Genomic DNA, 140907 nt, shown 5'->3' on the forward strand with positions numbered 1-140907 from the left:
CAACCTCGCCTTGAACACTTCCAGGGATGGGGGTTTCCACAGCTTCTTCTTGACGCGTGGGTACCACCAAAGCCCCCCTCCACGAGCAGGGGTGCGGCTGTCTCAGCAGGTCACGCTGAGCTGGGGGCCTGGAATGTCACCCACGGCGTGAGGTGCCCGGGCTCAGGAGCAGATGAAAGCCAGCCCCGCCTCAGAGCGGGCCCCGCCACCGCCCAGGGCAGACCTTGGCCCGTCTGTCGGGCTCCCCCGGCCCGAGGGGCGTGGGCAGGGGCGGTGCGGGCTCCTCCCGCCGCCTGCGGGGAGGGTGGGACGGGCCGCGCCGGCCCCGCCGCCCCCGCCCCCGGCCCGCCCAGCGGGGAAGGAACCGGCTCCTACCCCCGCCCGGTGCCCGGGGTGCGCCGGCCGCAGCTCTGCGCCCCTGCCGCCGCCATGGAGGCTTTCTGCGGGTCCCGCTTCTGGGTAAGCTTCTCCCTCCCCATCCCGCCCCGCGGAGGGGCCGGGGCAGCGCCGTGCCCGCTCCGCCCGGGGCTTCCCGTGTGTCGGCCGGAGCGGGCACGGGCAGCCCGGTCCTGCGGCTGCCGAGGGGCTGGGCGGCACCGTCCGTCGGTCGCGGGGCCGTCCCAGAGCCGGCGGTGCGGTGCCTCCGCTCGGGCAGAGCAGCAGAAGGGCCGCTCTCTTCGCCCTTCAGCATCTCCACACCAGAGCCAAGACCGCCCCTACAGAGCATCCCGCGGGGGATGCAGCTCTCCCAGCACAGTCCGCCTCTGGACCTCACACTGATGAACCCGAGGCCGTTCCTTTCTGTTCTAGCGCGTGTTCTGCTCTTCGGAGTCACTCCCATGGCTGGCACAGTGTTCCCCGCTCAGTGCTTTGTTACTGCTGAAAGAGGGATGGGTTCGTGGCAGCCGGGGGTAGTCACCAGCCGCAAGGATTGCGGTGACTTCTGTTAGGACTTGGAGCCCTCAGCCCTTTGGGAAGGCTGATCGCACCGGGCACTGGGTTTGTAAGCACAAAAGTTTGGAAATTGCTGCCACGGTCTGCTCCGATGGTGAGAGTGTGTAAGTGCTGTTGCCGGGTTCCCCCAAGGTACAGCGTGCTGTTTGCCTCTCTGCTGGGTAGGCAGGCGCTCAGACCGTGCGAAGCCATGGGGATGTGAGCACGTATGGTGAATCTGGAACTGCCCCCCCAGTGACTCAGTTTTTGTATGTTCCTTTCTTTTACGCTGCTTTAGCTCAAAGGGGATTTTTTTTCAAATGAGGAGCCGGGATGAAAAGGAATGTCTGAAGTTGCATCACTGCTGGAAAGCTGCTACAGGACAGCACAAGCAGTTGGCACCGAGCACTTTATGCTGAGTTCCATCCTCAGATAACCAATTATCTTTCAATATCTCTCCCAATATTACTATTTAAAAGAGGAGTTTGGCTCCCAAGCCCCTTGGTTACATTTCTTTGTTTGTATTTCATTTCCAAGCACTCTGCACTCTGCCACAGCAGCTGGAAGATAAGCTTGCTCAAACAAGTATTTTTGTGTATTATTTCTACCATAAACACTTCTAGGACAGGAGCAAGCACGAACAGATCGACACTGGGCCCTGGTCTATTGGCTGCCTCCGGAAGCAGGTCTTAGCTTCTCAAGGAAGGCTGGTAGTGCAACAACTCTTGTAGCAGTTTATTGATACGTTAATGTAAATATCCAGACGGTTTTCCTGGTTTGAAGTATGAAGTAAGTGCATCATTATGTACTTTATGCTGTAGTGTTACACTCCAGCACCAGCATGGTGCTCTCTGTGCTGCTCTCTGTGGTGTCTGCTCTCTGTGGACCTGTTTTCTTTCTTCCACGGTTGCTTAGGGTCAGAAAAAACTTTCCATCTGTTTAATTGTTTTAAATAATGGTACTCAACAACTCTGTGAAATGTAACACTGTGACTCCATGACCAGCAGGTTGAACTCAGTGATCACCCTATTTTTGGCAGTATTTTTTGTCAGCAGGAGTGTACTCGGTGCACTGATTTTATGGGATATTTTAAGTGATGACCAGGTAGATGACAGTCACCTTGAAATTATTTGCTCTGCAAATATGTTGTTCCATAAGAAAATGTAGGTAGATGCTTCTGTTTGAAATCTTCCCACAAAAGTTGGGGTTTCTCTTGCTGCATTTGAAGAAGGGAGAACCAGGTGAAAGGCAGTTCCCAGCCTGTGCACCAAACTAATGAATGACATCCAGCTTTGCAGTTCAGAACAAGAACTCGATCAAATGTGAACCAATATTAATGTTCACTTTTTCATTAGCTGATGAACTTAGACTCCCCATTTTTTGTCAAAGAAAATCTAGATATTTTTGGAAGCTGAACGTCATATTGGTGTCAGTTTTAAAACTGTTTAGAGTGAAAGGAAACATACTGTCCAATTTAAACAGCTCTTTGTTTTGGAGTTTAAATCAACTACAATACTCTTCTGTTAAAAGGGAATCAGAAAAAAACCAAAATAGCTCAGAATTAGCTCATGAAAATGTTTATCTTGAAATATATAAACTTTAACAGATAATTTATTTATCTTGGATTTTTTTGACTTATCAAAAGTTTTAAGGTTTCAACTCCTCACTCTGATTCAGGGTGGGGAAATTCGCTGGAAATTTTGCTGGTTGCGTTTTATGTGGTTTTTTTGAAGAGGCAAAATAATTTCCCGTTCAACCCATTTCAGAAATAAGAAATGAAAGGGAACACTGTAGATCCCATTAGAAATCTGTAAAAGCTTTTGGCTTCCAGCTACTGCTTTACCTGTTGAACGTGGAATCAGCAAATTGCCAATGCAAATGTAGGTTATTTATGCATAAAAGAGGAACAACCAGAATATTATGTTTTCATAACGCAGTATGAACAATCTCTTCATCTGAACACTTGGAATCGTACTGTCTACTTCAGCTGTTAATATCTCCTAGCAGTGCTGAATGCCTTTGGGGAGGAGATGAATGTGACAGCACAGACCCACACAAGGCAGGCCTTAGGTGTGTTCTTCACCAGTGCCCATAATGACCTCCTATTTATTGTGCCACATATTTGCTGTGTGATAGTAGGAGTGCTAAATAGGTGTGCCAATTAACGTGGCCCACAGTCTCTGTTTAGAGAAGCAGATACTGGTGAATTATCACTTTTTTGTTGCTTGTGTTCTCCACTGTAGTAAAACGTGAGTGGCCTCTGAGTCCAGAGCAAAGTGATCTCCTGGGGAATGTTTGCTGCACAAGTGTTTCAGCCTAGTGATTAAAGAGCACAAACTTGGGAAAAACTAAGTTCTGTTCCAGTGGAGAGAGACCTCATCTTTCTGCAGCTCAGCCTCTCTGAGTAAGAAATGGCTCAGGGGCTGCTGTGAGATTAAAACCCTGGGTGCTCAGCACTGCTGTTGGGTAATGTTGGGATGAGGGGCAAATAAATGCCTTGGTCTGCACACAGGCACAGTGCCTGGGCTTAACCAGCAGCTTGTGTTTTGGGTAGTGTGGGGTTTTTTTACAGCATAAATGGGGAATGAGAGAACAAGCGATAGAACATTTCAAAGGGGAGGCCACAATTTCTCAGTTCCTTTCGATCCTGCTCAGCTGACAGCTCGGTTTCCTTGCCCGCCCTGTGTCTTGGTATCCTGATAGAGGTCTTGTTTTTTCCCCATCCCACGTGGAGTGCTGGCTCCTTCTTCATCCAGAGGCTCTTGAGTAATCCAGCAGGAAGTTGCAGCAACTCTCAAGAGTAAACAATACCTCGGTCTTGGCTTGGTGATAGTCCCGTACAAAGCACCCCTTTAACCTTTAGGTTTATGGGTATTCCTTCACCTTGAGTCATTCTGTCAAATTTTGGTAGATTTGGACTAAAAGTCACGCTGCTCTCTGGAAATGCGTTCTCCTGCTCTGCTGGTTCAAAGTGCCACAAGTTTCCCCTCTGCATAACTTCGTCTTTTGCTGTATCATGCTTAGATTTCTTGTAGTTGAAGTGACTCAGGATAGCTGTAGTAAGGCAGAAATATTTTTTCCAAAGAAGATGACGAATAGTGTACCGCTTGTAGCATGTGTACAAAGTGTATTTAAACCCCTCCACAACTTATGTGGTTTAATAATAAAACATTCAATTTTAACAATTCCATTATTTTCAGCTAAATCAGTGCCAGCAGAGGATGAGTGAAGCAGAAGGTGGTAGGAGATCACTGCCAAGGAAGGATCCTGCAGTGGGGTGGTATGGTCCAGACTGGCTGTTGTTTATATTTTAGCTTCCCCTTCTGCCACCCTGTGCTAAACACAGAATGTTCAGTGTTTCTAGATATTTAAACATGATGCAGATCTCCACATAATCTTTGTTAACTGTGTCCAACTTCAGCTGAGTCCCACTCCTATAAATCTCTTCACAAATAACTGCATCAGGTACCTCTGTTCTTTCTCATATTACGTGGGAGATCAAACTAGGTGACTTTAACAGTCCCTTCAGACATCAAATCTGTGAAGTTATGTGCTCTCAAAGGGTAGCTGGGTTGGCAACATCCTGAACTTAAAAGCAATTAAGTACTCAAGCTCAAATTCTCCAAGATTTTCAGATTCCTGACATGAATCGAATGGAAGCTGTTGCTAATGGATTTGGGTCCCAGATCCTCAATGTCAGGAGCAGTACAAATATAAATATTTAGCATTGGATTTGGAGTATTAGCCGGGGTCTGATACCGTTCATCTGTGTGTAAATGGCAAGACTGTATAGTCAAATAGCCTGGATTTGACAGTCTTTGGGAAAGACAAAGTCTGGATTTGAGAGCTGTGAGCAAAACTTGATACCAGTGAAAGCTGCTAGTAGGAAGTGAGTCCTTTAGTGATGGTGTCAATTAATGAAACTCTTCAGCTTTCAACACAACTGTTCCTCCCTGGGCCATTTTAGCTTATGTGACACAGCTGGTAGCTGTGGTGTCTGGGACTTTGGAATGCTATAAAGTTTGCCTCCTGAAAAGAAATTATACTGGAACTAAATCCAAGTCACATGAGAAGTTCCTTAAAATGAAGCTAAAATTTAATCGCTGTGCTTAGGAATATAAAGCGTTTTGAGATGGGCTTCACCTACCTGGTAGGCAAATTGCTGTGTCACGGGAGAGATAATCCTTTCAACATGTGCAAATTTGTAATGTATTAAAATAAGGAGACTATTAGTGTTTAAAATTTAATTTAAAAAAAATTCTTTTGAGAAACCTATTAAATGAGATCTTTGATTTTTCCCAGTAAGCTCATGCTCGATTTGTCTCCTGATCCCACCGTGGCTGTGATGGGCCATTATCCAGTTGCAAGTTCCTTGGCTGAGCTGGAGGAGAGCAGAATGGCCAGCAGCCAGAGATATTCCCAGGAATGTGCCCATGCTTTTGTACAACCACCAGCCCTGATTCCATGCTGGGCATGTGTGAGCTGGCACCTTGTCCCTGTGCTAATCTTGTGGCAGTGTGAGCGGTGAAGTCAATGCAATAAAATTTAGGTCATTTACAGGAATGTCATGTGCCAGTGTCATAAAGCCCTGAATTAGAACAGAATAAAGGAGATGGAGAAGAGAAACTGTTTCATGGGAGCTGTTTCAGAAATAATGTCTTTTTTCTTTCTGAAGCTTTCTGAGAATGCATTTGACATTTGTGCGATTAAAAGAAAAATTCTCTCCTCTTCCTCCCATTAGAATGATTTTTATTCTAGAATATCCTCCAACTGCTCTCAGAGCAGGACTGATGGCAATTTTTTGTGACAGTCCTTTGTATTTTTAGTATACAGCAGCCCAACTGGATGGGCTGGCTTAAAATGGAGCTACAGTGGGACTGTCTCATTCGCAGCCGTTTGAGCTGTTCCTGTCTCTTTAATTGAGTTACATTTGTGATGATCCTTGAATTAACCCAATTCCTTTAACTGAAAGGAGATGGGATGGCTTAAATCAAGGATATTCCCCCCCACAGCCATTATCACACTGGTCTGCAACAGGGCACCCCACTCTTTTATTGGTGCTTGCACAAGACCATAGGAAAAGCCTTCATGATGCCATTAACAGGAAGTTTTCTCCCCAACAGTACATAGCTTTGGTCAATTTTACAAGACAGTTGGGAACTTCCTTGTATAGGAACAATCCTGTTTTATTTTCTTCTCAATCCTGCTTTTGATTCTTGAGCATTTTTACTTGTATGTTTGCACCATGCCCTCTCCTCCACAAGTCAAAAATGTCCCTCTGTCCAAGCAAGAGGACTGAGCATAACTGAAACAACTGTAGTTGATGGATTTTACTTTTACTTTAGGTGTATGTTGTCTTAGATCCATATATAGTGTGTGGTCTCCTTCACTATCTCCCTGAGGCTACAGGTGCTTTTCTGAAAGCCCCAGGTAATCCTGGGCTTCTGTGTCTGTGGGGATATGAATCTGCCTTTTTTTCATCCTGTCTTATTTTTGTATCTGACAGCAAAGAAGCTCTGAACTTCTCATCTTAAAACTCAAAACCTAAGAGGAGAATAAAAAAGGAAATTACTGTCTAGTACTGATATCTAGTTGCAGTTCTCAAGTGCAAGGCATGGTTGGTAGCATTTGTATCATGAAACTTCAGCTCGAGCAAAAACCTCTGACAAGTTACTCCACGACCATAAAATAATTCAATAGGCTCTGGGCTTGTGCCACGCCTATTTCATCCCATAAAATAAGCCACTGAAGATCCTTTTACTGCTGGGAAAGGAAGTTCAGCATCCTGCCCAGTGTCCTTCACTTATGTAGAGAACTGGTGCAGTGTGCTTTGTAAAAGAGAAAAACACCATTTCTGGTTATTAACTGTGTGGTTCATGCAGAACTGTAGATGCTTATGTCCCTCAACCCCGCCTTCTTTCTGAGCAGTGTTGCTGCAGTGAAGAATGTTGTTTCTGCTTGCCCTTTCCAGGTGGGGGAAAGGTTGCTCTGTAAACATGAGGAAGAATTGGGTGGTGCAGCAGCCACTGGGGATTAATGAAGCATCCAGCTCTTTCTGTAAGGGTGACACTGTTCCTTTGGAAATGTAAATGGGTGATGGTGCTCTGAAAAGCCCGTTTGGAACTGGTGCTCTTCTGGAGGCCTGGAGCTGTGCTTGCTGGTATTTATGCTCTAAAAGGACAATTAGAGTTGCTCCCAAAGAGTTTATTGACAGGGACCAAGCAGAGGAGATGGACAACAAGTAGAAATGGGAGGTGAGACATGGAGAGGCTGAGGTAAAGCCTGTGCTGTAGCTAAGACTGAGCCTCGGTAGTTTTTAGTGTTGCAGTTCAGAGCCACTCTCATTCCTGGGAGGAGGCAGTGTGGTAGAGCCAAGAGAAAGATCCTTTTTATTTCTTTCCTTTCCTTTAGACTTTTTTCCTTTTATTTATTTTTTTTTCCCAGGCTGTGCAAGTGAAACTCCCTGGCAGGGTATTGACCAGACCTAGGGGCTAAAGAAGGGCAGGAAAAGTCTGCTTTGCATTTCCATTCCCACTAGCAATTTGTTCTACACGAGAAAACCATTGCCATGTTTATGTACCATGTTGATTCACTTCCCTATCTTCCATACTGGATGTGTGCCTTCCTGGCCAGCTTTCCAGTGTAACTGTTAATCTTACGTAACATGCAAACCAGTGATAACTGACACAGAATCACTGATAGGGTGTGTGTTAGCCTTGGGTAGGGTGTGAATGACGTCAGCCCAATGGCCTTCACCTTCCAGCAGATAAAGGTTGGGTTTGTGTTTCCTGTGCTCTTCACCATTCTTCTGGAGCTGTAGAAATTCAGAGAGAAGCGTGTATTAATGTTATCCTTTTAAGGGAGAGAACTGCTTGACACTGCAGAGATGCTGTCTTTTCTAGGGTTGGGATGCTCTCTGTTGCTGTTTGAAGAACATTACTGCAGCATCAGCAATTATTTTTACTGCTGGGTAAAGCCATTGTGAGGCACCCTTATTTTAAGCTTCTGTAGTGGAGTAGGAGTTGATTTAGGCTTAAACTCAAGACCAAAACTCCAGCTGGTCTTTTTCAGCAGGCTTCATAATGTCATCTGGGGATTTTGGGAAACAGACAGACAGGAATTTCCCTGTCCCTGTTTTGCAGCCTAGGTTTAGGCTTTCTGTTTGTTCTTTAAATGCTGTAATGGATGATGTGCAGGAAGCCCAAGATACGTGGCACTGAACTTCTATTTCTTTTAAAGGCATTATCAGTTTTAAGGATGGCTTTTTCAATAGCAACATTCTTTTCCAGAGGGGAGAACATAATAGAAAGTACTAAGTGTTAGAGCAGGTTTAATGCTGCTCAGAGCTTCCCCTGTTGAATACCTTCCCTTAATTGACAATCATGTATTTAAACCTGGTCATTTAAATGCAAGTCCTGCTGTCCAGATGGCCCTTAATGCAAGAATTGTGTTTATCCAAAGACAGACTGGCGTGATGGGTGTGAGTGAAAGCTGTGGCTAGGGCCCCTGTCAATGATACCCTTAACTGATCAGTAGAAAGCCCCACTAATTTGTAAGTTTTAGACTCCAAGAGACCCCTTTTCTGCTGTGAAGCTGTAACAAGCATTTCTAATCTCTTCCCATGGGTGTTTGCATTGTATTTTAGTACTAGAGGATTAAGTAAATCCTGTGCCCAGGGAGTTCAGTATAGTGGGCTGGTGATTTCTGCAGTGCTCCATCTCACCAGCAAAGCCTCCAGCATCCAAGGATCCTGCATCCAAGGGAATGCTGCTGCATTTGGCAGTCAGGAGAAGCCACAGAGCACGGAGGAGTCTGGATTAGTAATAGGTCACAGCTTATTGTCCTCAGCACTTGCTTGTGGGTAAGTGGGGTGGCAGCAATGCTGGCTGGGATGGACATGCTGGCTCTTGTGGTTTCTCTGGGATGAGTTTTGTGGAGAAAGTTGTGTTTCCCAACATTTGCTGCTGAGTACTTCCCCTTGTGAGATGCCTGTTGATGGGTCACCACAGCCCTGGGTCACAGAGCTGCCTGCAGAGCGTTTTCAGGGGGCTGTCACTGAAGGGCAGAGCTGTGATGTCCAGGGGAAGGTGAGTAGCTCTCAGGAGAGCACAGAGCCACAAGCCAAGTAACAGGGGTGCTCCCCAACATCAGTGTGTTAGGTCTCTTTCAGCAGCAAGTCCAAAGAAAATCTTTATACCCAGACAGTCCAAGGTGGGTATTTTCATCCTCAACCAGAACAGGACTCAAGAAACATTTCAATTTGCTCTGTTTCTCAGGACAGAGTTCAGAAAGGCAAAGCCAGATTGAAGCAGGAGCCTTAAAGACAGGAGGCCAAGAGCTGATGTGTCCCTCCAGCTGTTGCTTCTTGTATTTGTTCTCCAGGGTGGAGTTCTGTAACTTTACTGCTGCACTGAAGGGTATGTAGCAACAGGTAACAAAGTTGGCTTGGTCAGGAGAGATTGTATTGAGCCTTTGTGTCATATTCTGACTCCAAATGAGTTGTTTAGGGTTGGAGTGGATGTTGGAATACACACTGTCAGCGTGGTGATTTATAAAGCCATAAAGTGGAACTTCCAGCTCCGTGAAGACTGATTCTGCTTGGTGAGAAACCCAACTTGCAGACTCCCTGATTGAAAAGTAATAATAATAATGCATTGTAGAGTCCCTGCTGCATGGCACATACCATCATACATGGTTTAACCCAAGCCAGCAGCTGCTCACTAATCCTTTCCACTTCCCTGCTGGGATGGGAAAAGACGTGGAAAAAAGGTAAATTCCATGGGTTGAGACAAAAGCAGTTTAATAATTGAAATAAAATATAATTATAATAATCATAATATAATTGTAATGCAAAGAGAGACAACAAAAAAGAGAGACAGAGCACTGTATCAGCTACTAGGGAGAAAATAAATAGAAGTGTATTTAGAAAAATAAATACGTAAGAACTCTATCCCAGGACACATAGCAACATTAATGCACTTCAGCCTGGCCTCAGGGAGAGCAAGTTATTTGTATGGAATTCAACTTTTTGAATTAAGTGTTTTAGGCACTCTGTCTTCTAACAGGGACCCCTCTTCTATTCAGGATGGGAACAGTCTGCTCTCAGAGCAGAAGCAGATCCTTATAGAAACATCTCTTGCAGGAAAGCTTATTTATCTCTTCCAGATTGGAATTGGACCTGGAAAAACATCACCAAGAAGCCAGTAGTCAGTCCTGTTACCTTGGCCATAGGTTTCTCCTTCAGCCCACATCCCTGTTCCCATGTGCCATGGAAGTAGTAGGCTCTTGTTGGCCCTCACGTGGGTGCTGCTTCCTGTAGTTTCACATAATTTTGGAAAGGTTCCACTTTTATTCTCGTGGATAATTCTACTGAATCTCAAAATCTTACTTTTTTTTTTTTTTTTTAGGACAGAATTTTTGTTTTCTGGCCAGCTGCATTTTTACGTTCAGAAATGCAAACCCTTTGCCTTGTTTAAATAAGAGTAAATGAAAACCTTCCAATGGCTTGGCAGCCCTGCAGTCTGTGTCTTGGATACAATAGGCAGCTTGTGTTCAGTTCAGAAGTTAATGGACATCTGGGGCAGTTTCTAGGTTGCTGTCAGACAGAAAGCTATTCCTGGACATTTTGGTCTTATAGGAAAGCTTTAAATTAAAAACTGGGGGGGGGGGGTTCCCCTCAATAACTTTTCCCTTAAACAGAGTCTTTGTTTTATTCTGTGCTTCAGTTATTGCTATTCTTCTTCTGCTTTCCTTTTCCAGGATTTTTTCCAGCAAGCAAAAGGAACACAATTGCAAACATGCTCAAGACATTGCTAAACCACATGTAATTTAAAGAGGAAATTAGTATTTTGTTGAATAAATGAGAGTAGATAAGCTCCTACTTGGGAACTAAGGAGCTTCAAACTTCTACAGGACATCTCCTGCCCCAGGCAGGGTAGCTGCTAGAGGAGCTTATTATGTTAGAGATGCTGAAATGTTTTGATGATGAGCCAAAAAATGGGTACTCTTTAAATGTTATCATCCATTCTGGTGCCAGAGACCTGCTCGCTGGAAGAAATGTGGGGCTGGAGTTTGGTTTGGTTTTGATCTTGTGTTTGAATTGCTGTGTAATTGCCCCTGTGTTGTTGATTTGTGGCTGACGCTTGCCCGAGGTCTGGACAAACCTGTTGAGGTAATTGGGGCTGTTTTTATTCTACTGGCCCATGCTGGGTGCCTGAGTGCCTCCAAAAAAAGCCATTTCTTGGCTAGAGAGGCACCAGCTGCGCGTAGGGCGCAGTTCCAATGTGGAGCTGGTGGATTTGTGCCAACCTGCACCGCTGCCAAAGCTGAAGCACCGAGTGACAAATGGGTCACAGTTCAGCCAAACCGTCCTGCACCCAGCTAAGGCTTTGTAGCCTCGTTACACTTAACGAGCTCGTTCCTGTGTTTGTGGACAGGTTCAGTGATGCACGTGTCTTCTGATGGATCATCACTGAAATGGAAAGATTCTCTGCAGATTGTGGCTCTTCAGTTCTCCTAAAATCAACATTCAGTCTCTTTTGTGTTGGTAAACACAAGAAGGACTGGAAATACTTTGAGGAATTGATTTTCAGAGTAGTCTGTCACTTAGAAGGGATGAGAAGTGGCTCAATGTAACTGAAACCCTTCTTCTGAGAGCTCAGACCCAAAAATAATTAAGTAAATTGTTCTTTATCTAGAAATAAAGTATATTTGAACCAGGGGTATCTTAGTTTTATCATCATCTTGTTAATGACAGTACAACAAAGTCATTTTACATTCCTTGCAAGTTAAGTATTTATCTACCACACTTAAGATGATGCATCAGATGGTAAAATCCAAGTTGTGAATTTCCAGGAGGTTTGATTAAAACCAAGTTCCCCTTTACCCTACTGAAAATTCTGTTTTAGTCTGAGCTTGTGGAACTGTGTTTGCATGTGGTGCATTGAAATCTTTAGGTACAAGTGCATATGTGGTTTGTGGTGTCCAGGGTTACAGCTGGAGAGCATTGCTTGAAATGTTTCCAAGAAAATCTGATTCCTGCCTGCGTGTTCAGTACATTTCTTTTGCCTTGGTTTACAATAGGGAAGTAATTAAAGTTGGAAGCATATAAGTAAGAAGGACAAAGTGTTAGTCGTAAGTGGAGGGGATTTTCCCAGGTCAGCATAAGGTTGGTCTAAATCTGATCATTTTCTCCAGTGCTGGACATTCTTGCTGGATGAGTTCTCAAGTGGAGGATTTTTCCTCAGGAGCTTTGTTTAGCAGAGGCACTCCAGGCTGGGAATGCCTGAGGAACATGGTGTTATCAGTACCTGTAACTAAGCCTCAGCAAAGGCACAAACACAAGGGGTTTGTCTGCTACAGAATGCATGTCCAGCTCTGAAATACAGGAGGGCACAAATCTTTTTCTTTTAGGTTTTGCCCAGTATTTACAGCTGTACTTAGCCCTTTCACTACAGCAGATTAACCACAAGTGCTTGGGGTAAGTATTTTGGGAAAGCTCTTACTCAGGCCGTGTGCTAACTCCATCAGGATCTGAATACAACTTCATTCAAGCAGATGTTCCAGTTGGCAGCGCTTCTGCCTCTCTGTTAATGAATGTGTCTCGTCCCCCTTCCAGGATTCAAACCTTACAATACACACGGATAACCCAGACCTAACACCATGTTTCCAGAACACCATCCTGGCATGGATCCCCAGCATTTACCTGTGGAGTGCTTTACCCTTTTACCTTCTCTACCTGAAGCGCAACAAACGAGGGTACATCGTGCTGTCCGTGCTGAGCAGGTTCAAGACGGTGAGAGCTCTTTGCAGTGCCCCATGGGCCATGTAGAGTTCATTTTTATTAGTTCAGCATCCAAGGAAGTAGGGTTTAAACAAATTTCCCTCCGATTTATCGTATTGAAGAGCTTGCTCATAGGAACAAACAGTGTGCATACAGATATCTGAGGGAGGAAATCCATCCTGGGAGCCCACCTTTCTGGGTAGAGAGAAGAATTGATTGCTCTGCCTTGAGCAATCCCCCTTTGTGAGCCAAAACTGCACTGCTTCACCCTTACTTAAGGTTTAAACCACTGAAAGCTGCAAACCAAAGACCTTAAGGTAGATCTAGTGGGAATTTTATCTCTTTGTGAAAGTAAGCTTGAGAAGGGTTTTTCCAAGCTTCTCTCCCCATGCAATAGCAATGTGATTTCATCTGCACCTTGTGCTTAAAAGGTTCCTGGTGTCAGCAGCCCCTCAGGTCTGTAAGTGGCTGGGTCTAAGAAAAGCAAAGAAGTCACTTTCCATAGGCCATTAAATAACTCAGGTTATTCCTGGAGAAAAATACCAGGCTTCTGCTTCAGGGCATGTCTGCCTTTACTCTGGGTGCTGCCTGTGTTTCCAATCAAAACTAAGTAGGGGGAAAAATCCAGGCAAAATACGTTAGTCTTTTTACTGGTTGTGATTGCAGAATCCCTCAGAAAGCAGTTGAGATGAGATGCTTGGTTTGAGTGCAGTGGGACAGTTCATCAGACTGCAGCTGATCAGTGCTGTGATTGTGTTTACACAGCTTTGTTTTGCTGGGAATCTGTGAATCAGAATGGGCTTTTTTTAGCTCTCTGACCGCCCCTGGAGAGGAGTTTACCAAATGCTGTTTCTGTTTGCCTCCTCTCAGCTGTTTGGTGTCCTGCTGTGGTGTGTGAGCTGGGCAGATCTCTTCTACTCCTTCCATGAGCTCCTGCAAAACAGAACCCCTCCACCAGTCTATTTTGTAACTCCACTGGTCGTTGGCATCACTGTGGTTTGTAGCTGTTTCTGTTCACTATGACCAGTATGAATAACTTTCTTTTAGACAGATGAAGGATGAAGAGCCCCTTTGCATTCATTGCCTTATCTGGACTTCTTTCAACTGTATTATTAGTATTTGTATTACTGAAGCAAATTTTGCTACCAAAAAGGCCAGAGTCACAAATCTCTCTCTCAAGTAGATTTTCAGCTGTGTAAATTAAAGTATTTATAATGCTGCCTTCCAGCCTGCTTTCACCTATCTCTCCAGGCTTGTGATCCAGTTCTGGAGAGAATTTGAATAGGACTTTGCCAAAAGAGTGATACGATGGAGCATGGCTTTTGCATTGTTCAGTACTGTATCGGACTTTGGAAAGCTGTGTCTATTACCTGGTGGTTGTTCCTCCATTAAACAAAACAAGTTGGCTTTGCCTAGGATGACAAACAGGCTTGTGGCTGTTGTATGAAAAATAAAGCAGTAAAATTTGCCCATTAAGTTTTTTAATTCCCTTGGTTAATTTTTTTTTTTTAAATCTTTTTTTCTAGACAAGTCATGATGGTCCATCTGGATTGGAGAAATGACAGTCCCTACATTTGTTTAAAATGTTTGTAGCTAATATTTAATTGTTCCTAGCCCTACTTGCAAAGGCTTAAAAATTGAATTCTGGAGATGAGGCTCTGAAAACAGCAAAACAAATTATTTCACAGTTATTTGCTGCTCTCAGATGATGGAGGTTTTGCCATTGACCTCTGTGAAGTCATGACGGGGCTCATTTCAGAGAGGTCCTGCTGCTCTGGTATCCTTCCAGTCGATGGTGGCTCTAGGAGCTGCCATCTGAGGGTGCAAAGAGGGGGAGTACTGGGATGGGGTTGTGTTCATGTGTTCCTGTATTTACTTTTACAGCTCTTAGCTACACTGCTTATCCAGTACGAAAGGCTGAGAGGAATTCAGTCCTCTGGAGTGCTCATTATCTTCTGGTTTTTGTCTGTGCTCTGTGCAGTGGGGCCTTTCCGGTCAAAGATCATGACTACAACAGCGCAGGTAACAAGCCATCTTTGTTAGCACTTGGAGAACAGGAAATGTAGCCATCCACATCTCTGTGAAAAGAATGAATCACCCGAGTTTGGAGTCAGATCTGAAGCCAGGTTTTGCCAGAGAGAAAAAGGAGTTTGGTTCTGTTGCCTTGACTCAGACTTTCGTAACTAGAAGGGAACTGGATTTCTCAGGCAGTGTCAAAAAGCAGATTTTGCTTAGCCCAGAGCTATACTGGAAATCTGATAGACATGAGAGAGCAATATCAACACTGTGTATATGGGAACAGACTCCTGTCTTTTTTTAAATCTCATCCCCCCTGCTTAAATGGGGATGGGTAGTAATCAGAGAGGACACATTTTAATATGTAAGGTTCCTTTTTGCTTAGGCAGCTTGGCCACATTAGGCAGCTCCATGGGCTTCCTGGTGTCAGTGCCTGATGTGCTGAGGACAGCGTTCTGACTCCACTGGGGCTGGGAATAGAGAACAGAAAGTTGGAGGGAGAGGAAAGAAACCTGGGCTGTTATGATTGCTGTTTGAAAACATAGCAGGTTCTCCCACAGTAAGAAACTTGTTAAGTTTTTCCCAGCAACAAATTCACTAAGTAGGGCAAGGCAGATTGCTCCAGTGATTAGATCATCAAAGGCTGGGAGAGAAAAAGAGTGCTTGGAAAACATTAAGGTGATTGCTTCTCCTCAGTGAAATCAGTGTTGATTCTGTTTGGTGATTCCTTGTTTTTATTCTTGCTTCTTTGTAATATTAGCAGCATTATCCTGTTAGCAAGGATTTTCCTGTAGCAGGCTGTTATAAATATTCCAGTGGCGATTGAATTAAACCTTAAATGAGAGCCTGGGCAGAACTTTGTCAGATAATAGCTGCAATCTGGTGAGACCATTTCAAACACCACATAGAGGCAGTTTTAATAAGTAAAAATATTGGGCTATCAATGTTTCAATACATAATCATCTTGAAATTATGGGTGCAGAGCCTTAGAACAAGTCTGGGTAACACTTTTCCTCCTGTGACTGCCCAGAACCAAATATTCCTTCTCTTGCACTTAAGGTTTTTACATTTTAAGTGAACAATGAGAATGTTCAGAATGACATTAGGGCATGAAAGAGCTATATAAAGGACATACCCTCACAGCAAGAAGTTTTAGGTAAACTGCAGACTCATGATTAGGAAAGGAAATATCTCCAGAGCAGATGGAACTCTTATTATGCAATGCAGTGGTTTTCCTGCAGCTTCTTCTGAAGGTATTTAACACTCACTGCTTGTCAGTGATAAGATGTTAAAGTAAAAGGATGTTCTCTGATCTGGGTTGACAATTCCTATGCTTAAGACATGATCTTGCAAGAACCCCCAGAGGTAATTTAAAAGGATGTTATGTAGTCCTGATTCCAGAGGGTGTCTGCATGCAGTGAAGATGTGTAAGCACTTTGAACTTGACATAATTTAGTGAAAAGCTTGGAGATAAGCATGTTCTTAGGCACTTGTCAGAGTCCGAGCATACTTTTGTGAGATAATTCCTGCTAGGATCTTCTTTGTAGTATTCAACTGTAGAGGAAGAAAGGAATTGCCAAAAGAAACTGTGAAAAGGGAGAGAGTGAGTACTGGGGATCTTGGAAGTGCAATAAAACCAATCATTTACAGTGTTTCTTTTCCCTCTAGGGCCATGTAAATGAAAGGTTCAGGTTTACCACATTTTACATCTACTTTGCTTTGATAATCATCGAGTTGATACTTTCATTTTTTAAAGAGAAGCCTCCATTTTTTTCCCCTGTTAATAAAGATGCTGTAAGTATTTTTCTCTTTGCTTTATTTGGATTTTACAAACTATATGGTGTTTTGAGAGTTCACTGAGAGTACTTGTTATTGAAAGTAGCTTTGGATTGTCATGGACATGGCAGTACTTAGTAACCCTCTTACAAAACACTGGGTATGGAGCGTAATACTGGGGTTTGGAGTCTTTTTCCGTTGTCTGTGCCATCAGAAATGGCTTGAAGCTGTGTGGTGAAAGCAGCTCTCCTGCTTGCTGCTTCACAGCAGTGTAAATTACATTTGTGAGCATTGAAGTGTAATATTAATTATTTCAAGAGGGTTTTTTTAGGATATAGTGGTCTGCTTGCTTAACATTCATCTTGAGTTAGTGAAAGTCCATGAGGTTTGTCCTAATAAATGAGTTCTATACATGTTGAGAATAGATATAGAAAAACATTAATAACAGAAGATATTAGTGGTGTCACAGGTTAAATTTCTTCTCCAATCATAAAATAGTCTCTATAATTGGATTTATGTTTGAACCAAGCTGAGAGAGAAGTTGAGTTCATGTCTTAAAATGAACATCTCAGAAACTGTAGAATGACATTTCACTTTATAGCTGTGATTTAAAGGCAGTGTATGAAGCAGTTTTTAGATATGAAAGGAGTTCAGTGCGACATGGGAAATGAAAGAAATCAATTTATGTCTCATTAGGACATAGGTATGTACATGTAATATATAATATGCCAAAACTGATCAAAATAGACTGTTGTATTAAAGTAATGGTAAATGTCTTGCTTTATTTATTTTGGGGTTTTTTTTCTCTGATAAATTCATTATAGAATCCATGTCCAGAGTTAAATTCAGGCTTCCTGTCAAGATTGACGTTTTGGTGGTTTACAAGGTGAGTTCTCTCTTCAAGCTGTTGGACAGCTGACAAACCCAAAACCCACTTGTGATCTGTGTTGCACAGAGTGAGCAGTACAGAGATTCTCCCTCCGTGAGTCGTTGATGTTGGATGCTCTTTCATCCACAGTGGTGTCAGCACTTGGAGCATTTGCCTTTTTAGAAACACAGAGCCCAAACTTTTTCTCTGTGAAGTATGGCAGCGACTGTGTCAGGACAAATAGTGCAGCCCTGGCTGTGCTCAACACATGCTGGAATATAACCCGAACCAAGATGTAGCTCTCTGTGCTCCACAAGATTAATTGTGGCAGCCTTTCACCCAGCTGAGGGTACATTTTGTTTCCTTTGAGGTTTGTGGGTGAATGCTTTTTTATAAGGATGTTTTCTGTGCAAAAGGGAAAGTAAACTGGATTATGTATACAAATGATTGCCACCGAGGCTGCTGACAAAAGGTATGTGTGTTAAAGATGCAAATTTGAGGTTGGGCCTGCTACTCCATGATAAAGAAGCTGTCAAAGGTTGTGTTAAGACCCAGTTTTTCCACAGTGGTTGAGATCTTCATTCTTCCACCCGTGTAACTTTTATTGTCCTGGTAACAGCCCTGTAAACTTCTTTTTAGTGAGAGGATGAGATCTTTCTAAACTTACAGAGTGTTGAGCTTCCCCAGCGAGATTCTTGGCAGCTATGATGTTTGTATCCCTTTGACAAAATTCCCCTTACAGTTGAGGAACTGTAGTTTTCAGAAAAATCTGATTTTCCTTTAACTCCAGTAAGCTTCATTTTTGCATTTTGTTCACCTCTGACAGTTATTCCAGATAGACTTTATTATTTTCACTTCTAAAGCTTCACTGTTTCCATTTAACGCCACAATTTCATCCAAATGCTTCTCGTAGCTGGTTTTTATTGTCCTTTTTTTTCCTGAAGTGGTATTTTCAATAAAATACATGTAATCAGAAATACGTCATGTCCTTTCCTTAATTGCAAACATCAATGAAAGGAACAAAGGGTGATAATTATTCTCTCATCTCCCTTTCTGTGGAGTATCTTCTTGCTTTTGTTAGCTTAATAGTCCTAGAGTTACTGGCAATGCTTTAAGTACTGTTTTCCAAACTGAATTGGGCTGTTTTTCTCCGTATGTGCAGCATGGCAATTCAAGGGTACAAAAGGCCTCTCGAAGACAAAGATCTGTGGTCGCTGAACGAAGATGACACTTCAAAAACTATCGTGCAACAACTGAGTAAAGAGTGGGACAGAGAAAAAGCAGAGTGCAAACAGTGAGTACACGAACAAGTCTGCAAACTCGAGAGCTTGATCTGAGTCCTTTCAACACTCGTAAGTTGCTCATCCATGAAAATGAGCCAACTAAAAATGCACCCACCACTTCGACCTTTCTGCTCTTCACTCATCAATTGTCAAACTTTCTTATTTTAATATGTCTAGGCAGAGGCAAGCAGGAGCCCTGTGGGGCTTGTGTGCCACCAACACGCTTTTTAGGTGCTTAAAATCCCCGTGGGCAGGTGGTGCCGCTTCCCATGTGGAGAAGGGCTGGAGATGTGTGAGGAGAAGCTGTTGAGTTGGTTGGGTTGTAGAAAATGAACAACTTTGCACCACTGAGCTGGTAGTTGTCTAACTGCATAATTGCATCCCTCCCAGGCATGTTGGAGCACAGCTTCTGGGCACATAAACCAAAAGGGATTCCTCATCATCTCCATCATGAGTTTTTTGGCCTGGCAGTATTTTTAGCCTTAAGGCTCTCAGCAATGGGCAAGTCTTCACTTCCCAGTAGTAAGGATAGGAAACTCAAAACATGTGAAAGGCAGGAGGGGAAGAGAGATCTTGCTTTATTGTTGAGACCCTACTGCTGTTGCCTGGAAAATTAGCAGCAAAATTATCCTAGTGTCTGATGGAAATGGGATGAGGGTCAGAACTTGCATACAGTTATACCCCTGCTCGAGAGGATTTCCTTCTTATTGCATGTTCTGTCCTGATCTAATCTTAAGAAATTATCTATTGTGCAACTCTACTTCCTTCTCCCACTGGTTTGTGTCCAAAATGTTTCCAAGCAAATAGATGCGATAATAGTGTGTTTCAAATGAAAAATGTCAATAAGGAGGAGGCCTGTGCTTCCATTTCCTTTCATTGTGGAGATTTCTTCTCCATGTGGAGACTTTCCTCTGTTCTCTTCTGTGCATGTCCTTGCCAAATTGGAAAGACCCTATTATTTGATAATATTAGGAGAGAGTTGTAATTTTCTTGGCAAGGCTAAATATGATGTGGAGAGTTCCACTTTGCAGCTAAAATTTGAAACATTTCCAGCACTAACACCAGCACCTGTCCACTAGTGCTCTGTGTGGATGTGTTTTAGTTCTACTTCAAGGTTTATTTTTGGGGTTTTTTTTCATTTTCTTAATGTCTCTATTTTTATGGTGTTTAATAATGTGCATTGTCTGGGCTCTGGTCTTTTTGCACAGACATAAGTATTACCCCTCCAGGCTATTTCACTGTAAGAGCACAGCCCTCGTGCAGGAGTGCCTGGGGTCCAGGAAAACTTTTGCTGGGAAACCAGAAACCGTGCCTGGAGTTTTGTCAGGGGATTCATTGCATTTTGGAAACTATTCGTGCAAACTGGGGCCAGTTGGCAATGAATTTAGCCATAAATTATGAGTCATATTTAGCTCAGGTAAAATTTTGTGGCAGCTGTATTAATGATTCTGAGATGGGGGAAAGAGCAAAAACAAAGCAAATCACTGTACTCCAGATTTCTGGGTTTCATAGAACTCTAAAAGCTCTGCTTATTCTTCAGTTTTAAGTAGGTATTCTCTATTACTTCATGTCAAATATCATTAGTGGTAGTTGCTTGTGAGCCATTATAAATACTTTTTTTTTCCTTTTAACGCTTATTAAATCTGCTCTGAGCAAGCTTTTATGACATTCAAAATGCTGTGTGAATTTGTACACATGTTGAAAGTGTGATGAAAAGTATTTGCAGTGTACATAGTAGTAATTTATTTTTAAAAACTTAATGAGTTGCAGCTCTGACATAGCTAAAGCTTTAAACTTGTTTTGTGGTAATGATTATCACATTTCTGTTGTTCCCGAACCTTTTTTGCTTCACAGCTGTCTTGTGAGTTACTGTTAAATAATTGCTAAAATTTAATTTGTTTCTAATGAGTTACAGGAGAGACCAGCATGGATTTAAAATGTGACTATAGATAATAAAGCACACAAGAAGTATTTTCCCTTTTTTTTGCTTGTATTGCTGAAGTTTCTACTCAGTTTACTGATAAGTGCAGTTTCTTCTGAGAAAGTTAGGGCTGTGCTGGATGGAGAAGAGAGAGCTGGAATGCATTTCCCCTCATTTTTAGTTAGCTTGTGATTTTAGAGACTGTCCTTATGAAGACATACTGAAGATGCAGGGCCTTGTCAGCACCATTGAGAAGCTCTGTGTTTTCCCATGAGATAAATCAGTACCTATTACCTGCCCTGCTGTTAATAATGGCAACCAGACACACGGTCTTTGCTTTGGTAAAAAGCTGGGTGTGAGCAGTCCCACACACTGCTGAAAACCTGACCTCACCTAACTACGTGTAGTAAACACTAAAAGTGCATTTTCTCCCTCTGGGACTCTTAGCTGCAAGAGAACCATTGCTTTGCTGTTAGCTCAGTGTAATAAACATTTTTAACAGCACAAAGTCAGGGGCAAGTAGTCTTGTTTCTTCAAATCCTTCAATGAGTTTAACAGTCTGGTTGCCAGAAAAACAAGGCTTTGCTCATAAACTCTCCAGGTTTGATGTGAAAGACAAAGACAGCACTGTTTTTTGTTCTCTGGGGGGGAAAAATAAATTGTCTGGTTTAGCTTCTCCCCGTGCCCTCAAGCTTTATTGCAAAGACATTGGGATTTGCAAATGGCTTTTTCTGTAAGGATGTGGACAAGTTTATACATGTGGACTGTTAGCCACAGTGATCACAATGAATGCTCGCAGGCTGTTGGAATTATTTGACTCTGCAGCTAGCCAGCTCCAAAAAATCTGCACAGTCTTTATGAAAAATCATAAATTCAACTTCACTTGGTAGTACTTACAAGTTATTTTTCAAATACCTTCTGGTAAGTCTTCACTGTTTCTAGGGTGTCTTTTCCATCTGTTTTTTTCTTGTAAAGCTTATGTGCCCCAGACTAATTTCCTTCTCCCTGCTCCACCTGGACTTAGCTTTCCTGTCTGACATTCAGGAAATTGTTCTCAAGTCCCATAGCCCCCAGGAAACAACAGCAGTTTGATATTTGCGGGTAGAAAAGTTGCCAGGCTGATGTTTGAGAGTAATTCACAGAGGAAATAATTTCCCAGAGCACACCCTTTGTTGATGGGCAACACAAGTCAGGCACCTAAACCCCAAAGGGGTTTCTACGAAACCCACGTGGAGCTCTGGAGAGCAGTTTGGGCATGTTGGGCCCATTTTTCATCAGTCAGTCTAGAAGAGTCACTTTTGTTAGCTATTTGGCAGAGGGAGCGAGGCAAAAAGTACAGAAGGAATCCTAGAATCCTGGAATCATTAAGGTTGGAAAAAACCCCTATGATTATTGAATGGTTAGCAAAATGGATGCAGACAAACAGGGTTTAAATGCTTAAATTGTCAACTGAGTAAAATTTAGGCACCTCAACCCAAGGTTTCTGTCCTGGAAGAATCTGGACAGCTGTGGTCCAGATCTTGGGGATGGCCCAGCTTTGGAGGTGCTGTGGTTTGTACTCAATTTCAAGTTTCCACGAATGCAAAACTTTGTATTTTGAGAGCTCTGTGCCTGCTGCAGTGCCTGTCTCCCCAAGGGGATTCATTCTGCTTCAGTGGAAGCAGCTGTGTGATCGATCAGGATAAAGGTTTAGCACAGCTACTGACTGAACAACAAACACAGGCTCAGAAGGAATAGGTGAAAGGTGCATTGTGTGGGATGTCCACAGCACCTCTTTGAGGATTCCTGTACAAAGAATTGGAGGTCCAAGGTGAAATCTGTCCTCTAAGGAAGTCCAGCCTTCCTCTACTCCTCCTTTTGGCCACATTCTCATCCCATGGTGATTGATTTTCTGGCCTGTGGATTGCACCCCGTATGTACTGCAGGAAAAGAGAAAAGAAAACAAGACTCAATTGCACAAGAGTGGCTGATCCTGAGCACACCTTGATGGTGTTGGAAGTCTTGCTGTTGGTCAGGAGCAGAGCAGTGTGCAGACTTTGGGGTGTTCCCGCAGTGCTGTTCATACAGGGCGGTGCCATTCTCATTGTTCATTGTCTCCTGTTTTGTTTCCCTAGAAAAGAGGATGTGTCATATGTGAAGAAATCGAACCATGTGCTCAATCATGTTGGTGATGGCCCAGAGGAAGCAGAAGTCCTGATCAGAGACAAAAAGCACAATAGGAAACCTTCCTTTCTTAAGGCTTTGTTGAGGACCTTTGGGCCATACTTCTTAATTGGCTCCTTCTTCAAACTGATACAAGACCTGCTCTCTTTCGTCAACCCTCAGCTGTTAAGGTTGGTTTACTCTGTGGGTAGTTTCTATGTGCAATCCCTGTGGAGGCTTGCCTTTGGCACAGCGTGTTTGTTTTTGAAATGCAGAGTTAGTTTCCCTCATAGTGCCACGTGTGTGTGCCCCCTCACCTTCCCCCTGCAATGCCATGAGACAGGAGTTCTTTGTTGTGGACTCAGCTGTAAATTGGACGAGCTTCACTGACATGCACCATTTGCAAATCGCCCATCACTGGTGGGCAGCTTTGAATTACAAATTACCTGTTGCTCTGTGCTGCAGTCCAAAGCAATTTCTCCCCATTTCTAAAGGATTAGCTGTGAAATCAAAGTGAAGCACTGCTGGCTGGATCCAGTGGTCTCTGGACATCTGATACCCTCATGTGTGGATGGTGGTCGCAGCTCTGGCATAACTTGATGTGCAGATGATGTGTGATGCTCCAGTATGTGGTGCTCTGGCCATGCTGCTGTCATCTGGGAAAGGTTTTGGACCATTCAGATGAGTTCATGTGCTCTTAGTTGCGCTCAGCAATGAGAATGTGAGAGGCACAGTTGCAGTGAATTTCCATGTGAAAGAAAATTATGGTTCTATTAAAAAAAAACCCAAACCCCAGCAGAGAAAGAGGTCATGAGAGAAGTGGTCTGTCTTCAAATTCTCTTTGTATGAGGAACACCTCTACCTCCCATCTCCAGGGGGGACAGTTGCTCAGCCTGATCCATAAAGGAATTTGCACAACCCCCACATTTTTTTCTCTATGAGTATTATTCTTAAGGTGAGGAATTCACCAGATAATCATTAACTAGGAGGAAAGCAATGGTGGAATTACCGGCATTTCTATCAAACAATTATTAATGGAAAAGCACATAGTCCTGTTAATGCATGAGAGAGGAATGGAGCTTGGATGGAGGTCACAGGTGGATGTAGGGAAAGGGAGAAGAGAAGGCTCTGCTCCTATTTGAGTATCTTAAAATAACCAGTGTTCTGAGATCATGTTGTTCTGTGGGTGGTTTGTGACATGCCCAGAAACTTGCTAAAATGAGAGTTTGACCAAGCATGGTGACATTTAATAGCTGACAGTCTGTCTTCTCCTAGAGCCCCTGGTGAAGAGGAGGCTGCTGGCTGCCTCCTGAGAACACATTAAGTATAACCTATTCTGGGAATTTCTCAAATTTGCATAAATTCCTGAATATGTTTCAGTGATATCTCAAGGCGTATTATGGGGAATTTCTTCTCAAGTCTAAATTCCTGCAGTCTGGGAAAATGCCCTTCTAATGGTAAGGGAAGATGAAAAAGCCATGGCTGTCTGGCAGGCTGCATGTAAGATAGCTGTGTGTTTCTAAAAAGATTGGTGAATCCCTGAGACTACCAGGAAGAGGTTTTCCTGAAGCTGTTCGCTTTTGCAGCATGAATGATTAGAGCAGTGCAGAAATAAGATCTCTCTGGACTGGAAGAAGAAAGATGTAGCAACCTCATGCTTCTACCACAAAGCTTTGGTTGCCTGATTTGTAGTTTCCAGGTGCATTTTTCTCCTGCTGGTTGTTTGAACCATGGAGCCAAATATCTGTTTCTCCTATATTTTGACAGTTCAGTATTCTGGTCAGTAGGCTGAAATCACAAATGTGATCTTTGAGAGCACTGGACACTGCCATGTGTCACTCTGCTTGTTTGCTGTGTGTCAGTGTGCAGCTCTGGCAGCAAGAGCAGCTGTGAGGAGTAAGAAAGGGCTTATCAACAAAAGATGCTGTAGCCTGCTAAATGGTACCATTTTACAAAAAAAAAAAAAAATAGGAGTGAAGAACTCTTTATGCATCCATCCAGGAGGATGTCTTAATTTAGCTTTTTTTTTTTGTGGGAAAACACCCCAGGCAGAAGCACTCAGGCTGCTTGAAGAGGATTTGGGTAAGAAGCTGGTTTTGCCTGCTCTGCTGCACTGCCCTACTCTGTCATTCACCTCCTGCCCTGGGGGGCTGCCTAACAGAGCTCAGACAGTCAGCTGTGTGTTTAAACCCTGAATCCCAAGGGAAACCAAGAGTTTCTCTTCATATTTCATTTTCAGGCTCATTTACAAATGGACTTTCTCACTTACAGAGCTGAAGGTTTTGCTGTTGGATCTTTGCAGTGTTCTTCGACTGAAATCATAGCTCAGCCTATGTCCTGGAGGGCTGTTTGCTTTTTGTGGTTAGGCAGAGGATGTGGCAGGATGCTGTAGTTGGGAGAAGTTGTGTTACATCCCATTAAATTTGCTGTGTGATTTTAAATTTTTGTTTCTTTTTCCTTTTCCTTCCCTAATCTACTGACAAACAGTGTATTAATCGGCTTCATTAAGAACAAAGACGCCCCAGCCTGGTGGGGATTTTTGATTGCAGCTCTGATGTTTATCTGTGCTGTGCTGCAGACACTCATCCTTCACCAGCACTTCCAGTACTGCTTTGTTACTGGGATGAGGCTGAGGACTGGGATCACTGGGGTCATATACCGAAAGGTAAGGCTGGAAGCATTTTGTGGGCTGGAACACCAGTGTACAGCCAGGCAAGTGGTCTCAGTGCTCACATACTTAGGGAAGATTAGCCATGTTGGAGAGCCTCCTGGAATATAAAAGATTGGGGGTTTGGTGAGTTTTTAGGAGTACCTCTTTCATACTTTACAGCATTTTCCAGTGATCAATACTGTATTATGGGTGTTCTGGTAGGTTATTAGACATACCAATACTGGTTCACTTTAAATGCTGAAAGAGGAGAGACTTAGATTAGGTGTAAGGAAGAAATTCTTCCCTGTGAGGGAGGTGAGGCCCTGGCACAGGGTGCCCAGAGAAGCTGTGGTTCCCCCATCCCTGGAAATGTCCAAGGCCAAGGCTGGATGGGGCTTGGAGCAACCTGGGATGGTGGAAGGTGTCCCTGCCCATGGCAGGGGGGTGGAACTGGATGTTCTTTAAGGTCCCTTCCCACCCAAACCATTCCATGGTTCGGAATAGGAATCCAGGAGAAGAGCATGTTTATGCTATGAGCACATTAGACCAAATGAGGTTTTCTTCAGAGTGCTACATACTGCTTGAGCTGGAGATGCTCATAAGCAAAACCATTTCATGAGCTCTTGTTCCTAGGAGGCGTAAGGTGAATTATTTTATTCTTTTTGGAGAAGCACATTCTCAGACAGTGTCATTTTGCTAATAGTTGAGGATTTGTTCTCCATGTGTGTGGAGATTGTGAATGCACTGAAGCTCTCTCCCTTGTCAGTCCTTAGCCATCACAAACTCAGCAAAGCGCTCATCTACTGTTGGAGAAATTGTCAACCTGATGTCAGTGGATGCCCAACGTTTCATGGACCTGATGACTTTCCTGAACATGGTGTGGTCTGCACCACTCCAGATATTTCTAGCTTTGTATTTCCTCTGGCAGGTACAGACGTTGTCACAATTTTATTCACAATTCATCTAAATGATGTGCAAGCTTTTTCTTTTTCCTTTTTTTTTTTATTTGTCAATTTGACCCTTCACTACATTTTTTACAAACTTTAAGTGTTCTGTCCTGTAGTAAAATAGCTTTTACTGCTGTACACCCTCACTTAGTGTCTTAATTATTTTGTTCAGCTGATAGGGCAGATGGGCATTTGAAGCAGAATGTTGCCTTTGTCTTTCCCCTGGCCTCACTATACGTTGATGGGCTCAGTCTTGGACTCTTGGACTCTTGTTCCCAGCAGTTGATACAAATGAGAGCTTGAGGGAAATGGTTTAGAAACCAAACCAAACAAAAACCTGGACATAAGAAATGTCACATGGAGAGATTATATCCTGCTACATAAAGAAGTTTTGTGTGAGTCAGTGTGAAACAAGTCTCACCTGGAATAACCATAATTTTTTCTTTGCTATAGTGACTTTGTTTCATTCCAGGTTTATTCCAGGTTCAGTTTGAGCACTGGCTTTCAGACTTAAAATGTTTCTGTGCAGTTAATGTCTTTTACTGCATAAAACAGTAGCACCAAGTTAACCATATTGATTTCAACTCAAAAGCCATTAAATTGCAGCAGCTTTGAGTTACTGCTCAGCTGGAAGCTGAGCTCTGGTAGTCAGCAGTTTGTATGTTTGTAGTCACACTGAGGGTACTGGCAGTTCCCCTGATCAGAGAAAAATCAAGAGAAAAATTCCTATCACCGATACCAGCATAGTAATAATAGTAATAATAATAATTCAAAGTGGTTATTTTTCTGTCCTATTTTTCTGTCTCCTCTTCACAGTTGTTCTGTGGAATCACAGCACTTCGCTGGGATAAGTTCAATTTGTCAACATTGATTTCTGTTCCTATCACTTGTTCTTGTTTTAGTGCTGACCATAGGGAACACTCAGGTACAACAACTTACCCTTTCTTTTTAAATCCAGACTTTAGGGCCTTCTGTGCTGGCTGGAGTTGCTGTGATGGTCTTACTTATCCCGTTTAACTCTGCAATAGCAATAAAAACCAGAGCATTCCAGGTAAGGTAGCAGCAGAGGAGGTAATGTTATATGAACTGGCAGCTGTGCTATGAGAAATGAAGACATCAGGGGTTATTAATAAGATGCCATTTGCAACAATTTACTTCTGAGTAAGAATGTACTGATATATTTAATTACTGTATCCTCTTAGATGCTTTTTCCATAGTGAATTGAATGCAATTTAAGGGAAAGGTGTGTCACTGAGCCAGTGGCTTCTTCATACCCCTGGAGCAGTTTTTGGGATTAGCAAGAGGTTTCTTTGTCTCCATATGCCTTCACCTGGTATCTTCCTCTAGGAGTATTTAGAGAAAGAGTAAATAAATGCTGTTCTTTAAGCTGCAAAGGAATGTTTTCAGAGGTGGCAGCTAAATCCTGACAGTTTGAGTTTTATGCTAAAAGCTGGTGTGATGTTCACTGCTACTGAGTTGGGCCAAATTTCATTTATTATCTTAAGGTAAAATGATCCTTTATTCCTTTCTTAGTTGTCTCTAGTCAGGGAAAGCTGAAAAAACACCAATATAACAGTGCCCTCTGGCTTTGTGCTAGAAAAAATCTAGTAACTGGCTTGTGCTATGCAGCCTATCAGACTGTCTGGAAGATTAAAAAAAGAATTAAAAGTCAATCTGTTGGTGTAAAAAAAGGTAAGAGTTGGAAAATGAGTATCAATTATGACATTTAAGCACAGCCTTAGTAACAGAGTGATATTATTATATGCCTTAAAGAGACATACAGGCTTTTAAAATCTCTTGGGTGCTGACATGTCAGTAGTAACATTCCTTTTCTCCCTTTCCCATTAGGAGATGCTCAGAGCTGCATAACTTGCTGTGCATGTGTGTGTGTGAATTTTGTCTATAAATTTGAACAGGGATGTTTTTATTTCAATAACTGAATGAAGCACTGTATTTTCATACATAGGGAAGAAACCCCCTCGGAGTAGCCACAATTTTCAAGGGATAAGAAATACAACTGAGCAAACAAGGAAGAAAAAAAATCTGAAGAAATCAAAGGAAGTGATAGGGTAGTATTTTTGTGAAGTGCCTGAATCTTTCTTTAAGATGGTTTAAAAATGTAGCCCTTAGGAGTGAAGATGGGTGGAAAGCTTTTGTACTCTGCTTTCCAGGCATTTCCTTTGATTTGTGGTGTATTTGGAGATACTGACTTGCACAATAAGCTGACAACAGTCTGGATTTTTGTAATTACCTTTTGCATCCTCTTCAGAAATAGCCCGAGGGCCACCACAGCTGTGAGACATGTGTTGAAAGCTCTTCTGTAGTCCTGGCTGTGACTCTGTCTGCTGTTTATAACCCAGGTGGAACAAATGCGATACAAAGACTCCCGCATTAAATTAATGAACGAGATCCTGGGTGGCATCAAGGTGCTGAAGCTCTATGCTTGGGAACCATCCTTTTCAGAAAAGGTCCTGGAGATCCGGAAGAATGAGCTGAGAGTTTTGAAAAAGTCTGCCTACCTCAACTCTCTGTCCACCTTTGCCTGGATCAGTGCACCCTTCCTGGTAAATTGAATTTGCATGGCCCTCTAAGCTGTACAAGTGCACCCTTGAAGGATAAGTCTGAGGCTTTCTGCTTGCTAATGTACATAGGAATAAAATGTAAATACTTTTTGAAGAAGTTACTCACATGCTTTGAATCAGAGTTCTCTGTTCTCAAGAGCCCCTTTGTTAATCGGTATTAAAGTATTTTGTGATAAAGCCTGCCAGTGGAAGCTGGGAATAGCTGTCACAGGAGAATTTCCAACCACTTCAAAGTACTTTCCATAACAAATTGAAACTATAATTTGAAACCTCAGAGAGATCTGTGAATAGCAAAAGAAATTTTAATTGAGTCAGTCAGGACAACGTCTGTCTTTAGCTCTCATTTCTACCTTCGTGTTACAGTGCTCTGCTTGTTTTAGTGAGAGAGGGAGTTGTTAAATTATTCTACAACCCAAAAAAGAGATTGATTTAATGTGGAAACTGAAGCCCAAATGATAACATTGCCAACTCTGAAATGCTTTTTCCTCAATTTTGTCTTTTCCTCTATTTTCCACTTCACTGGACTGTGATCCCTTTTGCAGAAAGGGTTTTGGTGAATTAAACCATTCAAATAAGTCCTTGGTCAAAACTATTCCCAGCCAACTTTTCTCGAGATCAAAGGCCCAGCCCTGCAGGAATGATCTGAACAGCCTGGAGGTCCTGCCCTTTTCATGGTTCCTTAAAGTCACTGCACTCCCTTCAGTGCACATTCCTGTTCCTGCTCGCTGTGAGTCTGCTGCACAGGATGGTCCTTCCACCGTGGATGGCCCCTGTCATACAGCAAGCCAGCAAATAACTTGGATTCCACTCCTTTTCTACTGAGCAGTGAATCTTGTTTGCTTAGCCTGCAGTTTACAATGGGAAAATTTGCTTGGGTGGAGCTGGAAGAAACCACGACCTGATAACAGCTTTTCCTTTTTATTTGCCCAAGACATGTGGTTCACCTCTTGAAACTCTTAGTTCAACTGAATGTAGCCATTAGAAACCTGAAAGTTCTTTTATTCTGCGTGCCCTTTTTTTGTACCACCTTGTCCATAGGACTTGTCATTCTTAAAGCATATTGAAAAGGTCAGAAATGAGGAATTTTCCTGGTTTTGTGGTTGATACTTTTATTTCCAAGATGCCTGTCAGGCTTGAGTGCTTTTAAAATGTCAGAATATACCACACATCTCGCAGTAAACTCCCTTTCTGGCTTTCAGGTAGCACTGACAACATTTGCTGTGTATGTCTCTGTGGATGAGAAGAATATCCTGGATGCAGAAAAGGCTTTTGTCTCCCTGTCCTTGTTCAATATCTTGAAGTTTCCCCTCAATATGCTTCCACAAGTCATTAGCAACATTGCACAGGTAAGGAGGGCCTGGAGCATGGGTTGTTCTGAAAAATTTGAACAGAGAGAATATATCCTTAATTTCTGGAATGCAGAGATCCCTTGGATCTGCCTGTTAGCTGGTTTTCCTTTTAATACCCTTTCTTTCCTGTTGCCCTGCATTGGAAAGCCTGACATCTTCTCAGTGAGTCTGGCTGTGTGAATTTTGCTTTGCTCAGATAAACTCAGCTTGGTGTGAGAAATTTCACAGTTAAAAGCTTGAATTTCAGCATAAGACTCATTGCAGGGAAAGAATGACTCACTGTTCAGGAAGCCCATGGGGGGAAGCTCAAGGCATTGTGCATGCTTTCTTTTTCAGTAGTAAGAGCACTACGTTCTCATTAAAAGAATGATGAAATAACGCCACATTCTTTTCTTAGACAAGCGTTTCCCTAAAGAGAATTCAGCAGTTCCTGAGTCATGATGAACTTGATCCAAATTGTGTAGAAACAGAAGTGATTGCACCAGGTAAAGATGCTGATATTTTTCTAAGCTATGCTCGTGCAGCAGGCATATCTCTTTTGGACTGGTTGAGCTATAAAGGCAAAAAGAAAATAACAATGGTAATCTTGGGTTAAAAAAAAGGGGAAGAAACTGCTGCTCTGAAAAGTATGTGTTTAGTGTTCAGGCTATGTGGAAATCAGAAAAGTTTCTGGCCATATTTTTGAGCAGATTTTGGGCCTGAGTTTGCATCTGTAATGTGCTGGATGCTACCTGTGCTGAACGTGGAGTGCATCCACTGACTATGGACAGCGAGATTTGTTCAAACCTTTCACACTGCACAAATGCTCAGGAACTTTGTGAGCAGTTTGGTTACTTCTGTTCAAAACAATATCCCAAAACAATTAAGCAAGCCAGGTGGTCTCAAAAAAAAGTGTTTTATCAAGTAACAGTGGCTTGAAACTTGTGTGTGATGCTGTAGACAGAGGAAGAGGGATGGCCACGTGGCTGCCATGCAGTTACTGTTCTACCCCACCCCACCAGGAAGCAAAGAAAACCTGTGGATCTATAACTTGTTAAGTGTGGCAAGCAAAAAGCTGCAGAATGTCAAAGTTAATCTGATACGTCAAAGTCAGCAGCATGCAGTGATCTCCTACTGACTTGAAAGGGGTTTCTGAAGTTGTGCTGATGCTGAGCAGCACGTGTTGGGAGCAGCCCCACCAGGGCAGGGTGAAGCAGGGCATCTTTTCAGCTCCCTGGATCTGTCAGGTCACAGTCTATAGCTTAAGCTGCAGTGAGTTATTTTCACTCTGAACAAGCCTGTCTCGTGACCCAGAGGCATAAGCCTGTGCTTCCCATGCCAGCAGAAAAGGGAAATGCAGTGTGTGTAAATAAAGATCCCTCTGTCAGCCTGTTCTCAGTTGTGCTGTTGTGTGTAACACATTTCCTGCCCCTCTGTTGTTGCGTTTTTGCCACACAGGCAATGCCATCAGTGTAAGAAATGCGACGTTCAGCTGGGGAAAGGAGCTTAAGCCAACGCTGAAAGAGTAAGATTTCTTTGTGCAGTTGCAATACAACATCTGCTTGGTTCCTGGGTCCTGGGAGGTCTGTTTGAAAGGTTCTGGTAAAAACCATGCATCATATGTCAGCATCTCTTCTGCCTTTAAAACATGGAGCCAACCCTCATGCCTTTGGTCTTTGGGCTTTATAGATCAAGGCTGTAAGGCTTTACCTCCACAGCAACCAGCATGAAATAGTTACCTATTGAAAGACAGGCTACGTAAATTCCTTAAACAGACATTTTTTTAACTGAAGCATTGGACAAATCAAATTGATCTGATGGATTTTGAGGACAGTTGAAATGTCTGTGTTTGAACCTAGGTGTGCCAGCAATGGTCTGTTCCTTGAAGAGTCTTGTGGCAGACTCATCCCTGTGGCAGTGGAAGGGCCGTCTCCAGACTGTGGGGGTGAATGTTCTGTGCATTTGCCTATTTGAATGAACACAAAATTTGCCTGAAAGCATATATTCCTTCTGTTATGCATCAGGATCTGTGTAAACAGAAGTCTGGCTTGATTTTGTTAGTGAAAAGCACTTTGATGGCAAAGAGACTGTGTCCATCAGTCATTTTTGTATCAGTTCACCTTCAGGACCTAAAGCAGTACCTTTAAGAACATAGTGGGGAAAACAGTAAAGGATTTTAATTGGGGAAGTCCTGTTTTTCTTGTGTCACTGTGAGCCCTATTTACCAGCACTGGAAATACAGTTCTAAAGTGGTTTGAACATTTTTTAGATGGGATGTATTCACTCACTACTTTCGAACAATTGCTTTTGGTTTTAATCCCCAAAATACTTCTGGAAGACTGTCTGCTTTCAAAATGGTTATTAACCCAATTTGACTTGCAGATGGATTGATACAACACAGAAAAGAGTCTTAGAAGGCTTAAACAATCCTACTGCTTTAGCAACCAGCAAGATAAATTATGCTGAGTTTTCATTTACTTCTCAAGTTCTGGTTACAGTTGATTGTATGCAAGAAAGGGAGGAGAAAACCAGTGACCAAGCTTTGCTTATTATATCCAGTCAGGCTGTGACTGTGTATTTCAGCCCTGGTTTAAAGACCCCTGATTTCCATAGTAAACTAATGTTTAATTAATTTCCAGCCTGTTTCCTCCACAGTATAAATATGTTGGTCCCCAGTGGTTCTTTGGTTGCCATTGTTGGCCATGTTGGCTGTGGAAAGTCTTCTCTGGTGTCTGCTCTCCTGGGTGAGATGGAAAAGCTGAAAGGAGAAGTGGCTGTGAAGGTTGGTGGTGTTTATGAAACCATTTAATGATGGTAGGGAAATGTGCTGCTTTTGCCTGCCCTTGCTTAGAATGCATCTGAGGCTGCAGAGGGAATTCTAGTTGCTCCTCTGGCAGCTTGTCTGCAATGTTTGAGTTTTGCCCACTTTTATATGAAATTACTTTCCTGATTTGATCAACGATACATGAGCAGTTAGCACACATATACATATGATGTGAATGTATAGGAACCAGGAGCTGTATATGTACTGAAGATCTTACCCAGAGCTCTAAGCATGAGTTCTTGCTTGTTACAAGGCAGAGGTTTTCTCTCTCTCCCCTTTTTCTAGGGTTCTGTTGCTTATGTGCCTCAACAAGCCTGGATCCAGAATGCCACGCTGAAAGATAACATTTTGTTTGGCCAAGCTCCTAATGAGGAAAAATACCAAAATGCCCTGGAGGCCTGTGCTTTAAAAACTGACCTGGAAGTGCTGCCAGGAGGAGATCAAACTGAGATAGGAGAGAAGGTAATTTTTTTAGGTAGTTTTTTGGTTTTTTTTTTTAAGTCAGACCTGCCTGATGAATCCACTCTAGCTAAAGAGAGAATACTGTAAAGTCAGCACTTGATTTGATTTGATCTTCACAATGGCATCCGTGCTACAATCAACACCAATACATGCAGGGCAGTTCTCTGGAAAGCACTTGGACTTTAAACTTTTCTGTAACTTTAGGCTTGTGTGTGTATTGTGATGCAGAATTACACATCCAGCCCTGGAAGATCAGCATACCCTCTATTTGTCATGAATTGTAAAGGTGCATCTGTCCAGAATCACTGGAGGCCTTCCTTTTCCTCTAGGGATAAAAAGGGAGGGAACATGTGGTTGTGCTTCAAGTGAAAAAAAAAATTATATGATTATAATGAGAAACATTTACACCTGTGATTACCAACAAATATATTCTTTTTTCATAGGCCACTAAGTTTGAGCTAGATTTCATGAAATGGCGTGGAGATGTAGATTTGTGTGTAAAATGCAAGATGTGGAAGATGTTCCAGGTGCCACAGCCTTGCTTTGAAATTTGCATTTTACATCCTGATTGACAGTTTTGCTTTTTATAGTTTTGTGTTTTAACAGCTCCCTTTAGGAGCTTATTAAAAAGAGACTTACTCCATCTCCAGCTTGCTGGGTGAGTGGAAAGCTTGGCAGTGAACAGGCAGATCTAGAGGCGTTCTGTGCCTGTCTCTGGGTGGGTTGTTCTCTCCAGTGTCTCATGTTTCAGTGTAGCACCCGAGTGCTGGGCTGGGTGAGAACCATGAGAAGTCAGAGCTTTTGTGTGACACGTTTTGTTCTCTCCTGTCTCCCTCCAGGGCATCAACCTGTCGGGGGGGCAGCGGCAGCGGGTGAGCCTGGCCCGCGCCGTGTACAGCAGCTCGGACATTTTCCTGCTGGACGATCCCCTGTCTGCCGTGGACTCCCACGTGGCCAAACACATCTTCGACAAAGTCATTGGCCCGGATGGGGTCCTGAAGGGAAAAGTAAGCTGGGGTTTAGATCCTCTTAGAAACACACACAAACTCAGGAACACTGGAGCTGTTTCACCACCCAGGTTTGAGTGCCAGCTCATTCCTGAATTTCTGTGTGTAGCTGGCAATGTGGGCACCTTTCCTCACAGCCCAGGCTGCGGTGAAACGCTGCTCACACAGGCCCAGCAACGCTGTGGTCTGGTCAGAATGTGTAGAGGCAGAAACCTGCCCTGTCTTTTAAAATCCCTTGTGTGTGAGATCTCCAAAAAACAAGGTATGGGCTGGAACTTGCACAGGCTGGTGGTGTTAATTGTTGTTACTCCGAGGCAGCCAGGAAGCTGCACCAAATACAGATGTTACAGAGGACTTTGGCAATAACAACCCAAACTCCAGTGGCTTTGCTGCACCTTCCACTCCTGCTATCATCTTCTCTGGTCATCTCGGAGCTCAAAAGAAAAGGGCTGCAAAGAAAATCAGCATAAGGGAAGGAGGGAATGATAATTCAGTGTGTTTACTTTCCTCTGTTTTTGTCAGCAGTAGGAGCATAGTGAGTTCATGTACGTATTTCCAAGCTGATTCGCCTGACATGGACAGTGTTATTTCACTGGGAGTTTCACCTTGACACAATAATTCACTCCCTGTCCCAAAAATGTAGTATTTAGCTTGCTGTGTACTGTCAGTCCCCTCAGTGCAACTGAGAGATTTGTGGGTTTTTTTTCCTTTTCCCTATCCAGACCCGAATCCTGGTGACCCATGGCATTAGCTTCCTACCTCAGGTAGACCATATAATTGTCCTGGTAGATGGCAAAATCTCTGAAATGGGATCTTACCAAGACCTTCTGAAACAAAACAAGGCCTTTGCAGAATTCCTGCGGAATTATGCACTGGATGAAGACATTGAAGAGGATGAACCAACAAGTACAGTATTGTTTTTTCTTAAAACATGTCTTTTTTTGTCAACAAGATTACAGATATTTTCTCTGTAAAGTGTCCCTGGTTCTTCATGGCAACCTGGCCTTTGCCTTTCTGTACTACCATGAAAATTATTGTCCATGGCGAGGTCTGTATGACTGAGAAATCTTTTCACAAATTTCTTTCAAATTTTCATGTGGTTTGTCCTAGAAAAAAGAAATTCTTGTCTTAGAAATTATTTTAAAATTGGGAATTTATTTTACAACTAGCAAGGTCAAGCTCAGCAGGAAGACGGAATAGCCAAGAACAAACTGGGCTTGCTATCAAACAGGCAGAGCCTGCTGTGTTTTCTGTTTATACGTGGTTGGGTTTTTTTTTTCGTGTAGCAAAGTTCAAATGACAATTTAATCTTGGGTTGCTTTTCAGCTTGGTTTGATTCTGACAAAATGATGCAAGATGAAAGCATTCTGGTGGATGTTTCCCCTGTGTGACAGTGTTCCCACGCTCTGTGATTGCAGCACTGCTGCTCTCCAGCCACGCAGAGGAACGTGCACGGCACCTTCCAGCCACAGCAGAGGCTTGCAGGACTCCTGATGTGGCTCCCCCAGCCCAGGGTCATGCCTAGAAACGTGCCCTATGAGTGAATTTAGCTAGAAGCAACTCTAACACTATTGTCTGGCATTCTGATGGCTTAAAGGGATGTGATATGAATGCATTTGGCAGCCAACCTGCCTCACAAGATTTTGCAGTTTCGTTAGGAGAAGTGATGCACAGAAGAGAGATGAGCAGAGCTAGGGGGGGAGCTTATGCACTGTGATTTTCCTGCTGGGGTTTTGGTTTTCATTACTCTTCCTTTGTATAGCCACCTTTCTCTGGGTTCCCTGTGCTTTTCTGGGGCAGAAAATCTGAGGTGTGATCTTGTCTTGCAGTGCTGGAGGAGGAGGAAGTGCTGCTGGCTGAAGACACCCTCAGCATCCACACAGACCTGGCCGATAACGAGCCTGTGACAAACGAGGTCCGCAAGCAGTTTCTTAGGTAAACACGAGATCCTTGCATTTCTAGTCTGTCTGGGGGAAAAAACATCTTTCAGATGTCAGTCACTTGCTGCTCCTCCACCTGGGCTTTAGTTTCCTCAATTTCCTCTTGTAAATAAATTGGTTTAGTATCCTTTTAAAAGTAAACATGAACACAGAAAGAGGATCCGACATCTCTTCCTTCAGTCTTCTTTCAGCCTGGACTGAACCAATTTCTAAAAGCAACTCTCTGGTTGTCAGGTAACACCACTGTGTGTATTTACCCACACAACACTGAACTGCTGCCAGATGTGTGATAAATAAACCCCTTGAATTGCACCTTTCCATTGGGAGCCTTGGAAATCTTTAAAGGTTTTATGATCATACCCACAGGTGCTGTCCAGCTACTGCTGGTATGAAAACAGAGAAACTCAGGGTTTAGTTTGAAATGTCTGCCTTGCCATGAAGCCTCTAAAGGCCTTTTCCAAGGAGCTCAGGCTCTGCTGCAGCCTTTCATAGATCCTGTATTTCTGGCATCCCTGAAAATGGAGAGGGGTGGTGCAAGCACCCACAGCTGTGAGTAAGGCTGGCATGGGAACTTTGTAGAAGAGCTGGGAATAAATCAAATTCACATCCCAGCCTTGCTTTAGCACTGCCACAATATGCCCTTTTTCTCCTAATGACTCTTTTGTTTTAACTAGGCAACTTAGTGTAGTGTCTTCTGAGGGAGGAGAATGTCCCAACAAAATGTCAACGAAACGAAGAGTCTGTGAGAAGAAGCCAGCAGAGCCTCCTCTGCCAAGAAAAAATGCTAATGAGAAACTTATTCAGGCTGAAACCACTGAAACAGGCAGGGTATGGTTTGATTTCCCCCTCCCCTTTTCTACCTTTTTTTCCTGTTTGAAAAAAAAAAAAATCCTTTTTATTTTAACATTTGATCCAGTTCTGTTAAATGTGTTGTATAAATCACAACTGCATGCTTTAGGCACTAATCTAGTGGCCACTGATCATTCAGATTAGGGATTTTGGCAGAGGTTTTGGCACCTAGCTAGCCCTATATACTTAAGGGAAAAAAAAAAAGGAAAAAAAAAAAAAAATCTCTTCCAGCTCCCTCCACAGTCACCCGATACTGCAGAGCTCTGCACTCCATCAGCCCTGCCTTTGCCTCACAGAGCTTTCAGCACTGCTGGTTTTTAAACTGTTTGGCTGCTGCTGAGTCCAGCTGCAGCACTGGGTTACACGAGCCAGCTGCCTCTGGGTGCCAGCGGGGCTGTTCTGCCTAAATACCTGCCAGCCCAACTCCAGAGTATTTTGTGGTTGTAGATACAAAGGGGCTGTATTCCTCCTGAGTAGGGCCAGGGAGAGAAATGGGAACAAGAAAAAAGAGAAGATGGGAACACAAAAGTGAAAGAAAGGGACAGAAAGGAGCAGCAGATGGAAGAGGAGCAGGGAGGTTTGATTCGAAAAAAGCGCCTTCCCTCAGTTCAGAAGGCTCAGTGTGCTCTGTTTAGTCTGATGTATGTGGTCCATGGCACAGACATGCAATCAGCTTTTTCTGTGGATTATTTTAGCCTTCAAAGTTCCTAATCAACAACGCTTGTTCTTTTAATTATCCCTTCTTATGCTTTTTTCTGAGGACTGAGTTTTGTCCTGAGTCTCTGTCTCCTTTTGCTTTTCTGCCTTTTTGCACTACCTTAGGGACAGCACTTTTACTTATTGCCATAAACATCATCTGTTTATGTTCCTGTTGGGGTGCATTAGCATTTGGTACCTCATTTAAGTTGCTGTGAAGACACAGAATGGAGGCATGTTCAACACTTCTCCTTAAATAGGCTATTTAAAGTAGTCTTGAGTACGATACTCTGCCAAGTTGCTTCTTCTGCCTGAAAATATTGGCTCCCATTCTTGTTGCTGCTATTTGATCATCCTTCTTTCTTTCTTCCCACCCCCCCCCTCCCCCTGACATAGTCTTAAAAACTAAAACCCCACGAAATGAATGAAGGACAGATCCTCAACATGGAGGGGAAGAGTATTTTAGAGAGGTTTCTGAGTTGTTTTGAAAGCCATCACCCTGACAGGGAGCTCAGGCAGATGAACCTTTCTCTGTGGTGTTCAAGAGTTTGGGCAGTTTTGAATTAGACTGGTGTCAGAGGGTGTTAAAGTTTTGTCAGCAGTTCCTCTCACCAAGAATTTTTCTATCTCTTAATTCTCTTTTAAACTCCAGCTTGTGTGGATTGTACAAACCAGCTTTGGTGTGTGATTTTGCAGGTAAAGCTAACGGTGTTCTGGCAGTACATGAAGGCTGTCAGCCCTGTCATTTCTTTGGTGATCTGTTTCCTGTATTGCTGTCAAAATGCTGCTGCCATCGGGGCCAACGTGTGGCTCAGTGATTGGACCAACGAGCCCGTGGTAAATGGGACTCAGCACAACACAGCCATGAGAATCGGGGTCTATGCTGCCCTGGGCCTCTTGCAAGGTGAGGGCAGGTAAAATCATCATGCCCCAATGTTTAGGAAAGAGGTAAGAAGGTAAGAGATCAGAAAGCTGTGGTGGCAGGATGGTAGGTTTAGATTACATATCAAGAAGAAATTATTTGCTGTGCTGGTGGTGAGGCCCTGCCACAGGGTGCCCAGAGAAGCTGTGGTTGCCCCATCCCTGGAAGTATCCAAGGCCAGGTTGGATGGAGCTCTGAGCAACCTGGGATAGTGGCGGGGGGGTGGGAACTGGGTAGTCTTAAAGGTCCCTTCCAACCCAAGGCATTCTGTGATTCTGTGATTCTATAAAAATTGCCCTCCAACTCCTGTCCTAAGGAGCTCCTGTAACCTGGAGCTACAAAGTCTGATCTCAGCCCAACGCTTTTAATTGTGTTGTGAAGCCCCTGGCAGGGGGGGCTTGAATGGGTGATGTGGAATCTTGAGAGAGGCAAGTTGGAAAGACAACATGAAAACTTCAGTGCAGAAGGGGATGAAGGGTTGGGGTGAAGCTGTAGCATTAGGACTTCCTGGAGGCTTGTGGAAAACAGCAGGAAGATGGTTGTGTGTCTGTTTTCCATAGACAGGATGGTGAATCCCACAGATGTTCCTGTGCCTTAAGCAGCAGTGGATGCGATGCTGATGTGCACAGGACGAGAAGGGTGGGCAGGGAATAAAGTGAAGCAAAACAAACTTGGAGTACAGCAGGAACTGCCAGGGGTCAGGGAGCTGTGAATCGTGGACATCACGGGATAACACATCTGCTCCTCACCTGCCAGGGCTCATAGTGCTGATCTGCTCCTTCACCCTGGCCATGGGGGGCATCAACGCCGCCCGGACCCTCCACGCTGCGCTGCTGGAGAACAAATTCCACACCCCACAGTCCTTCTACGACACCACCCCGACCGGGCGCATCATCAACCGCTTCTCCAAGGACATCTACGTCATCGACGAGGTCATCCCGCCCACCATCCTCATGTTCCTGGGGACATTCTTCACCTCCTTGTCCACCATGATCGTCATCATAGCCAGCACCCCGCTCTTCACCGTGGTTATAGTCCCACTGGCAATTCTCTACTTCTTTGTTCAGGTAACTGGAAGAAGGTGTGACTGCTATTGCAGTTATTCCATTCCTTTTCTTTTTAGGAAAAACAACATTGACTTGGGGGGAAAATGGAAGTATCTGAAGTAGCTATGTGTGTATATAAACAAAACATTATTTACTTTTCTCAGGAAAAGAAATGTCCTGCAAGATGTGGCTGTGAAATAGATAGACATAACCTGTTTTAGCTTTTAAGTAATAAAAAGTAAGCCTACTGCTGGAGCCAGCGCTTCAGTGCATGTCAATATATTAAAGTGTGGATGTATTTGACATACTGGTAAGTTTTCAAGGTAGTGAGGAGTTAAAATGATGAAAATAGAAAGCATCAATTTTATTGATTTCTGAGCAACAATCAAGCTTAGTTCACAGACTTTAAATAGAGACCTGATAATGGAGGTGCAAATGCACATTTTGTTTTCTTGGAAAATGAGGCTCCTACAAATGGATTCATTCTGCTAGATTATATTAACTAAATCTAAAGGGACATAGATAAATTCAACTTAGTCTAAAGAAATTGCAGTTACCCAATGCTCTTTTGTGGAATGATGTAAAGGTAACTTTCTTGATATTCTTCTTAATTATAGACAGTATTTCAGAGGGTTGAAGTGCATTAGTAGCAATCTCCTTTAAATCCTTAACCTAAGAAATTCTTCACTGTTAATTAAAAGCGAAAGTATTTCATTAACCTTTCAATTTCCTGTGAAAAATGGCAGCGATTCTACGTCGCAACCTCCCGCCAGCTGAAGCGCCTGGAGTCTGTGAGCAGATCCCCCATCTACTCCCACTTCTCAGAGACTGTGTCAGGGGCCAGTGTCATCAGAGCCTACAGGAGAGTGAAGGCCTTTGTGGACATCAGTGATATGAAGGTCGATGAAAATCAGAAGAGTTATTATCCTGGCATAGTGTCAAACAGGTAAAACGCCATTTCTTGTTTCCACTTAGATAACCCTGTTTGCAAAACTGATCCCAGGCAACCTTTTCCCACTCTGCTTACACCTGCCTTCTTCCCAGGTGGCTGGGCATCCGAGTTGAGTTTGTGGGGAATTGCATTGTCCTTTTTGCTGCCCTTTTCGCTGTGGTTGGTAGGACCAGCCTGAATGCTGGCCTGGTGGGACTGTCAGTGTCCTACGCCTTACAGGTATGTGTTACAGCTTTATTGGGGGCTTTGCATTTTTGTAGATGATGTGGATCTATTAGCAATAATTTAAGTACTTGCTAAAGCTGGAGTTAAAAGGAAATAATTAAAATGAGTCGTGGGATGTTTGGACAATAGAGATTTACACTGAGTGCTGAAATCATCAGCAAGCTTGCATGAAGGAGGATCTCAGGGCACTTTGGGAGCATCAAGGCTGTGCTGCACCCCAGTATCCTCAGGGGTGGCACATGGGAGACTCGGGAAGTGTCAGAACATCAAGAACAGACCATTTGAGCAGCATGGGCTTAATGTGTCGTGCATCAATCCTGCTGTGCAGCACACTGGTGTGTCCAGGTAATCACAGGCAGATCAGTAGGTTTTATAATTAGACAAGGCAAACTGTACTGACCCAGTGTGGAGAATTTAGCAGATTTAATGGCCTCACTCTTGCCAGAAGCATTTTAGATCATGCATGTGCTGAGTTGCTGTTAGCAGTTTCCCAGTGAAGTGCATGATTTGGGGAATGACTTCAATCCAACTTTCTTTGAGAGTGCTGAGTGTTAAATCAGCAAGAGGCATCATCATACACTTCTTCATGTAAGCACCCAATAATCTGTAGACTTCTTGTCCCAGTAACTGTATTAACTTTAATGCAAAGGTAATTATCTCATTTGTAACATTAATGTGAATCCATGTCTTAATAGCAGTGTCTGCTGTTGTTGGGGTTTTTTCGGGGTTAGGGTTTTTTTGTGGCTTTTTTGTGGGGTTTTTGGTGTTTTCTTGTTGGGTTTTTGTTTGTTTTGGGGGGGTTGTTTTGTTTTGGGGGGGCAGGGTTGTTTTGAGGTTTTGTTTTGTTTGTTTTGGTTGTGTGGGTTTTTTTAATTATATATGTTGTTCCTCTGGGGGTGATATTTTGTTCCTTGTGTTCCCCAAGGTGACCTTGTCTCTGAATTGGATGGTCCGAATGACTTCTGAACTTGAAACCAATATTGTGGCTGTGGAAAGAATAAAAGAGTATTCAGAAACTGAAACAGAGGTTAGCTGCCATTAGTCCAGCATGCTCAGCAACAAGCTGAAGATTTTAGTACACACATTTACGTGGTGTTTTTTCAGGCTGTTGAGAGATGGTTCCTGCTCTAAGTTATCATTTAACCTGAACAAATGTCATGCTCTGAACTGTAATTTATGCTATCACAGCTCCAAATTATTATTGCTATCATGCAACCTGTTCTTAGCATCTGATTTTCTGCTGCTGTGAGTGGCTGTAGCACAGGAGATGAGTTTCGCATCAGAATATTGGTCCCCCTGGGTTTGGAGTGTTTGGTGCACAGTCTTACCTGTGTGGCTGATGCCATGGTCCTGCCCACGAGCAGAAGCTGCAGTACAATTATCAGGCCTTGCACATGTTTTCAGTAGTATTTCTACTTAATCAGCTTAATCACCCCTCACCTCCCATGAGAGAACATCTCTAGGAACGCTGTACTGCTAATCCAGGAAATTATCCAATTCCCTACCTTTGCTGCCAAAGACTTTTGAAGGTGGCAGATGGAGCTGTGCCAGGAAAGCTGCTCTCTGGACACACTGGTTTGTTAGCCCTGTGTACATACTAATAATTAGGAAGTGGAGGAGAGCTGCAGTAAACGGTTCTGGAGATCAAATATTTAACCTGGAAGGAAAAAGGTAGCTAGACAAGATGTGTGATACATGTTATAAACCAGAGTTTGAGCTGGCAGAAATCTGGCAGTGTTCTGCTAAAGCTGATGGGAAAATATTTATATCCAGTGGGGATTCATCCCTCTGTGCTCAGAGTTTTTTCCCTGTGAACTTCACAACAAAGACAAATGGGTGGATACTTAGGACCCCATGTTTTTTCCCCATTGTTATAAATTTGTTTGATCACTGAGATTTGGTTTATCAGATAAAATGCTTTTATCTGGGTTTGAATTATTTTTTTCTGAAACCTATATGAGGCATTTCTGGCTTCTGTTTTCCTCAGGCTCCCTGGATCATTGAGGGCAAGAGTCCCCCGGAAGATTGGCCATCCAAGGGAGAGCTGGAGTTTGTGAATTATTCAGTGAGGTACAGGAAGGGCCTGGATCTGGTGCTGAAGGGTCTAAACCTCCAAGTGCATGGTGGGGAAAAGGTGAGTTACCAGCTGAATGTCTGCTAGAACTTTGCTCTGGACCTCTAGTGACAACTGTGGAGTAGAGGAGAGGGTCTACAGGGACACTGACCCCAGTGCAGGAGGCAGCAGTGACACCTGTGTTGTCCATGTGCCAGCATCCTCCTGGCTGGAAGCAGTAGGATGAATTACATGGGACTTTCTGGACTTTCCCAGTTCACTTGGCAACAGCCTCCTGTACACTATGTAGGAGGCACCAGCACAAGTGACAAAAATTCAGTGACAAGAATGCTTTTATGAAGCAGTGCAGATAGGAGAAAGAATTCCAGCTTTTTCTGCTCTCTGACTTTCCCTGTGAAATTTTTGGCATGGAAGGAAATGACATTCTTTGCTTCCCTAATCAGGAAATTGTCTTTATTCTGGGAGATTTGTTTCTTCATGCTTTGATGGAAAGTTCTGGGGTTTGCCTGCTGGAGACAGAACAATTGGCATGGGAAAGTCCTTCCCTGAACAGGCTGTTGCTAAAAAAGAGAATTACCCTTATTCTAAGCAGACAGGATGACAGCATCCTTCTGGCACGGAGATACACATGCTTACCATGAAGTAGGAATTGCCCTTAGAGAGCCTTTATTTCTTGTCCTTGAGTGACTGGACCTACCATGAGTGTTCCAAATCACCCAAAGTTATGTAGGATGGCTCTAGGCCTGTGTTATTTAGTATATTTATGACATGTGTGATTTATGTGGACTATCATTCCAGTTATAGGAATGGCCATAAGTACATTACATTGTATGACCCAGGGTTTCTAGGGAAGGATGGGACATTCTTTCTTAGATCCAGATCTTCAGTCAAACCTCTTGGACGAATCTTGGAGGGTTGTTTGGGAGTTTTTTGTTGGGCGTTGTTTTCTTCTTAACTGTGTGCTTTGTTGTTCAACATGCAATTTGTTGTAGATTGGAATTGTTGGCAGAACCGGAGCAGGGAAGTCCTCCATGACGCTCTGTCTCTTTAGGATCCTGGAAGCTGTAAAAGGGGAAATTAAAATTGATGGCGTGAAAATTTCAGAAATTGGTCTCCATGACCTTCGATCGAGGCTAACAATTATTCCTCAGGTACTGTTTCGGTGTGTCACAATGAAGCACCGTTTTCTAGCAGCTTAACAAACCATAAATAATGGTTTATCCAAAGAGGAAAATGTTTTGTTACACTCTGAAAATTGTTTCAGAAAAAACAGACTATTTATACTTTAGTTGGTCCCATCCTGCCACCTTACAAGCTAGGTGATAAAACAGGATTTAGGATAAACCATCTTTAGAGCTGGAAGTTGAGTTTGAACTGTATAATGTAATGTATTTTCAGAGAGGATGGGATTGGGAGGTGGCCTACCTGCAATGTAATGGACACCTCGAAGCAGCAGCTCATAGTATCTCTACTTAAAACAGCTAAAGCACTTGTCTAATGAAAATTGGTTTTATATCCAGGATCCTGTTCTCTTTTCTGGAACACTGAGGATGAACCTGGATCCATTTAATAAGTATTCGGATGAAGAAATATGGAAAGCACTTGAACTGTCTCATCTGAAGAGGTTTGTCAGCAGTCAGCCATCCATGTTGGACTATGAGTGCTCAGAGGGTGGAGAGAACCTCAGGTAAGGAATGCTTGCACTAGAACATTCACTGAGCTGTCATTCAGCTGTGACAGTGGGTGACACTTGAGCACAGGCAAACACTGGTCTGTCATATCTGAAATGATTTGGCCACCTATTTATGTTCCAAGAAAGCCGCCAAGGTCCGTACGTTTGCCTCCTCTTCTGCCTCTGCCACAAATGATTTGATTCTTCTCCCAAACCCATATCCTGTCTTGTCAGAAAGAAGTTTCAGGATGACAGGATATTAGGGACAGGCAGTCCCTTAAACATGTTTTGGTAGGAAGGGAGATGCCCTGGTAACGTAAGTGCTGTGCTGAGTAAGAGATCCTTGCCTGACACTTTAGCAGTGTTCATTTTCCATTATTATTTGGAAGGCCCATGAAGACATGACTGGGGATGATAAAATGTTTTGATATGCTTCATTGGCTTCTGAGGCTGTGGTGTCACCAGATTGTCTGTGATGAGTGTTTGGCTCCTTCCTCATCCTGCAGACACGCAGAGACTGAGTCTGGGCTGTGTTTGTGGCAGGGGAGGAAGTCTAGGTTGCTCAGATATACGTATATATTTTATTTTTTTATGGTAGAAGGGACTTGCAGCCTCATAACATTTTATTTTCCTTTTTATTCTTTTTTTTCCCTAAATTTGTGTCTGCTCACTGTTGTCAGAACTGTGAGTGTTGCTGAAAGCTGCCATGGCTTTTGTCACAGCGATAAAAGGCACATTTGGTGGCTCTGCCAGCACAGGGCCAGGCAGTAAGTGATCCTGTCCCTGTTAGTGCTGGCATGCTGCAGCCTGCACGTCTGAGCTCCGGGGCTGACAGAACAGGCAGCTTGCAAAATATTCCGGGGATTTTTGGGTAACCCGATGAGTGACCTGCTGAGCACGAGTGGCTGTGAGCAGTGGGGAGCTGGGGGCAGTGAAAGGCTGGCTGTGCTTGCAGCGTTGGCCAGAGGCAGCTCGTGTGCCTGGCCAGAGCTCTCCTGCGCAAGACGAGGATCCTGATCCTGGATGAAGCCACGGCCGCCATCGACCTGGAGACAGATGACCTCATCCAGATGACCATTCGGACACAGTTTGAGGACTGCACGGTGCTGACCATTGCACACAGGCTGAACACAATCATGGATTACACCAGGTAAAATCTGAGTGGTGTGTGGCGAGCTGGTGGGTTTGCTGGGGATCTGAAGCAGCACTTGGATGGGTCTGGCTTGTCTCTGGACATGAACACTGGTTCTCTTGTTGGGCAGTGTGGAAGCAATGATGTGCTATATAATCCCAGAAGCTCCAGCCCTGACTTTGCCTCTGCCAGCATAGGAAACAGGTTCTATATTCAGAAACCAGAGCTGCCCAGGGGCACTCCTGGCACTGTCAGGAAGCTTATGGAGCCTTGTTAAACCAGCAGCTGCTGTAACTTCTTCACTATCAGCATGTCATTTTAATTACTTGAAAATACATTAGTATTCTTCATGAGCTTTTATCTCCTTGGCTTTCTGGAACTATAGTTTCAATTCCAGATGCTTTTTTTTTTCCTTCTTCTTGCCCCTGGGAGACAGTGACTTTACCTGTATGGTTTTTAGCCAGGCAGCAGCTCTGGAAGAATGTTTATCATCTGGTGTGTTTTAATATGTGAAAATAATTGAGGAAAACAAAAGGCAAGGATTAGAGCAGTTTGCTTTGTGACACAAACAGATACCACATTCCTTGTGAGGAATTTCCTGACACATCTTTCCCCCCACATCATCTTTTGTTTTGTACAGGGTTCTTGTTCTAGACAACGGGACCATAGCTGAATTTGACACACCTGCAAACCTTATAGCAGCAAAGGGTATTTTCTACAGTATGGCCAAAGATGCTGGACTGGCATGAAGAGAAGACCCCTTGGGGTTTTGGTTTGGTATTTTTTTAATATTACTGACTTGCCACAAAAGTGACTTGTGAATGTACTGTAATTTACAAAACAGTTTTTGTAGTAGACTCAGCTTGTGATATGTGAACGAAATATTTTACAACTACAAGGACCAGAAAGTGAATTTTATATTTTTAAATATTTTCTATATACATAAAGTATTTTATTACATGCTTTTTTCCCAAAGAATGACAAGCATTCTGCCAAGAAAATGTATGTACCACAGGGAAATTATGTACTGCATTCAGGTTTGTAATTAGTAAATTATATCAATGGTACAAAATACACCTGATTTGTGTGTTTTCTGCATAAGGATTCGTAGGATTTGAAGTGGAAAGACAGGCCCAATTAAGCTGTGACTCTGCTGAATAACAGTGAAATGCTGTGTAATCTCTGAGTGGTTCCAGCCTGTTCTTTTCAGTATTTCCCCCAGGACAAAGGAGTCCAGGAACCTTTGGGATCCCTATCCAGGGCAACTTCGGCATTATAAAATTCTTCTTCAGCCTAAGAAGTAACATGTATTTAAAGTTAAACCCACAAATGGCTTCATACAAAACATTAACTACACAGGTTTTTCCAACTCAGTAGACCCCACAGAAGCCCACAGGGACACGATTGGACCAGAAGTATCAGAATTCTGCTGTATGTCTTTGGGTCAGAAGTCACTATGAGTAAGTCTCCACTTAAGCTGAATGTGCATGCCAAGCAGGTGTGTATTTAGTTTATCTCGTTCAACACTTAATCACCTGAAATAATGGGTGATTTGTTTTGCAAAAATAATTATCTATTTTATTATTGATAACCAGGCCTCCTCAGATAAAAGGAGGCCTGTGTTCAAACATCGTTTGCTGCTAGAATCTGATAGAACCTCTTTTGCTTTAGTTGTTTGCATCTTACACTAAGCACTCTAGAAAACCACCCAGCAAGAAAAAGTTGCTATGTTTTACCAGAAGGAAGGCACAGAAAAACTTTGAGAAGACAAAAATAATAATTTATTAATTCTTACACATTATACTTCTTGAATAGAAACACGAATCTGCAGCCAAGCATTTATTAGACATTAACATTTAATGTAGCAGAGCACAAAGTAACGAATTATTTATCACAGACAGAATGTAGTGGTTATACACTGCTGGGACTGGGGAGTGTTAATAGTATCTTCCTGGTATAAATGACACAAGGTATAAAAATTTCCTGGGAATGCATAGATAGGGATCAGTATCTGTGCAAGGTTGCTGCCCCAACAGCTGAGCTTTTCTCTAGGGGGTCTGGCTGGTTAACCCTGAATCCTCCTGGATTCAGCCACTGCCTGAACCATCCTGTGACGGGGAGAAGGCAGCAGCCAGGGTGACATGAGGAATGATGATTTTATTATTCCATTACAGAGAACTTAATACTCCACCAGCAATCTGGTATAAAAACAGATATTGCCAATGACTGGGACTATGTTTGACCTCTGGCACTTTGCAGAAGAGGCTCTTTTGGTGTGACAAAACCTTCTGTATTCCCCTGGGGAGACTGAGCTTCAGTGTGGTGGCTGGGCGCAGAGGGAACTGGGGTGTTTGCAGGGATCTGTGCTGGCGCCTGACGGCAGGCTGGGAGCTCCCTCTGGTGTGCTCAGTCGCTGCACTCCGAGCGCTTCCGAGCCGAGAGCAGCGGGCCCGGGGCGCTTTGGGGACAGCTGCCCTGGGTTGGCGGTGACACAGGCGGTGACACAGGCAGCTGCTGTCCCTTACCTGCCGCAGCAGGTGGAGGCACAGGGACTCAGGCCAGGAGTGCCCCAGCAGCCCACAGACACTGCACAGCCTGCTCGGGCTCTGAACTCTAAGACAAGACAAAAGATACATTCCTTTGGCAGCTGCGGTTTCCAAAGAAATTGGGGGGAAGGAGAAGGAAGGCAAAGAAACAGGAAAATTCAGTCCAGTTTGGTACATTCTGTTTGCCTGTTACATCTCAGGCTTTAGTTTATTCATCGTATCCACAGCACCTGCTTTTCATGTGGGCTACCAGAGCAGAATTCTTCCTCAAATGCAAGTGACTAAATACTAAAATCCTAAAAAAATCAGATAAAATCCAGCTCTTAAATACTTTTCAATTTCTTTATTCCAGAATTTCACAGCAAAGTAGTAAAATCCTGAATTTTAAGTAAGTGATTTTGTTTTCAGTAAACTACATGGGTTAACACAAGTCACAGCACAAAAAAGAAAATACATTGCATAGGAACATCAAGATTGGATATCAGCCCAGAAAACCCTGGACACTTCACTAGTTTCTTTTTACACAGGTAACTTTATAGGTTCAAGATGCAATTTTTCTCGGGAATGTAGAGGTCAAAGGAAAATAAAATTACACTTTTTGTGCTTTTAAAGGGGGAAATTAAAGCGGCATTGAAGAAATGTCAACACAGTAACAAAAATAGTATATTAAATTGCACATGTCATTACATGTCAATTGCACATGTATATATTGACAGACAACACTAAAAGGGATTTTGGTTGAGAGCATATTTATTATTTGGATAATTACTATCACTTTTATTTTCAACCTGAGAAATAGGGAAAAGTGTAAACAGGGATTAAGAAATCACAAGTAATAAGTCACTTGATAGCATTGAAACTTGACATAATTTTGTGCTTCCACAGATTTAAACCCTTCTTGTTTTTTTTCCTTCTAAGTAAGATAGGACTTAATAAATGTGATCTAAAAAGAGAACATTAACAGTAATGGACTCAGTACAAATATTAAATGGGCTTCATGGCAGGTTCTTTAGCTTGAGTACCTCTGCTATTTTATAGCAAACAAATTATTAGAATAGCTTAAGGTAAGCCTTTCCCTGAGAGCTGCTAACTCTGCAGTATTTCAAGATTATCTTTTTGTAAGGAAGTGTTGCATTAACAGATAGTTCTACCAATACTTCCTGTGCATTGAGCTACTTTCATACCAGACTCACTGTTCTTAGATTAACTAGAAGCTGTAAATGTGCATAACCACTTCAGTTTATTTCATGGTTAACAAAACAGATTTTTTCACGTCATTAGCCCTTAGAGATACCATATTTCAAATGCAATTGTGTAACAAACGATACAAATCTTTTGTTTTGTTCCTTAATTAGTATGTAAGTTCTGATGCCTTCTTGTTATACCCACTCTGTTCAGAAAGTGTTGGGACTCTGAAAAGTAAGTTTTTGTCGCTTACTGTTAGAACAAGCTCCAGTTCTTGGAAATCCTGTAGCCTTGCAACATCCTTGTCCTTTAAACAAATACAATAAGGAGTTAGGTGATAGTGTCTGTTAATTTTGCAGAGCTAAGTTAAAATAATAAGCTCATACTAACACAAGGTATGTATTTATTCATAACTATGACAGTTGTTTACAGTGAACTGGAAAACAGATATCCTCTTGCATCTTTACTCTGGGGTCTTATTCAGCTACTGCCTTAAGTGTGTTCTTAGAAGGAATGCAACACTGATGGTGAGTGCAAGTGATTAGTGGGATTACACTTGTCAAGATCTACTGCATGCCACCCAAATCCTCTGGTTTTTCCCCCTTGCTAATTCTTGGACGCTGATGCATTGATCATCTACCCAAGGAGGTCCTGTCCTGCATGTGGCTGGCTTCCTTCAGAGCAGCCCAGCAAGGCCAGCTCTGAGCCCCTGCAGCAGTGCTCTGCTGCCAACAGCAGTACAGAGTCAGGTTTGTGTCACTGCAGGAACAGTAGGGGTCCTGCAGTCCTACCAGAGAGCCTGAAGTGATTAGAAATGAAAATAAAAAGTTCTTTCAACAATAACCGAAGTTGGAAAGTGACAGAATTGCTTGTGTCTTTTTTCCTCCACTTCTTGACTAACAAGGTGTGGTGGTTTAGACCATCAAACTGCCACACACAGTCAGTGAAGATGCAGCGGAGTGAAGTCTGTTGATTTATTCCTCATCAGATTTGCCCCACAAGTGATGCCAACAATGCTCTACAAGGATTTGAGAGTGAAAGAAAGGTCAGTGGTGAGTTGGTAAAACAGGTCAGCAGGTCCCTTCTCTGTTGGCTGCAGGGTAAATGTCACTGAAGGAAGGACAGTTATGTTCAGAGTCCTGCACTCAGAGTAACCCCGAAACACCTCTGTTTATGCAAGGACTGCAGCCAGGCCTTGCTGAGCTCACAGAGCTTGGTTGAGCTCTGCAGGCCTTTTAAATGCTGCTGGCAGCTCACAGTGGTGGTGGTGTTGCACTGAATTTTACAATGGAGTCATAAAATCAGGTATTAACTGGGTCCAGCACCAAATGGTTATGAAAGGCAGTGATCAAGAAATTTGAGACCTTCCCAAACAACTGCTCAGTGTTGCAAGTTGAGCAGAGGTTTTGCATTTTTGGTTTGTTTTTTTTTTTTCCAACGTGGGCCTATGCAGGTGACCAACATTTATTCCTTTGTAACAGTAACCTAAAAATCCCTTTTATAAGTTGCTGCACTTCAAAACGTAGAGCTCTTACCTTTCTTAACATTGTATTTGGTAATTTTCTGATCTTCTGGATGTGCTCAGGGTTCACACCCAGCTCACGGCAACTCACTCGGAGCAGCTCCTTGTAGGTCAGTTCTTGTCTGTCCAGTTCAATTTCAATGAAGTCATTTTCTCTAAGATTAGGGTTTTGTATTCTCACTTTCAGCACCAGTTCTATTAGAAATAAAAAGTCACATTAATAGGCAGAGGTATAAAGGAATTGGAAGCAATGTTTCTAACAACTTCCAAGTATTTCTATTTTCAATTAACCTCGTTTGTGTCACTGGTAACAATACTTGAGTCCTCAGAAAGCAAAACCTGGAATCGTATGAGCACAGTTTTTGTAAGATTGATTTTCATCAACCTATATGAAAAAATCATAGCAAATCTAATGCAGTATATGTGTGCATGTCTGAACCACTCACTTTAATTGATTTAAGCTGATTTAACAGCAGCTTATATTGGTTATCAATTTCCTGAGCAATCCAAGATTGCTTTTATTGGTATTTCTTACTGTCAGTTCCCTTCTCATTGCTACCCCATGGTATTAGAATGCCTCTTACTTGAAGAACAAAATTCTGAATGGAAACTAGAATTCCAGGATTTCCTCTCTGGGTGGGCAAAGCTTCCCTGTGGAACTGGCAGATCCTAGAACAGCTCAGTGCAGACTGAGCCATGTGAGATTCTCTTGAGCTCACTGACTGCTTGCTCATGATCTGTATTTGCAGCTTGGGCTATGCTATTTGGAGAAATAGATTACCCTGGTGTCTGTATGCTTTTATAGCAATTGAGACAGCAAATGTTTACATCAATATTTTAATAACAGTTCCAGCAGAAACAGGCTATCTGCCTACTTCATTCCCTTCAAATGTTTCCTGAATGCCTAAGCATGGGAACCTGAAAGTCTCTGGAAACACATCATTAGTCTGCACTGCCCAAGGTGACAGAAGATCAAAACAAAGGCAGAAGAGATTTCTGGTGTTACCTTGCACGTTTAGTGGAAAAGCTCCTGTGAAGAAAACAGGCTGAAAGGCTGGCACGGGCCCCACGCAGGAGCCATTCCCTTGCTGGGGTAAGGACTGGTTGGATCCTGCTGGCAAAGAGGGGCTTCTGCCCCAAGACACTGACCCCTGGTAAACAGGAGCTCTCTGGAGGACAGGATTTGGGTGTAGGGGCCCAGCAGACCCTCGGGGCAGGGGTGGGATGTCCCCGTGGGGAGGAGCCTCAGGAGCAGCATTCCCGGGCTGTAGCGGTGCTTGTCTGTAGGCGACAGAGTCAGGTACAGATGGAGAGTTGGTGTGTTGTGGTTCCAAGTGTGAGAGATTCCCATTCAGGGTGGGATCTGGAACACTGGTACTCGAGGTGTTGTAAACATATGGGAAAGGTGGGTTAGCCAGGTAATTGGGGATGATTGGCAGATCTGAATCTTGCTTTAAGTCTGGGAGTTCATCATCTTCCACTGTAAAACAAACAAAACAACATTCTCCAAGACTGATTTTGGGTTTCTTTTTTTTTTTTTTTTTTTTTCTATTTTTACACAGAGGGGATGGAGTGTTAAAAGCATTGTGGGTTAGAAGATGCATCAGGAAGCACAGTCTTTTTTCCTACAATAAATAAAATGCTTAGGTGTTGCCATACAAACACAAAAGCTGAGTCTGATTCTGCTAATTCTGGGGGTGCTAATTCCTTCTAAACACTGCAGTACTTCTATTTTGGCTTGTTTTAATCTGTAGCAGCACATTGTAACACGGTCTCTGGTGGAATAATGCTGTCATCTTCATAATGTATCAGGCAATGAAAAACAAAGGGTCGTGTGTTGTTTGATACTAAGGCAGAGGAGAAAGGGAAGAGAACATGCAGTACTGGGAGAGCTGCTGCATTACCCATTCAACAGCTGGGAGAGACAACAATGAAAACAAAACCAGACAGCGGAGTCCAAAGGACAGGCAAGAGGTTGTTAATCGACCGCATTTCAAATTACTTACCACCTCCAGCAGCAAAGCCTGCTCTGTTCCAGCAGTTACAAAACACAATAGAGATGCTCTACCAATGTCCTTTAACTAGCTGTTTATCTAGGCTGCTAATTTTTATTTATCCAATGCAGAACATGAGGAAAATTAGGTGTTGCTCATACAACAGCTTCCTATAAATTTGAGAGATTTCTCTCCTCCTGTCCTTCTGAAAACTGGAAACTGCATCTGCCTGGCACATAGCTGTCCTCAAAATAGTTTTTCGAAATTTTCAGTGTTCAGAAAACAGTTTGGCTAGGGTGGTATGGAATTTACTGGTAATCCCCTTTACTTGAACTTTGTTTTCTTACCATGTAAACACTCCAGAAATCAAGTCCTAATACCAAAACCGAAACACCGTATCTTCACATGCAAAACAAAGACCGGAGCACGTATGTTTGAACATCCTTTTACCAATCTTTGATGATCATATGGAACAGTCACTATAGGTTACCTCCCAACATCTTCCTGATCTCTCTCTTGGATGTTAACTGGGCTGGCCTCTCCCCTTTCTTGGTCAGGATGTCCTTGTCAGCCCCAGCGTGCAGCAGATAAGCCACAACCGCCACGTGGTTCCGCTTGCAGGCCCAGTGCAAACAGGTCCTGCACATGGAAAACATGAACCCTGTGTCAAATCCTGAGGTATGGCAGAGTCATCTCCACTCATTCTTGCTGCCTGTGAGAACACTCTATGCACATGTAAAATAGGTCTGAGTTGCAAACTTCCTTGGAAATTCACTCTGAATTTGGAGCCTGCAGTGGTACCTGCTGATGTCATTTTCTCTTTGCTCCAATGCTCTTGACTACAGCAGTATTTTTCAAGTTCAGGATCCTTTCAATTTATCATTTCTTAGGCTACAGTCGTTTCTGGAAAAATAAATATGAAAATAAAGTTTGTGTATGATACTTTAGTCTTTGAAATAATCAGCTGTACTTAAAATACTTGTGTATATGTGATCTACTACCAATATCTCCCTGGGATGCTATATGTACTCTTTAATTAATGCTGCCAGCACAAGTACTTGCACTTTTTGGCAAGTAAATTATGTTTGAAATATTGTAAAACACAGTTTCTAAGAACAGTTCTTTGCCCAGTTGCCATTTGCTGCATCAGTAACTACTCAGCTTAGATCTGCAGACAACTAATTCTCTGCTGTCTGTAAGTGATGCACAGAACTAATCACTTTTCTGTGTTTTCAAATTATTTGCAGTTGCTGACTAGTGAGACATATTAAGGAAACATCCTAAAAGCTGCTTAGTGCTTAGATCTTAATTCAGTGTGTGTATTAAGGACTTAGAGTCACACATGTATATTGCTATAGAGTTGTACCATTCTTCCCTATCCCAGGTTCTAGTGCTGTTTGACCTTTCTCTACCTGTTATTTTTTAATTCTCTAGCTCTGGCTTAAGGAAACTCTTCAGAAAAATGAACATGCTTAACCCTTCTCCAACTTTGTTTATTTCTATTTAAGAATTATATAAAATAAAGCAGAGATAAATAAACTTAGAAGGGAATAAACTTTCAGTTTCAAGTCCAGCTCCAAAAAGCTTTTTCCACTTTGGGTTTTTTGGTTTGGTTTGGTGGGGCTTTTTTTAAAGAGACTGCAAAGTCAGACAGACAGGGTGGTATTTGCTTTGAGCACAAAATTTGCTGGGTTCAGTTTATAGAGAAGATAAGTAAGGCTCAACAGCACAGCCTCATTTTGGGATTCATCCTGGCCATTCCACATGGCCTGTGCAGAGAGGAACCATCTACCCATGGACCTGATACGCACCAAAATGTAAGTACTCAGTACCTCTAAGCATCACACATGCTAAGAAACTCACTGGAGAAATTTTAATTGTACAAAGAAACTTAAACAATAGTGAAGATCCATTTATTGCCATGGTTAAAAATTACCAGATCGTTATTTTTTAAAATAATTATATTTTATGACAAGACTTAGTTCATCAATTCTAGTTTATACACAAACTCATTCTGATGACTGGTTGCGTTTTAGCTCACTCACTAAGATAATTCAGCACCCTGTGAATCCGTCATTTTAAACTTTTACAAGCTTTAATCACAATTTAAAGCTCAAGTTGTTAAGTGTTCCATGCTTCTCAAAACTGCTAATTGAACTTTCATCTTTAAAAGTCTTGCTCCTTTCCTAATTTTATTTTTCCTATTTTTAATTATAATGTCATAGATCCTAGAATGGTTTGAGTTATAAGGGACCTTAAAGTTCATCTCGCTCCACCCCCTGCCAGGGGCAGGGACACTTTCCACTATCCCAGGCTGCTCCAAACCCTGTCCAACCCAGCCTTGGATGGGGCACCCACAGCTTCTCTGGCAACCTGTGCCAGGGCCTCAGCACCCTCACAGGGAAGAATTTCTTCCTTACATCTAATCTAAGTCTCTCCTCTTTTAATTTAAAACTGTTCCCCTTGTCTCATCACTATGTGCCTGTGGTAAAAAGTTGTTCTCCCTCTCTTTTATAAGTTTATAACTTCAAGCACAAACCAGCACAGTAAATACAGGCTGAATTGAACTTGTGGAAAACAGTCTCCAAAAATGCCTGAGCATCCCCTGTAAAATCCTCCTTCAAATAAAAATATGTGTGTGTATGTTCATGTCTTCAGTGTTACTTGTACAAGTGTCTATTACAGAATAGCCTTGGCTTTAGTGTCCTCAGGTGGATCTGAACGAGATGCCAAATCCCACGTTTGTATACATCGCTGGAACAAGTTTCCTGCTTGAAAGAGAAAGTAATTTTAAAACTTGAGTTAATAATAAATATTTCTGCCTAGGCAAGAGCATGTAAAGCCGAGGTTTGTGTTCTGACAGACCGCACCGTCTCAGGCTGGGAAAAAAAAAAAAAATCAAAACCAACACTACAAAGTAAGTCCACAGTGACCTGGAGAAGGGGCAAACAGGGCACGAGGTGGGATGGGGACGCGTGTTTGTGACCCTGGTTATCCTCTCTGGAATACCGACAGCTCCATAGTGGAGTATTCGGCGGCGGATCGACCTTTTCCTTCCTCCTCAACTCACCCCACCTCGCCTTTCACGTGCGGAGCGAATGGGCGGCAGCCTCCGCACGGGACCGCCGGGGCCGAGCTCCCCGAGAAACCCAGGGCTAGGAGGGGGGGCCCTTACCATCCGTTGACTTCGTTCTGGGAGTTGAGGCCGACCCCCAGCTCCACGAGCCGCCGCACCTCCTCCGCGTCGCCGAGCGCCGCCGCCTCCCGCAGCCGCTCCTGCCGCTCCCGCTCCGCCATCTCCCCGCAGCCGCCGCCCGCCTCCCGCACCGCCTCCCGCACCGCCTCCCGCATCGCCTCCCGCACCCCCGCGGCCGCTCCGCGCCTCCGCCGCCACCCCCGCGGGGCTCCGGCACGGGGGACGCTATTGCCGGTGACAACCCGGCCCTGACAGCCGGTTCCGGGGCGCGGCCGCTGCCCGGGGACGGGCGGGACGGGGCAGGCCCGGGTAGACGTTGTTTAATGGGCATAGAAATGCACAGTACGCGCTGTCTCTTGCTCTGCTGATTGTTTTTGCGGGCTCTCGATTTATCATAGAGTGAATGATGGGATCATCGAGTGGTAATGATTGGGAGGGACCTTAAAGATCATCTCGTTCCACTCCGCTGCCATGGGCAGGGACACTTTCCACTAGACCAGGTTATTTAGAGGCCCCACCCAACCTGGCACTGGACACTTCCAGGTCATATTTCTAGCTCACTGAGTGTCTGTGGTAATTTAATTAATTTAATCCAGTGGTTTTACTCAAGGAAAGAAGAACTTTATGATAACCACTGTTCTGCAAAAACCTGCTGCTAAAGAGGTTAAATAGAGGGATTCAGAAAAAACTGGGTTTGCCTGCTGCATGAGGAGGTACTGAAGAGATTTTTAAGATTATGATTGGGAAGGAACTTAAAGGTCATCCAGTTCCAACCTCCTGCCATGGGCAAGGACACCTTTCACTAGACCAGGTTGCTCCAAGCCCTGTCCAACCTGGCCTTGAACACTTCCAGGGATGGGGCACCCTCTTATTCTGCCTAGGAAACTCTCATCATCTTTGTGCATTCTCAGCAGAATCAACTAATCCCTAAAAAAAATAAATAAAGATTACTATCTGTCTGCAAAGCAATTGGAAAGATTATAGGTTTGGTTTGAAAAGCTGTTTTATGTCGTTGTGGATTTGTCCTAAACCAAGTTACAGAGCAATCAGTAAAAACTTTACCACTACAAAAAGTCAAAATAATAATTTCAAACTCCAGTCACTTCTGTATTCCAGCTTGCTCTGTGTAGCCACGGCAGTGTGCCAAGGAATTCTGCAGTAGTCAGGCCCCAGTATACCTGTTTGCTTCCTCAATGCAATCAGAGCATTACAAAGAAACTGAAACAGCCCAGTTCTGTCCCAGTTCCCAGCATTAACACCCCGCCTTTCCTCCCATCCCCAAACCCAGACTGCAGGATATTGCCTGAAAATTCACACCACAACTTGTGTTACGTTGATTTCAATCACACTCTTCCAACAGTTCCAGTGGGGTCTTAAATCATTACAAAATTGCAAAGCTTGAAAGAAGATCGTGGTGCCTCACAGTGCTGCTTTGGGGAGAGATTTCCGGAAAGAAAACTCCTCAGGTAACAACTGGTGCTTGCATGAAGCCCTCAGTGATGCTGAACAAAGTTGCTAGGAGTCTAAGTGGGTTTTACAGCATGAATATTGGCTTGAAGCTTTTCAAAAAAGATGATGTAATTAAAATTTTAATTATTTATATGTACTTAGAGCATTCAAAATGATGTTGAGTAATTGGAAAATAGTTGACAATTGCTATGTGAAATTCAGTATACATCGAGTACAAGGTCATATCTAGAAAGGAAAACAAAATGGGCTGGTTCCAAGGTCAAAGAGTAAGAGTTATGCTACATATGAAGGACTTATATTCTCCCTCAATCTGTCAAGCATGGAGACAGGCTTCCCAGGGAAGTGGTGGAGTCATCAACCCTGGAAGTGTTCAAAAAACGTGTGGATATGGCACTTGAGGACATGGTTTATTGGTGTGTGTGGTGATGGTTGGACTGGATGATCTTAGAGGCCTTTTCCAACCATAACGATCCTACAATTCCATGAATTCCTAAGGGAATATGCACAGCTGGAGGCACTCAGGACCGGGACTCAGTAGCAGTGCATCAGGAGTGGTTTGGGTGACTTTCTTCTGCCAGGGTGCAGAGGGGACCATGATAGTGCTTCAGCTGTGCCCAGGCCCGTGTCCTCAGCCTCCAGCCATGACCAGCAAGACCAGCAGCACTGTGTGTGTCTGGGCTGTGTCCCTGCGCCCTGATCCCGCACTGGGCTGGACACTGTCTGTCGTGACAGCTTACCGTCTGCAGTGACACCACAGGGAGCTGGGCGTTATCTGTCATGACATCTCTCTGGGCTGGACACCGTCTGTATGGCACCCGCTGCCCCTCACGCGGAGCCACAGGCGGCAGTGGCCGTTCCCCGTGCGGATATTTGCCGGCTCCGGCCGTTCCCCGTGCGGGTATTTGCCGGCTCCGGCCGTTCCTGCCCGCGGGCCCCGCGGCTGTCCGGGCCGGGCTGCACGGAGGGGCCGTGAGGGAACGGAGCGCGGCGCGCTCGGCCCGCGCGGTGCATTGTGGGCAGGGCCAGCCGCCGCCGCCGCCATTTTGTCTCTGTCAGGCGCGGCGCGGGCGGTCGGGGCGAGGTGGCTGAGCCGGTGTCTGGCGAGGGGGATTCGGCCTGCAGCTCACGATGATATCGGCCGCCCAGCTCCTCGATGAGCTCATGGGCCGGGACAGGAACCTGGCCCCGGATGAAAAGCGCAGCAACGTGCGGTGGGACCACGAGAGCGTGAGTGCAGCGGGGCCGCTTCTCTCCTCCCTCCTTCCCTGCTCTCGCACGCTGCGCGGGGCAGGGGGTTTGTCGGAGCGGCATGGGCGGCTTCTCTTGGCCGGGGACAGGCGCGTGGAGGGGGGAGAAGGGAAGGGGGGAGGTGCTGGCCAGAGCGGGGGTTCCGCGTGGTTTGTGGAGGCGCGGGTCGGGCTCTCCGCGCTGGGCCCTGCATGGCGGCCTGGGGCGGGCCGGGCCCGGCCGTGCGCGGGAACCGCGCCGAGCCTTCAGCGAGGGGGAAGATGCCGGGCTGCAGGAGGGACAGCCCCGGTGTGCGGGTGTTGGCGGGGGAAGGCTGCGCCCGCCGGGGCCGCCGTTAACGGGAGCGGGAATTTTCAGAGGTCCGGTGGTGGCGGCGGCGGAGATCTCCCGCAGGGAAACACAAAAATAAGGCGGGGAGGCGGGGCGGTTAAAGGAATTCAGGACTTCTGAGTAGAAGCTGTTGGCTTGCGCGAAGGGGGATGAGACAGATGTTCTAGTTTGGGAGATAAATGTCTCTGGATCTTTTCCTGAGGGTGGTGAGGAAACAGAAGGGCACGCGCGTACCGACTTAAATGTTTTACGGTTTTTACTACAAGGAAAAACCGTAAGACTTTGGAAAGTGAGGATGTGGTTAAGAAAAGCTTGATTCTTTCCATATTTCCTCACTCAGAGGAGTCTCCTTGGAGGGCGGGGGGGGGGGGGGGGAAGGACACTAACCTAGACAAGACTGTTGTTTAGCAGTATTTACATACTTTTGCTAACGTGGTGTTCATTCATTTTCTGCAGTAAGTAGCCCAAACAAGAGAACGTTGTTGTTGTTATTGTTGTTGTTATTATTATTTGAGGTTTCTCCACTGGTTGAGCTTTAATGAATGATGACTTAGTTTTGGCCATCGTAGTTGAATTGTAAGTTACTTCAGGAAAACTCAGTGGTAGCTACAAAGTTCCCGTAGCTGTATACTTTGGGACAGATGAACACTGATTAGTTTTTAAATTTTATTTTCTCCCCGTTCGTGATACATTTAATTATGGCATATGTTAAAAGAAAGTGTCACAGTTACAGTAATTTATCACGTAAGTGATAGGAATTTCTGTGGTTTAAGCTGCACAGAGCATTTAGCTCCTCCCTCCCTTAGCATTTGCTTGGGATGTTTAATTGGGAGGAGGGAGAAATGCTTGGGTTTGGCTGTTCTAAATTGCATCTTAATCAAAGACATGATTTCATGTTTTTATATGGGATCTAGGTCATTATAAAGGAGGATAACACTTGTTTGAATTTGTTTGAATTGGTTGAATTTGCATGAATAAGGACCAATGCCTATCTTACAGTAGTTTTTTCAAGTGTGAGGAACAATTCCCTCCCTTGAAAAATTCTGCTCTATAGTTAAGCAGTGCACGTCAGGAGAAAATGGTGAGTTCAGGAAGTTTTCATGACCTTATGTGTTTCTAGACTTACTTTATTAAGAAAATAGTACAGGTGTTCAGTTAGATATTTTCCTTTGAATGTGAATTTGAAATAAGGAGGAGTTACATGAAATATATTAAATATGAGGTGAATGGCTTGAGCCATGTTGGTCCAGGTAGAACAACAGATAAGGGGATTATTGGTTTGGTTTATTCATTAAGGTGAGAAAGACTTTTTTTCTTCAGTTTGTTTTTTTTTTCCCCCATCATTCGCTTTTAATAAATTCAGATTACTGTCTTCATCTTCAAATGAGCAAATCACAGAATATTTTCAATTTTTTTTTCACTTACAACTTCAGGCTGAAGAGTTCGACTACAGCCAAAGGACTCTGTCTCTAAGCTGTTGTTTTAGAAACAGGGCCTTGTCTCTCCTTCTCAGTCTTCTGACAGTTCAGAAGGTGAGAGCACTGGGAAAGTTAAAGGCTTAGGGTTGAGCCTTCAGTCCTGCAGGAACTGCTGTTTGCTCTGCTTCTGCTTTTATTTGAGACTAAATACTAAATCCTTTCTGCAAGGAATGTTTTCCTAGGTTCCTATAGTCAACTGATGAGTTCATAAAACCCAACAATTACTGCTGTTCAACACGTGTTTCAGTTTGACTTTCTTTGTCACCTAACGATTAAATTTGCAGTGCTGACAGGTTTTAAAAGACAGGAAATGCATCTGCATTTCAAATAGTAAATTTCAAATAGTAACATTTCATTCCTCTGCCTGACTGCTGTGCTACTTTTCAGGTGAAATACATGTGCTAATGTAATTTCTTCTGAGATTAGACATAGATCATCATGCAACCTGCTCAATGCCAGCATGTTGTACTGATCCCAAAGTGTAGGATTTTGTGTCACATTTCATCAGTTTTGAATGTGGAAGATTATCACAAGAAGCTCATCTGTATTTTGCTTATCATTTGGAGATTGCATCCATGTGGCTATCAGAAACTGGAAGGTGCAGTGAAATACAAGACGGGAGTGGAAGGTGTGGAAGCAGAGGGTGTGATAGCTCAGTGTGATGTATTTGCAGTGCCAATGAAACGTTGATCATATATTTTAAGAGCTTTTGTAGAGCTTAAGTTCTTACTTTAAAACTTTGACATGATTAAAGCCTTTAATCTTTAAAAATTGGAATCCCACTTGTGGTATATTTCAGCATGATGGCATGTCCTTAGGTGATCAGTCCTAGTTTGGGCAACAAGTCTTTGTTTTGTGTGCAGGAGGAAATTATTACTATCATGTATTTTAGTCTTTCTGCTTACTGTCATGTGTGTAGACAAAGTATATGTCTTTATTGATTCACACCTTCCTGCTTTAATACGCCACCTGCACAAAGCAAGTTCTTATGGAAACAGCGATTGCATAAGAGTTCTGAGGCTGTTCTGTAGCACAAGACAGCCCGGCATAGGCTGCCTGTGCTGCTGTAAGGTTTGAAATTGTGCTGCTTCTTCAAGGCAAACTCAGGGTTTTCAGAAAGTGGAGAGGGGTGAAGACCTGGTAGAGACAAATGGCTGTAAGCGATCATCTCTGATAATGCAGTTTCTCAAAATGTAGGTTTGTATTCAGAGTATAATGTGATAGTTTTAGCTATTTATGATGTGTTATGCTTTTACTTTTATAGTGCTAGCGACCTAAATTGCTTTGTATCTAGGTAGAATTTAAGGACTTAATCCTCCAGGGGATGGAGGGAGAGGACTTAACCTTCCATTACTAATACTCTTCAAATAACATTTATCTTTAAGAGTAGGTTCGGGAGAAGGGCTGATGTTGGTTTGGGTGGGCGGGCATTGCTCTTAAAATGTCTGCTGCATGTGAGCTTTAATGGATTCAAAGAACTCGACTGTGAGAAAGAATTTACTAGTTTCTGGTGTGTGAGCCACAATCTGCTGGATTTTATTCTCAGCCATTTTACTAGGAATTGTCTGCCTAAAGGAATTTGCTTACGTAATTGTTCATTACTGTTAGAGAGATACTTCTCCATCAGTAAATACAGTTCTTGCAGAAGAGAAGCATGGTAATGTAGAAGTATTAACAATATAGACATGTCAGTAGCTTCTTTATGTGGGAAAGCTTTGAACTGCTTCCCCGACTCCAACTGAATTTGCAATTCTTGCTGTTAACTTAGTGGACTTGGATGTAAAGGATTCTACTTTCCTATCTCCAAGAGATTTCAAGGATTAACAAATTTGTGGTGAAGAAGTGGAAAGTTCCAAGCACCTCTGTTGTAGTGTCTTATCAAAATGTGAGAACTCAAGGGCTTTGAGACCCAAGCTGTGTCTTATCCTGCAGCAACAGTTTTACAGCGACACTTCTCTATTGCACCTTCTCACTAGCAGAGTTGTCAGAATAATTCTGCAAAAAGGAATAAATGCTCGTTACCTGCATAGGGAGTTATCCCTACCAAACTGCCTGTTGGTCTGTTGCTGCATGTATGGAATGTGTTTCCATGTTACTTGCGATTAGTGCAGCGGCCTGATAAACCATGGATGAGGTGACTGATAAGCCTCAGTTCTGTTTCAGTCCTTTAATGGCTCCGTGATGCTTCAGCCATTCCTTGGCCCACTCACTATTGATTATTTAGAATTGTTTGGAAGTACAGCTGGTGTTCAGCCTGGAAAGACAAATGTTGCGCTCAGTGAAGCTGAGCTGGAATGATACCTGCAAGATTCTGCAGGATTCCAGCAAGTTGTGTTTTCCTGTTGAAGCAAACTCAGTTGAAGAGCATAATGAAATAGGTATGAGAGGGGAAGAAAATTGCTTCAGCCACAGTGGTCTGAACCACTCTGAAGTGAGTATTTCTCTGCAGGCTGCTTCCTAGGAGAAAATGTCAGGTAATTCACTTGATGCCATCCTAGTGCTAGAGTGGCAGCATCTAGAGCTGGTAGGAGAAAATTATGGCAGCTTATTGGTGTGTGTGGGTTTTGTCATTATTTTGGGTTTGAGTTTCTTTGTTTGTTTGATATGGCTTGTGCTTGTTTGGAGGTTTTAATGTATAAATAATTAATACAGTGTGTGGCCTGTTTAAATCTCTTATTTTGGTATTGGTTACTGCAACTTTTGGCTGTAACCATCAGTTCATAAAAAGAGGATTTTCCTAGTAGTGCTGTTTTATAATAATTGTAATTTTTTCTGGTTTTCATTGAGGGTGAGTTTGTTTTGTTTCATTTTGTTTTGTTCATCATACTTCTAATTACTTTTCCTTTGCTTGTTTTGTTGCTACTAGTTTCTAAACTGTTACAGGCCAGTTTGCTTAATTTTTTTGTTGATGGAAGATATTGTACAACCCTTTTTACACTATGGTATGGTCAGACTGTTATTATTGTGCTCTCTGTGTCTTAGGAAATTGTCTAGTCCATCGCTGAAATTTTTTGGGAAGTGCCTTTTCACTGATCCTTATACCTAAATGGGAATATGAGAAAATGGAAGAGAATGTATAGAGAAATTACATTTCTATGGAGTAGTACAGGAGCCCATCTCAGAAACTGCTCATTTGAAGCAATTTTGTAGTAAAACAAGGGATATTGCAGCTTTCGGAGAAGAGCAGGTTCTGAAACCAGATTTTGTCCAGTAACTTTCTCCTTGCTTCTGAGAAGAAAAAGTCATTTCGTGTGTTTTCTTAACTATTCTTGGTAAATTGCTTCAGATAGGTGCCAGTATCCAAACCTGGATCATGGGAGACATATTCAAATTACATAGTAAGAGATTTGTTTGTTTGTGTTTCTTGTCCATGGCTTGTTAATAGAAAGCCTGATTGTTTTTCTGAGTAATCTGTAAAGCAGTCAGTAGAGTTGTAACTTCCGTAGCCTGATTTGCAGTCTGGCAGTTAGCTTGGAAAAATAAATCAGGCTAATCTAATTTGATCGATGGGTATCACAGGCTTTTCAGTGAGGTGGTGGTGTTTGGGGCCTCTCTCCTCACCCCCATTTCTTAAAATACTTCAGACTGTATCTTGGGAGATAAGACACTGCAAGTCTTTGTCCACAGGATATGTGAGAGGATTAGAACTAGGCTGTAATGCAGTCACAGTTATTAGATTTGCCAAAAATTAGAAACTGTGTAACATAAAGAAGGTGCTGGAAGAATGTCCAGGCTAGTTTCGGATTTACACCTTAATTAATGGCAGTCAAATCTGTGGGAAGGGTCTAGTGAAAACTTAATTATTTAGGATTGTTTATGAAGTTAGGGGTGCAAGTATTTCTGAATCTGCCCTTTTGGCTGTTCTGATGGATAGACAGGAGATATTTCTGTGTTACAAACTTCAGGAACTGACCAACTTGACTAGCTAAGCCCATGCTCATGGGTGAGGTTGAATAATCTTTTTAACAAAAGCTGGTTTTATCCCATCATATGCTAAGTATTTTCTGACTAGAGTAACAGGTTTGTGGTTTTTTGAACTTACTGGTGGTCTTTTTCTGTTATCAGAAAAAGAACCTGACTTGATAATGTAAAACCAGACTGTGCAGAAACAAACTGAACCCTTTTTAGTTGGCAGGAAACCAGGTTAAAATGAGTGTCTTCTCTGCCTGAAGAGCTATATAATGTCTTGTTGCCTGTCTTTCTTAAGGTAGGGAATTGTAAAAGCATTGGAGTGGGAAAGCTTTTGGATGATTGTCAGTCTTTTAATTGCCATCGAAGTCCTTGGGGCAGTACCTGATGTTTGAATGCAAATGGCTCTGGTTTTCCATGCCAGTAGCTCTGAGGAAGTGAAGGCTGAACGCAAAGTTGTCCCAGGCAAGCAGAGGAACTTGTTCCATGCTTCCATGGCAGCTGTTCTCAGCCCTTGTGGCTTTTCACAGTTAGGAATTTCTCTGAAACTTTATTAAATAGTCCAATCTGATTTCATTCCTTTCCTTTGGAAATATTAAATATTGATATCTATAAATTGATGACCCTTTAATCTTAAATATTTAGTGGTAAAATTAAGATATATTACTTTTGCAAGGAAAAGTAAGATTTTTGGTGTTTTGTCATCAAGATGCACCTTGTAGCACTTACTGCTGCCAAGAAATACAAAATAGAGGGTGTGTAAAATTTTTAGAAATTCTACTATGTCCAAAAGAAACTTTATCACTGTATTTTAGAAATAGAAGTGATTACATAAAATTTCCTATTCAAGAGGCAAAAAATGATGCCTGTTTCTTTCTTTTCTGTCAGGTTTGCAAATACTACCTTTGTGGCTTTTGCCCAGCTGAATTATTTACAAATACCCGTTCTGATTTAGGTAAGTTTATAAGTCATGAGATTTTTATTCACTTAAAAGTAATTACAGCTAAGCTTTTGTTTGCAAACTATGTTTTTATTGTTAATTGCTTTGTCAAACACTGAATTTTTTTTACTTTTTCATTTCAAGGGTTGCCAGTGATACAGTATGCTAAGAGTAATATTTATTCCACATCCTACTTTGCCTAAGTGAAAAAACCTCTTAAATTTTTTTTCTTACTGTGTAAGCTAAATTACTGGGTATGGGGTGCTTTTCTCCTGCTCAAGTTTCAGTTTCTAGTTAAGGTTATTCTACCTGGGCAGGGTTTTAACCTGGTTTTGTGTGAGTATACTTTTTTGAGCTGCTTTACTTTAGAGACTCACTTTCTGTAATAGTTATTTCTGAAGACTGGCTCTAAATTACTGGCAGCTTTCAAGTGATGGTACATGGACAGCATGTAGCTTGGAGATGGTAACTTAGCAAAACCAGACTTTTTGTCTTAGTGTTAATTTCTAAGTCTGTTGAAGAGTTTGAGAGTCTGGGGAAGGTGGGGAGTTTTAACACAGCCACCTTCATGGACTCAGGGCACGTACCTCCTAATTTTACTCTGAAGATCAATGTTTTAGGTAGCCAGTGTGTTGCAAAGAACACTGGAAATCAGAAAGTGCCTGATGAAATTACCCTTCATATGCAATTTTTTTGTTGTTCTTTTTTATTTTTTAAAGCCCCAGGTGTTTAGGATATTACATTGTTTGTTTGTATTGACTGATGTAAAACTTGATCTGGAAATTCTATTTTTATGAAGACTTCATATATAGAGTCTCTTTTGGTTTTATAGTTACTAAATGATATTGCCATTTTTTTTCTTTGATACATCTTTCCAGCTGCAAGCAAAGGAAGCAGAAAGGCAGAAGCATACAAGTCCTTGTTAAATGTTTATAGTCCTGTTCTATTGTGGTGCACAAACAAATGCTGGTGGAATATGAATACAACATTTAGGAATGCAAACTTAAGCTTTTTGTGTTGTCTTCTTAGGTCCTTGTGAAAAAATTCATGATGAAAATCTACGCAAACAGTAAGTTTGTTGTTGGATATGTTAAAGCAGATAGAGTTTCTGGTATCTTTGTCATTTGTTAATAGCAACCCAAACATTACAAATTAATTGCTATTTTATTATGTGAATTTATTTAAATTCCTGTTTAAATAAAAATTTATTTCTTTAAATATATAATACTCTCCTACTATGAGCAAGAATTTATAATACTGTGTATCTTGTTACTTAGTTCTCATCTTTTACAGATTGATGTGAGCTTTCATTTTAAAAATCTTCTCTCAGGTACGAGAAGAGCTCTCGGTTTATGAAGGTGGGCTATGAGAGAGACTTCCTGCGTTATTTGCAGAGCTTGCTTGCAGAGGTGGAGCGCAGGATCCGGAGGGGCCATGCTCGTTTGGCACTGTCACAGAACCAACAGTCTTCTGGGGTGAGTCTGCAAGAGTCATTGAGGCAGCTTTTCCTGCACATAGCATCTTCAGGGTGTCTTGACCTTATCTATTCAGATAAAACTTACTGTTATCCAGAAGATTCCTGATCAGTAAGATTTTTCATCTGTTAGCCAGCAGGTCACACATCTGGCTCTAATGGACGAGCCAACAGCTCCACAGTCAGGAAGAGCCCTCTCTGTTCTCGCCATCTCTTGTTTTCTCAGAACAAGTATCTGTTCTCTACCTGTCAAGTGTTGTCTTTATCCTGACAACCTCAGTCTACCTTCTCTCCACTAGTTGCACATTCCTCCCTCCCTGCACTAGCAAGCTGTATCTTGTCCCCTGATGGATTTGGAGCAATGATTGTGGCCTGTGCTCTGTGAATTTTGTGACTGCCAGGACAGCCTTGCTCCTTTCTGCTGCCCCACCTCACTGTTCTGTGCAAAGTCCACTTGCTTCAGAAGGAGCTGTGGGCAGCATCCAGTTGAGAGATATCACTTATGGAGCAGAGCAGAGGTGGGAGGGAGGCAGTAAGTATTCTGGCAGGCTGCAGAAAGGACACTGCTAACAAATACATCTTTGAAGTAAGGTTCTTTTTGCATTTTACGCTCAGAAATCGAATTTCAAAGCCCACAGAACTTCTAAGTCATACTTGAATGTCTGCAAAGATATGTAATAGGTGCATGGGAGTGTCAGAGCTTAAAATTAGGACTTTGAATTCACTTTTTTTACCTTCTATGGGCCAGGACCTTGAACATTTCTGTTGATTCGGGAGGAATTAGTGTGACTAGACTTAGCAAGGGTGGAGTAAATGGTGTTTGAGGAGTGTTTTATGTTAGACTAGACTATTATTAGTAGCTTCTCGTAGGAGAAGAGGCAGGGGGAGGTTATTCCCAAAGTGTCTCTGGAATATGAGAAGGCATACATTTGTGTGTTTAGCTGGTTTAATAAAAGAAAAAAAAAACCAACAAGGAAAGAAAAATAACCCCAACTCACTCTTGTACTGTTTGCAGGGAGCAGGACCTACTGGTAAAAATGAAGAGAAGATTCAGGTGTTAACTGACAAAATTGATGTACTGCTTCAACAGGTGAGAGTTTTTTAACCCACATAAGAGAGATCTCTTACTTCTGTTACTTGATCAAAAATTAAACTTCTAATTTTTTTATTGCCTTTTAGATTGAAGAACTAGGGTCAGAAGGAAAGGTGGAAGAAGCACAAGGAATGATGAAACTCGTTGAACAGTTGAAGGAAGAGAGAGAGCTGCTGAGGTCTACGACTTCAGTAAGTAATGTGTTTATAGTTCTGTGAGACATATCAAAATTTCATGCACAGTACATTCTGAATAACCTTGTCCTTCCACTGAAGGCATGCAAGGTCTGTGCAGAATTTATTACTTAGAAACAGGACATTTGGCTGTGTTAATCCATTGTGTTGATTAAGCATTCTACCTTGAGAGTGGGCTTCCTGCACACAAATTATGGAATTATTCACCCAGCAGTCCTGGAGGAGAGCTTGCACCTTACTCTAGTTCAGGTCTCAGTTAAACTTTGCCCTGTAGCCTCTGCAATATAATTTTACTGAACTACCAATGTGACTGTTACAGAAAGTCCTTGAGGCAGGGCTGTGACTAGAGACAGGCATCTGACTCTGAGAGCTGCAGAAGCCAGAGGGAATGTGTTAAGTAGCAAGTTCCTGTCAATAAAAAGGAGCTAAAGCTAAAAGATTTTATTTTGGTGTTTAATGAAATGCTCAAATTGAGATTCTTGTTTTATTTTTTTAAGAGCTCTTAAATGTTGCAGGTAGTGTGTTTATGTCCATACTGTATGATTCATGAACATTGCACAGCAATAATCACCTGGGTTTATGTTGAAATTTCAGTGTATTTCTCATATGTCTGTTGAAACAGTGGTTTAATTTAACCACCGTACTTTTAAATAGAAGCCAGCATTTCTTTTTGTTTTTCTTCATGGGGTATTCTAGCCTTTTGATTCCTTGAGGTATATTCTGTGGTAGTTCTGCAGCTCCTGACATTTCAATTGATGCCAAAGTACTCTTAAAACTGAAAAAGCTTTAAAAGAAAATGTTAAACCTTTAATTTTTATGATACTGCGAGGAGGCTGCAGGTGTGACTGTGTACATGTTAATGCGCTGAGGAATGGTTCTGTGATTTCTTGTGGGTTCCTTCCTTGTGGGAACGGGCATAGGTGGCCTCTTTTCTCCCTGTTTGCTGTGTTGGGGTGCAGTGCTCCAAAGATAAAGCTGGCAGATGTGATTTCAGCTTTCAGTAGCACCTGGGATTTGACAGCGGTAACATAGAGTTCTAAACCTCTTCACTGGCTTCTGGCTGAAACTTTTCTTTCGCCTAATCAAATATTTTTCTTTTTTCAGACGATTGAGAGCTTTGCAGCCCAAGAAAAACAAATGGAAGTTTGCGAAGTTTGTGGAGCCTTTTTAATTGTAGGAGATGCGCAGTCCAGGGTAGATGACCACTTGATGGGAAAGCAGCATATGGGTTATGCCAAAATAAAAGCTACTGTAGAAGATTTAAAAGTAAGTATTTCCTCCAGTTATTGAAATGAAAAATGCTTGGAGGCTTCCTAACGTATATAAAAGGCTGCCCAGTGGATTTTCTCAGGAGAGTGAAACACTCCAAGGAATGGAATCCTGCACTAAGCTTTCACTGATGTAATTTGTTGTGACATTAGATATAAGCAAAGATGTCGATTAAGGTGGAAATTTTTATGGCCTTTTTAAAGAAATGTAGTGTGGCCTCTATTCTTGTGAGAGTGACAAACAAAAAAAAGTTCTGCAAGACAAAGGATTTTAGGAAGCACTGTTCTTTGTTTGGAAAATAACACTGAAATTTTTTAGAAGCTTAGGCTTTTACATCCTCAGAACTTACAAGCTTAAGTATCTTGAGTAATCTTCATTTCTTCTTGTGAACTTGTTTTTTAAGGAAAAGTTACGAAAAAGAACAGAAGAGCCTGACCGTGATGAAAGGTTGAAAAAGGAGAAGCTAGAACGGGAAGAGAGAGAGAAAGAGAGGGAGCGAGAAAGAGAAGAGCGGGAAAGGAAGAGACGACGTGAAGAGGAAGAAAAGGAAAAAGAGAGGGCTCGTGACAGAGAGAGACGTAAAAGGAGCCGCTCACGAAGCAGGCATTCAAGCAGGACATCTGACAGGAGGTGCAGCCGCTCACGAGACCACAAAAGGTCAAGAAGCAGAGAAAGAAGGCGAAGCAGGTATGTGCATGTGTGACTGTGTGTCTCTTAAGTATTTTCACATAACTTTCTAAAAGGTAAAAGTCTTACGGGGACTTGATCTGTCAGCCTGGGTCCCATCACTGATGTGTTAGCTTCACTTAGGTCTTGCTTCTTAAGTGAAGACACACTTTATTGGTTCTAAGGATAAGCAAGTTTTTGCTGAGTGTCACTCTCTCCTCTCCATTTTTGGAAGATGACACCTTTGTGGTAGAAGTGGCTGTATGAGGGAGCTTTCAGCAGACAAAGAATGCTCCCAAAGAATAGGGTCTTGTTTCTTCCTTCAGTTGGTCTTTATTTCATGGTGGTAGATACTTTTAAGCGGTGTAGTTAAGTGTTTCAGTAAATGAAGAGGGCAATGATGCCAGCTCTTAGGTACTGGGAAATATTTACGTACAATATGTTAAGATTTGGTTTCTGCAGATAATCACTGTATTAGAAAATGCTACTGTTTTATTGTTTCATATTCCGAGTTAGAGAATAGCAGCTGAGATTTACGTTTTTAAAATTTTCTCTGAATGTTAAGGAGTCGTGACCGGAGAAGAAGCAGAAGCCATGATAGATCAGAAAGGAAACACAGGTCTCGCAGCAGGGACAGGAGACGGTCAAAAAGCCGGGATCGGAAATCCTACAAGCACAGAAGCAAAAGCAGAGAGAGAGAACAAGACAGGAAGTCAAAAGAAAAAGGTATGTTTGTATAAAGACTGAGTTCTTAGCAAGTTCTGAAACTAATATTTTCTTAGAGTCTCAAAAGCTGTTAGCCTCTCAGTGAGTGACTGAAAGTTCTTAGTACCAAATCAGACCTGGTTCTGAAAGCTCTGTGTGTTGCTGTAAACAATTTGAAGTATTTTGTTCTTTACAGTTACGGTTACTGCACGTGTGCATACCTACACCCCAGTGTCCTTCTCCTACCTGCTGCGCTTTGTCTGCAGATGAAGTGTGCAAGCATTTTTATATATTTTAAGACCTGCTTACCTTTATAAAAACATAAGCCTGTAATCATCATTTCCTAAGAGTGAATGTCTTATATTCCTACTCTTAGTGGATATTTGCAATTACCCTTTGCAGGTACATGTTTAGTGGGAGATTGGTACCTGGCTTCTCACCTGTACCATCTATTACTTCTCAACACTATCATGTTACCTTTATTACCCTTTTAACAGTGCTTTTAAGTTTTTTTCCCAATCTGTAAATGTAGTCCAAGATAAATATTGCAGAATCTCTGATGCTCTAAATGACAATTTATGCCTTCTCCCCCGTCTTCTGCTCTTCCCCCGACCTTTCTCCCTTGTTTTTTGGTTTGGTTTTTTTTTTTTGTTTGTTGTTTAAACGAAGTGAGTTTTGCTTTGTCAGTATTCAGGTGAGTCTCAACAGAAAGCTGTGCTAGTCCTTGGAATGGTTTTATAGCTGTACATGCCGTGTACCACAGCATTGATGGTGACTCACTGCTTCACCAGAGGCTGGAACTCAGAAGCTTTACTTTAAGTAGGATTACAAAGAGCTACAGTGAGAACACTGCAGATTCACATTTTGTGAGAAGATACTAATTCACTGTTATTGCTAAATTTCCCCCTTTAAAAGTCTTTTGGAACTTCTGTAGGAACGTAATACTTCTGGCTCTGGTGGGGAGCTGACTAATGGCCAGTCCGAAACAGCCACCCCACTTCATGGGCTGATCATCAGTAATGGATGAAACAATTGTGTTTCTAAGGTACTTTTGAGGTTCTCTGGAATGAAAGGTGCTCTGTGCATGTTTCTGGGTTGCATAGGCCTGTCTGCTTGACCCTTCTCCATATTTATCCAGTGGATTGGTTGCCAAAATGTTGGTAATGCTTCATGTATTTCTCTTCCCTGACTTCCTTGGACTGTTTCAATTATTCTGGTTTATACTGTGGGACACCTTAAGTATTGATTCTTCTCTCATTTTCCTTTGCCCTGTAAGAGAGTGGGTTTTGCTGCTTGCTTGTTGGCAGTGGAAATGATGTGTAGGCTTTAAACTCAGATTCAGTGTTGTAGCCTATCTGTCCATTTGTTACTATTCCTACCTGATACTGTGCCTTTTTTGCCTGCTTTATGAACAGATTTCTGGTACTTGGTCAAGAATGTCCTGTTCTTCTGAATGTGTGTATCTATGCATATAAATAACTGTTTTCTTATTTATTCAAATTTGGTCTGGTTTTGAGCTTTTCAGTTCTTTTCTTAATCTTCCCATAAATAGAGGAGCTAGTGAACTTTCTTCAGCATCTCAAGTATTTTTAGTTTTGACTTGACTGATTTCCTTGCTGGCTGTTTTATTTGCTGCTTGCTACTTTCTTCCACCAGAAATGAGAACAGTGAGGTGATGCTATGAGCTGCGATGAAAATCCCACCTGGGAAAATCAATTACTTTTTTTGATTGTGCCATCCTGACATTTGTAAAAACACAAATAGGCCTTACAGCAGGACTGTAATGCTGAAGAAGTTTGTGGTTTTCCCTTTGTTGGGAAAATCTTTTCACAGAAAAAATAAAAAAGAGGAGGGGAGGAAGGAAAAAAACAAATTTAATAAGGAAACACTGAATTTCTGTGCTGAAGCTGTAAGCACAATTGCATCCTCATATTTGCAGTGTGGCACTGTAGATAGGTAGTTAAGAAGAAAGCTTTAAAGATTCATGTATTTGAGGTGTGTGGCTTTTGCACAACAGTAACTTAAAAGTTAAATCTTAATACTAATAGCTTCAGAATCTACTTCTCTTTATAGCCACCACTGATCTGCAGTTGTAAAAGTAAGCAGCAAAGGCTGTAACTGCTCATGGGTAGTGCCCTTTCATCTGGAAATCTCAGACTGCTTTATAAACACGAATATTAACACAAAAAAACCCCAAGGCATAGTTGCCCAAGACTTGCCTACAATTGCATATTAAATTAGTGCCACACTTTGAAAATTCAGAAGTCCTGGCTTCTTGTTCACTAAGATACTGTAGAAGACAAGCAACCAAGGTTGCAAGAAAAAAGCATGTGTAAAAATGGGGGCACTTGATTTGTGACTCAGATTTTGAGTCAGGGATATCTTTGCTAAAGGAAGGAGCCACCAGCCATAAACACCAGCTGAGCATTAGCTTAATATGAGCCAGTAGAATGCAGCTACTGTTCAAGTAAACAAACTTCAGAGCAGATGGAATAAATTGGGGGTTGTAATAAAAGGAAAATTATTCTCCAAGTACCTTCATTTTATGAAGGGCTAATACTGGAATGGGCCTCTAGACCACTTTGGCTTGGCTCTCTATCTTCCCTAATCTGGATTCTGATACTTATATAAAAATAATTACGATCATGTTTTAATGTTAGTGATTAAACCTCAGCAAATACTGCTAGAACACCTCAGTAATACTGGATATTATGTTTGACTGATTTTGCATTTTCTGAACAATAAAGCAATTCACTTTGTTGTGATGAGAATTCTCACAAAACACATTCTCAGTTGCCTGCACAAACTCAATCAGAAAAATGTTCATGTGTTTAATCATGAAGCAAAGTCAATATTATGTGATTGTACCTAATGGATCACAGCTGAAATAATACACCCAGTTTCAACAGCAAACTAGTTTTATGTGCTTTTAAAGAGAGAACTCTTACTGATTAAAAATACAGTGGAGGAACTTAACCTTCTTGCAGATGCTCTAGGGGTTGAAAAGTTCAGTTATTGGACTATTTGTTGAATACACTTTTTCAGTTCTGCTTGGCAAACCGGAGGTTTGCTATGGTAAACCTGTTTTAATACTAAAATTTTTAGAAGAGTTTGATCTTTCATACCACAGTTTAATAGTTTTTTTTTAACCTTAAACACAATTATCCTTCCTGACCACATTCAAGACACAAACAAGACAGAACAAAACCCTGCACACTGCACATCCATAGGGCTATTAAGATCTACCATATCTACATAGGACAGAAGATAAGATTATTGGACTGACTACTAGTCCTCTGCGGGGAAACAAGACTACTATTCCTCAGTGGATCCACGTGTGCACCGGAGATACCTTTAAGACACAAAAAGAAGACTTTTTAACAAGGTTAGTTAGAGTGCAATCTACCTGCGGAGTTGCCAAACCGAGGGCAGACAGAGCCAAACTGACTTAGTCCTTCAGTGAGCTGGGTGACGTTGCCGTGTGCTTTCTGCAAGCACCCTGCACTGGATGTGCTGCTGCAGGTGAATCCTCACTACTGGTGGTCATTAGGCAGTTGCCCTCATTGCTCTGTGAGGGCTTTACCCTATGCTTTGGTAGTGTGTTATAAAACAAAGAAGTTGGGATGTTGCTGTTCTTTTAAAGCTTAATTTCTTGCTTTGTTTCCTGGAATATAAAAGTGTGTTATGCCAGTCTAGGTGATAACATTATTTAAAATAGCTTTTTCAGAGTGTTCGATCTGTGTGCTCCTGTGTTGGGGATATATCTATCTATTTATATTACTTATTTTGATTGCCCGGATAGCAGGGAATAATCAGAAAAAAGAGCGTGAATGTTGTTCTGTATGATGACATCTGAGAGGTTGGTTTTTTTGGATTTTTTTTTTCTCTCCAAAGTGTCTTTACTGATCAAGAGTTGAATATTATGGTGTGAAATAATACAGCAGGAATTGGTATTTTTATTAAATTTGCAAATACTGAATTTACAGATGAGGCACGCAGCTCTAATACTGAATGTTTTTCTTCCCATGGAAATGTTTTTACTTCTGGCTTCCTTCCTTCTTTGAAGATTATTGAGTTCTTACTGTAGCAAATGCTTCAGTGAGCTTCCCAATTCATGATGAAATTGTGGGCTCCTTCCCCCACATCTTGCTGTTTCTTTGCCTTTGAAAAAAAGTGCTTTTTATATATTCTCCAAGCTGTCTCCCCAAGCCCTTTTAATGAGTTGTTTATAAATGACTGCTGTTTTTATAAAATTGAGAATTAACAATGCTGACAAATGTGCGGCTTCAAATTTAATCTTGGTTGTCACTGGGATCCCCACCTTCAAAGCTGTCAGTACTTAATATTGTTTCCCCAAGTATTTGATAGTTTGGGATTGCTAGTTTTTAATTGGCAAGTATCAATTTCTTTGATCATGCAGTCAAGCATTATCCCACCACTCTTTTCTGATTCTCTTCCAAGAACCATAATTAATGAGAACTGTAAACCAAAGCAGGCCGTCCACAATCAGAAATGAAAACTTGGGGACCAAAAGAGTCCCATGATAAGTAAGGAAGCCATGCACCATAATTACACATTTGCCTAACCTCTTTACCCCCAATTTGTGTATTTTGACAGAGAGCTGAGTAACTGCCTCTGTTGGGAGGTCTGACCTTTCTCCTCTTCCCCCAGCCTGTACTGTCCCCTTTTACCTTTATTTTGTCCCCTCTCCATTCCAGCATGGTAGTCTGAAGCCTTTTTCTGTAACTTTTTGAGTATTACTGTTATTGCTATGGAAAGTAATTGTCCCATGTTGTATGCAATATGTATCTCACATGTGCAATGTTTGTTTTTACTTTGAAATCCATGGTCAATGTCTTCTTTCATGGCAGAAAAGAGGGGATCTGATGATAAAAAAAGTAGTATGAAGTCCAGTAGTCGAGAAAAACAGAGTGAAGACACAAATACAGACTCGAAGGAGAGTGAGACTAAGAATGAGGTCAATGGGACCAATGAAGACATTAAATCTGAAGGTGACACTCAGTCCAATTAAAACTGATCTGATATGACCTCAGATCAGACAGAGGTAAGTGCATTATTTCAAACTTTGATTAGGGCTTTTTGTTACTGTTTAACAGTGCAGCGTAAGTATGCACAGATGAAGATGGAACTAAGTCAAGTAAGAAGACAAACTAAAGCACCTTCTGAAGGAAATGACAGTGTAGTCCTGCAAAACATTTTGAGGTACATCGTTTTGTCTCAGCTATTTTGTAGCAGACTCGTGCCCCCATTAGTGTGCCTCTTTGGGACATATTTGTAATATAGTCACCATAGAAAAATTAATTATCCTTTTTTTATTTTTAGGAATTTTGTTATCGTTTTTTTAAAAAAGTTGAACTGTTTTTGTATTTAAGTCCATATTGTGTTGGTACATCAGCAGAAACTTTTGCTTAAATACTTAATATTTGAGGCACATGTTGGACTACTTTGTTTTCATATAAACTGCTAGTATTTCTTTGTCAAGGATGTTTCTAGTTTTTTTGCTTTATTGCCTTGCATTCTAATGCAGTTTGTTCTGTAACTCGAGAGCCAGTAGCATTGGATTGATGGAAGTGTAGGGTTTATGAATTATTGCAGCTGACTACCATACCTCACACAGCGTTGGTGTTGTGAGCGGCCCATGAAAAGCCAAATTAAAAATCAAGGATTCAGTCAAACTAAGCAGGTACTCATGCCAGGTACTCCTTTCTCTACCCACATCCATGTTTGAATGCTGTTGCCTGTAATCTTTAAGCTTACTGTTGTGTTTTTGATTTTGAAGCTAGTGAAAAGGACTTTTTGTGTATTGTGTGAATACTGTAAATCTGATGTTAACAGAATGGAATTTTCTTTCAACTGTGTGTAGGGATGCAGTGCTGCCCAGAATTAGATATCTTTAAAGAGTTTAAAATGCAATAAACACTACATAATATTCGCCTTGTTACTTTCAATGCAATTCAAGTCTTTAAGAGGTATGTGCTTAATATTTCCTACTGTGTAGGAGACTTTGCAGTCAGCCATAGCACAGAACAGTGGAATGGCTGCTAACAGGCTTGTAAGGCATATGTGCAGAGACAGATGCCACCAAATGATGACAGTGTTGATGGCAGGAATGTATGCTGGAAACTGTTTGTGGGAAATGAAGCAGCTAAACAATAGGCAATACAATACTGTATTGAAAGGAAAACTTGAAGTTTTTTCCCCACTCTTGACATAGCTTTCTTACAGAAGGTCTTTAGTTGTATTCCTGAAATAAGGAACTAACAGTGGAGAGGACAGCTGATAAATGAGCTTCTTGCAACATAATTTGTTACTGTAGTGGCATTATGTATGCTAGGAACTCTTAAACACTTAATGTTGATATTAAACCATTAATGCTACATCATTGCTTCTAAAGCCAGTCACGTTCAATGGTGATGTTTTTGTAGAGTTAAGATGACAGCTAACAACTGGGCCAGTGTATAGGAATGGTAAACAGAATGCTCCTAATGCTGTCTAATCGTCTGTTCTCCCAAAATTTTGCATTATAGGACTACTACATGAAGAGTCTGCGAAGACATTGGAAGACAGCTTAAACTGAAGATCTGCTTTAAAATGAGGTGAAAGAAAGCTGTAGTGGCGTAGAAAAATATAAAGTTGAGTTAGAATTTTTTTTATAAAATTTAATTCAGGACTGGTGTTTCCTTCCAGAGTTCAGAAAGATGTGTTGATAATAGCACATATGCTACTGAGAATATAAGTCCTGTATCCCTTTTTTTTTTTCTTTAAGACTTTTTAAGATAAGAAACCAACATAACCTGAACACATGGCTTGCTCAGTGTTTAATTGCAAGTTTTCATTCTTGGACTTTAAAACACAAGAATAAATGTTTAGTATTTGTGTGAATCAAACTAAAATGAATCCCATTTTTACAACTAAGCTATTCCTAGCTTCTTGATATACAAGAAATGGAAATAAAGTATCTTTGAATTTCTGTTACAAATTTGATTGTCTCTGTCATTGAACATTTAATATTAAATAAGTTTCTTTCCTAATAAATTACTTATGTCTTCAAGCTTAGTTCATTAATTTGGATGCTTAGTTATTCCGTGCTGTTTGTGGATTTGCGGGTTTTTTTGGTGCCATCAGGATCTAATTTCAAGCTTACTTTTCTAGCTGTTAGATGCTCTTGGGTTCAGCATCTCCCCAAAAAGTGCCTTTGCTGCATTTGGTTAAGAAATTACAGAAATCTTCCAATAAAAATGTAGGTATTAAGTCTTTAGAAAACAGTTCAACTTGGACAGCATGTTCAGAGAGGTGCCAGTACTGAGACTGGCATTCAGACTGCCTCATACTTGCACTGCAGTATTGGTTTGGGATATTGATTAACGACCCTGTGCAGTTGGTCAGAACAGACAAGTGGGCAGGGAGATGTGCTTCATGCTTCCCTGTGAAGCTGTAGTGCAAGCAGGAGTGGTTCTTGTTGGAAAAGAACTGCAGTGTGTACTAGTCAGTGCTGTGGCTGTAAGGCAATGAATTTACATTCTTTAAAAAGAGCATTATCTTTTCCATTAGGATTCAGGCTTTGACTGTACATGCAGCCGAAGTCAGACGTGGCCAGCACACTGTTGTGCTGATCTGTGTGGCCTGCGTGTGGAAGTGCACGCAGGAGGAATCTGCACCTTGGTCCCGCTGGTCAGTAGTGCTGGCTGGTGATACTACAGCCATGTTCCTTTTTTGGCTTTTATTGATCTAAAGCAGACACATGTGCAGGGGCACAGGGGATGGAGAGTGAGTGTGGTGGTGTTTTTAGGGAAAAATAAAGTGGGAGCAAGTGAAATTATAGCTAAGTTCCAATTGCAGACATTGGATGAACACCTCTTCCTTTTGAAACTTGGGAGATTGGACTCAGCCTCTGCCTGGATATGTCACTTCTTTCAGCAGTGAAAATGTTTGTCTTGCACCTTCCACTGCATGTATTTGGTACAGGAATTGCATTTCCCGTTACTTTGCAAAAGTAAAAATGATAAAATGACGTACCTTGTAGATTAGCCTGGGATTCAGATTCTGACATGTCTCATAGGGGGTCTTTAATGCTTTGAAGATGAAGGAAAATTCTGTTTTGCAGAGCATAGGAAACATGGTGCCTTTCTAGCAACTACCTCCAGCTGTGACTGTACGAACATCTCCACAGAGATTCATGTGTGAGAGAAGTATCTTCAGAGCTCAAGCCCAGGATAAACACCATCCCAGATTTTTCTAGGAATGCTAGGCAAAAGGCAAGTAGTCAATTGCAGTAAGCATCTCTTACATGCTTTCTCCATACTGGTTTTGGCAGCTGACAGTCTTTTATTAGGTATTAAAAAGGTACTGGCCTATTACGATTTTTCAAAGTTGCATTAAAATTTTAAGTGTCTTGTCCACTCTAGAGTGATCCCCCTCACAGCCTCCTACTCCCCACCCTGAAAAAGGAAGAGATAGAGGTACTTGAAACAACTGATACTTTAATATAAGTGAAGAGTAGCAATGTCAGTTCAGTACAAGTTTGTAGTGCAAACAAAAGTCGTCCTTGGAAGAACAGTAAGTTTTGTAAACTTAATCTCAGTTGTCATTCCATCAGTTTATTGTTCAAAGAAAAAGCCCAACAAAAACCAGTTAATGTAACTAGTGTGCCTTAGAGTTTATCAAACTGCATAAAACATACAAAAATATTTCTCTGAATGCATAGATTTACTGTTATTACAGTCAGATTATAAGTAGAGTTTGTATTAATACATTAACAGTTATTATTGGTGGAAACTAGAGCAAATAAAGCTTTTTAAACCAGCTGCCCTATAGCAGAATGTTCTGTAATTAGTGGAGATGGTCCTTACACTGACTTCCTAAATTTATTTCCTAAATAATTTATTACCTAAATAAAGGAGCTGGAAAGAATTAGATACACTTATTAATTTTGAGCCATTTAACCACTACTGTTTTTCAGACAGTTATTGCACATAATCTGAGCTAGCCTCCAAGCTGTGCTGTAAAGATAAATACACAATTGTTAAAATAAAACCTTCTTTCCTGTCCTACAAGAAAAACAAAGCAGGAACCTTAGTTAAGAAGTTTTACTTCATACTGTGTCACAGTCTTGAGCTTCCCAGGAGTTGAAGCTGGCCTTAAAGTAGCTCAGCTCCTGGCTGGAGAAAAACCAGGATTGAGAATGGGAAGTTAGCTGGGTTGAGGTGATGTGTATGGAACAGGGGCGAAAGGATGATAATTATTTTGACTGCAGTAGGCAAGAATTTTAAGCCTAACATTAACTTGGTGAAATCCTGAGCCCAGAGTCAAGCATCTCCTCTGCTGGCAAAAAAGGTGTTTCTGAGTTCTTCTGGCATGCAGCAGCTTGGGGGAGTCTTCCAAGGTAAAGCAGGACAGAGGGAGGGTGGCAGCCATGCTACTTCTACCAGAACATGGTGGTGCTGTACTATTTATAGTTCGACTGTCAACACTGCAGCCCAGATCATCAACAAACACAGCACCAGCTGTGCAGAAACTGCTCTAGAGCAGCTTCATAAAGCAGAGATGGAAGGAAAATCAATACAATTTGGGGCAGGGGGAAGGGAGGGGAGAAAAAGCAGCTCATGCAGAAAAAGCAAGTCCCTCACCCCTCCACCTGCCTCACGACCCAATTAAGGTTTTTGGTGCAAAGGTCAGCATCATATTTTTTGGTAAAAAAGAAAACAGCCTCCAGAAGTGTAGCTTTGCAGGCTGCCATGTTATTAGGAAGAGCTTCAGGCTGTTTATACTCCAGCAATGCTGTGACTTTAATACTTTAACCCACAGGTGCATTTTTTTCATTACTGACTTGCTTAAATGAAAGTTAAACAGTCTGTAGCTTAACTAGAGTTGGGGTTTTTTTCACTCCCCACAAAGAAGAGGGGAAAAAAAAAGTTGAAAGCACCAAGAGGCATTCAGCCCTTTTCAGTACTCACCTGACTAAAACAATGCTACAGTGACAGTAGACTGTGCATGATGAAAAGTTCCGAGTTCGTTACTCGCTCGTGGTGCGTTTCCCATGTAGTGGCTCATGAACGCATGCTGTGTTCCTTCCCTGTGATCTCCCATGAGGACACTGCTGTGCTGCTCCTCACACGGCATCAACCACCACCCCCCCTGGAACTGGTGTACGAGGGAGTACCACAAAGAGCTTTCCTGTCTTCACAGTACTGACACCTGGTGTGAGTAATGCACACGCTCTCACTGGTCAGAAAGTAAATAAAACCACGGACACAGATTGGGGATCCCCATCCCATCTCCTGAAACAAGGACTTTCTCTTGAAAGGGCACTTTAACTCGATTGGGACTTAATTAAGGAACATTTAAGAGAGACTTGCATTTTTTGGTGGAAGTACAGTATTCTCACAGGGGAAATAAATATTTAAATATGGACATGCCTATTCCACTTATTTTCAGCCCAGTAAAAGGGTTTTTCCTGCTGCTTGTGAGCATTAAGTATCTCTATACAACACATCTTTGTGAGTGTTTCTGAGGGGCAAGAGATTAAGGACTTGCACATTTATATTTTTAGAGAGCAACTATTCATTGTGTGTCTCTTTCATTTAATTTAATGAGGAAGTTTAAAATACATATATACACACAGAGACACACAATTTTCCTGAACCTTCCCGTGAGTCTTACTTGGTCAGAGTGGGTGTACTTAACATAATTTTCATATCCACAGTTATGTCTTTCAATGCCCCCTGCTGCCAAATACAACCAATAAACTTCCTTGAAATTCATTGGAAGTATGTGATTTTACTAGACAAATGAGGTATCCCTTGGCTGAATACAGTATCAAGTAAAAAAATAAAAGCAAACGGGATATTAAATATAAAATATAAACTATTAGTTAAAATAGTAACCCTAACAATAACTTAAGGTTTTACACACACTTAACTCTCTGCCTTCCAACGGCAGCACGTGTCACTGCCGGGTGTTCCCACTGCAGAGGCAGCTCCCAGGGTCAGTAGGTCAGCTTGGATGCTCTGCTGTTGTAGCACGGCCGCTCCATCAGTGCAGCCCCAGCATTCCGGAAAGGAGAGCTGTCACTTCTCACAAGGACCAGCTCCAGCTCTTGGAAGTCCTGGAGTCTGGCAACATCCTTGTCCTTGTAAGAAACAGACAGAATAACACATTACTCCTGACATAGTTGCTTGTTATTATTTATAAAATAACTATAGGAAGTAAAAACTAAAATTCCAGGGACATCACACCCAATAATAGCAAAAAATAATGAAAAAAGAAATCCTATCAGCATATACTCATTAAAGGTGTAGCAGGTTTGCTTGTTTGGTTTTTTTCCTCAACCTTTTTCTTCTTCTTGAATCTCATTATCATTTGGCTGTATTTGTGCATGTCACTTAACCAAGAGTTGTGATCACTTTCATTTGCAGACCTCCAGAATGTATATTTTTGAAACAGAAGAGCAGGTTCATCTGTTAACAGCATATCTTTAAATTATTCATATGCCAATTTGTGGAGATCTTTTCCTCTTACTGTTCGTTCTTTTTAGGCAAACAGTGAAGCAGTACTTGGCAATTATGTTAAAAGCATCCTAATGCACTGTTTCTGATACATTTTTAAAAAGTCAAGCTGTAATAGTTCCATATGTTTTAGGAGCAGAAATACTCTGCTTATTTTGACAAGAATATTTTTTTTAAAGTTACGATGAGTTTTAAGAGAAGTCCAACATCCCTCTGAATCTGTCATCTTAAGTTAGATTTTATTTAACAAAGGTGGCATTTTGCCAATCTTTACAAAAATACCTTCTCTGATGTCTGCAAAGTGCAAAGTCAAGTTAATCTCTGGTTTCTATTCTTACCTTTCTTACAAGTGTATTGGGTAGCTTTCTGATCTTCTCTACTTGCTCTGGATTAACACCCAGTTCACAGCAGCTCACTCTGAGCAGATCTTGATAGGTCAGTTCTTGTCTGTCCAGTTCAATCTCAATGAAGTCACTGTCTCTCAGGTTCTGGACTCTGACCTTGAGCACAAGTTCTGACAGAGAAACAAAAGGTTAACAACAAAAAAGACAACCAACCCAAACCTAGCATTACAGTATTTACCATTATCTTCTGAATTCAGGTTTTCTAATACAATCCCTGTGATCTCACTGAGAAATACTGTGCAGTTAACAGAAGCTTGCAGCAAAAATACACAGGAGAACCATGTTAACACTGTTGAAACTGATCCATCCAGTCACAAAGTCGAGTTGTTACCAAACTACCAGATCTGCATTTGATGTGAATCCAGTGCAAAATTTAATTTTTCATGTTACATGGACTGATCTTTCCCATTGTTTTGCAAAGTATTACCATGGTTAAAATACAGTATAACAGACATTTTACTTAACTGAGCAGGAGAAAGTTCAGGGCACTTTTGGCAACAGCATTCAACATCTCTGCCTCTCTTCTACTAGAGTCTGAAGTGGAATTATTACTTAACTTCATTGTTCACCCAGTAACTGTAACAGAAGGATGAGACACGGCACCTCTTTACCTTGCACGTTATACGGGAATGTTCCAGTGAAGAAGAAGGGCTGGAAGGCAGGTGCGGAGCCACTGGGGGAGGTGTCGGGCTGCAAAGGCATGGCCTGGCTGGACTCTCCCGGGGAGCAGAGCCCCAGACTGGGGGGCATGGCCGGGGGGCACACGGGGCCGTTGGGCACCCCTGGGGTGGCACACGCTGAGGCTGCAGTGACAGTGGGCACGGGGGGTGGCCTGGCCGCAGCATCCGGTGCCGGGAAAGCTTCATCACTGCTGCACGACGTGGGCGTGCAGATGCTTTCGGCCTGAGTTGCTGATGGACAAGGGCTGGTTTCACTCTGGGAAGCAGAAGAGATGGAAGCACTTTCATTCTGGGATTCTGCCAAGCTGCCTGGAATGCTTTCTTCGGTGTAAACGTAAGGGAATGGTGGGTTCAAGTAGTTCGCAACAACGGGCAAATTTAAATCCTTCACTCCTTGACATTCAGTTTCTTCCTCTATTGATGATGTTCAAAAATGAGGGGTAGGGGATGGAGAGAGAAAACAAACCATCATGTTATTGGATAGATCTTTCTCATTTTGAATATAGTTCGTTTTCCTATTGTGTCTTGACACTACACCACATTTCAAGGTCATCAAAGAATGACACTGTGCACAACAAGCATGTAACACTTGGAGGCCAGTAGGTGTAAAGTGAAAGAAAACCTATCAACATCTTCAGTATATTCTGTTTTTTAAAAACAAAAGTGGGGGAAAAAAATAACCTTTGAAAGACACATCATTTCTAGCAGTGTTATTCCAGCCCATTCAAATGAATTGGATGACCAGGAGTCTTTTACTCAATCTCATATTTAAATGCTTTTAATAGCACTGCTGTAAAGAGTTTATTATGACCCAGGCCAGCAAATTCAACCCAATACTTCTTCAGGCAAGTGACTACTTGCTGTAATACCCAAACAAGCTCTTCTCTTGCATAAAAGCACTGCAGTAAGTGACATTCCTGCCTGACTGAATATTACAGAACGTAAATAGTGATGTCAAAGCAGTTCAGAAAGATTTGCTCAATGATACCACACTCCCAGAATAAAAACTAGGAAAGAAGGTAAGTGATGTGTTTATTCCCCAGGAAACACATGAAAGCTTAACAGAAAAATAAGAGAGCTGTGAGCAGAGTTCATCCACACGTGCTTGACAATTTAGATGTTAAAAACAGGTGAGTCGTTTGCCAGAAACTAAGCCCAAGAGATGAGCACCTTGCCCAAATTAGCAGAAGACAGCACATTTCCAGAGGTAAAGCACTTAAGAATTTTAATCTGGAGCACAGTACCTAGATGCTGATGGCGCTTGCTGTGTTCAGGAGTGTCACAAACATCTAACTGGGTTTGCTGTGCATATGAAAAGTGTAAGATGGCAGAATTACAGGGCAAAAATTAATCATACTGGCAAGTCACACTATAACAAGGTGCTCAGAAGGCTGTAACTTCCTGAGTGGTAAGAGTTGTTTTGAGGGGATTTGTAATATTGATCATGGTCAGACCACAGCAAACTGTACAATTGTGAAAGCCCTCATTTGCAGCCTGCATGCCAGCTTTAGCTTAATGACAGCAAACAAGAGTGCAGCAGCACACTTCCCAAACCACATAGCTCTTCCACTTCTTGGTGACACAGCTTAGAACACAAGGCCTTTCTACCCCAAATCTGCACGTCTATTTGCCCAAATATGAATTCCAGTTATAAATCAGAGCTATCTAGTGAGATACAATGGTCCTAGCCAAGGTTTTGCCAATTACTGCCTCAGATAAAAGCACTAAAACCACTTTAGTGTTTAGACCAAGAATTCTAGATAACTTTGAAGATGAGAAGGGTACCTCCCAAAATCTTGCGGATGTCTGGTTTCGATGTTAGCTGTGCCGCCAGCTCTCCCTTAGCAGTGAGGATTTGCTTGTCTGCGCCAGCCTCCAGCAGGCAGGACACCACTTGGGCATGGTTCCGCTTACAGGCCCAGTGCAGGCAGGTCCTGCGGGAAGGAAGCAGAAGGGTTGGGATTCCTCGTTCTGGCTCCTCCTCACCAGCCCCGTCTGCTTCACCCGAGTTATGCATAAAGTGATAACTGGGAATAAAGTTTCCTTCACTGAGGCACTTTTTAAAAGTTCTGAATGTGTAAATTGTGCAGGGCAGGGCCCTCCTTTGCCTTGCAGAGTGGCTCTCACTGCTGTCCCACACAAGCGACTGGACGAGGACCTTGAGCAAACACACTGTGACAGGTGGAAGGAGGGCGACCTGTTTTTATCGTGATCCTCTTTAGCAGTAAATCTCCGAGCCTCCCGAGATTAGCTTCTCCGTTTTTGTAAATGGGAAAACTAAGAAAGACAAGAGCTCCGTCCCCGAACCAGCTCCCTCAACCCCGCGCCTGATGGTGGGTCGGGGGGGGAGCCCCGGGCCCAACCACCCCGAACACCGCCTCAGAGAAAGGCAGCGGCGGAAAGAGCCGGGCTCCGCAGCGACCCCGGCCCGCCCCGCGTCCCCCGCAGCGCCGGGACCCCGCGCGGCGCCGCCGCCCCTCACCAGCCGTTGATCTCGTTGCGGGAGTCGATGTCCGCCCCCGCGCCCAGCAGCCGCCGCACCTCCGCCACGTCCCCCAGGGCCGCCGCCTCCCGCAGCCGCTCCTCCAGCTCCCGCGCCTCCGCCGCGCCGCTCATGGCCGGGGCCACGGTCGCCGGGCAGGGCCCCCCCTCGGCCCAGCTGCGGCCCCTCCCCGCCGCTCCGGAGCCCGTCGGGAGGAGCCGGGCGGCCTCAGCGCGGCGGAGCCGGGCCCTGCCCGCCCCGGGGCCTCGTTGCGGCCCTCACGTCCGCCGCCATCTTGAGCCTGGGGCGGGCGGACAGCGCTGGCGCTGCCCCGGGCGGGGTACGGCCCCTACCTGGAGTTCTCTGTCCGGTTCTGGGCTCCTCAGCACAGGAAAAACAGGGAGCTGCTGGAGAGCGTCCAGCGAAGGCCACAAAGATGATGAGGGGTCTGGAGCATCTCTCTGATGCAGAGACACTGCGAGAGCTGGGCCTGTTTGGTCTGGAGAAGACTGAGAGGAGATCTCATCAGTGCATTTAAATATATCCAAGGAGTGTCAGAGGATGGTGTCACACTCTTTTCATTGGTGCCCAGCGACAGGACGAGGGGCAATGACCATAAACTAAAACACAAACGGTTCCCCCTCAACACTAGGAAGAACTCCGTTACATTAAGGGCGATAGAGCTCTGGAACAGCTGCCCAGGGAGGCTGTGGAGTCTCCGTCTCTGGAGGTGTTCCAAACCCACCTGGATGTGTTCCTGTGTCCCCTGCTCCCGGTGACTCTGCCTTGCAGGGGGTTGGACTGGGTGATCTCCAGAGGTCCCTTCCGACCCCAGTGATTCTGTGCCACCCCCGACCCCAGGCACTGAGATGGGGGCAGGGTGAAAATCCAAGACTGGAGTGTTTCTTCTGACGGGTTCATCCCACCCTCACCTGACATCCTGAGCCCTCTGTGGGGGTTTCAGGGGACACAGCTCCTGGGAAGAGGGGAAAAGCTGCAGGTAAAAACTGCCTGCCTGGCAAAGGCACATCATAGAATTATTCAGGTTGGAAAAGACCTCCAAGGTCTTTGAGTCCAACCCTTCATCCATCACAGTGGCCTTGCCCTTTTCGGGATGTTTTTAACCAGCAGCCTGTTTCCTGCCCTCTAGCTGTGAGGCTGCCATGGGCTGGGAAAGGACTGCAAGGATGGGTAAAATCCATGGGTTGGGAGTGAAACCCACCACGGGTTTCCCCAGACACTTCCAGCCCTGGCACCCGCTGTTCCCAGCCCTTCCCTCTCCAGTGTGTTGCTCACACTCTTCATTAAATCACTGTGGCGTGTGTTGGGGAGCTCATTTCACTCCAGGCTTTCTGTTTTGACATCAGTGTCTGCCACCAAGGAGAAATTTTCACTAAGCTATATTTTTATTTCATTGCCTCTCTTTTATGGCTTAGTTTTCTTATTAGTGACATTATTTTTAACCTACCATTTAATTTAGGACTTGGGTTGCTGTTGCTGTGCTCTGCTGTTCCTTCTCTGGCAGTTGTGGCAATTAGGTAAAGACAATGCCTGCAGCATTACCATCCAAACAGTTCCTAAATATCTCTCCATACCAATGAAGCTTCAAAGCACAAACGCTCATCTTCCTTTTAATCGGGTCAGGAGAGGCAGAGGCCCACAGGCCGGATGTTTCTCTAAGAGAGAAGCAGCCCTGCAAACCACATGCATGAAGGCAGGAGGGACAAGCAAGAAGTGACATTTTTAACTACTATGGCAAAGGTTACACGGTGACTCAGTGGCAAGTTTTTCACACCAAATCACATGCTTTTGATCCCATGCAACAGATTGAACAAAAATTTTGCCCAGCTGCTACCAAAAGACTCAACAAACTCTATGAGAAACAACTGGATTTGGAAAATGGTTTGCAAATAAGATTTACCTGGTGACAACTGCAAATTCAAACCTCAGAGACCTGGAAGACCAGCCTTCAACTGCACACTGCTGTGACCTGAATATTTTCATTTTAACTCGTTTGCTTTTTCAGTAAAAGCATCCTAAATGATCGCTCTTGAACCCATGATCCCTTTTGTCTATTTTCAGTGTCTGTGCCATAAAGCCGTAAAACAAAGACAAGGCACACACAAGTGGAGACCTAGTGATGCATTCCAGGAAGCAGGATGCTCTCTTGCACACTGTGAAATCTTTAAATCCCAATTTTTTACATCTATAAAAATCCAATAGGATTAGTGGCAAAAGAGCTTTTTCCAATATCATACAAGACAACTCTCAGAGGGATGGGGAAAAGCTACTCAGGAGGTGAGTGCAGGGACAGGCCTAAAAACAGGAACACCAATTCCTCGTTCTCCAGTGCCACTGCCACTAGATGTCACAGTGGAACAGCAAGAGGAGCCCGGAGTGCGGCTTTGTGCTTCTTGTTATAATTGTGAAATGCCTTTAAATTTGTCTCGGCACATCCATAGTGTCTCCATACAGCTTTGATCCTGCAGATTTCCAAGCTTCGTGTGGTGCAAAGGGACATTATGCAACATTTCCACACAAGCCCAGGGAAGGCTGGTGCAGGAAGCTGCAGCCTGGGGGGTTATGGGCTTTTTTTTATTTTTCCCCCCCTCTGTTTGAGCTCCTCTCCCAAAGCCACACAGGGCTTTTAAGGACTCGAAGGCGGCGGGTGATGCACTGAGATGCTCTCTCTCACGCTCTCTTGGGATGAGTATCCTACTCTGTTGCGCCTGTGCCAAGCCCTGTTAAATGGAGCTTGGGTTCACCATTGCTTAGTTACACAATGTACTTCTCCCTGGAGTCATGAGATCTCCTCCTGCAAGGAAGGCTGTGTGGAAGAGGATTAGCAGCAATTTCCCTTGGCTCAAACCTCCACACCGCCGCCATGACGCTCGTGCCCCCGCGTGGAGCCTCAGACCCCCTCGCACGCGTGTGTCCCCTGCCCCTTTATTGGCACTGGTGTCACACTCACCAGCTCCCAGCAGAGCCGAGAACTTGTCCTTTCCCTGCTCCTTTCCCACACAGCAGCTGGGTTTGTGCCTGTACCTGTGCAGGGCACACATGCACACGCCTCCCTGCCAAGAGCAGCAGGGCCTGCAGGATCTGGATGCCGGCTGAGCGCTGGCCGTCGCCTTTGGAAGCTGCTGGGAATCACACACGGTGCTCATGGCTAGAGCAGCCACTTTGCTTCCCAAATGTTAAATGCCCTTGGCCTTCGGTGGGAACACGCTGAGTTCTGAGCCTGTGTGTGTGGAGCACAGGTCGGTGATGTTTTGTTTTCTTTGTTTGATTTACAGGTGCTCAGTGCTCTCTGTTCACCAGCCCTGGGCACAGCCCTGAGCCCATGGCATCGCTGGCAGAGCCAGCACCTCGCTGTCACAGCTTTGGAGCAACCACAGGGGAGGCTTGGGCCAGTCTTTGTCCCCACAGCAAGTTTTCCAGATTTTGTTGGTTAAGTGTTAATATGTCTTTATGCAAGCTTCTGACTGTGCCTGATCCTCTGGATTGGTTCTTTTCTCCTTTTTTGGAGAAACCATGGTCTGTCTGTTTGCTATTTGCTCCTGGTTTTTTTTAAGGCTTATGAAGTTTTTTATTCTCTCTGCATTTCAGGTTTCATTCCCCAAGTAACTCCATTAAACCAACTTCTCAGTCACTGAAAGTTATGATTAAACATCTTTTTAAAGGCTTAATTCCCAGTTACACAGTGATACTGACAGCTGTACAATCATATTTGAAACACTCAGTCCCCACCCAACCCACCAAAATAATGTTTCTGGCAATTTAAACCAATACTGCAGTTGTGGACTTGTTAGAAATAAGATTTAGGGATAGTCAAAAATCTTAAATATGATACTTAATGCACACACACAAATTTAAAGCTGTGATGGGATTAAGGCTCAGGGAAATGGAAGGACTGGTGGAGAATAAAGATGGAATTAAAAGTCAAGCCCAGTATTCACTTAGATTTAAACTCATCTGTGCTGCTCACTTTGGGCCTTTCAATGAGAGTTTGAAGGCAGAGGAGACAATTTCAAAGGAGGAAGTCAAAGTCACATGGGAGAAGCAGTTTATGCTATACCAGTTTTTGTGCTGACCCCATGGAAGCTCCCTGTGAGAGTCTGTAGGTGAATTAAGTTGAATTCAAACCTCCATGTTACCAGGTCTGGGCCTGTGTCACCCAAGACTCACTTCATGTCCATGGGGGGAAACATGCAGCACAGATTCATCTCCTCCCAGGGCAAGGGTCTAAAATAGTACAGCCAAATCATCCTCTGGAGGTGCCCCTTGTGTTCTACTCTCTGCCAAAGGATCCAAAGGGAACAAGCTTTGAACCAAAAAATTTCCAGCTGCCTACTGCCAGGCAAGATGAGCACCTCAGTCAGGGTGGATAGGGCTCTACTCAAGTTCCTCTGTTTTTAATGAGATAAAAAAATCCTTCCAGTGAACTCCAGAATATTTTTTGCCCATTAAATGACAGCTTTTTCACTAAATCACCCGGCAGGAATTGCTCTGCTTATAGTGGTACAGAGGACTGGGATTCAGGACAGGTTTTAGCACCCTGGAGCATCCCTGAATTACAATGCAACCAGCTATCTCATGGATTTTCAGCCCTGCTGAGCATCCTGCAGGGGATCAAGGGGAGCTGAGCATCTAAAGAGGGACATTTTAGCAGGTGTGAGCACACACTCATGCACACAGCTGCACATGCCTGCAGCATGGAGTGAAATTTGACAGGAAGAGGTTGGAAAATGGCACTGATATTTGGGGGAATGGTGATATGCAAGGGAAAGATCTGCTCAGGCAGCCAAATCCCTTTAGAAATCAGGCATGATGTACAGCTGATATTTTTTTTCCTGTTGTTAATTTAACATTGTTTCTATTTGTAGAACAAATAAATAATTTCTGAACAAACAAGTCACAGAGCTGGAACCTGAGGGATGTGGTACATCAGCTCAGGGACTCGTGGTTAAGAAGTCCAATAGGTTTTGATAACAACTGGAAATTGTTCAGTGGATTAGTGTCTAAAGCCAGTTTGGCTTCAAGTAATGACAACCCTGAGCTGCAGTGCTGTGGATTCAGACTTCTCCCCCTGAGGATGGTTGTTGCTCATGTTGGGGTGGTGGCAGGATCCCCAGGTGTCAGCCCAGTCCCCCTCTGAGCTCAGAGACATTCTAACCCAGAAAACTGTGCAGACAAGGGACTGCTTTTGCTTTTTCTCCAGACTTGTGGCTGCATTCCTCTCTGCCCGTGTCTGTAGTCCCTCCCTTTGCTCTACTAATCCATGAAACATGTTCATCCTGGGGATAAGGGCCTGAATCCTGCATAGCAGCATGTCCTGTCTACGCATTTTGAGTCAAAAGGCTTCTGTGGATCTTGTCCCAGTTCATCTCCTGCAGGAGCTGACTCTTGTGGGAAGTTCACAGGATGACAGAGATGGTTCACTTGCGTGCCTGAGAAAAAAATTGTGTTGCTAAGATGAGATCTACATTTATTTCTCCAGAGCTCTTTTCTTTAGAAGAACCTGGCCTTGTGCAGAAGATCAGAGCAAGGTGTTTGGATTCTCCTTAGGCTGTGTTTTGGCCATCAAGGAGAAAGCCCCCAGTGCAAATCATAACTGGTTAGCCCGAGGGGCTGTGCCCTGTGTATCCCTCGTGGGCCCAAGACACGGCCAGTCAATTTGGAACTCTCTATTGACTTGGCCAGGCTTTCAACCTCTATACAATTCATCAGAGTAATTAGCAAAGCTGTAACTAAAGAGGTCTCCATGGAGATTAACAGCATCACCTCCCAGCTGGTACATTCTCTGCCTCCTATTCTAAATTTGTTCTCGCTGTTTCCCTGGCTCTAGTCCACAAGGTTAGTGAAATCTTCCAACATTTGTGACACATTACAGCAGTGGAAAGAAGGACAAAGGTGGCTGGGAGGGGGCTGAGAAGAAAGAACCTGGTTGGTGCCTCAGGGAAAGCAGCAGAAACTGTTCAGACATATATAGCCAGAGTTTTGAGAATGGGATTAGGCAGAACAGCACCTCTGCCTGCCTGTCACTTGCAAATTCTTGCTAATACTTTAGGAGCTTATTGGAGGTCAGCACCAAACACCCAAACAGACTAATCTGTATTATAGACACATAATCAAAGTCACAAGGTTTTACATAATATATATTGGTGACACAAGAAGTGTTTGTTCGAATAATTTTGTCATCAAGATTAGTGGCCATGAAAGCCTCTACTGTGCACTAACCTGGTTTTTTTTTGTGGCCATGGGTACACCAGATTCCTCAGACAAATCAAAAAGGAGCTGAGAAAGTACAAATATATGTCCTGAAACGGTTACACTATTAGTTTTCTGGCCATGGCAAAGTTTAAAAAAAAAACCATCTCTGTGTGTGTGTGTGTATGTGTGTGTGAAAGGGCTGTGCTTAAACTGCAGCTGAAGAGATGTGAACAAATGGCTGGAGATAAAATTTTTGCATTCACCATTTTTTCCCAACAGTTTTGAGATTGCAGCAAATCACACCTCACACTCACACACGGCTCTGTGGGAATGGCAAGAAGTTGGGATTTCAAAGATAAACTGATGTCACTTGACCCACTTGTGAGCTTTATAGTCTCCTTCAGGGAGGTGGAAGCTGTAGTGCAGAGAGCAAATGGTCTGGGCTCACAAAGTCAGTGGCAAAGATGGGAATGGTTCCTGTGGAGATAACAGTTCCAAACTGACAAATCTGATTGACTTCAAAAGGAAATTAGTTAATGGAAATATTTGGAAATGTATAGAAAAGTCTGATTTTCCACTCTCATAGAGCCTTTAAAGTATGGTGTTACAGAAGCACAGAAGAAAACGTGTAAAATTATGAAAGAAAAAACACACACATACACCTCTCCCCCCCCCCCCCGGGGGGAAAAAATAAAAGGAGAAAAATAATTCATGACGATTTTCTCTGTGCTGGGAAGAGAGATAAAGCCACAGCTCACGCCACAATGTAAAGATTTTTCAGGCATTTTGACCAGCTTGTTCTCCTGGCTGATGCACAGCAAAGCCAAAGGTCTTGTGAGAGTACCCCACATTCTGCTGCCCCACTGCAGGAGTTCACCCCACCAAACTGAGGTGCCTCCGTGGGAATCCCATCGCCCTAAACTCCCCCACAGTCAGTGAGGAGAGAGCAAGAGCGATGCCAGCCAGACATCTGCAGAAGTGGAGTCAGGACTTGGGAGGGCTGAATCGTTCTCTAGATTTGCCACAATTCACATGCTGCTACCATGTGAACCCAAGACTAAAAGCGCTCCGGCGGCTTTTCCAGGACTCCTGAAAGCTCCTTTGTGGAAGGAGAGCTGACTGAACTGACGTTCAGGTCAAGAAAAATCAAGCACTGGGTGGGATTTCCAAGAGTACTTGGCCGTAACTTCACCCCGCTCCCCTTTGAAGTCAGCAGAATATTTACATCGACTTCAACTGGAGAAAAATCAGGCCATTATAGAGCGTTTGAAACACTCACCGCTAATGATGCTCCGGTTCCTTTGTACCCTCCAGCTCAAAGACCGTCTGCTGTGTCTGTCATTAAACACAATCCCAGCAATTGGTGAGACGGAGCGCTGAGCCCAACGTGTTTGCCCTAAAGGCACAGGGAAACTGTAACGATTAAACCATGTGAATCTCTTAAATGTTACCTACGATCGGACCCGTTATCTCCAAAACTGCCATGGAAGGAAAGTGCTGCATCTCAGCAGACCCTGCTATGCTGTGGGCTGCAGGTGGACTCTGCGAAAAATAAAAGATCACAATAAGAATGTGTGTTGAATTGGCTGGAATCAGAAAGAGCAACAGTGGAAAAAAAAGCTGTTAAATGCAGACAAACATCCCATTGCCAGGGCAGGAAGGATGGGCTAGCTGCTCAAAGGATCAATGGAAGTGGGTCATCACTGGTTTGCAGACATCACTTCCACCTCCAGCCTGTGTTCAGATGTGCTGCTGAATGAATGCCAGGAGAGGAGCACTGTTACAGACCAAAACTGCACTTCAGCTCCTTTGGGCACTTCCAGGAAGGGCATCAGTAGCCCTGAAGAGCTGCTCTAACTCCTGTTGGCCGCTGTCTGGGCCCAACCAGTGCAGAGTGTGTGATGCCTTGCATCTGGTGACACACAGGGAGAACTAAACCAAAATAGTTCACCTCTTGGAAAGACTCTTAATGCGCCCAACTTAGAAGGCAGGGACTGCTCCTGGCAGAGGTCTCCCTCTGGGCGCGGGCAGCGGATGTGCTGTGTGACAGCCAGGGCTGCTAGCGGCCAGCAAAGCCAAACCAGGGCAATAACTCTTCCGTTAAAAAGGAGTTTTGTCCTAATTTAGATTTAAATTCCAGGAAGACAGAATTGATGCTAAAAGGATTTCATGGTATCTGCATAAATGGAAATAGTTCCATTTTGTGGAAATTAGCTTGTTTATAGTGAAGTTGTGGATACCAAACCCTCGGAGGAGCTCTGGAACTTCCAGGTTGTCTGGAGAAGCCAACACTCGTTGCCTGATGAAAAGCCCAGTTGCTTGGAGCTGCTCTGCATCTCCTGGAGAGGCTCCCAGCCACAGTGAGGGTTCCAAACTTCCACAGATTCAGTGGTTTGGTAGAGTCTCACAGTGGAGCCCAAAATCATGCAAATCTGCAGCAGTTTAATCTCACCTCACAAACTTTCCTCCACTAAAAGGTTCATAACCTTTCTAAAAAAAGATCAGTCCCAAGGGACAGAGAGATGGTTCCTTCATGCTGAAATCACAGGGAATTAAGGCTTGGGATTAAGTTAAATTAGTACAGCAGGTTAAAACCTTACTGTTTATATAAATTGAATCACATCACAAACAAAAGCAATGTGACTTTTCTATACTGAACCTGCTTTTTTAGAAGGAAATTGTGCCCTTGGGGTTGGAAGCAGGGTCTTGGGACTCCAACCTTTTGTGGCTGCTGCTGTGTGATACTCAGCAAGTGATTTCCTCCCAGCTTTAAATTCCTAAAAGTAAATAAGGGAGGTTAAATTAGGGTCATTTTCAGACTGAAGTGAATCTGTGCAATGGGTTCAGTAATATTTATTAGTTCTACACAGGGAACTAAATTAACTTACGTTCCTGGAGAAACTCCACTGGCTCTGGTGAAAGGTGCTGAGCACTCAGCCTGAGCATGTGCCAGGCCTGCACCTCACTTTTATTCTAAGCTTTGATTCAGACTGAGCTGGAACCAACCAGAACAACTGAAAGTTATAAAAAACAACAATAAATATACCAGTTCAATCCTGAGGATTTTATGCTATGGCTCACACAGCCACAGCAGTGCTGGAAGCCATGGGAACATCTCCATTTGCACACCACAGGTTTGGCACCAGTTCCCTAAAGTGCTGTTATTCAAGCTTGTCGTAAAACTATGAATTCCTAAAACCTGCAACAAAACAAGGTGCTCCAGGCTCTGTGCTGCAGCTGTGTGTCCATGGTGTCTGTATTTGCCACGCTCAGCAGGTGACAGGACCCGGCCCAGCCTGTACACCAGGTAGCTGAGAGGGTCTAACACGGAAAGTGGCCCTGCATTGATGCCACCGTGGCTGTGATTTCTGTTTCTTGGCATTCCAGGTTGCATTACAGACCTCAGATCTCCCTAACTCAAAGCTTAATTGATGGAACAGGTCTTGCTCAGCATTGACAGTGACAGAGAACAGAACTGGAAGGGACTTTAGGAAGTAATTTAGATCCTCCTGCTCTAAGGTAGGATGAACCCATTCCCAACATTTCATCTTTGCAATCTTGACAATCCAAAGATACCAACATGGCCTCTCCGTATTATCTATGGGATATGTTAGGCTTTGTCTCTGAAACAGAGACAGAAAGAGATAGGCTGGTGAAAGACAAGCTTCTGAGCTCAGCTTTTCCCCATATCTCACTGATAACGTGTTGATTATCTTCCTTTGTACCCTTGGTGCCTCTTGCTGTGCTGTTTCAGACAGAATAAACCAAACAATAATGAACCATCATCAAACTGGCAATTGCTTCCTGCCCAGCTTACGTTAGCAGAGAAAGAGAAAGCAAATGATGATTAGTCGTATGTCTGCACTCAAAGATAAAACCCCTGAGCAGAAGCCATCTGCCGAGGCATAAAATAATAATTCTGGCACTAGCCCTGTCTGAGTGCAGTGCCATCAGCTCTCCCCGAAACACAGTGCAATGCAGACCTAATGCTGGGTTCTAGCAGGTGGCCCATAACCCTGTAATAAACTCCCTGACATTATTGATTTTCCTCCCCAAACTGAGCCCTTCTGTCTAACCACATTAACTCCTGCTTACCGAGCAGCTGCACGTGAGGCAGTGTGCACATCAACAGCAGCTCCTTTCAGTGAGCAATCTCCATGCCAAATGTGCCCCCTGAGCCTTCCCTGCACTCTGGGATCTGCTCACATATGTTATTTCAGAAGTCAAAACCAGCACTTGTTAGTTCTGGGTGCTTACAGGGAGATTTCTATCTTAACTTGGGGAAAACTGAAATATGCCTCTGCTGCTAATTATGCACATGAAGAGAGCCAAAATAGGACCCAGGCAGGCTGTTCCCATTGTACACCTTCAGCCCAAATCTGCCTGGCCCGTGTACATGTGCTCCCAAAGCATGGGGCCAGCACAGCAGCCTTTGCCTGTGCTTTGATGTTCAGGTGCATCTCATGCTGCCAAAATTCCTCCTTGCTCAGCCAACCGTCCAGCCAGCAGGAGATGTGTGGTCCTCTGAGGGCTGTGGAAAGGCATCTGAGCTGGGATCCCCGGCCATCTCCTGAGCAGGGATCGCCAGCCATCTCCTGAGCAGGTCCTGCCGAGGTTCAGGATATCGCTCAAAGGGGAAGGTTTGACTCTTTGCAGTACAAAGTAAGATAAAGCTGAGGTCCCAAAGCATTATCTGTATTTCTCTGTGAGTATGGAAGCAATGGTCCTGCTTGAGACAAGCAGTTGGCAGCTGTGCTCCAAAAGTGATCTGGCAGTGACGTTCCCTCTCAAATGTCTGGCTGTCAGCTTTAAGTGCAATAAGCTTTACATACAGCCTGGAACGTTGTTACTGTCTAAATGAAACAGGTTTTTGTAGAGTACTTTTCTGTTCAGGCATCACATTTTCAGCTGTGCATGGAGAAGGAGCCACCTACAGAGGGTGCATGATGATGGTGGGGCTGAAGAAGAGCTTGTCCTTGGAGCTGCCTGCATGAGGGTCCCTGTGGGCAGGGCAGGTTTGGGCATCCTGTTTGGAAGAAGGGGCTGATTGCTGCTGTGGGCAGTGCAGGGAGTTGGCACCAGGCCCTGCCAACACCAGCTGTCCTGTGAGAGGAGGAGGAAGGCGGCCTCAAGGACCAGACAGAATCTTTGATTTGTGCTACTCTCAGAGGCAGAGCATCCAACCTTCACCCCACCACTGATCTGCAGCAGGTGCTGGGAGCACCCATGGCACCCCCGCTCCAGCCAGGAGCCCTTGGGTAGGGTCTCGATGCCTCAGGCAGCAGAGTGCCACAGCAGCGATGAGTCACAGCCTGTCTGGAGAGGGGGTGGCTCGTGTTTGTGTTGGCAAACCCGGCTGCCACTGGCAGCGGGCCCAGGGAGCACGAGAGGCTGGGGCTGGAAGGGCCCCTGTGCTGAGGAAGAGATCAATGGGAGTTGGAGTTTTAACATCACAGGGTGACGGTTCCTGCCAAGAGCCTTCCACAATAAAACCAGCAAATCAATCCACCCTCCGCTGAGTAACTCCAGATGAGGACTGCTGGCCTAGTAAATATGATCAACAGTTTGCTGCTCCTTTAACAGTGGCTTAAGTAAAAATACGCAAATTCATTTATACTTTTCTGCACACCAGAGAATCCCATTTCTCTCCTCAGTTAAAAGGTGTCACACCACACACTGGGTCAACACTTGGCACAGAAGAGGAGGGCAGGAAAAAGGGCAAAGAAATTATAATTTGCAAAAAACCCAACAACAGTTAAGCCAGTTCTAGATCAACAACCCTAACCAGGACCTTGGGCATCCTAGGAGGCCTTTTCAGGACTAGGGCTGGTCACAAACCAATGTCTCCACTGCTAGGAGCAGACCCAGGATGTTGCTTTGTGCCATCCAGGCTCAGGTTTGTCCATCTGAGATCCAGAGAAGTTCACCCCAGTTCCCCATCCCGCAGACTCATTCCAGTATCTTCATCAGAAAGCGGGATTGTGGGGTAGTAGTAGGGTTGCTTCTAAGACTTGATCTCTTTTGGGAAGATCTTTAGCACATCAGTATCTGACATGGCTGAGATAAGATAAGCCATAAAATCAGCTTTCATAATGGATTTTTTCATAGCAATGGAGAATGGGGATTACTTTATTGTTTATATTAAAGAAAAAATGCACAGTCCTTTATCCACAAGGAGGAACAGAAAAACTGGGCCTGGGAACCTTGACAGAGACCCCAGTTCACAATTGGCATTAACTGATGGTGTTCTGGAGTGTCCAGTCAGATCCACTGAAGTCAGTGGAGTTAAATTAACTTAAACCAGGCAAGCAAACAGCCCTCAATGAAACCCAGGAGATGGTGAGTGCATTAGTCAGAGCTTGGCTGTCCGTGCTGGGATAATCAGGGTCCCCACTGTCCCCGAGCCAACGTGGGGCAGCCTTTATAGTGGGTTCCCTCCTGGATGTGCTCCTCAGGCTGGGTAACAGCATCTCTGGGATGTCCTGGCAGGGACAGGGCAGCTGTCTAGGGCTGTATGGAGCCCTCATTGCCTCCTTGCCCTCTGGAGCTGCCTGCCCACATTCACAGGGAGATTTATGGCAATGTTTTCCTCTCTCCTGGCTGAGCTCAAGTGGCCCAGGGGCTGATCCGGGAACATGATACCTCAGAGCTGAAAGCAGAAAGCTGCAGTGGGACTTACCTGTCCCTGGAGAATATCTCTGTGGATGAAGGAGGACATAGCAAAGCAGAAGGCTGCTCTGTCTGTCTGATGCAAACCAGTGTCTGATTTTTCAGAGCCCCACTCTGCTCCCCCACAGCTGAAATGTGCCTGTGGGCAAGGGATCCCTGGTCAGAGACAGTTACAAATAAGATAGTGGGGGTTTTTTTCCTGGTTGGAACAGAGTTCCACCTATGGTGGCCCACATGAGTGTGTCTCTCACTCACCAAAACTTAGCAAGGATGTGGCTGTCTGGCAGCAGGAGAAGAGATGGAGGCTGCAAGATCCAGGAGGTAAGGGGGTAAAATGGCCATAAAAGATTAAAGCTGGCAGGGGAAAATCACATCCATGGCTACTCTGTGGCAATGCCATGGATTGAGGGAAAACTCCTGCATGTGCAGTGGCTGTTGAGGTCATCAAGGCAGCTTCCCCAGCACCCAGGATACCTGCACTCCTCAAGACCCACATACAGCTGGTTCCAAAGTTTATCTGTAGTCAGTTTTACAATAGAAAGTGCCTTTGTTTAGTCAACAGAACCACTAATACATGCAATTTTGTTGTTAATAGAGCTGTAAGAATTTTAAGTACTTCTTCGGAATGTGTCATTTTTGGTTGGCTTTTTTAGGCATCACAGGGTGCTGCGTTTGTCTTTGTAAACAAGTACTGAATAAAACATTTAGCACACAGCCGCACTTTGTACAAGTGTCATGCAGGTTTCTAAAGTTTCAGAGTGAATAAATCAAATGCAAACTGCTGCCTGGCAGTTGACTTTGCTCCTTATAAATAGCTAATTTGGACAACTTCGCTTTGCACATCCCATGAAATTCAAATACTATGCATATGGTTAATGCAGGCACACAAATCAGAGCTGCAACAGCCCCTTTTATAAGCCTGGGTTGCAACAGAAATGCCACAGCCCAGGGCAGGTCGGCTCCAGGTTGCCCTCCCTTTTTCCCGGAGGCGATCGCAGGAAACACCAGCAGGTCACTGTGCTCTGCTGCCTGGCCCCAGGGGACGAGCAGGAGCCCCATGGTGACCCAATTCACTGCTGGTTGTACTGGTTGGCAGCCATCATCACTCAGGGGAGAATTAGGTCCAAACTCAGCCATGAAAAACAACCCTGAATTTATAAGCCCGATGGAAAAAAGTAAGGGCTGACTCTGCCTGGCTTTGCAGCTCTCAGTGCTGGGCACAGGGTGGATGCACACCCTTCCCTCCTGCCCAGGCACAGCGTTGTTGATCCAGCCCTGCAGAACCTCCATGTGGGATTCACACTTACCTGATCCTCCCAGGAGGCTCTTAGCAACATGGAGGGTTCACCCAAGCTAGCCCAGAACTCAGCCCAGAGGCCCTAATCCTGGAAGGTGCTGAGCAACTCAGACTTCTGCCACTCATCTCTGGATTTTGGCATGTGTTCAGCAGGAGCAGGATCAGCCCCTTGCTGTAATAATCAGGGAATGAGGAACTCGGCTTGACTGAGTTTCCCTCCCACCCCCCAATGCAAAAATGCTGTACATTCCTTTATGCAGGTTTCCATAGAGTTGAACTTCTACTATTTTTTTGTTGTTGCTGTTAAAGGGATCAGCAATGCACTGTACAATGGGATCTGGCTGTCAGGAAATGTGGAGGAATTCAGGGACACTTTTAACATCTTCCTGGTGGGACTGGAGGGTAACATTAAACCCAGCATCATGGAAATCTCCCCACCAAAGAGAAGAAAAAAGCCCGGAGGAGCCCTGAGAGAAGTTACGAAGACATTCTGCTTTGTTGATCCTAAATTTAAATAAGTTATTTCTTCCCTACTTCCTTTGTTAAAATACGATATTCTGGCTTTAATTGCTTCAATCCTATTATTTGTTCCTTTTAGCAAGTGATTGTGTAGCCCCTTGCCGAGGGGAAATCCCCTGACTGCGGGTCCGTGTTACTTAGACAAGTCCCCTTTCAGAAGTAAATGCCATTCTTAGCATAGGGAAGTACTTTAGGTCTAAAGGGGTTAAGAAGGCCTCCCTGCATTCAGAAACATGCAGGGGTCCCACCATGCCAGTTCCAGCCTTTTGAACTCTTTCCAGCTTTTTTTTCTTGCAACAAATCTGTCTGACTGCCACCAGGACATAGGAAGCGTGTGCCTGTCAAAGAAATCAAGTTTACTTTTTCTGACTTGTTAACAGAGGCAGGGTATAAATAGAGCTAACTCTGCTCGCACAAGTAGCGTTTCTCTTAAAATAAGGGGGTGACTTCCGAGGACCTTTAATCCAATGAGGTCCAGACCAAACTGCACTATCAACAGAGGCAGCAGAGGAGCTTGCTGAAGTTTTTACCGAAGTCAGGTGCATCTGGGTTCCTCAACAACTTAAGGCTTACCCCCAAAAAAAAAAAAAACCAACCCCAAGCAAACAAGAACTACTTCCAGCTCGGACACTGCTACTGCCCTGGAGAAGTTCTGAGATGTTGTTGGTGCTGTTCTCTCGGTGGATGTGGATCTTGCTGGGGAAGAGCAGTGTCCTCTTGCTTCTGGAGGTCTCTCTGAAAGGGAGAGCCCTACCTCCAATCCGGTACTCCCACGCTGGGATATGCCCCAATGACATGAACCCCAACCTGTGGGTCGACGCACAGAGCACTTGCAAGAGGGAGTGTGACGCCGACCTGGTGAGTGATGCACATTTTTGTGTCTCTGCATCATGGGCTCTGCTGGAGCTGTTGGGGGGCTTGGTGGGAGCCTTCTGTCCCAGCTGGAAGGGCGCTGGCACTGGGCAGGACCCCATGCAGACAGTGGATGTATTGAGTTGACCCGTGACCTATATAACGTAGAAAGGTTTGATGAGTTATCGGTTAAGAGGGGAGGTGTGTGCCAGCTGTCACTTTTGCTCTGTTTGCTCTGTTTGATCCTTTTCCTTGTCTTCATGTCAAAAGAAACGTCTGAATTTGATACTCCAGAACTCAGCATGCCCTGGGGCCAATCCATATCATGTTCTTTGTTGGTGGTGGCCATCATCAGTGTTTTATATTCCTGGGAGGAATCCTGTATGAAATAGTTTAATTTAGTATGTAAATCATCAGCCTTTGCTGCATTTGAAGCACAAAGCTTGCTTGGGGTGCAGAACAGGGCATGGCGAAAAGGACCAGGCAGATGTTCTGTGGGATGCTCCCAGCTCAAAATGTGTTTAGCTTACAACCCTAAAATTAATTTTTCAACCTGTCAGCACTGCCAGCTCAAGCTGGTATCTGAAAATACCTGTTTGTCCTGCGTCTTACATCATGTCCCATGACAAAGCTTCTGTAGCCCAAACGTGGCTGACAGGAGCATAGGAGCATTTACTGTGCTGAAAAAAGTGTTTGGGTTTGTGCTCTGTAGCCAGGTTGTTTCTGCAATGCTAAAAAGGGGAGAAAAACAGACAAAATTTCTGGCCGTAAGTAAACAAAGACATTTACTCAGATGGATCCCATGTGTTAGGAAATGAAGGTGCTCTTTTTACTTTTGCCATTCCCAAATAAGCCACCTCTGTTCCAACTACCAGGTGCAGCAATGAACACTGAAACACTTTCAAAACCCCAGCAGCAGCAGCAGCAGATGATGATGTTTTAATAATTTACTGGTCAAAACCTGAAAGCCAAAAGCCACTGGCTACAAATAGTCCCTTTTGCCTTGTGGCAGCACAGAGTCCCGGGACCTTGGATGGAGTGAGCGTACTGCAGGCAGCCAAGGACTCTGCCAAGCCACACTCCTTAACCCCAGCTGAAAACCTCCCCCATCCTGGTTTCTAGCTTTGCTTCTGAAACCTAGTAATGTGTAGCTGGAAATGGGGAAAGAGTTTTGGTATTAGGTCATCTTTTTCCCAATAAGGAAAGGATACTGGACTCAGGGGAAGCTATTTAGCTTGGTAGCTTAAAAATCATTTTGTTCTCACTTGTGGAGAAAGCTGATGGATTTTAGGGGGCTTGTAGAGGTTTAACACACGGTGGAAGTGTGCCCTGTTGGGCACATGGTATCAGTGTTCCTGGTCCCTTGAAGTAATCCATAACCACCCAGCAGCCCTGATCACACGTATCAAATACCTTTTCTGCCCAGAAGATGAAAATTCTGCTAAAATTAACCACAATTTAGAGCTGACTGTAGCCGAGGCGGGGTGTAATAAATCACTAGAAGAGCGATGCTGCATTTGAAAATAGGACTAAAATAGGACAGAGAAGCCATAATGAGCTGTTTGGGGTTTGTTTTTCTAAATACCATAGAAAAATTATTTTTGGAGCAAAAACTACCTTACTTTTGAGATATTCTATTATTTCCTCTACAATGTGAACAATTACAAATCCTTGGCAGTTTCACCTCCAAGAGCAGGCTGTTAGTCTCAGGGAATTCAAATAATACTTTACATACTTCTGTGGAAAATAAGAAGGATTACTGCCTACAGCCATATGATAAGACTTTCCATCTGCTCTTGTTTCTCAGGGCTTGTCCTCAGGCATTTCAGAGAGCGTGGAAGGGGGGTGGTTGGTTCGTAGTCAAGCAGTCCATGTGACTCTGGGGTAAAGACTTATGATGAGGTTTGTGTTTAAGAAATAGAATTACATTTTCCTTCCCAAGGGTCTTCTCCTGAAGCACTTCAGAACCCCCTGGGAGATGCTGAGGGAATGTTTCTACTCACTGACAGTGGGGACACTGAGTTTCAGACCACGACTTTCTGTGGCAGAGCTGAGTTTCTGGGCTCTCTGCTTGCTGAGTCTCCAAAAAGACCTTTACTCAGTTCCCAGTAATGATCAGGTTATTTTCCTTCCCCACAGGAGTGCGAGACCTTTGAGAAGTGCTGCCCCAATGTCTGTGGAACCAAGAGCTGTGTGGCCGCTCGGTACATGGACATCAAGGGGAAAAAGGGGCCTGTGGGGATGCCCAAAGAGGCCACCTGTGACCGCTTCATGTGCATCCAGCAAGGCTCAGAGTGCGACATCTGGGACGGGCAGCCCGTCTGCAAGTGCAAGGACAGGTGTGAGAAGGAGCCGAGCTTCACCTGTGCCTCCGACGGGCTCACCTACTACAACAAGTGCTACATGGATGCAGAGGCCTGCATCAAAGGCATCACACTGAACGTGGTCACCTGTAGGTACCATCTCACCTGGCCAAACACCAGCCCTATCCCCCCAGAAACAACAGCTCGCCCTACCACCGCCTACTCCGAGACAACGGTCGTTGATATCCTGCCGCCAGCCTTGGTGAACAACCCCGTCCATCAGTCCGTCTATGTGGGAGAGACCGTCAGCTTCCTCTGCGATGTCACAGGCAGACCCAAGCCAGAAATCACGTGGGAGAAGCAGGTTGATGGCAAGGACAAAGTTATCATGAAGCCAAACCATGTCAGAGGGAATGTCGTGGTCACCAACATCGCCCAGCTGGTCATCTATAACACGCAGCTGCAGGACGCGGGAATCTACACCTGCACCGCCCAGAACAGTGGTGGCCTCCTCCGGGCGGATTTCCCTCTGTCAGTCATCAGAGGAGAGCCCACATCCAAGGAAACTTCCCAGAACAAAACACATTTTCCAACCGATGAGTGCCTGAAGCAGCCAGACAGTGAAGACTGCGGGGAAGAGCAGACCAGGTGGTACTATGATGCCAAGAAAAACAACTGCTTTACTTTCATCTATGGGAACTGCAACAGCAACCTCAACCACTTTGAGACCTACGAGAGCTGCATGCTAACGTGCATGAACGGCCCCATCAACATCTGCAACCTGCCAGCCCTCCAAGGCCATTGCAAGGCCTATGAGCCCAGGTGGGCCTACAATAGCTTGACAAAGCAGTGCCAGTCCTTCATCTATGGCGGGTGTGGAGGCAACGAGAATAACTTTGAGAGCCGGGAGGCCTGCGAGGAGATGTGCCCCTTCCCCAAGAACATGCACTGCAAGGCCTGCAAACCCCGCCAAAAGCTGGTGACCAGCTTCTGCAAAAGCGACTTCGTCATCCTGGGGCGCATCACGGAGCTGACCGAAGACCAAGACTCAGGACACGCCCTGGTGACAGTGGAGGAGATTCTCAAGGATGAAAAAATGGGATTAAAATTCCTGGGGAAGGAGCCACTAGAAATCACGCTTTTGAACATGGACTGGAGCTGCCCATGTCCCAACATGACCACAGTGGATGGCCAGCTCATCATCATGGGGGATGTCCACAACGGCATGGCCGTCCTACAACCAGACAGCTTTGTGGGCACCTCCAGCATCCGGCGCGTGCGCAAGCTCCGCGAAGTCATCCACAAGAAAACCTGTGAGCTTTTGAAAGAGTTCCTAGGATTGCATTAACCTCCCTCACGCGTGTGAGGCGCCCCGACCTGTGTGTTAGTAGGGCTAACAAGTGCTAGGCTAGTGCCAAACTAAACACGCTGTTTGAAGATACACTGTAGGAATTATGCAGAACCCCTATTGTAATCCATTAATGATGCTTAGCAACAACGTAGTTTGGTCTTTGGCAGGCAAGTAAACCAGCAGTAAAAGGCCATTAATCTTGCATTGAAATCAATTTGTCCATATAGGAGTTCCATTTAACTAGGTGAGTCACTGCAGTAATTATACAATTTTTATGTAGCTTCCATCATAAAGGATGGAATTCATAGCATTTGTTTGGCTAGTTGGTACACAGCTAAGAAATATATAATGTCAATTTAATCTGTCTCATTTTCAGTCTGGTTCATCATTTTAAGTCACATGCTTGGCTCCTTATAGCAGCACTAATATTTCAAGACAAAAGCCTGTAAATTATTGTCTATATTTACAGTTCTGCTCATTTAACCAACTTATGCATTATGAGTTTGCTTCTTTTAATTGCAATTTTCCTTTTTTTTTTCCTTTTAAAAGCCTCATTTTTAAATGGCAACTACTACCTGTGTTGCAGTCCTTACTGGAGGAGAAACTCCCTTGATCCTATGCCCAGGACAACAGGTCCCTGTAAAAGCTCAAGGCACAGTCTTACCCTGAAATGACTTTTCTGTCACCAGAACAAGGTCAGCAAACACCCTCATTCCCGATTTGAGTTTCAATCAATATATTTTATATCACAAAAATTCCAAGCCAGAAGGACAGCAGTGTGCTGCCAGCTTCTTGCTTTTGAAAAGCCTTTACACCTGAGCATACACAGCAATTTATTACTTATTTTCAGTAGCAATCCTGCTTTTATAGATGAGAGAGCAAAGTAAGAGGAGTCAGAAGGAAATTCAACCTAGGAAACTGTAATACAGAGTCTGCAAACTGCATTAGGCAGACACAAAGCTCCTGAATCTGAACTGCACAAACACAAGCAGACTAAGTGGACACTTTTATCAGTGTCACCCTTTTAGAGCCTTTTTAGAGTCTTTCAAACTCAGAATACACTTTCCACCAGGCCACTGTATATGGGTGTATGAATGAATTCCCTAAGACAGCCAGCACGGGCTGTGGGTGGGAGCAGGTGAGTACACATAGGATCAATCATTTTAACATCTGTGTGTCCAAAAAGCATAACATTTGCCTATACAAAATCCTTAAATAAAGAAAAGGCTGATCCTGGAAACATCCTGCCTTGCTGATGACTGTGATTGCAGGGAAGAGGGGCAAGCATGGCATAGTGGGCCTTGTCCCTGCCCCTCATTCTGTGGGCTCAGCCAAGTGACTGTGGCAGAGCTCAGAGCTTGCTGCCCTGCATAAAAGGCCAGTTCAGAGCTGGAGCAGTGTCAAGACACGTCCGGGTGAGAAGAAGGAAGGGAGGAAGGGAGGCAGGAAGGTGCAGGCAGTGCTGCCCCATGGTGCCATCTCATGGGCTCGCTGTGGGGCGGCCGAGGCTGGCAGTGGGCACACGTGTGCTGCTGCAGGCCTGTGTTGGGGCTGGGTACAGCAAGGGCTGGGGAAGGAGATTAAACAGGCAGATGTTGGACATCTGCACCCCCCAAAGCCTGTGCATGTTGGGTGTTTGGTTGTTGCGGGGAGGAAAACTCACAGCGAGGGAAACAGAGTTGGATGTGAGTCCAGCTCTGGCTCCCCTGATTCCATGCTCTGCACCAGCAGCCAAGCCATGGGTAGAGACCACTGCAGGATGGAGAACTAGGCTCCTCTCCCAGTGGTTTGGGCTTGGGTTATTTCTGAAATATTCCTGCAACAGGAACAGATCTAAATCTCCAGTTATTTGGATAACTTCAGAAGAAGCTGCGTGGGAGGGAGAGAGAGGAGTCTGGACCAGGTTCTGCTGACCAAGAAAATACCTGCTGGGTTTTTGTTGTACCTTTCCTAAGTGTATGTGAAAAAACTCCAATTAAAGGCCCATAATGTTTGTGTATGTTCTTGTGGAGATCATTTTCTGCAGATGGGAGATGCTGACCCTGCTGCCAGCATCTCCACCGGATCATCCCCGGCTCTGGCAGCCACCACTGTCCCATGGCTCATCTGCCATTTTTTGAGCAAGCTGTAGGAAGTGGCATGTTCTTGCCATACTAACACGAAGGTTTTGGAGGATGAAGGTTTAATAAAGACAGGATTTGTATGGCTCCTTTTCCCCTAAAGTTAAGGGATTTAGCAAGTGTGGGAGTGTTGAAGTGTCTCGGGAGTGTTGGAATGACTCGAGAGACATGGAGCTGGTGTTCCAGAAGAGCTGGGATGCAAACGTAGCTGGGAGCAGAAAGCAGAGGATTCATTGCTGCTCCAGCCAGCACAGTGCAGTGCTGAATCCTGGGGTCTAAAGTGCTTTCTTGGCTTTCCCTCCTGGTGAATCCCCTGGGAAGGCAGCAGGCACTTAGAACATTCAGTGTGCAAGTGCTCTGAGGCACTGAGAGCCAGGGCTGTGCAAGGTGTGTCTGCCAGCCCCCTTCAGGCACACAGGCCTGCTGTGTGAGTGTTTTCCTGCGAGGGGATCCCGGAGGACATTCTGGGTCAGTTTTCCAGTGTGGTGGGGTGAGATGGACACTGAACAGACCAGCCCAGCTCCCTGACGCAACACAGCCACTCTTGTGTAGCTCCTGCCCAAACCTGCAGACATGACCAGATCCTGTTGAGCCCCTTGGGGTGCCCCTGGCTGTGTCCCACTGCACAGAACCATCACAGGTACCCTGAGGCAGAAGGAGCAGTGCCACAGGCATCCCTCGCCTGCTCACCAGGAAAAAAAACATTCCTGGCAGTGCTGGGAGCACCACACCTCCCCGTGGCACTGGACTGACCCCAACCCCAAGCCTCTCCACCTTCTGACCTTGAAGAATTCAGCTCTACACTCAAAGCTGGTATTTTAGTTCAGCCTCTTATTAAACCCTTAAGAAGCCTAAAATTCAAGCCTGACCAGTCCAGCAGCCCGGGGATGCTGCTGCATGGGGCCAGTGCTGGAGGATGTTGCTCCACCTTTCACGACTAATGGGCACAGGCATGTGGCTCCTGACCAGGAAATCCCTTTTATGTTGCTCATGAGCTCAGGTTCCATCCTGCTCTGTGGGGTCCTTCTCTCAGGCTGTCAGAAAGCTGGAAGGAAATGCCAGTATTTAAAGTTTCTATAAAATGTATGAGAGGAGAGAGAGAAAGGGAAAAGCCTCCTTGAGTCTTTGAGCACCAGTGCCTGTGTGAGGCTCCAGGGAAGAGCTGGGGGATTGATGCCACCTCCAAAGCCACATGGCTGTGGCCAGTGGCTGATGTCAAAGATTTCCTCCACATGCAGACAGGAGGGAAACAGCATTTCCCACAGACACTGGCCCAGGAAGCAACACAGAATCATAGAATCATTAAGGTTGGAAAATACCTCCTAAGATCATTGAGTCCAACTGAGAAGCTGGGAACAGACGCACATCAGCTGGGTCTGAGACCTGCAGGAATTCTCCAGGGCTCAGGGATGGATCTGGTGGACACTTGACAGCCCTGAACCAGTGTGAGGTGCCCATCTCCCAACCTGGAGTGAGGATGAGAGGTGCAACCCCCGAATCTGCAAACCCTTCAGCTGGACAGACACCATCCAGCTCCTGGATCCTAACAGGAGTCCCAGGTGGTTGTGTCTTGCTCTGCTAACAGGGGACAAACAGCAGCAGCAGCCAAGTGATGGCATGTGGCTGCTGCACACAGATTGCACGTGGGGCTGGTGCCACACGGGGCTGGTGCCACACAGCTGGCAGGGCATGAGGGTACAGGGAGCTGCACGCACCGAGAGCTGGCTGGGTGATTACTCAGAGACAGATCCTGCATCAGCCACGGTGCCCAGAGCTGCTGAGCTCAAAGGAAAGAGGCAATTGAGCATGCTCTCATTGCAGAGACTCTAGATGAGGTCAGGCAGAAGATTTAATGGGCAACCAGCTCCAGAAGAAGGAGCAAACAGCGGTGATGACGCCACTGGAATATGATTAAGACAGCAAAAGTATTTAAGAGCTTATTTTCCACTTGTTTTAAAATAAATTAGGGACCCCTGCAAGAAATCCCCGCTGGCTATGGGTCTCAGTTTCTGAGGGAGGTGGTTGTGATGAAGGTCATGCACAGCTTTAGCCAACACCTAATGATTTCCTGCAAAAAGAAGGATTAATTGAGCTGGCACCAAATGAGCACCTTGCACCACAGGACCCACTTCCTCCACCTGAAGCACCTTGTGCCCCAGTTGGCTGTAATTCGTGCATGTGCATGAGCATGTGCATGTGCTGGGAAATTCTCCCTGTGGATAATTACCAGGAAAAGATCATGGCCAGGCTGGTACCTCTACTGAGGCTGGATGGAGCCAGATTTTAAAGGCACGGCTGTGAAAATGTCAGCCTGAGCAAGAACATCCAGTTTAAAGCCTGTTTTAATACCAAATATTTAGTGTTTTCCCCTCCTCCAGCACTGTTTACTGATTGACTACAAGTGACCTCCAGCTGCTGTATTGATTTACAGCAGCTGTCAAAGGGCAAAAAATGAGCCCCATGCCCAGGACCTGAGAACCTCTGAATGGAGGTTGCACAACTGAGTGAATGTTCTGCCAGCACTTTCAATCTTGGGAAAAAAAAGTCAGCTTGGGGTCCTGATCTCCAACACAAACAGCAGTGGGATTTGAAGATAAGGTTGCAGCACTAGAGGACATATCTATTAGCCAAAAAAGCAGCACAGTCTGTTTAATTCTCAGCTATTTATGGCTGGGCAAATGATATGACATTTAGGTCTCAGAGTTTAGAAAGCAAATGGAAAGTCTTCCAAGGGCTGATAGGTGGGTCAGGTTTCAGTGAGGAAACTCTCCAACTCTGGTGTTTTTCTCTGTACCCATCCCTACATCCACCTTTCTTCCCAGCCAGCTGTCCCTGCCAAAAGGTGTTGGGGGTCTCCTCCAAACCTCTGGCTCATTGGTGGACACAGACCTGCTCTGACAAAGGCAATGAGAGCTGAATGTCCGTGTTTCAGAATTAGGGACACTTCGGGATGGGGTCAAGCCTCCCCCAGACCCCTGGTACTGTGCCCTGGGGCAGGAGATGGGTGCTCATAGGCTGGAAAGGGCCACTGGGCTTGTCCCACCTGGCAATTCCTAACCCCTCTCATGTGTCCCAGACATGCAGGAGGGAAGGAAAAGGCTGGAGACAAGAGAAAGAGGGAAAGATTCCTCTGGGGGGAAGTTGGGGGGAGAGGTGGGTGGGCATTTTTTTCACCTTAAACTGTTCTTACAACAATCCAGTTGGACTGGATTACCTGGCATAAAAAGAACTACCCATAAAGGGCTTTGTGCCTTCTCTTTCTCCTTTGCTCTGCTCCTCACACCCCTGAGCCAAGGGGGGACTGTAACACGTGTAAAGGACATTGCTTCCTCTACTGTTTGAAATAAACAGGAAAACAACAGTAATAAATCTCCAGGATCAGATGGTTTTCACCCAAGGGTAAAAGTACTTACATAAAACATTGCTTAACCATTAACTGCAGCAGATAACCTTTGCGTCAGTCCATGGCAGGACCAGAGCACAGAAGGTGGCAAACATGGGGCTAATTTTAGAGAAGGGTTCCCAAGGGCTGGGTATGAAAACTCAGCAAGTCTAGTATAAACTGTAAGAGAGGCTAAAACTCACAGCTGAGTGGTAAATAGGATGTGAGAGGGAAGAGTGTGCGTACTTCAACAGAGGGAAGTGATGCTCTGTGACACTTTGAAGCAATCATAAGGACAGGGATGGTCCAGCTGAGGGAGTTGACTTGGGTCAAGGCCTTAGAGCTCCAGCTTCCTCACCCAAGGCTTTTAAAGTCATTTAGCTGTCCTGTGTCTGGGAGAGGTGTGACAGCCTCCTGAGCCAACAACTGTTTGCAACATCAGAAGGAAAGGGTGAGACCAAAAGGTCAGTGTTCAGTGTGAGGAGAAGTCACCGGCAGTGCCCCAGGGAACCTGTGGAGATGGTCGGGGAGATGGATGGGAGAGGTGGAACATGAAGGTTGTTACTGAGATCAAATTATTCAGAGCTGCAAAACCACGAGCTGACTGTGAGGAGCTGCGGTAATGCCGAGTGACAGGATGATAAAATAGCAGATGAAATGTGATATTGATTAATATACATGGGGGGAAAGTGAGTCCTGGCTGTGCATTCCTATGACAACTTCAAGCAAGCTGCTCCCATTCCAGACCTGGGTGATCCACACATGGATCTGATGGGGGAGTCCAGCCTGGCTCTGGTGTGCAGGCAGCCCCCTGAGCAGATCCTCCACATCACACCAGTCAAAACAGCACCAGCAGCTTGATGACCTGCAACATTCCCATTAACAGGCACAAAAGCCCGTGGACTTCTCAAAATCCCAGCAGCACTGGCACATGACAGGTTGCTGCCCTGCTAAGAGAATGCTCCTTGCTATTGGGAACGTGCTCCTGAGATCACCAGATAAATCTCAGCCACATCCCAGCCCCATAATATCAGATCTTGCTAAAACAGGGACCTCACCAGCATCTGCCCCCACAAGCAGCCCGTGCTGCAGGATGGACAACAAGCATGGACCCAAACCCAGCCCTGGAGCCCTGAGTCTGTTCAGAAGATCCCCACAATTCCTGCATCTCTGGTGCTTGGAAAAGATACTGGAAATCACAAAGCTCCTTCTGGAAATGCCTCCAAGGCTGGCCTTGGCCGAATCTCTCCATCCCTGAACAGAGAGCAAGGTGCAACCAGGATATTCCAGGGGAGCTGTGGGGCAGAGGGGATCTCACCAGCCTCAGCAGGACTCACCATATCCTAGAACTGTACAATCATCAAAGGGTTTGGGTTGGAAGGGACCTTTAAAGAGCTTCTCTTTCCATGCCCTGCCATGCACAGGGACACCTTTCACCAGCCCAGGTTGCTCCAAGCCCCATCCAACCTGATCTTGAATGTTTCCAGGGTTGGAGCATCCACCACGTCCCTGGGCAGGCTGTGCCAGGGCCTTTCCACCCTCACTGCACAGGCAGGGGCAGGTTCTCCATCCAGCACTGCCCGAAGCACAATTTAATGACAGAGCCACAGCCAGCACCAGCACCCAACAGTGTGACACGGTCACGGCACCCACCACGGCCCCAGCGTGACCCGAGGTCTTCCTCACACGGTCTCAGCTTCCTATTTTGGCAATACTGAAGGGCAAATTTTAGAAAAAGCCCGTAGCACTGCCACGACGTGCGGTGGCTGGAAATGGGGACGGGAGGCTCCAGCCGCTCCCGGCGCCCGACACGAGGTGGCGCCGGGCATCGCGACATCGGCGGCGACATCGGCGGGGGCACCGCGTGGGGACCCGCTCGCAGCCTCCTCACCTGCGGCTGCCCGAGGAGCATCCTCCCGCTGAGGCTGGGCTGGCCTCGGCCTGCTTCACTCAACTGCTTCACAGACACCTGGCCGCGTAATTTGTATTATTCATTAATAAAATCGTTAATTTCTCTAAGTGGGAAGCAACATCACCCTGCCAAGCTGGGCAGCTGGGTCCTGCTTCACTGATTTCATCCTTGTCTTGTTAGCAAAACAGGATGAGAGATTTTAGGTTTATCAGGGGAAAAAAAATTATCTGGTAGGGAGTGTGATAAGGCAATTAAATCCATTTCCAGAGCTGCAGGGAAAAGCCACAATGTGTAATTTATTTGAGACTTTCTCTCTCCCTGTTTGCAAATTGCACAGTTTCTAAAGATATTGGTTCAGTTACTCAAAATTATTCATTAATCTCTTCAGTGAATAATACTTGACCAGCAGATCATCCAAAAAGTGAGTATTGCAGTAGCATTGCAACCAAATTCTCCATTTCTGCTGTAGTTTATTGTCACTAACAGATGTGAACGACTCAGGTAATTAACCCGGGAGGAAATTCAAATTGTGTATTTGGTTATAATATCTGCAATCCTCAATTTTAACTGTGCTAGCCAGCTCCAAAGGTCACCTCATCAAGAGGTGGGTGAAAGTATCTGATCTCTGACATAATGGAATTGCTACTTTTATTGGGAGGTTTGGATTTTGGTGAGAGAGCAGCCAGTGGGCACAGAGAGTCAGCAGAAAATAAACATAGATTAAAAGGAAAAAGTTAATGGCTTTCTCAGATCTACTAATCTAACAGGTGTTATCAGCAGGATTTACTCCAAAATCTCTTTATTTGTTGGGTCTCTGATGGTGCTTTTCCCCTGAAATACCAGGTGTGGCAACCCAAAGCATTTAGGAATCATGAGTCACATCTCCCTCCGTCACAAAATTGGCTTTAAAATCCCGTTATTTCTTTTAAATAAATAAATAAATTGTTGGAGTTTTTTGGTCATTCTTTTAGCTTGCCTTCAGATAGCAGAGCCTTCCAGCAATCACAGGTTTACACTTTGCCACCACCAGCATTAAACAAATACTCCCTTCCCCAGTTTTCTTTGTGAATGAAAGTTTAAGGTCCCTCTTGGCCACAGAAGTTCTAAAGCTGGAGCTTTCGGTGCTCCCTCAGCCAGGACAAGGCTCCCAGGAGGGTCTGGAGGAGCAGTGTTGCCACCTAGGGACTCCTGAGAGCTCTAAAGGAGTTTTCTTCGAGGTGGGATGCTCTGACGCATTTCCGTCGGGTCGTGGCTGTTTGCCTGCTCGCTGTAGGTGTCCGGGGAGGGAAGCAGCTTTTGGAGATGGTCTTTTTAGCTTGGCTTTTGTTTTCCTACAAAAGTATTAGCCTTTGTGGCTCAGCACATAGTGCCAGAAATCCTCCACCAGCTGCCTCGTAAAGGCTGTCTCAGCCTCTCCACCGCAGACTCCAGGAGCACATTTATCCCCAAGGTGCAGCCCTACACCTGTCACTTATCAATCCAATTTTTCATGTTTATCTAGAGAAGTTTTTCGGCAGACAAAAAACGGAGGAGGATTTGCTGCTCCCGCCCTGACAGGAAGATTTACACATGAGCAAATGATTTGTAACAAACGCTGTGTAAGATAGATGGAGCTACTCCTCTTGTTCACAAATTATTCACAGACCACGGGCTTGAAGAGGAAGAAATTTTTCCCTTGCTTTGTAAAGTACACACAGATGCATTTCTTTATTATTATTTATGACCACTTTCACAATAAAAAACACTCCAGAGAGCATCTTTTGCAGAATTATTGCAGCTTACAGGTTATTTAGTTGGCAATCTGGACAGACAACAGGCTTGATTGGTTGGGTTGTTTTTCCTTTCCCTTTTTTTTTTTTAGTAATTGCCTTGACCAGCAAGATTTTTGTCATGGGTTGGAGCCTCTGGGCATTACAAGGTCATACAGCTGAAGTTCCTGGCCTCCACTTTTCTTACCAGTCTGCTCAAGGGAGAGTATTGCCAAATCAGCCCCTGGGTTTTGCTGGGTGAGCACAGGGCTTTAAACCAGGCTCTGGGGCAAATGCTCCGGCCCGGCCCTCGGAGATGGAGCTCTGCAAGGGCTCTCCAGCACCATGGAAAAAGTGCTGCTTCCAGAACTGTGTCTGGAAAGATGGGGGGTTTCTGGAGTCTCTGGGAGCTGTGAGAGATGAATAGGTAACCAGAAACAGGGGCTATGGGAAGCCTGAAGGGCTCAGAAAGGTGTTTCTAGGTACAGCCTTGGGGTTTGCTTCCATTCCATATTTCCCATATAAAGAACTAGGTTTTTTTCTTTGTGGATAAAGCTTTCTTTTCCCTACTTCCACAGCCAGAATTAAACTGTATTGCCATGTCCTTGGCAGTGCTGTGAGCAGGGGCAGATCCTTGATCCAGTGTTGTGATCCTTGTCCTGTGCTACATTCACATGGAATTTGGAGTTTTCCTTCTTGGCCAGCCACGTGAGGGAGGCAGCTCCCGGCCTGTGGTAGAGCTGCATCCTGCAGAAGTCGAGCAGTGAAATGGGCACTGCCACTGCGTGCCTCAGAAATCTAACAGCTCATTAAAAATAAACAACAAAAAATATTTTTTTACCCTGAAATCCAGATAGTGCCAGGTGCTAACAAGGTCACTATTCAATCCCTGCCTTCATGGCTCATATGTTCCAGATGTGAGCACATGTCCACGTTCTGTATTGATTGGTGCAAGTCATGTAACACATGTAAAACCTGCTGGCCTGTGAGCTGAGCAAACACACAGTTGCTCTGTGAATCCATTACTGGTAGGAGCAGGTGGGTTCCTTGCCTAAATAAATGCATTTCAAACTCCTCTAGGTCTGCTTTCAAAACCACCACTTTGTTTATACAACACGGCACAGTCAGGCTCCTACACCTTCTGCTCACCAAACCCTCCCTGCCCTGGAGTTCAGGTACTTTCATTTCTGCATAAAGAAAATCAGAACATGAATATGTTTTTGCAAACATAACTAATAAAAAAGAAATCTCTTTACTCCTATTTACAAATGAAAAGCATTGTTTACATTCAGGCACTGTTAACTGGAAGCATCCACAACACATCACTCTCAGGCACAGCAGAGCAGGCACGGAATAAAAATATCTCTAAAGACCTGGACCTGTAAATGCTGAGTAACTTTTCACTCTGGAGCAGAAGTGCCTTGAAACACAATCATTTTATCCCATCCTGCTGGTCCTGCACATGGGGGATGGCCGGAGTCAGAAATAAAAAGCTGCTTTCCCTTAAAACCCCCAGTGAGGTGGGGGAAAGCACGTTGTTGTTTGCTTTGAAGGTGCTTGGGTGGGTGCTGCTCGTTCACCTGGGGGGGCCCATTTCCGACACGACCCCAGAGCCGGCGGCTCCCCAGACACGCAGAGAGCCTGTGCGGGAGAGGAGGAGGAGGAGGAGGAGGAGGACAAAGAGGAGATGCTCGCGTGGCTCTTCCGCTGCCTGCGCCGAGCCGGAGCCCGGCAGTCGCCAGCGCTGGCACACGGGGCTCTCAGGGGCCACCTTCGCTGGCAGCCACGGGCAGAGCTGACGTGGCACCCCGTGTCACCTTGTCCTGTCCCTGTGCCGGGCCTTCCGCAGGGGGCGGGGGCCACCTCCTTCCTCGTCCTTGTATTCGCTTTTAGGGCTCCGAAAGAAAACGAACCGGAGAGCCCGGCAGGGCAGGGAGGAGGTGGAGGCATTTCTCCTTCCGTAGGTTTTTCCTGTTTCTTCATTTCCTCGTTTTCCCCCTTGCAGTCTCTTCCCCGACCTGTTGAAACGTGGCTACCGCGGCACGATGAGGGAAAACTGCGATTTTAACGTGTGGAGCTGTTAGAATTTTAAGTAAGTGCTTTTTAAAAAACCCCTAAAGAACCCAGAGGAAGAGAACATGTGCCCCTCTCTGCTCTGGCCGTCCCTGGCAGCTCTCTGCAGACACCCTCCCACCCTGGCAAAAGGGAATGTTTACACTTGTCACTTATATTTTTAGTGCATCCTAGTCCCAGCCGTGCCTCAGCACAACCTCGTGGGCCAATTGCCACGGTGGAAGGCGCCTCCCAGCAAATGTTACTTCATTTCTGGAAGGACTGAGGAAAGAACAATCCCCAAGTGAATCCTGGCAGGAGCTGGCTGCAGGTCCCCATTTCACCCGTCCTTCAGGTTCTTCCAGTTCACGAGGACAAGGTGCACAGCAAAAGCACTTGCTCTGCAAGTGGCCTTCCAGCACCTGAGCTCTGTGAATGCAAACAACACTTAAAGCAGCTAAGTGCCATACAGACCCCTCACCCCAGCCTGACAGCACCACAGAGGGACCATCGGGGTAAATCCACTGGGGTTTGGTGGCCCTTTGGGGTCTGTTTCTAAAAGGACCTCAAAGAGTTACAAATAACAGTGACCAATTTCCAATTTTCCTTCATTTTTGTCTCCATTGGCTTGTCCCTGTACTGCTGGGATGCCACTGAGCCTTGAACAAGACCCATTAACATCCTTGCTGTGGGCACAGCCCGAGTGATCAGAGAGGATTTGTGCCCCTGCCTGCAGTGCCAGTCACTGCTGTTTAGTCCCACTCAAGATCAGCTCCCTTGAAAACACCCCATGATCAGCTGTCCCCAGTTTAAGCACATCCCGACCAAGCACAGGACATTGAATGGATGGAAAGCAAATCATACTTTCCCTTTCCCCTGCTGTGGGAGGGATCATTCACAGGAGAAAAGAAGTCCGGAGTTCACCTCAGCAGGGGATGTCTGGCTCTGCTCCATCCCCACCTCAATGCCACAGTGGGATTTTCTGAGGATAAAAGCCTGTGGGTGATTAGGAGGTGCTTTACAACAGCAGTGGTATCATAGGCCCAGGTCAGCCAGAGCTCTCCGGCAAGAAGGAAACCTCAGAGCTCCTCTGCAAGACACAGAAATGGGGTTATACCTTGTTCTGACCAGGAATGGGAGCCCAGAGAAATCAGAACTGCTCCTGGAAGGCAGGAGTAGGAGAACAGGTTATATGTTCCCATTCCCAGCTCTCCACGGCACGATTTATTAAGTGGTTATGAAAAAAAAAAAAAGGAAAAACAAGTAAAGAAAGAAATAACTGGACAGAGGTTGTATAGCCTGGGCTCCTCTTTGTCTTCCAGCCTGTCCGGATAAATGTCGTTCTGGGAAAGGCTGGAGGTTGGATACAGCCCTCAAGTTCAGGAGCTCTAACAGGGAGTGAAAGAAAAGGTTCTGGATGAAGATAACTGCAGCAGTTATATGACTAATCCCAACATCTTCAAACATTTTCCCGTCTGCCTGTAAGAGTTATGTGATCCTAAACGTCCTCAAGGGAAACAAACCCATTCTGACTAGCAGATGACTAACTGCTTGCAAATAACACAGATATCTTATTATACAGGACAAAAGACCAAAATATCCAAGATGACAGTGCCCCACAGGAGGGTTCAAACCGGGCACTCCAGCACTGCTCTTTCCAAAAAGCAACTGGGAGCCGGTCAGCTCGAGAGCCCGGCCACAGCCAGAATGAGCCTTTTGTTCCAGCAAATGCAAATGTCAGGAAAGGGAACGGGCCAGTTGCCACCCCGCAGCAATGCCCCCGGCAGCAGGGTTGGGCTAGACAGCCCCAGATCTCTCTGGAAAAGAGGCAAAGTCAAAATCCACTCTCTGTAACCACTCTGGCTTTTGGAGGGAGGCACCTCCAAGTTGGGCTCGCAGCTGATCCTCATCTCAGCTTACACGGCGCTAGTTCTCTAATTCCACTAGGGAGATGTTTGTGTGCGGAGCCCATTTGTGCAGGCAGCAAAAAGCCAAAGTCACCTAAGATCCCAGGCCAAAATGCATTTTAAGATGCATTATTAGCCACGCATTACCCCTAGCACATGCACAGAGGGAAGTTTCAGTGGAAGTTTCAGTTTTCTAAAGGAAGAAGTCTGTCCTGCATGGTTGAGGTTTCACCCCCAACCTTTACCTCTGTGAGCAGGGTCATCCTGCTCCTCATCCATCCTCCTTTTCTGGTCCTCGTACAGCGGGAGAGCCAAGTGAGTGGGACTCTCCCAACAGCAGCAGCAGAGGCCAAGAAAATCAGCCTTGAAAGGGATGCTGCAGAGAAGGAAAGGGATAAAGATATTGCTACAGCAGGGCTGGTTAAAAGGTTTTAGTCCTGTGTTGTTATTGACAGTTAACTGTAAATCAGCAGAGGAACATTGTTCTCTAACATAAGCCCTTGTATTTTTAGATAAATACATTCCACAAATGTTTTGTAAAGGAGGTTTCTTTGCCTAAAGGATCTACTTCTTCCCAAGCCTCAGTGGTACAGCATAAACCACGTTACTAATAACAATTGTTCCTGGATTTGTTTCTGGAACACAGATCACAAAACAGAGTTTATTTGGGAGTGTCTGTGTACTCTTCTATTTCTGTCCTTCTTATTCAGCCTCACAGAGTAAAACGGGCAACTGTGAGTCCAGGGCAGGACACAGCCCTGCCCTGGAGAGATTACAGTCTCCATCAGATAATACACTGCAAATTATACATGGTGAGGCACAGACCTCAGACAAGCAGGAGGGGAGAACAGCTTGGTTTGGGAAGGAAATTAAGAAAACCAAGTTTTAAGGGAGACCTGGAAGGAGAACAGAAAGGAACATCAGGAGCGGGAGAATTTCAAGGAATAAACAAGGTAGGAGAGAGATTGTACAGCAGAACACTGAAAAAAGGACTGATGTATAGAGATGAGATCCAGATGCTGAATTTAATCAGATCTTCTGGTATCTCACTTTGGGCAGGTCAGAGACTCCAAACACTGAATCCTTAAAACCATAGAGATACCAAGCAAAAATGAAAGACAACTTTACTGACATCCAAAAGTTAACTGCCCCCAAATGAGTGCTGTCGAATGAGATGAGCCAGCCAGCCTTGCTCCCACCTCTCCAGTGTCACCAGCAGCTTCTCTTACCTGCCACCAGCCCCTGCCAGGCAGCACTGGGAGACGAGGTGGGATGGGCGGTGCAGACAGAGCAGCTTCAGCACACGATGCCTGTGCTTCCCCCTTGAACTGGGCCAGTAGAGCACCTCCCATAGCAGCTCCTTGAGGCTGTGCCTTCCTTGGCAGGCTCAGCCCAGCAGGAACAAGCCCGGAGGTGCAGCAGAGGCATTGGAGTGAGGACAGGGCGAGATGGAAGAGGCAAGGGCAGGGACGTTTATTAGGTCAGCGGGCACACTCAGAAAAACTACACGTGATTGCAGGCACATCAGGCTGCTTCAGATCTGAAATAGAAGCAATAACCTTAGAGCTAAATACAGGTTGAGAATAATTGTTCCGTATTAAACTTCATTATATTAATGAATTAGGCAATTTGAGAGAAAGGGTGATTGGTTCCTGTTGATCAAAGGGAGGATGCTAGCCAGAGGACAGCTGATGATGTCATTTATGGCACAAAGAGAGAGTAAGAGAGATAGGAACAATTATTGCCTAGGGATGTCTGGTGGTAGCAAAAACCATAATGTAATATGCAATCAATATCTATGTGATTTTCTATCCTGGAGTCAGGAATTTTAGTACTTGCATTGTCTTTTGAAGCAGTTCTGGAGACCTTCCTTGCAGGTCTGGAGTGAGAGGTTGGAGATGCAGTGGTTGATCTCTTACTGTTTCTGTCCCTTATCAGTTTGTACAAGTTAATTTGAGATGGTTACCTGCAGTTGTTGCCACCAGCCTGCCAAATCTGTCATGCAAAGCACATGGGCAGGAGGGTGGTAGCAGGTCTCAGTCCACCTGTGTCATTTAGAAATCTGATTCCATTAAACAGCTGGGGTTAATTGCCAGCACTTCCATACTGTTTCCTGTGCAGTGACAGTTCCAGGGAAACTGTGATTTCTTAAGGACCTACATTTTCACATAAATGTAAGTTCTTAGTAGACTTGTGCAGAGAAGCTAGAAAACTCTGAAATCTATTTATCTCTACACCCAGAAGATAAATTAATATGGTGTGAGATGGATTATTATTAATGATTACCTCACCATTTCTAAAATATTCTTGGAAGACTGAATCACAATTTCTCAAGTGATTTGGTTTAGCAATGCTGAAATGAATCTTTAAGGACAGCACTCTAACAGTCTAAAGGCACAAGAGCAGAACATCCATACCCGTTACTCAAAAATGAAATAGCAATTTTCTCAAGTAAAATATGAGCTATGTCTCAAAGCAGTTAATAAATACAACATGAGATTCAATATGTAGTATTCATATACCTGCAAAGTAGGCAATTGCCCTGGGTGTTAATATTTTCAAAAGTAATTGGAATTTTGCACTCCTCCACTCATTTGCAGAGGTGCTGTGTGTACCTGGTTAACCCTGAAAGACACAGACCCCTGGGCTTCAAAAACACATTGCAGTTACCTACAACATCTGAGACTCAACAGGGAGTTAAAGGCTCAAATATGGGCTTAAAATCACCAAATCTATTCTTGCTCAGTTGATCTGTGGAAGATTCATAGTTCATAGCATGGCTGTGGCAGAGCCCAGCAGCCCTGTCTCTCTGCTGGCACGTGGGAGTTTAACATCAGGGTCTAATGAAAATCAAAGGGGAATTTGTTTTAGTTTATAAAATCTGTCTGCAAATCTAATTTTGACCAGCAGCAACTTCAGTGGGTAGGCTGCTGCAAAATTTTCACGTGATTTGTACTGGAGGAATATATGCTTTCATATCTATAGAAACATCCTCAGACATTCTTTTAGAGAGTCACAACAGTCAGTATGTGAGATTTCACTGCTCCAGAGGCCTTCTGCTCCGACAGGGGGATGAATCAGACTCCACATACCGTGGACAGTGAGAACCCAGTGCCTCACTTTTATAGGCATGCCTTGTTTCAAAACACAAGGGTCACCTAAGCCAGGTTAAAAGAACTGTACAACGGAGACGCTCCAAGGCCACAGAGACTAAAGGCAATAAAAGGAGGGAATGGTAGGTCAACCTCAGAGGATGTTCCTGTGGCACAGAGAAACTGGATGAAGTTCCTTCTAGCAAACAGCCACGGAAAGTCTGTCACTTGCTAACAGCGGATTTCAGTGGAGATAGAGGTGGAAACAACACAGAAAAGGGCAGTGGCTTGCCCAGAGTCAGCTCTGGACTGGGGTGCCTGAGCTGTCACCTATGACACCGTGCTCCTCTCTAACCTGCCACCTCTGGCTTCCATCAGCATGGCTGAAAACTCCTGGGCTGTTGCATCACTGAGGCTGCCCAAGCAGCAAATTCACCCCGTTCCCTGGGACTGAGAGCACCTCCTGCAACTCTTCCTTGTGTTCTGACATTCCCGAGCTCTTTACACTGCGTCTTTGAAGTGAAGCCAAGCAAAGCCTGAGCCCAGGAGGCGCTGGGAGAGGGCACCTCTCCGGCTGGAGCCTCGCGTGCGGAGTCTCCCCTGGCACTGCAGCCTCAGCCTCAGAGCCGAGGTCTGAACTCTGAAAAGTGGAGTCTGGGTGAAGAGAGGAGCAGCGTGAAAGCCTGGAGCAGCACAGCAAGTAGCAAGAGGTGGTGAACAAAGGGAGCAACACAGAACTCAGTCCTACTGAGGGTGCTGTGGGAGGCAGAAAAGCCATGGTTATGGGTGTAGCAGGGCATGAACACGTTCTGCCAAGGAAAGAAGGTGGATTTCCAGGCCTGGTTTTAAAGGCATTAGCCAGTTGATAAAAAATTCTCAGAGAAGCTTGCAGGGGCACTAAACAATAATTAAGGCTCTACATTCCCAGAGTCCTCTTTTGTTTTATGCTCTTGGTAATCCTGAAGCCAAGGGGACAAGGGAATGCAGCACAATGAGCTCCACGGCTGACAGACTGCATAAATGTAAGAGTGTCCCAAAACTCAGCGCAGAGGAGCTCTGATTCCAGGCCTCTGAAGTGCTAAATCACCAAATGAAAACTACAGCAAGTTCCACCAAAACTGCAGCCATCGATACTACAGGTTGTTTTTAACAAACCAAAGCTGACAGAATAAAGGATGGGGGTTGAGAGATGTCTGCACTGCACGCCAAGGTTTTTCTAAAAATATTTTACACCTGCCATTTGTTCCACACACTGATCATATTTTGTCTATGAGGTAGAGAACTCTTAGTACCAAAGGGAATGCAGTTTATGTTCCCAAGTCTTAATGCTTTTTCCCTTCTGTAAGGCAAAACTCCTTACTACTGTCACTAAAATAAAGCCAAGAGGACAAAAGTCACACAGGCACTTCCACGGTAACAGTTTAACCGTTCCTCTCGCTGATCTTTGGAAACAGTCCCTTCAGCAGGATTTTACAGCTCTGGCAGTTCAATTTAGCAAACTTTTTATGCAACTCATGAGGGGAATGCAGCCAACTCTGAACACTCAATTTAAATCAACTTGCTGATGATATAAAAAAGAGTGCTGAACCACCGGTTTGCTTCATCTGCTCCGAAACTACCAACACAAACCCTGAGGTATTTATTCCTGAAACGTTAATAGAACAGTCTGGGGCATCAGATCAGTACATGAACTCTGCTTTGATCCCATGTCGGTCCAAAGAGCTGATTTAACAACTCGTTGTTTGGTTACTTGATAGTTCAGAATGCAGCTGGGCTTTTTGCTCCCACCAGGCTTTTGCAGGTTGGGATGTGGTGGGACCAGAGGGTGCTGCTGTGGGATGTGGGGGATCATCTGCCCTGGCTGTGCACCAGGAGATTGTACAAACAATGTTCAGCAGCTTTCTAATTTTTCATCAAGGAAGGATGATCTTTCTGTGGCTTATAGAACCATAGAATTGTTTGGGTTGCAAGGGACCTTAATAGCTCACCTAGTCCAACTCCCTGCAATGAGCAGAGACAGCTTCAATTAAATCAGGTGCCTCAGAGCCCCATCCTCAAAGTGTATGAATTAGCTGAGCTGAAGCTGAGAACTGCAGAACTTGTACTCACAGAGCTGCAGTGCCAGGCCCTGGACTCAGCTCCAGGGATCCTGGAGAACAGGACACAGCAAAGGAGCACTACTCTGTGAACTCCACCCGTGATCCAGCTTCCCGCAGCAGAAATAACTAAACCAGTTCAATTTTGGTGGCCATTACCAGACTCCTGATCAAGAGGGAGGTCTGCTCCCTACCCACAGAATGAACAAAGCACAGACTGTGGCTGTTCCCTGAACCCTCTGTGCAGCCACACTGCAGCCTCTGGGCAGCTTCAGGGATCTTAGACTGCAACTTTGAGAAGTTACTGACTTGTGCTGAATTAAGTGAGCCCTACAGACCAAAGTGCCTTGAACCTGTGCTTGAGTGGGGACCTGGGGTGAGGTGATAGGAGGCACTAAGCAGCATTGAGGTGGTCACATATTTCTACCCTTTCCTTCACTGTAAATTAAAGTCACCTTCCAAGGTTTAACTCACACTGGTAGTTCTAAGGAAGCAAATTACATGTTCACATGAGAAAATACAAGAGAACTTGCACCAAGCAAACACTTCCTTTTCCTCCTTTTTATGTCCTTTCTATCCAAGCAAGTGCATTTACCTGACAGCTGAATACTGGGTGTGCACAAGTGACACCAGTGATTGACCTGGCACTCGGTGAGAACAGAATGTTGCAATGTAAGTGTTTGATCTTAGAAATTCAGCACCAAACTTCAGCAGAAGACAAATACTGGGTGAAGCAGACTGAACACAAAGCAGGCATCTCTCATTCCTCTAAGAAGATTAAAAAATCATTCACGCTTAAACGTTGAAAATCATTAAAACATTAAAAATCTCCACACTTGCATTGAGAGAACTTGAAGCTCTTTTTCTGACTTGTCTCCTTGCAAAGCACCAGAACCAAACCCTGCTTGTCAAATCTTTATATCGAAAGGTGCTGCAAAAAATGTGTGCTCCAAAAGATTTTTCCTTGCATGGCCCTTCAGACCCAGAGCTCATTACAGTAGAAGGGAACAAATCAGCCTGGGAAGAGGATAAGCTCACTGATCTTTAAAACAAATGATATCAGTTTAAATCACAGGAATAGAAATATTACAGAACACATGAAGAGTCTCCACTGTCAGAGTTGCTCAACCTCTTGGGCAGTTTAGGTTATTAGTATCGTGCTGTAAATAGTAAAACAGTAGTAAATTCTAAAGTCTAGGCATTCAAATAGGAAATACACAGAGCTGGCATTCTCTGTTTTCCAGCAATTGATCCAGCATTTTTCTAACTCCTCTTAAAAGTAAAATCATCCACTTAAAATGAGGTACCAAATGATGCGCTTTTAAGGCCGGTGCTGTCCGCGGCTGTGCCGTGAGTGGAAAGATAAACCAGATGGCAAACTCAGTAAAAGGGAGCCAGTTAAACAGAGACAGATGAACGCCAAAAAAAACCCTTCTCTCCATTATTGCTTTTGAACTGGTTGTCATGGCACTGGAAATGGATACCACTGCCAGCCTCCCACCTCTGCCCGGCCAGCTCTTCCCAGCCTCTGCCCAAAGCAGGGAGCTCACCCTGGTGTGAAAAGCACAGGCTGCTGCCACCACAGCTCCACTCCCACCAAAGAGGGGGAGTGTGCGTGGAAGTCGCACCTTTTGTCACATCAAGTGCATCCAACAGGAAAAGACTGACCTTGGGTCTCAAATTCCAGTGTCAGAACACTGAAGTTCAGCTCATTTTAATCCTGTGCTCTGTCTGTAGCTCACAACTCACTGCCAAGAGCCAAGGACTATCCACTTAGCGCTGGGTCTCTGTACGGCTGGAGCTGCCATGGAACATAAGCTGACCTTTGTCAGATTTACACATTAAAGCAGTTTCTCTTCCCTTTGACAACGAACTTTAGCAAGGAACACTGTTTGCTGAGCAGATGGAAAAGAGTAAGGGATGCAACTTCAAAATAGCCCTGGAAAAACTGAGTTGTTCTGTCAGCCTCTGAATTCTTTCCCCTCCCACTCCCATTTGATTTTTGAGAATCTATTCAGTTAAAATTGGTAAAATCTGCTAAAATAAATACCTGAGAATGTCACAGTAGAGTTGCATGACATTTCTCTTTTTAATAGAGCATATAAAATGCGAGTTTACAATGGGTTTAATAAGCTGTAAATCAGCACTTTTATTCAGTTTTGGTTCTGAGCTATTAATCCCTAATACAGAGGCAGAACGCTGATTTGCTGGTCTAGGACCTCCCGAGAGAATAGTTCCAATAATCCCGATGACATGGAAAGGAAATGTTACTGAATCACCCAAGTCCCTGCCAGACACATCCCGTTGCCCCATAACTCAACGTTCACAGAGCTTAAGAGTCTTAATTATCAAGGAAAAAAAAAAATAGAATTCCCTTTTGGCTTCAGTGAGCTGCGGTTACAAAAAACAAGTGGAATTTGCTGAAATAATTGCAGGCAAGTCCCTAATGGGGTTCTGTGCTTTGTCAGGAGTATTTTGGGGAAGCAACCCCCCACGAGGTGCAGCCACAGAGCCACCCTTCCCTTTACTCCTGAGTCAGACTCTGGGGCATCCCTGGCAGTGCCAGCACAAGGAACACGGCACTCGGATTGTCAGCGGGACACGAAGAACACACACACCACCACAGCTGGGTAATTTTAAAGAATTTTAATACAAACTTAATATAAACTATTTCAGTCCCTCTTAACATGTAAGACACTGACTCAAAATACTTTTATACCTTTTTTCAAGTATTGCACAATGTAGGTACAAAATTAATATTTACGATTACATTTTCTTCCATAATATATAGCAAAAATCTTTAAACTTTTAACAGAAAATACAATTTGTGTTTCTTTTGAAAAAAGCAAATATTTCGTACATTTTAATTCCACCACTAAGGAATATTCTGTACACAACTTTTTTACTTTTTTTAGAATTGATGTCTTTAAGATGGATATCTTACAATTTCAGTAAAAAAAATACAACATGAAGCTGCTGCAGCTGTCACAGATCACTGTAGTAAAAAGATATAAATGCAATACCATGTTGTAGAAACAATATATATACTCTGATATTTTACAAACTTTGTACTAAATTAAATTATACAATTAGAAAAAGACCAATAAACCCACCTATTAGTGCCAATTTTTTAATATATATACATATATGTCTGAGTACATATATATATATACACATGAAAAAATTAGCCACTTCCTTGCTATATCTTAAATACTGTAAGAGGCCATATTTTTGAGAGTATATTTTTGTAATGTACAGTCAGTATAAAATAATTTTGTGCTTGGTTGGCAAATGAAAAAATGATGCATGTTGTATTTATCTAACCAAGCCTGAATGTATTCATACTACAAGCCTTAAAAAAAATCTCAAGAGGTGGAAAAAAATATACACCCTTGGGTACGTGCATTTTAACTTGTACAATAGTATTTACTTGGATTTCACTTTCGGTTTATTTTTAGTTAGCCATAACTGGCTGGAATTGCTGGTTAGAATACTGCATGTTGTTTAAACTAAAATTCAAGCCATCCACAAAAGACTTCTCATTTAGACCTCCATAGGCTGCAAACATATCAAAGGCATTACTGTACTGGAGAGGACTGAGGTTAAGGGGGCTGTCACCAGGAAAGATGCTACTGGTACTACCTTGACCCTGCATGTTGGGGAAAATGAACTCCTTTGCATTAGGAGACAGGGCAGAAGTCTTCTGCTGTTGCTGTTGCTGCTGCTGACTGCCTAGGCCAAGCCCGTAGAGAGAGTGCATGGAGGAGGAGAGGGATTTCTGCTTCAACAGGTCATTGACATTCAAGCCAAGGTTGGTGGGAGAGGTGCGGGCGACCTTGTTGCCACGGCCGCTATTCTTCATTTTGGTTGAGCCAAACTTGGTGGCAGCAAATGTGGCAGTGGTGAAGGTTAAAGGCTGAGTGGAGCGGGGCATGAAGGTCGGGCTCACAGCAGCTGAGTGACCAAAGGGAGGAGAAGGAGAACTAGACACTGAAGATGCTGGGTCACTAATTGGCATGAACACCTGGGCCTCTGGGTTAAAGCTGTTCTTGATTTCCTTATCCAACTCACATCCATTTTCATTATCATCCACATAAAGCACTTTCACTGGTCCCTTTTCACCGATTTGGTATGAAACCTCAAACGGGTCAATCCAAACACTAAGATCCTGAGGCAAGTTGCCACGAACATCGTCAATGTCCAAACCACTCTCTTTGGATGCTTGTTCTATGACTGGGTCCACTTTCTCCCCTATATGAATACATCTAAACCCTGATCCTTTGTATGGCTTTTCTGGATACCAGTGCCCTTCATACTTCTTTTTCAGAAGTCTTTCAAGCTCTTCACCAAAAATGTTGACACGTCGTCTGGGAAGCTTATTGTACAAATAAGAAATAATAAAATTGAGTGCTACTTGGATTTCAAGCTGCATAGCTGCTGTGCCACAGAGTTATAAGTCTGTTTCAAAACCCGAAGAAGAAAGTGTTCAAGATGCCACAGGGAAACAGAATTTCATTCAAAGTGGTGATTCGTGTTGATTATTATTATCCTTCAGCTTGAGTGCTCTTGTTCCTTTAAGAAAAAACAAAAGCAAACACATCCAAATAAGAACAGTGTAAGATCAAGCTCCAAGGTCTATTCTTTTAGCTTCACTTTCTGCAGAAAAGAGGTTACTTTTTAAGTGAAAAAATGTACATCAAACTATTTCTGTTCCTGCCTGCGGAAGGTGAGGATGTCAGCTCTGTTCAGCGTGACTTACTAACAACACTGCAGAGGATGGGCTTGTGTTTACATATACAACATGGGGCACTTCCAAATCACATGATCTGGGTACTTAGTTATTCACAAAGCAGCAAGGATAATTTTTAAGACATCACAGAACTGCCAAGCCTGTCAAGGGTTCAATTACCAACCCATAGCTGGATGATTTATAGTACCCAGCTGAAAAATCTAGTACCAGACCATTAGTTTAACCTGAAAGGTCTTAGTCCAAGGGCCATTTATCACTTTAAAGTTTGGAAGCATATTGACTGCAACTGTAGACTGCAGAATTAGAAAAATGTTAACAATTGCTTTAGAAGGTTTCACATGAATAGCTAAAATGATGCAACATTTAAGTCCAAGCAAATCTTCTCCCTAAACTTTGCATGGGTGAAATGATGCAAACTGAGGAGAAAATGTCCGCTGTGCATATCCAACAGTTCACACTGAAATGCAGTCAGCACATACAGAATAGCTGCACGTATGTTCTGCCAGAAGGGTGGCCAGGACCGATAAATTAATTCACAAATTCTTCTCTTTCTACAAATTATTCGCTATTTTCAGATGCAAGACGCAATTATATACTCAATTATTGTATCGTACTGTCTGTAGCTCAGATTTCAAAAAGTTCCAGGGCTAACAGGGCTTTTGACAGCCTCAAACCCGATTGCCTTTCTCCTTCTCCATGACTCCATTTTATATGTAATGCAAGGTATGGTGGCCACTCCTTCACAAAGGACAGAAGAGAAATTAGCTGTCTAAAGTTAGAGAAAGGACAAGAATCAGGTATGAGCACACGTACTGCTAACACAAATCCTGCAGTACCTTGGTATAAATGTGCACACACACCACACACCTTTGTCAAAAAGTTCCAATGAAACAAAATATGGGGATTTTTTTTGGCTCAAGTTAAAAGCCCAAAGAAAATTTCACTTAACAGTGGCCTTTTCTGCAGAGCATCACTAGGAACAAAATTTAGCATAGCTGTCACTAAAGATTAGCGAAATCAAAGTTAAAGGATTTTGATATTAACAATGTGACTACGCTGCTTTTTTATTTCTTGTGCCAAATAATCTCCTTTTAAAGTCTGGAACCCTATTTCCAAGCCACTCGTGTTCTCCCCAACATGGTATGGGAATAATTTGAAAGGCTGTATGATAAGGCGACCTTTAAACGTTTGCTGGATCAGCACCGGGTGGGGATAAGGAAAAGATCAAGGGCAAACAGAAGATATTTACAAAAGGGGCACAATCAGTACAGAAAAGCTGATTGGGTGGTTAAACGGGGCATTTAAAAATGATTTATTAATCCATCTGTGCTGTTTCCCTTCCCCCATGTCCTTTAAGAAAGAAATGCTCCCTTTCAGAGTGCACCGGGCTGACGCTGTAAATTTTTCTACGCCAGACTGATCCACGGTACGAAAGCAGCTGATCAAACAGATCGGCTTGATCATTTCGAACTTGTTCTTTTTATTTATTTATGGCAAGACGGCAGTATTTCTGGGAGATCCGAGCCCACCCGTGGCCCGGCAGCAGCGCCCTGGCAGGAGCCTTAAGCAGTGGGAGTTACATAACCAGGCAGTCGGGTCTCATTAAATTTCTGCTCACAGCCCTGGAGCTCCGGCGGCAGCGGGAGAAGGAGGAGGAAGAGCATTTTCTGAGCCCGTAAGAAAGCGAAGGAGGAAGAGGAAGGGGGATGTCTGGAGGGCGGGTGGGGGCTGCAGGGCCCGTCTCCCGGCGCACAGCCGGGCAGGTCCCGCAGGGTGCTGCCGGCGCTCCCGGAGCGGCCCAGCGCCGATTACTCAGCCGGCGCCGCTCCCTCCTCCCCGCCCGAGCGCGGCCGGGGCGGCCCCGGGGGCAGCGACCCCTCACAGCCCGGCCGTGCCCTCTCCCCCAGCCCCTTCCCCGAGGGGCCCCTGCACCCACCGCGTCCCCCCCCGGCACCGCGGGGTCGTGACCGCCCCGTCGCACCCCGCCTAGGGGCTGGGGCCGGGCGGTGCTGCCTCAGCCCCCCGCCCGCGCTGCCCCCGCGCCTCACGGCCGGTACTCACCCGGGGTGTGCGGGGGTAGTGCAAACAGTCCCGGCGGGGGTGTGAGGGCGGGGGGGGGGGCGGGGGGGCGGCTTAGCACCCGACCCCCATCTCCGAGCGCCGGCTCCCTCGGCGAGGATGGGAGGGGAGAGGAAAGAGAAGAAAAAAAAAAAGGGAGGGGGAAGGGTCGGAAAAAAAAAGGGGGGGGAGGGAAGGGGGGGGAGGGCAGCGCTGCTCACACCCCCACAACGGGCGCGCTAGGCCGCCGCAGCTGCACTCCCTCTGCTTCTGCCCCGCCGCCCGCCGCGCCCCTACTTATACCCTCCCTCGCCCCGCCCCCGGCCGCGCCCCCACGGCCCCGCCCCGCGCCGCCCAAGCCCCGCCCCCGCCGCACAGCGCCCGAGCGGCCCCGCCCGCGCCCGGGGCCCGCCGCTGCCTCCCCTCCCCCCCGGCGCGCCGCGCGGGGCCGCTCTGACGTCAGCGCGCTGCTCGCCTCGCAGCCCCGTTGCGTCACTGCCGACGTCAAACCCTGCCCTCGCGCCCCTCAGCCCGACGGGGAAGGGAGCGGAAGGGGGGGGGAAGCACTGAACTACATCTCCCATGACCGCCGTGGCCTGCGGGGGCCTCGGCAGCGGCGACGGCAGGGCTGGCAGGGGCCGCCTGCACAGCGGGCGCCCCAGGCTCCAGGGTGGCCCGGGCGGGCCCGTTCCTGAGGGAGGCGAGGCGCGGCCCCTCACACCCCCGGCCCCCCTTTCTCCGCGCCCGGCGGCTAAAAATACTCCCCACAGGTAGCAACGCCGGGCGATTGGCTGCCCGCCCCGGCGGCCGCCGCTGATTGGCCAGCGGGGCCGGGGGGCGGGGCCAGGCCGGGGTTTGGGGGGAACGGGAGCGCCCCGGGGGGGAGGCGGTTCCCCTCAGCGCCGGCGGGGCCCGCGGTGGGGGCTCCAGGGACACACGGGAGGGGATGGAGTGGGTCCGGTTGGGATGCGGCCCACCCCGGCGTTCCTTAAAACATCTCCGGGTTTGCTCTTTAAACACCCCTCGGGGTGTTCAGGGTTGGCGCTGGGGCGGTTTCTCTCACGCCGCCAGCAGGGCCCGGTTCTGGAGGACAAATTGGGAAGGGGTTTGGTTTTGTATTTTTTTTAAATTCTCCGCCTCTTGCTCTGTTTGTATAATAATAAAGCGTTTTGGCATAAGCGCTACATGGGCCCGGGGAGAGATTTGGACATGCTGGGACTTTAACCCTTTGGAGCTGAGAATATATTTGAGAATGGGAGGCAGTACCCAAAAGCTGAAATATTAAGGGAAAGAAGAGGCTTTCCCATCCACAGCTTACTTCTGATGGAAGGCTTAATTCACTGTAAAACATAGTTTTTATTCAGACATATCAATGTTGATGCTACGGGGATTGCAGTATTGCAAACAACTTGAATATCTCGATTAAGACTCAAAATATTTACAATTTATCCCTGTATTTGTCACCCATTTTTAAATCTTGAGGGTTGCACATGCCTTCAATGAAACTGGGTCGCTTGTCTCTGTGCACCCCAAAGGGAAAATGAAATATGAAGATTATTACATTACAAGCACTGGCAACTGGGAGACTACTGGGAACTGCTGTAGCATCTCTGGGAATCTGAAAGCAAGCCCTGGGTATTTGTTTTGATCAGAAAGAGACAAAGTGAAAAACTCCCCTAAACAGAGAAGGTGAAAAGACAAATAGAGGGGGTTGTTTTGTTTTGTTCTTGTTTTGATATTAGAGCTCAGGAGTCTCTGTAGAACAACAAACACACATTGGCAGGTGACATCAGCCACCGGTGATGGTTCAGCTCTCGCTGCACTCAGTTCTGGGGTGGCAGCAGCAGATTTCCCTTTGAAGTGGGAACAACTGCACAGCGCTGCAGATCAGTGTTTTCAGGTGAGATTTCATAAGGAGCTTTGCAAACCCGGTAACTGCTGCTGAGCTGCTAAAAAAAGCCAGGTTGTAAAAGCAGAGACTTTCTTTAAAATGGTTTTAGTGCTACATGAGAAGCATTAGGAACTGAATTAAATGTACAGAGCTAAGACGTTGGTAATCAAGGCAGCCATGGGATCCTTTAAAGCTGTAAAAATTGGGATGTGCTTTTCTGGGGCTTATGGAAAGGAAGCTTCTCATGCAGTCCGTGCTGTAGAAAAATCCGGTGTTAAATGCAACTAGACCATCTTTTAGGTCCCTCCCACCCCAAACGATGCTATGTTTCTAAATGTTAAAGATGGGTCACTGGCCCAGGACTAACCTCTTTGAGGATCAACCCCACTTCTAGTGTTTCAGTGAAAGTTTCGATTTATCCTTGTTTGTCTGAAAAAATAGCTTTTAAACTGCAGTGATCATAGTGTGGTCCACATATGGCATGTCAGAGGTAGGTGGCCAAACTGTAGCAGTATTAAATTATTAACACTTAAACCCAGAGTTTAATCCAGGATCATTTGTATTCTTAAAATCTCGACTGGCTTTTTGATCCACAAGGGTCAGAGTAGGGCCTGCAGTGTTTTTCAGCCCTTTTGATTAATACACAGCAATAACAAAAAGTCTGCCTCTCCCTGCTAGAAAAATCTTTAAAAATCAATACAAAATAACTCCAGCAGCAAAATTTCACTCATGTTGCCAGTTCTATTCAGCTGGAAGATTAATCTTAAAAGAAAAGAAAAACTATATATTCTCATCTCTCCTGACAGACCTTGACAAGTCTTCCCTAGCAGAGCAAATCAACACAATGATTTCAGAGCAGGGCAGGAGGCAGGAGTGAGATTAGAAGTAAGAAGACTTTCTTAATCTATATTAAACAAGAAGGGTTTGATCTCATGCCCTGTTCGTAGCCAGATCCTGCAATGCTGGCCAGCAGACAGCCATCAGCAACTGAACTGCACCTTCTACAGTCTGGATCTCTGCAGAATAATCTCTAGATCCAAGATCTCTGCATTGTAAAACAACTACATTACCACAAAAGCTTGCAGAGACTGCACACACTCAACAAAGGGACCTTCTTTTCTGCTAAAGAAATCTAAATTTGGTTCCTCAAATAATAACTAGCACTCTTTAAAAATCTAAATTAGTATTATTTATTGATCAACACAATGTCCAGATCCAAAATACAGTTTGTTGATCTTAAAAGTTGTTCAAAGGAATTATATACAACCAAGAAAATTTTTACTAATTATGTCAATGAGGACAAGAATTTTAAAGCTGTAGGAAGAAAGGCTCAGAATTTCCACCACCCATCTCTGTCCTTTTCATAGAATCCTCTTCTCTGCTAAATGAATGTTGCTGTACAGAATATATAAGATTTATCCTGATGGTGGACATGAAGCTTTGTATCATGCATTCCTGAATATAGTGCAGTCTCTTTTTAACATTTTCCTATTTCGGAGCACAATTCTCCTTTTAGCGTGGGAGCCTGGGCTTTGATCTTGAAATGAAAAAATGGAAAAAAATTGAAAGCTTTCCCCATTGTATTCATCCCTCTCTAGCCCAGTTTTATCCATTTGCTGATTTTAACATGTGTTCCTTTTCCCCACCATCTATCAGTGTGAGCAACCAGGCCTGGCTGCTCTCCAGCAGATATCTTAGCACTGAGTTTGAAATGGAATGTAGATTCTCTTACATTTCACTTTACCAGCAGTGATTTTTCCATAAATACAGATTAGAGAGGGGGTTTGGACCTATCAGGTGTTGCCCAGTACCAGGAGCTCTCTGACCACAAAGGTTTTTTGAGGTGGGAAACCACAAAATCACCTTGTAAGTGATGTTGTTTTGATGGAGTAAAAAATAAGCAGGAGCAGAATTCAGGCAAAACAGCCAGGTCACCTTCTAGGAGAGCCCCACGCTTGTCTCTGATCCTGTGAAGGGGCACATGTTGGTTCCCAGCGATGGAGAGCAGCTGGCGGGCAGGGGCTGGCACAGCTCAAGCTGCCAAGGAAGTGCACATGGCAGGATGTGTGCCATGACTCTGTGCAACCTCCTGCCCCCGGGGCAAACGGCCCAGGCTGTGCCCAGGCTTGGCCCTCTGCAGCTCAGGGGGCTGAGGAATGGGAGTAGTGCCCTGGGAGCATGCAGGAAAGGGATGGAGGCAGGAGGACCTGGCAGTGTCTGTTGGTCTGGGCAGAGATACAGTTGTGACAGAGGGGGAGGAACAACCCTTGAAGCGGAAGGAGGGAAATATTGCAGTAAAAGGGGGAGAGTGAAGGGCAGAGAGTGCAGTAGTGATGGGCTGTGACCCTGAGAACAGCCCAGCATTGAGCATCCCATCCTGGAAACCCTGAAAGTTTGGCTTTCAATTCCCATGGCATGCTCTGGGTCTGGCCTGCCCCACAGCTCAGCTGGGCAGGCAAATCCAAACACCAGCAACAGGATTTGCTCTGCTGTTACAGTGTGTGATGTTAGCGGCTCTGGTGATGCCAAGATTTTAGAAAGTTGGCTACCAAGAGCTGGAGCTTGAATGCCACAGATTAAAAGGCAGGTTCCAGATCTGGGTATCTACAGCTTTGTGCAGCGAGTACACTGAAAAAAACCTTCTAAGTTGGTACTTTCTTAGATACTAGTGACTCTTCTTAATAATAATAAAAAAATATCTCTCTCTCTCTCTCTGTATATATAATTTTGCCAGGCCAACATCAGTAAAAGGAACTGATCTGCAGGAGATTAGAGCTCAGAGCTCACAAGAACATCACTCTCCTAAGTGGAATGCTACCTATATAATAGCTTACCTGGAAAAGGTTGATGGAGTTCTGAGCAAGACACAGAAAGCAGCTGCTGGGTAAGAAGGAGAAATAAAACCAGGAGAAATAAAGATTTTGCACCAAAGCTTTGTTCTTCCCAAAGTTTCATCCACCTTCGTCAAGTAAAAATGTGGGTTGTTTTTTTGCCTGAAGATGGTATAAGGCAGGACCTGTTCTTGAAGAGGAGCCTGATAAGGCACATATTCAGAATGGGGTACAGATTCTGAGAAGGCCTGTTAAAAAGAATGAAATGAGGAGTATGGAATCTAAAACTGCTGTGAAAAGTAATGTGCACAGGTGGATAGGCACTGTAATAAGAGGGGGAGGGAATGGGAAATATTTTATGAGCATCAGAATTTCCTATAACTGTGAATAAGTGGGCTGAAGAAGGAGGAAGATTGATTTCATACCTTAGAGAGGTTGACCTTTGAAGAAAGTTTTATTAAAATCCAATATAATTTTTTCCTCGAATTCACCTTTGCATTGGGATCCTGCCAGTTTAATGTCAGTTAGTTGTGCAGTATCTGTTAATAGATAAAATTATGAGGTGAGGACTGTCCTAGCTGATAGCCATGGAACTTCTAAGTTAATCAGCTTCAAGTGCTTTACTACACTCATTCCAAACAATGATTCATAAACAGTTTTAAAGAGACAGAAAGCTGCTTTTAAAACTGTCAGTACTTTCATGGGGATCAAAAATAAACACTGAAGGTGAAGGGCTGGACTTTTGCCCTTTCAGTTTCTGAACAGATGAAGGTAGCTTGGAAACGTCTCACTAGGAATTTACTTAAGAATTTTGTGTACTTAGGATTTTCCAAGAAGCAAGTAAATCTTTTTTTTCCTGAAAAGGGAATTCCAGGAAAACTGTTCAGTCTTATTCAAGAGAGATACTGAATGTGAAAAAGTAGATAATAAATGGGGAAAAAAACTCAGTACAAAGAAATAGCTTTTATTCAGTTGGTTTAAACTGGAAGAAGGAGCAATGGAGGGGTGACTGTTTACCAAAACGGTCCAATAAACACAAAAATCCTGATTTTTTTTTGACATTCTGATTATCATCAGCTAGGGTAAAAAAAATATCATCTAAGAATTACCAGTGGTGTCTTTTTGAAATAAATGGAAACTCAACTTTATTTAGGCAAAGATCCAGCCAATACCACCTTTTCTGGCTAGTTGCAATGTCCTCTAAGCCAAATCTGCAGCCTTTGGCTCTCCCAGAAATGCTTTTTGTTTACTTAGGAAGGATCAGTGAAGCCTTTACTGTTTTCTAGTTCTTCAAGAAAGTGATGTAGAGTCACCTTGAATGAGAAGGGGAGGAAGGATGTTTCCCTGCACTGTCAGTTTATTATTGAGATTGGAAGGTGCCTCAATTTTTTGCAATAAAATCCAGAACAAAATATAATTTTAACATTCCCAGAAGATCTCCCTTGGTTCTTGCCTAAAAATTTAAACCATCCAGGAACAGTGCAGCTCAGTAAGAAGCCATCCATATTTTAAGCTTTCAGGCAATCTCTTTTCTCTGGAGCACGTGGCTGTGGGTTTCTTATGCCTTTCTGCATACTATTCCTATCAGTAATAGTGTTTTATTCTGAGCCCAGGACTTGGAGAGTTTAATTAGTGACTACCAGGTAACAGACAGAATATCACCTTTAGGAAAGGCACAGGTTAGACGTGTTGATACTGGGGCTGAAGGCGATCTGATTTGAGAAGTGCTGAGTTAACCTGCTGTGCTGTCACGCTGTGACAGTGTGAGTGACGCTGACTTCAAAGTAAATGAGTTCAAATGTCTGTGAAAATCCTCCTATGAGAAGATCATGAAAACTATCTTCATTTAAAAACAAACCAAAAAAAACCAACAAGGGTGTTTCTTTTCAGCTGAACAGGAACGTAGTACTTGTGCAGACACGAAGAGCTAGTTGAGTGGAAAGATGCCAGGATACGACAGCTGAAGGTTTGACCCTGAATCTTTAAGGGTATTATCCATGGGGGGGAAAAAAGCCAATGGGAATTTCTCTTTGAGCTTGCTGTGCTACAGATCTGGTCCTTCCTCAGATCCTATTAAAGTCCATCGAGTCATGGAGACAGGAATAATGGAAGGGAATGAAGATTCAAGCTGTGTTTGCTCCTGAGACATACCAAGTGGATTTTACACAGTTTGTGCATCCTGTCCATGTAAGGAGTAGTTCATAGGAGACTCAATCTGTCACTGGCATTGAAATGATCACTCGGTTTAAATAGTAAATCACTCATTTCCTCTCCAACTTCTGATTCCTAAAGGTATAATTGCCAAAATAATATAATAAGTGCCTTAAAAGATTAAGCAAAAGGTCATATTAGCATAACAGCTTTCCCAAACTGATGTCAAAATGCTGCATAAAGCCGCACCTTGAAATCCCCCAGGACGGTGCTTTTGGGACTTGCCAATAATACAATTTCACAGAGATTCTTCTTTCACAGGTCACAGCTCTTTACCCTGTGATGGACAGATTGAGCCACCCTCATGTACCTGCATATATATGACCCACTTCATTAGAACAGAATGTTTTCTCTAGAACACACAACCCAGTAGGAGCTATTATCTCATGTGCTATTATTAATGCGAAGACTTCAGACGGCCCCTGCACACAGCAGTGGATCTGTGCAGTCTCAAGAGTAGCCGTAACTAAGATCTTCAGAAGCAGGGATAAAACAGCCATGTCACACAATTACATTGAGTTTGGCAATGGGAAGAAGAGATTTCTTTTTGATCCCACATGACGATTATCTTTCACGCTGGCAAATGAGCACTCGGAGTGACATACTTTTTATTGTAGCTAATGGAACTCAGATTTGCAAAGAAGGTGATTCTGCTGTGTGACCATATTATCTAAATTGCTTTGTCGCCAACGCATAAAAAACTGAATATAAAATTGCCTGAGCATAATTGAGTGCTGACTCACCCCCCGATTAGGGTAAATGCTGCAGCGTTCCAGGGTGTCTTGGAGCTTTCTATAGTCTCACAATCCTATGTAAAATCTGATTGATTTTTTTCCTCCTCCAAGCAAACTTATGTTTCATGCTCCTGTTTGAGGCTAGATGCTACAAATCCAGCTACTGTCACAAGACATCTTCCCCCTGCTTCGTTATCTTGATCAATTTTCTGCTGAAATTCTCATCTTTCATCCTGGCTGGTGCAGTTGCCTCCCTTGTGATTATTCCAACTCCTGGCTCTCCATATTCATAGTCACTCTCCGAGCTCCAACACTAACTCTCTAGTTTCTAAGGCTACATAGCTGAGGATGTTTTTTCACAAAAAGCTTTTCCATAAATTCCCACAATTTCATTTTAGTCTAATCCGAGGCTGCATACACACGACACCGCTCAGAGCAGACTTTTAATAAAAGTACCCGCATACACGAGCAAGAAAATACAGACCCAAGTATTTTAAAAGGAATATTTTTAGTCTTGAAAATAGCCTCATACCCATTAGGTGTAACTGTGTGATTATCCTTAAAACCAGAACAATTCTCAGGTTTTGAAATTTAAGTAGAAGAAGGGCAATTGTAAGAAGCAGTGCCAGAGACCTGAGGTGAACTGAGCCATGGATACTGGGCAGAGAGCTCAGATTTAGCTGACTGTGGCAATAAGTCAAACTAGTACTCATGCCTTGGGTGATCTCTGTTTCAACTCTCCCTCAAATAGTGAAAAGAAAGAGCAGAAAAAGGGCTATGACCTAAATGAATTACAGCAATTATTAACCAGCCATCCCACCTGCAAGGATTTGCAAAAGAAGCCAGCCCTGAGCTGGAGGATCTGGGAGTGAAACCGGTCATGAAAGTGGCAGAAATTGATTTTGTTTCCAGCTATCTATGAACATCTCCTTTCTGGCTGGCTGAACTATTGCATGAGCAGCTGTTGAAAACTGAGTAAGGAAGAGGCTGAAATTTGTGTCCGTTATATGTGGGACTGGTTTCGTTTCAGAAAATAAGGAGTAGTTATTCACACGTCGTGCTTAGATTCTCCAGAAGCACTTGTAGCTGCACAGCCCAACCTTGTTCCTTACCAGGAATTTTAAATTTGTTGTCTGGTAAATTGTTTGCCCCAAAGAGGATAAATCCCATTTATCTCCAGCTTCAGGGAGATAATAATGCAATTGTTCCTTCACACCAGGAGATCTGCTCCCTGGAAGTTTTCTTCTGAGTTGGATCATATTTTCTCCAAGAGCTTCCTTCTGTAGAATAAAAAGAAATTTAGTTAAAATGTGTTTCCAGAGACAAGCCCTTAAGAATAAAACTGATTTTAAAAAATCACCATAAATATAGTAAGGGGGAATAAATCTAAAATTCAGAACTGATCTAAAGCTGGGTCAGAATCCAGCTGGAATTAAGGATCTGGTCTTTTTTGGTTGATCAGCACAAAGGCTGTACCTTTGCAAAATAAAGGCACATTTAAAAGATGTAATGGGAAAAAAAAGAGGAATCTCTAATGGTGAAGAAAGCAGCACATTCTGAGATTTAAAAAAATGCTGTCAGGACCCTTCAAAGATAGGAATGAAGTACATAAAAACATCCATGGCTTCCTCAGACAGGTAGTGTTGGTTGTTACTCCCAGCCCAGGCTGCATTTGACAGCTCTCTCTCACTTATATTGCCAGAAGAGTGCTTTGAAAGCCCATTATTCATATCCAGATTGTTCTTGCTAAATGTTTGACAGCAGCCTGCCCAAGTGACATCCAAATGGGGACAATTAATTGTTAATGTCCCCAATTCAGCTGAATCAGGGATGTGCCTAGATGACAAGGAAGAACATCACTGGAAAGACTCAAGGGAGGCACCAGGGGATTTGCCGAGGGGAGCGATGGATTTGATGTCTGCAGCCACTCCAACATTTAACCTCTTCATCTACAGCAACTGGTGGGTTACTCAGCTGCCATTTACTGTTACCCTGCCAGGAGGAGTGTGGGCAGAGCAAGGAAGCAGAGCACCCTTGGCTGAAAGTCCCAGCTCATTCTGCAGCAAAGATAAACCCTCGAATGGAAATTCTTCAAAGGGATGAGGCTGGGCAGACTGTCACTATGGGTGTCTTGGAGCAGGCAGTCAGTCCTCCCTTTAATAGACAGAGATACAAGATGGTCAGGGAAGAGCACGCTTCTTAAATGTGTTGGAAAAATGAGGCTGGGACATCGGTCATCCCTGAGCCACAAAGCGCTGGAGGTTCGTGAAGAAGCAGCAACACCTTCTCAAACAGGAGCAACTCTGCTGGTCCTGCCCTGCGGCTTGTGCTCTAATCTATAACTAATGAGTGTAAAGGCCCTGACAAAAAAAGCTTCCACAGAATCCCTTTTCTAAGGCCCTTGATTTTACTGGAACATGCACAGCAGTAAAATTCATATAGCCAACAGGAAAGCCATGTCCTGGCCTGACCCTGCTGCAGAAAACAGCAAAACAAAGGGGCAGGGATTTGGGGTCACATTTGGGGAGGATCCATGATTCAGCAGTCTGTTTACTAAATCTCCTGTAATTTGTCATGTAA

The 140907-nt window shown here is 44.3% G+C and overlaps 6 protein-coding genes and 1 long non-coding RNA gene across 13 annotated transcripts; 4 read left to right on the forward strand and 3 right to left on the reverse strand.

The window, feature by feature from the left end:
* The first annotated feature begins 414 nt into the window (after positions 1–414).
* On the forward strand, positions 415–46808 carry ABCC3 (ATP binding cassette subfamily C member 3). Its single transcript, XM_082293956.1, has 31 exons — positions 415–459; positions 12551–12727; positions 13586–13711; positions 14600–14737; positions 16400–16525; positions 17332–17393; positions 18538–18669; positions 22694–22912; positions 25209–25386; positions 26138–26299; positions 27277–27369; positions 28679–28882; positions 30100–30246; positions 30647–30734; positions 31687–31753; positions 32884–33010; positions 33338–33514; positions 34354–34521; positions 35244–35427; positions 36351–36456; positions 37136–37289; positions 38703–38910; positions 39685–39995; positions 40721–40920; positions 41019–41145; positions 42077–42178; positions 43139–43285; positions 44218–44376; positions 44746–44912; positions 45853–46047; positions 46670–46808. Exons 1-31 carry the CDS (start codon positions 430–432, stop codon positions 46776–46778), a joined length of 4590 nt encoding a protein of 1529 aa, XP_082150082.1. The 5' UTR covers positions 415–429; the 3' UTR covers positions 46779–46808.
* A 1100-nt stretch (positions 46809–47908) lies between these two features.
* ANKRD40 (ankyrin repeat domain 40) lies at positions 47909–56648 on the reverse strand. Of its 2 annotated transcripts, XM_082294241.1 has the most exons (6): positions 56452–56648; positions 53767–53915; positions 52289–52762; positions 51296–51477; positions 50014–50067; positions 47909–48871 (listed from the first exon to the last, which is right to left on the reverse strand). In XM_082294241.1, exons 1-6 carry the CDS (start codon positions 56625–56627, stop codon positions 48857–48859), a joined length of 1050 nt encoding a protein of 349 aa, XP_082150367.1. In that variant the 5' UTR covers positions 56628–56648; the 3' UTR covers positions 47909–48856. The 2 variants fall into 2 exon arrangements, with proteins under 2 accessions (XP_082150367.1, XP_082150366.1); XM_082294240.1 differs by lacking the exon at positions 47909–48871 and having other exon boundaries at positions 48898–50067.
* A 2320-nt stretch (positions 56649–58968) lies between these two features.
* On the forward strand, positions 58969–78258 carry LUC7L3 (LUC7 like 3 pre-mRNA splicing factor). Of its 3 annotated transcripts, XM_082294129.1 has the most exons (12): positions 58969–59169; positions 65796–65862; positions 66877–66916; positions 67178–67322; positions 68337–68411; positions 68501–68605; positions 69713–69874; positions 70281–70564; positions 71109–71269; positions 76120–76260; positions 76366–76471; positions 77797–78258. In XM_082294129.1, the coding sequence occupies exons 1-12, from the start codon at positions 59071–59073 to the stop codon at positions 77807–77809; spliced, it is 1398 nt and encodes a 465-aa protein (XP_082150255.1). In that variant the 5' UTR covers positions 58969–59070; the 3' UTR covers positions 77810–78258. The 3 variants fall into 3 exon arrangements, with proteins under 3 accessions (XP_082150255.1, XP_082150256.1, XP_082150254.1); XM_082294130.1 differs by lacking the exon at positions 76366–76471 and having other exon boundaries at positions 76120–76313; XM_082294128.1 differs by having other exon boundaries at positions 76366–78258.
* Positions 78259–79732: 1474 nt separating this feature from the next.
* LOC309580098 (ankyrin repeat domain-containing protein 40-like) lies at positions 79733–86613 on the reverse strand. 4 transcript variants are annotated; one of them, XR_014226949.1, is made up of 6 exons: positions 86340–86613; positions 85643–85791; positions 83789–84271; positions 83112–83287; positions 82188–82397; positions 79733–81463 (listed from the first exon to the last, which is right to left on the reverse strand). XR_014226949.1 is itself a non-coding variant. In XM_082293845.1 (5 exons), exons 1-5 carry the CDS (start codon positions 86471–86473, stop codon positions 82254–82256), a joined length of 1014 nt encoding a protein of 337 aa, XP_082149971.1. In that variant the 5' UTR covers positions 86474–86613; the 3' UTR covers positions 79733–82253. The 4 variants fall into 4 exon arrangements, 2 of the variants coding, with proteins under 2 accessions (XP_082149971.1, XP_082149970.1); XR_014226950.1 differs by having other exon boundaries at positions 82181–82397; XM_082293845.1 differs by having other exon boundaries at positions 79733–82397; positions 83112–83215.
* Positions 86614–101694: 15081 nt separating this feature from the next.
* On the forward strand, positions 101695–105540 carry WFIKKN2 (WAP, follistatin/kazal, immunoglobulin, kunitz and netrin domain containing 2; the record flags this gene model as incomplete). Its single annotated transcript, XM_082294296.1, has 2 exons — positions 101695–101895; positions 104029–105540. 2 exons carry the CDS (start codon positions 101695–101697, stop codon positions 105538–105540), a joined length of 1713 nt encoding a protein of 570 aa, XP_082150422.1.
* A 20943-nt stretch (positions 105541–126483) lies between these two features.
* On the reverse strand, positions 126484–130887 carry TOB1 (transducer of ERBB2, 1). Its single transcript, XM_082294255.1, has 2 exons — positions 130664–130887; positions 126484–128424 (listed from the first exon to the last, which is right to left on the reverse strand). Exon 2 carries the CDS (start codon positions 128282–128284, stop codon positions 127307–127309), a length of 978 nt encoding a protein of 325 aa, XP_082150381.1. The 5' UTR covers positions 128285–128424; positions 130664–130887; the 3' UTR covers positions 126484–127306.
* A 148-nt stretch (positions 130888–131035) lies between these two features.
* On the forward strand, positions 131036–135482 carry LOC309580087. Its single transcript, XR_014226947.1, has 3 exons — positions 131036–131430; positions 132403–132560; positions 135286–135482. It is a non-coding gene; the product is annotated as an uncharacterized lncRNA (long non-coding RNA).
* The last annotated feature ends 5425 nt before the right edge of the window (positions 135483–140907 follow it).

Source organism: Coloeus monedula (genome assembly GCF_965178545.1).
Source record: "Coloeus monedula genome assembly, chromosome: 19".
Lineage (NCBI taxonomy): Eukaryota > Metazoa > Chordata > Aves > Passeriformes > Corvidae > Coloeus > Coloeus monedula.

What these genes read in the sequence shown, in the direction of transcription:
- ABCC3 (XM_082293956.1), top strand. Translation starts at nt 430, where the DNA reads ATGGAGGCTTTCTGCGGGTCCCGCTTCTGG. An exon ending in TGAAGAGGATGAACCAACAA is followed by an intron (nt 35,428 to 36,350) that starts GTACAGTATTGT and finishes CTTGTCTTGCAG; the next exon opens with TGCTGGAGGAGGAGGAAGTG. An exon ending in ATTCAGAAACTGAAACAGAG is followed by an intron (nt 42,179 to 43,138) that starts GTTAGCTGCCAT and finishes TGTTTTCCTCAG; the next exon opens with GCTCCCTGGATCATTGAGGG.
- ANKRD40 (XM_082294240.1), bottom strand. Translation starts at nt 56,627, where the DNA reads ATGCGGGAGGCGGTGCGGGAGGCGGTGCGGGAGGCGGGCGGCGGCTGC. An exon ending in CAGAACGAAGTCAACGGATG is followed by an intron (nt 53,916 to 56,451) that starts GTAAGGGCCCCC and finishes TTCCATGTGCAG; the next exon opens with GACCTGTTTGCACTGGGCCT. An exon ending in GATCAGGAAGATGTTGGGAG is followed by an intron (nt 52,763 to 53,766) that starts GTAACCTATAGT and finishes TTTGTTTTACAG; the next exon opens with TGGAAGATGATGAACTCCCA.
- LUC7L3 (XM_082294128.1), top strand. Translation starts at nt 59,071, where the DNA reads ATGATATCGGCCGCCCAGCTCCTCGATGAGCTCATGGGCCGGGACAGG. An exon ending in TGCTGAGGTCTACGACTTCA is followed by an intron (nt 68,606 to 69,712) that starts GTAAGTAATGTG and finishes TTCTTTTTTCAG; the next exon opens with ACGATTGAGAGCTTTGCAGC. An exon ending in TGAAGACATTAAATCTGAAG is followed by an intron (nt 76,261 to 76,365) that starts GTGACACTCAGT and finishes ACTGTTTAACAG; the next exon opens with TGCAGCGTAAGTATGCACAG.
- LOC309580098 (XM_082293844.1), bottom strand. Translation starts at nt 86,473, where the DNA reads ATGAGCGGCGCGGCGGAGGCGCGGGAGCTGGAGGAGCGGCTGCGGGAG. An exon ending in CGCAACGAGATCAACGGCTG is followed by an intron (nt 85,792 to 86,339) that starts GTGAGGGGCGGC and finishes TCCTTCCCGCAG; the next exon opens with GACCTGCCTGCACTGGGCCT. An exon ending in ATTCCCGTATAACGTGCAAG is followed by an intron (nt 83,288 to 83,788) that starts GTAAAGAGGTGC and finishes TTTCTCTGTCAG; the next exon opens with AACTTGTGCTCAAGGTCAGA.
- TOB1 (XM_082294255.1), bottom strand. Translation starts at nt 128,284, where the DNA reads ATGCAGCTTGAAATCCAAGTAGCACTCAATTTTATTATTTCTTATTTG.